The sequence below is a fragment of the Corvus hawaiiensis genome, chromosome 10 (assembly GCF_020740725.1).
Source record: "Corvus hawaiiensis isolate bCorHaw1 chromosome 10, bCorHaw1.pri.cur, whole genome shotgun sequence".
Classification (NCBI taxonomy): Eukaryota; Metazoa; Chordata; class Aves; order Passeriformes; family Corvidae; genus Corvus; species Corvus hawaiiensis.
This window is the reverse complement of record NC_063222.1, coordinates 20,395,833-20,540,011: the sequence shown is the minus strand read 5'-3', so window position 1 is coordinate 20,540,011 and position 144,179 is coordinate 20,395,833. Positions and strand designations below refer to the sequence as shown.

At 39.8% G+C, this 144,179-nt stretch overlaps 3 protein-coding genes across 20 annotated transcripts; 1 reads left to right on the top strand and 2 right to left on the bottom strand.

The window, feature by feature from the left end:
• Window positions 1-26,636: 26,636 nt before the first annotated feature.
• On the top strand, window positions 26,637-92,228 carry ATP11B (ATPase phospholipid transporting 11B (putative)). 15 transcript variants are annotated; one of them, XM_048313948.1, is made up of 33 exons: window positions 26,637-26,850; window positions 41,754-41,870; window positions 42,684-42,773; window positions 45,711-45,791; window positions 49,184-49,291; window positions 49,444-49,572; window positions 49,696-49,799; window positions 51,029-51,076; window positions 53,822-53,886; window positions 54,438-54,519; window positions 55,470-55,620; window positions 57,612-57,809; window positions 58,086-58,244; window positions 58,540-58,712; window positions 59,114-59,182; window positions 60,100-60,173; window positions 60,259-60,362; window positions 60,516-60,697; window positions 61,423-61,626; window positions 61,899-62,052; window positions 64,706-64,808; window positions 65,052-65,197; window positions 66,006-66,065; window positions 66,332-66,459; window positions 67,315-67,453; window positions 69,285-69,308; window positions 70,717-70,782; window positions 71,067-71,170; window positions 71,805-71,970; window positions 75,782-75,867; window positions 78,813-78,903; window positions 80,070-80,192; window positions 83,276-83,361. In XM_048313948.1, the coding sequence occupies exons 1-32, from the start codon at window positions 26,824-26,826 to the stop codon at window positions 80,190-80,192; spliced, it is 3,555 nt and encodes a 1,184-aa protein (XP_048169905.1). In that variant the 5' UTR covers window positions 26,637-26,823; the 3' UTR covers window positions 83,276-83,361. The 15 variants fall into 15 exon arrangements, 14 of the variants coding, with proteins under 14 accessions (XP_048169905.1, XP_048169906.1, XP_048169913.1 ...); XM_048313949.1 differs by lacking the exon at window positions 69,285-69,308; XM_048313956.1 differs by lacking the exon at window positions 78,813-78,903 and having other exon boundaries at window positions 26,638-26,850.
• A 1,227-nt stretch (window positions 92,229-93,455) lies between these two features.
• On the bottom strand, window positions 93,456-112,148 carry DCUN1D1 (defective in cullin neddylation 1 domain containing 1). Of its 2 annotated transcripts, none has more exons than XM_048313947.1 (7): window positions 112,004-112,148; window positions 103,716-103,932; window positions 102,284-102,452; window positions 101,645-101,775; window positions 97,506-97,588; window positions 97,170-97,266; window positions 93,456-96,182 (listed from the first exon to the last, which is right to left on the bottom strand). In XM_048313947.1, the coding sequence occupies exons 1-7, from the start codon at window positions 112,004-112,006 to the stop codon at window positions 96,103-96,105; spliced, it is 780 nt and encodes a 259-aa protein (XP_048169904.1). In that variant the 5' UTR covers window positions 112,007-112,148; the 3' UTR covers window positions 93,456-96,102. The 2 variants fall into 2 exon arrangements, with proteins under 2 accessions (XP_048169904.1, XP_048169903.1); XM_048313946.1 differs by lacking the exon at window positions 112,004-112,148 and adding an exon at window positions 104,069-111,706.
• An 8,296-nt stretch (window positions 112,149-120,444) lies between these two features.
• MCCC1 (methylcrotonyl-CoA carboxylase subunit 1) lies at window positions 120,445-142,986 on the bottom strand. 3 transcript variants are annotated; one of them, XM_048313944.1, is made up of 19 exons: window positions 142,890-142,986; window positions 141,769-141,815; window positions 140,639-140,778; window positions 140,135-140,230; window positions 139,863-139,984; window positions 138,766-138,913; window positions 137,804-137,925; window positions 136,591-136,702; window positions 136,186-136,267; window positions 135,268-135,395; window positions 134,155-134,338; window positions 133,519-133,628; window positions 132,070-132,286; window positions 131,276-131,362; window positions 130,640-130,689; window positions 128,387-128,524; window positions 126,928-127,035; window positions 125,845-125,916; window positions 120,445-122,033 (listed from the first exon to the last, which is right to left on the bottom strand). In XM_048313944.1, exons 1-19 carry the CDS (start codon window positions 142,943-142,945, stop codon window positions 121,914-121,916), a joined length of 2,139 nt encoding a protein of 712 aa, XP_048169901.1. In that variant the 5' UTR covers window positions 142,946-142,986; the 3' UTR covers window positions 120,445-121,913. The 3 variants fall into 3 exon arrangements, 2 of the variants coding, with proteins under 2 accessions (XP_048169901.1, XP_048169902.1); XR_007205645.1 differs by lacking the exons at window positions 120,445-122,033; window positions 125,845-125,916; window positions 126,928-127,035; window positions 128,387-128,524 and adding exons at window positions 128,724-128,983; window positions 130,151-130,291; XM_048313945.1 differs by lacking the exons at window positions 120,445-122,033; window positions 125,845-125,916; window positions 126,928-127,035; window positions 128,387-128,524 and adding an exon at window positions 128,724-130,291.
• Window positions 142,987-144,179: the final 1,193 nt, after the last annotated feature.

The following is a 144,179-nucleotide window of genomic DNA, read 5'->3' as shown; positions in this document are numbered from 1 at the left end:
TGGGCAGGAAATCAGCAGCAGGTCTAATTGATGACTTTGAAAGATGGGGAGCTGGCAGGAGAGAGCAAGGGATAAGATCTTGAAAACGTTGCAACTTTCCATAAACTTGTTTTGTTTAATTCCAAGATTGTGAACATGTGGTCCATCAACTTCTCACAAGCATTTAAATTTCATTTCCTAGAGCGACTGAGGGATAGCTATTAATGCAGGATGGTGGGAGGTGTGTTCACAAATCCATTTATCAGATAATGGGATTAACGCGAATACCTCCGGAGCACTGCTTTAGAAACTTACTTCTAAATCTACATATTCAGCGACTACAGCAGCCACATTACAGAACAACAAATGAAAGTGCTGGACAAGCGTTTTAAGGCCTTCTCTCACAGTTCTGATAATAAAGCAGTGGCCCAAGGCAGGGACAAACTCTCTTGTTACTGAGTGGTTTGGAGGATGTGAGCTCCTCCACCACTGATAAAGTGAAACAAAGGCAGAGGAGATTGCAGCTGCGTTTGAAGCAGAAAAGAGCAGCACCCAAACACTGAAGGATGCTGTCCTGGCTGTATCAGCATCTCCTTTGCTTCTTATTTTAGCAGGAGTCAGAATGGGCACAGGCAAAAGAGAAAAGATGCAGATGATTTAAAGATAAGACCAGACCTAAACTGTCCTATATGTCTGGCGATTCCACAGCCTGCCTCTTTGCATGCTCTGGAGTATTAATAATTTTTGTGGTTTCATATCTTATCCCACACAAATTCTAGGCTTTGGTTTTTTTCCTACTTTCTCCCATATTCTTTAGAGTTAACTGCTTTTTTAATACATAAATTGGGGTTTGAGGTGTTCCTTCTCTGCAGAAAAGTCTCATCTCTAGAAACAGTTCTTTGTGTTTAGAATATGATCAACCACTGCATTTTTACTATTGCAAGCATTTTATTTTCATTGTGAAAGTACAGGAAAATGCACCAGAGGTTCTCTATGTGAATAAGCAGAACAATGTTCTGTTCTACAGGGAAAAGTACCCTACTTAGAGTGAACTTCTGTGTTATATTTGGCCTGCACAAAGCTTCTAAAAATTATTTCCATGGGCAAATACAGTTTAATTCAAACATTACCATTTTCTCTCTTTAAAAAAAAATCCTTGAATGGAAAAATACTATGGTGGGGTTTTACATCAGGAAAAGCATGGCAAGTTTATCTTTGCTGATAGAGACTTGAACAAAACTAAAGCTGACACTGTGAACCTGTAAGTGTTGTCAACACCACCTGTGGCTTTGTAGCACTGGCCTTTACAGTTCTCTCTCTGCTTGTTTATTTTTGCAAAGAAGAGATGAAGGAGCAGTTTCAACACACAGGGAGCATTCACCATTTGCAGAATGAGGTGGTTTCTAAGAGATGCTGGTTCCTGCATATGTATCACCTGGTTTTGGTAAGAAAGCCCTGTTAAAAATTCCCCTCCCCTATATAACCTGCTGCATCTCCTTGCTCCCCTGCTGCAGTTCCTGCTCCAGCCCTGTGGTGCTGACGGTGCAGGTGGGGTGGGCAGGGGTGGAGGAGACTTGCCTTACCCTGACTTTGCAGCTGAAAGCAGCACATCCAGCATCCCCTAAGTGCAATGCTCTCACAGTGCTTGTGTTAATGTCCACCTACTGAAGAACATGCACAAATTTAAAGATTAGCAATAACACAGCAAAGTATATTGTGAGATAGGATATGGAGTTTTATGGAGGAAAAGGATTAGTAGATATTGCAAAAAGCTTCTGCAGTAAAAGAAGTGCTGAGATTTTAATACCCTAAGATATTAAGTTTTTATCTCCATTTTTCTAAAACTCTGTATCAAGGTTTTTTGGAGGCATAGGGAGGATTTACACACATGCATCATCTATTTATGGAACCCTGAAGTCAAGGAGAAACTCGAGGCATCTTGAGACAATTCAGGCTCAAGCTTAGTGGTTCTTCTCATCATACAAGTCCAGGGTGCAGGGACAGGGTCAATGTCCTGTTTTGGCTCCTACCCTTCAAATGACAAGGTAGGCTGGGTCTGTGTGAGTCCAGCACACACATTTCTCCCTTTGTACAAGTAGAACATTGATGCCATTTACTCTTCATACTCATAGAAGTAAGACTGTGTCACTGCATGTGAAAGGGGGCTTTTCTACCCTGTTCTGATATGGGAGCGTGGAGCCAAATGAACAAGAGCTTTTCCTTAATTCTCCCTGGTTGCACTGGCATGGTCAGCCTGTGCCAGCCAGCATATGGTCTCTGACAGGAGTGCTGTAAACAGAAGTAAGAGAATGTGAGAAGCTCAAGGTGGATATGACAGGAGCAAGAAGAGTAAAATACATGTGCAGGAAGTTTAAATCCTTAAGTCCCAATAGGTAGTCAGGGTTTTTTTCCTAGCCCTAACTTATTTTTTCAGTTATGATTACAGCCTGACTCCCTTCAAAAGAGGAAAGAGAACATTCCCTCCCAGGGAATCGAGTCCATACCCTGATTTATTTCTTTTCCTTAGTGCATATCACTCCAAACAACTGTGTGTCCAAATCTGACCTTACAGGGATTTATTTTCCACTAGATGGAGCTTGAGTATCTCCTCACCACACATCCCTCCAGCTTCCAGCATCCATGCTCTGCCCAGGAGCAGCAGCATCCAGCCGTGCAGTTATGGCTCTTGACCTGCACAGTCGGCATCGTTCTTGCCACACCATGTCATTAATAAGGCATTTATTTTCCTCCGCTGAAAACCACGAATTATTTCTTAGTGGAAAGCCAGAGACCCCACAACCTAATTCCTTGTGGGAGGATTCCTGGAGTCACACACTTGTTTGCATCACGTCCTACAGATAATCTGAGTGCTTTTATTTTGGAAATCTTCAGTGTAGCTGTGTTTCATCATAAGCTTTGGGCTTTTATGGTTTGGGAGAGTAACTTCCAAAATCTGTCTGGACTCTGTTCTGGTTCAGGGCCATTTGATGGCAGAATTGTCTGAACCCACAGACCTGTAGCGATGATGGTGTGGGGAGAAGGAGCCAGTGGGCTGGTCAAGCTGTGCTGTGTATTGGCTCTGAAGGTCAGTTACAGAAGGGTTCATGTCACTACTAAAATTCACTGCAAATGGTTCTAGACAGATATGAAAACTGTTCTGTGAGGGCCTCTGTGAAGACCAGATAATCTTTGGAATTTCATTGAAGCTTGAGAGGAATGAGGAGTTTAATTGTGTTTCCTGAAAAAAAATCAGATTTCCCGGTCCACAAAGAAAAATAAAAAAAACATCCCTTTCCTTGTATCTTCTGAAATCATCAGTAAGCCTACTGGGTAATTTTCTGAGGGTTTAATACTGTGTATGTGCCCTTCTCAACCCACGCATATGCTAATTTCAACTGCTTTTATATTGTGTATTCCACAAGCAAAGTCTTCAAGCTCTGAATGGAAAAGGAGTTTCTGTTATCAGGGGAGGAGGGAACTACCAGCTGCAGAAAGAATTCAGTGCTCAGGGGAGTAAAGTTTAAAGCAAAGTTGCCGATTTCCTCAGACCTGTGACTCTACATCTCTGAGATGATATAAATCAATCTTTTAAAACAGCTCACATAGGTGAAAAATAGTCCTCTCCTAAGTATTGCTTCCCTATACAGTTAGGAAAGATTGTTATTAATCTGTATCTGTATTAAATCTGTGACATAAAACTGAGCACAAGTAATTTTCAACAGTTCTGACTGAACACCGGGAGCAGGACTGACATCACCTTGGTGGTTCACGTGAGGCTGTACAGAATGTAGTATGACTAGACTGAAATGTCTTGGAAATCACAGCAATACCAATAGGAAGTGTGCATAAACACGGGGTGCACTGAGCAAGCAAGATTCCTTAGGGAAACATCCCATAGTAATATTATTTCCAGGCTATTTTGTTTGAGACTTTAGCTGCCAGACAGTTTATCAGCTGAAAAATTCAAGATGCTCTTTAAACTGAATTTTGCTGATCATCATTAAACTCTGTTGAAGAGGTGTTTTCCCTTCTCCTGAACAGGAAAGTTGGAAGCTTGCTCTTGAAATAGCAGTTATTCTGCTATAAGTGAAGATTTTGGCCAAAATTACACCGGTCATCCTTGAAAGCCCAGGCAGGTCTGGCGCCCAGACAAGCTGCTCAGCCCTGAGCCTTCCCCAGGCGCTGGCACAGCTTGATGTGGGTGTCAGGTTTCTGACTCCCCTTGCAAAGTGCTTTACTGTGCTCGAGCCCCAAATGATCTGTCGACTGTGTCCTGTCTGCCCCAGCGAAGGGTGTCCCTGTGAATGGCTCCTGCTGCATTAGCTCCCCCAAAATACTGATTACAGGGATAATCAGTGTATGCTGGGAACTACCCAAAGTGATGGGTGAGCTTTTTGGAGCCTGCTTCTGTTGCACGCTTCAGTCACAAAAGGCATTGCCTTTTTTTCTCCTCTTGGTCTCTAGCTATTTTGAAAGTGTGTTTGGTTTCCAGAGCTAATGGTGACATTGTTTGCTTGCCAGTCAGCTGATTGGCCATTGTACTTTTAAATCAGAGGGATTTAAACTAATTCTCTCTAACTGTTCTGGAAAAAAATGTAACTTTACAACTGGGCTCAGATAGTGGCAGAGAGCAATGACACTCACTGTTGCTGGAGGGCTGCTTTCAAAATGGTCTGGGGCTGCAGTGGGGGAAAAATGTTGACTGGCAGCTGGTAATGTAATGATCCAGCTGATGTTTGGAGGATGCTGTTATAGATGGTTTGTCAAGGGCACCTGAAGAGTCAGCTATTGCACTGGAAAAGCAATGGAAAAGTTATCCTGGGAGTGCTCAGAAACTGATATATCACCATTTCAGGGTCATCCCTGCAGTCTTGCTTTGCATTTCCAAGACACATTTCTGAAGGGAAGCACTTGGATGATACTGCTTGACTTTGGTGCTTCCAAAGGCATCTCAGTGGGCTGGGTGCCAGGTCAAGGCTGAGGCTGGCTGTATGAGTTAAGCCTCTGTGAGTCCTGTCTGAAAGCTGGGGAGACAAGCACATTTAGGGCTGAAATCAGAAAAAGTCCAAGATGTGTTCAAAGGGAGGTAAGAAGTCTGTCACAAACCCAGAACACATCCTCCCCGCGGAGCAGAGGAGCTGTCAGACACACATCTCTGATCTGACTATTTACAGCATTCTCACACTCCAGGCTTTTTTATTTGTATTCACAGAGAGGGACAGAGAAGGGTGCTTCTGCTTTCAAATGAGGCTGGAGCAGGAGAGTAGAAGAGTGTACCAAGTGCTCCTTTTTATCTGCCATCTTTCCACCTGCCTGCCTGCAGTAATAATGCCCATGGGGATTTGCACCTCTCAGCTGGAGCAGGAGAAGTTCTCCAAGCCCAGGCAGGAGAGGGAGGCTCACCGTTTCAGAAAACACCAGAAATAAAACTGCCAGGCTCAGGGGAGCACAGATCAGAGACGCACATTTGAAGAGTTAGAAGGAGGGGAGCAATTCACCTGCGGGGATTAAGGATCCAGCTACAGGGCAACAGCAGTGCTGAGGATGAATGTGGAAGTCGGAGAGGGTAGCCAAAGCCACATAGCAGGTTCTTGGGCGCCGGGCTGTGTTTCTTCAAGGCAGCCATCTCCTCCGGAGGGGAGCACTTCATCTTGCAGTCGGTGCGTTCGTTTGTCAGCTGCCTTCACACCCAGCCCTCCCACGCTCTGCGGTGACTTTCTGAACCCTCTGATGCTCCTGTGCTCAAATGTATTTCCTTATTATTTTCTCCAGAGATGAATCTCTCTTGTCACTGCACTTCAGGCTATGCTCTAAGTTGTTTTTTTGTTCTGTTACTCTCTGTAAGTGCTGGTGTATAACTGAGCTGTCACAAGAACAAATCAGCAAAATAATTGTCTCTGACAGGGTGTTCACATCATGTAACTGCCAGTGTCTGGCACAGATATTCAAACTAGCCAGAGAAACCACTCTGAATCACAGAAAGGCTTTGATTTTTGAATGTGTTGTAGGTCTGAGTGTTAACTGCCCATCTTGTCTCACCCTCAAGGTCCCACTCCTACCCCACCCCAGCCACAGTTTGGAGGCAGCCTTTGCATTGCCATCATGTCCAACCTGGAATATGAATTGAATGTGTGAAAGATGGAGAAAACAATAATACAACTGTCTCAAAACAAGCCTCCTCATACTTATTACCCACAGTCCTGTTAGTGGCTCCAATTCACACTCAGGGATGGGGTTAAGGATCTGATTTAGGGGTGGGGCTGGTTGATGGGGTTACTACTGCTGCCTGTCCATCCCCTCATGCTCCCTGGAAGCTGGGATGGTTGTGGCTGAGCTCCAGCCCATCTTCAGCCTCCACCTCAGCAGTGCAAAACCAGGCAGAACTGGGAAGGGATGGGAAACTGCACTTCTTACATGGGCATCTTATTTAGGCACACAAAAATAGGCTGGTTACATGCTGGATTGTAATTTATCCTGTTCTCCCTTCATTTTGATCTCAAAAGGAACAAAGACTAAATTTTATGAAGTGTATTCAAGTATTTAACTAAGCAATTAGGAAATGCAATTTGAAAGTCACACTAATTGCCTGTCTACACCATTCGCCATTTAAATAGTTTAAAAAAAATCTATCCCCTTAGTACTTGACCCTGTTTCATAGAGCAACTTCCTTCCACTTGGGCACCCAGCCAGTACCCTGGGTGCAAAGGCAAGTGAGTGACACGGTGCAGGGGAATCTGCCTTTAAGAAAAGGAGTTTCTCCTGCAGCCTTGGGGTTTTTTTCTCCTCCCCTTTCATCTGCATCTTCACTCCTCCCTTGCAGACAGATTGACAGTAGCCATGAGAGGGAAATGCGTGGCAGTAAAACAGGGAGGATAGCTGCACTGGAAGTGGTGGCGGGGAAATTTAGGCAATTGAAAGCCCTGAGGTTGCTTTGACTCCCACATAGCCAAGATCATTTTCAAAATCACTGACCCGCAGATACTGACAACTATAATATCCAAGTATACTGCCTGAAACCAACACCAGATTACAAGGAGGACTCCCTGACTGTGTCCCTCAGTCTCTTTCCCTAATCTGCTGCTGACTATTTTGGAAGACTGATTCAGGCCAGCTGTTCATATGTGTGTATTTATACACAGAAATATTTTCATCTGTGATTGCTGTATGGCTATGACTGTTAGATTCAAGAATGCTATCAACTTCAGAAAATGTTTATTAAAGGTTTTTAGTTAGTGATTTGGCTTAGATTACGTAAACATTGTTAATAGTATATCTTGATGAGGAGAGAATTACACCCAAGACTCATGTATGAAGACGTGTAATATCAGAGTAGCTCAAAATTTGTTCTTAATTCCATGTATAGAGATAAGTTAAGATTTTTTTATATTCTTAGGTAGACTTTGGTACTAGAAAACTGCAAGCTACTAGCTAATTATCACTGTTATTAAATGTCTGTTTTAGTGCAGAATACAGCTTATGAGCTTTAAAGCTTACACTAATCAAGAAGCCTGATCAACCAGTGATGTAGGTCACTTACAGCTCAGCTGATACGTAGCTGCTCCTCATTGATGTCACTGCTTAAATATTTATTTTGATGAAATAAAAAGTTACAGTTCCATGATGTGAAGTAAGGGAATAATTACATTTTTGATTATTAGGAAGTCAGTCACCAGTCCCATTTGCACAAACACTCAAGCTGACAGAAGGACAGAAAACTAAATGGATTCAATAATACAACGTCTGAATTGTATTGCTTGTAAAAAGCACTGGAGCTTCCATGTTAGTCTTCATTGCTGTAATATTGTTATTTTAACCACAATTACTGTTTAACATTGCAGAGGTACTTAGAGGTGTGTGGTAATTGGGCTGTGGGCTATTGAGAGGGAATCTTTCTAAATCTCTCCTTTGTTTATGTAATGCAGAGAGGGTCCAACCCTTTTTTGGACAAAAGGACCTGAACACACATCTCAAGGGCATGTCCTGACCACCATGGCATGTAAACCAGTAATTACGTTCTTCATTTGCTGCAAAACTGTTTCAGTTGGCAGGCTGCATCCCACGGGACACTGTCAGAGCTTTCTCCTAGAGAGAAGTGATGCAGATTTGAGTCTGCATTTCACTCCTGACTCAGGTTGCTCTCTTTCCTTGGTTCCCAAGGATAGCTCCTGTGAAGTGCCTTAACATGCTTAGAAGAAAGATCTTGTATTGATGCTTGGAAATGACTAAGAAAGAAATCAGAGTATGTCAGCAACTTCAGAATAACTCTGCTTCCCGTGAACTACTGAGCTACTAATTCCTACTTATATTGAATTCTGGAGAATGCAACTTCATTATTTTTGTTTATTTATCATAATATAAGAACTTTTGCCTTAGAAGTTTAGAAACTTTTGTGCGTGTTAAGTCATCATGCTGGTACTTTCAGCTTGGTTCTCCTCTCATTCACACTGGTGTAACTGCAGAGTGGTTTGGTGAGAGGGAATGGAGACCAGCACAGTACTGCTCATTCATAGCCATGGTTCACAGTTCATAGTAACTGTGGTTCTTGCCCAGTAGAGTTATACCAAGGTAAGGCACTACAACTGCCTATACCAAGGTAAGGCACTACAACTTGAATTCAATGCCATAACTGACATCTTAATGCTTGAAACTGGAGGCAAATAGTCCATGGCTGTGAGATCTAGGGCTGCTTAGCACAAGTATAGAAGGAGAATATTCAGGAAGAATACAAAAAGGTTGAGAGTTTATTAAAGCTTAGGAAGTCATTCACACTCTTTCCTTGGATTACTTGGATATGTATTTTAATACTGTCTCCTTTCTAGTTGAAGTAATATTGAGGTCACAAACCAAAGTAGCAAAGCCAAGAAAGTTCACAGTTAATGGTGACATTATCCTTAACCAGAACAGGAAAGGAGCCTTCATGATACAGCAGAGGACTCTAAGGACACAGCAGCAAAGTTAACTCATGTTTTACCTCTGGCAGTGTAGAGTGCAAGTGTAAAATAACTTAAATAACTTGGTTTTTTCAGTTGACAAACAGTATGAGGGAACACATGCCTGAAATGGGCTGCTAGGGATACAGCCAGTTTTTATCCTCAGTTCTTCACTTAGAGGTGCTCTTCTGGATTCTTTCATTTATATAATAATTTGCCCAGGGATAAAGAATCTTGTGACGATTTGGTTTGCCATTCCTTGTGCTTACCAGTGGATGGTTTTCCATGGAGTGCAGTGAATACTGGGTTAGATCCCAAAATAATTAATTTTCCAATAGCTTGTTCTAGAAGTTATTTTTAGTTTATCCTGACCATTGTCGTTTTGTGAAGAGTGCATTGGTAAAGTAATTCAGTCAGATGTACTATTAAACAGAAGAATCCATAAAGCAACATCTTGTGTAACAAGAGAGATGTAACCGGAGTTATCAGGTAGGAGTTAACATTTCCATCAGCTCATGGTATGAGATTCTGTGCAACATTAAACAATCCTGGTTTACAAGTTGAAACAATCCATCAATGTGAAACTAAACATTCACTGAGGAGATTTAAAACCTTAATTCTTGCTTTTAGCTGTCTCTGGTGTAAGGGTACATCTCCGTCTAGGTGAACCCTGTTTCATTTTCCAAGCCTCTGCACCAGGAGGTTTGCAAAGCAGTGGCTGCCTGAAGTTCTTACCATATGGCAAACAGCCTTCTCTTTTTCCCAGCTCCATTCTTGTAATTGGCTACAGTTGTTTAGAGATAGTTGGTTTTGGTTTGGTTGGGTTTTTTTTTCCCCACAGAACTTGGCCTGTTGCTGATCCCAGCACAAAAAGTCACAGCAAAAATTTCAGAGTGGAAAATTTGGCCTCACTTTTAAACAATATGTTAAGCCACAATTTCCAAATGCAACTGCCTAGACAGAGCTCTCTAACATGTGTCTTTTGAAGCCACCTGCAAGAATTTAAGAAGCAATTGCCTACATTTTGATGTGGCCTTTCTGACAGGATTCACCACACATGTCAAGGAGGGCATGAGCCCCTAATTCAGAGGCTCCAGTTCCTGCTGTCATACCAACACAGGTAATCTAAATTGATGATTTCTTTAGGATCAGCAGTGGGAACAACAGAGCTTGAAGTTAAGCATCTACTTGAAGTTGTGCATAATGCCAAACTGGCACCTTAAGTCTGCTCTGAGGCCTCTTAACATAAAGCTGAGTGTCTTGGCAAGCTTATGTCCACATTATTAATAAATCCTGGTCACACAACCCCTTTAAGAAGAACAGTAAGAGCTGAAGCTTCCTTAGTGGAAGCAATCTGCTTTGTTGTGCTTCAGTGTAGCCAGAATACTCGGAAGATCTTTCTATTTTATTCTGTGCTCTCTCTCATTATCTGAGTTTCCAAAAGCAGTATGGTTCAGTAATACTGTTTTAACTAGCTTGTTCCTTTATCTGGTTAGTCATTTTAAGAGCTATCTACTTGCTTAGAGAAGTCCATGTGTTTTGATTTTATTTTTATTCTGAATGACTGCAGTCATCTGGCTGTTTATGTGAATGATTAAAGTCTTAAAAGCCCTGATGGATTTTTTTACTCTCTTGCTCCTGTTACATTCCAGATTTCTGCAGATGCAGAAAAACATACGTCATTTTGTAAGGCTGTTATCAAACAGTAAATAAACTAAACTGGGCTTCTATTATAATGGCAAACTAATGAGCCGAGTAATTTGAGTGGTATAAATAAGGAATGGCCAGAAGTGAGGGAGGCTGTAAGAGAGTCCATTGTAAGAGGAGACTGGGTTTACTAAAGCCTTTCAGCAGAGTGATTATTTAGTAAAGAGCCTTATAAGCAAATGTGCAGGCTGGAGCCTGCTCATAGCTCTGTATTGCTGATAACAGGGTAACAGTGTTAGCAGCATCTGGTTCTCTTGAGTTCCAGTAGAACTGGAGGGGAATCTGGTCTCATTGATAATCCAATATGATGCATTTGATATGTGTACATACAACAGATTTTGGAGCATCACAGTGTAGGAAATATGTAGGCATAGGCCCTGGAAATGACACTAAGGTGCAATAACAGATGAGCAGGACACTTTAGGGATTATCCTCAATCATTTGAAGAAAATGAGTGGATCTCATTCCACAGCACCAAGTCCTTTGCAGACATATTGCTGGACAGAGAAATGTTTCTATTACATCAGCTTTCAGAACTGGTTTATGTATATCTTTAAGACAGCGTCTTCCTTGCACAAATCCTGCCAAGGTGTGGATATACCCACGACTTCTATTTGTATAGGGTGAACTGAAAATGTGCTGGTAAAGAGAAATCCCTGCTATCCCCATATGAGCTCTTATGTAGCCAGTAATAAACATTTTCCCAGTGCATCAGCTGCCAACAAGTGGCACACGATACTGTAAGTACTTGTCACTCCTGTCCCATAGTTTCCTGTAATTTTTGATTGTGCTTACTTACGGCTGTGTTGAAAGAAGATGGTGTAAATTAGAGAGTTTTAGCTGTTCCATTGTTCCATTCTGTATTTAGGTTTTAAATTATTATAAGCTCATGCCTATAAAAATGTCCTTTCCATCACCTGTGTTTGGCTTCCAGGCTACATACTGAAATTTATAAATACGGTGCAGCTTGCAGATGCTTTATTGAGATTTTTGAGGAACTGTGTTCCCATAGGCTTTGAAACTGAGACCATAATTGAGTGGAAATGGTGTTCAGGGAACAGAAAAAAAAGAACAGGCTGAGCAAATGCAGCTTCTAGTGAGAATAATGGCTAGAAGTCTAAAGCCATTCAAAAATGGCTGGGAGAGACTCCCGAGTTATTTCAGGCACTGCAGAGTAAATGTTCAGCCCCATTTGTACAATCTATGATATGATAAGAACCAAGATTCATCACCTTAGTTCTAAGGTATTGGTTGATGCCAGTAAGATTCAATTAGCTTTTCGGGCTGCCAGAAATCATTCAGTGCAAGTGAGGATGGTCCTCAGAGAAGGACCACTGAATGGCAAACTTACAGCCAATGTCTCTTCGGGCTTTGCATTTCCACAAACCTGAATGTTGTGTCACCCTCTTCTATTTAGATGCTGAATGGCACTAAGGAATGGTCTCTGCTGCACACAGGGAGTGATTTGTCCTTCCATGGCATTTCTGAGTTTTCAGAAATTCCCAGAGAGCTCTTGGGACCTTGCAGGGGCAAGCAGACAGACATCAATGCTTTTACAAAAATATATATGACTGGCACTGTGCTTTAAACTGAGAAAAAGGTCTTGTAATATCCTTCATATATTTGTAGCGAGGATCTGAAATTGTAACTTGAGAAATGCTGATAAAGCTGATTAGTCCGTCTTATAATACAGAAATATTTGTGCTTTACAAATACTGACCACTCTTCTCTGGACTGGTTCAGCTTGCTTTTGATTATATTTTGAATTTGTGTCATGTTGAGTTTTTCCCTGTAGCTGGTGCAGATGAGCATGAGAACTGAAGCAGAGAGCAGCAGTGTGCTGCTTGGGGAAATGGGAAGTGTCTCTATAATTTACTCAGTGGTGTGTTTCTCCTTAATTATTGCTAATTCAAAAAAAATCACTCCAAATTGCATGTGAGCATTGTGTAAGATGAGCGTAGAGATAAAACATGAATACAACCTGTTCCTTGTAGGCTGACAAATTAAGTGTAAAGTTTGTTTACTGACTGCCTAAGCATGAGATGAACGATTATCTCTGCCCAAGGTTTCCAGAGGTATCAATCTTCCCATTTGTGATTCATTTGTGCAAACAGTAGAAAGCTGAGCATGTCACTGTGAAGGCGATTACCCGATTACTTCTCTGCCCCTTAAAAATTGTTGCTTCTCCACTCCCTTTTGAGACTCAGGATTACGCTGAGAGGGTGAGCCCCACTGCTGGACATGACAGGGCAGGTCCAGACTCACGGTCCTGCCTGCAAACCTCTCCACGGGGAATCGCTGCTTCCCAGCAGCAGGATGTTTCTAATGAGCTCACAGGGAGTGGGAGGAAAAGCCAGATTCACCGAGGTGCATCCAGGACTGCCGAGGTGTGGGAGCAGCCTGTCGTCCCTCCCTGGCGAAGGCTGCACTTCTCTCAGTGTCAGGCGGCTGTGGGAAAGGGCTGGCTTAGGGTGTGACATCCTTTTTGTGGTCCCTGAGCAGAGTCGTGAGGCAGCTGCAAGGGGAGGGTTCCCCAGTTCGCACCGCAGCTGTCACAGCAGGATGAGAAATAGGTGGAGTCCTGGGTCTGCTCTGTGCTCTGCATGGCCCAGCTAACAGCAAACTCAAGGGGGAAGCTGGCCTGGGCAGTAAAAAACAAACAAATTAGTCAGGTGTGAGCTTGATGGGTGTTTGAGTCCTCTTCTAAACCCGGTCTTGCCAGGACAGGTAACACTGTTTTCCCACACCAAGCATTTAAGTGATGTTTGGCCTTCACAGGTGCTTCTTTCTTTCTGGTTTTGATCTGTAATACTTCATTCATTCCACTGCTGGCTGTCTGATTCCCCACAAAGCACTGCTTGTCTGCAAACCAGCCGGAGGAGTAAGCTGGAAAATGAACAAAGCTCCCAGTCAAAATTGTAGAAAGCTTAATCCATTAACACAAAGGTGAAGTGATGACTAGACAGTGGTTTGTAAATATTTACATAACTAAGGTATCTGATAGTATTGAACTCTGAAATCCAGAGGATACTTTAAATTAGATTAGAGATAAAGTCTTGCCTCCATTTTTAACAAGGATGGGATTGAACACTGCAACAGCTTCATAAGGGAGGGCTCGGCTGCTTCTCATTTGAAGTCATTAAGTAAATAATTGGTTCTTTTTTTAGTCCTTGATTTAAAAAAAAAAGTACCTGGTTTCACTAAAAAGTAAAGTCTGCATATGGGACATACTGAGTGAAACTCCTCAGCCTGTGGGAGGAGAAAGTTTAGACTAATACGCCTGACTGGCCTGTGAAACTACACTATCATTAACCACTAGAATAAATGTTTTTAAATTAATTTAGCAGTTCACCAGCAGCTCTTGAAGAGAACACTAAAAAGTGAACTGTGGAACTGTAATGAAAGCAACACCATGACAAGACAGAGTCTTAATCTCCCAATTTACCAGGCCATTGAGGACCCTGGAGAGAAACCAGAATCACTTCTTGGTGTGTGAGAAGGACCTCAGAAGAGCACCTCGGTGCAGCAGATCTGCTCACTGGGGCAAATAAAACACCAATGACTTAAAAACATATTCCACATTGTCAAATGTTGTTAACTTTTGTCAGAACCGCTTTTCCTTTAATGGCAGAATTGGAAGGATGGGGACAATTGTCCCTCAGGAAATGCACTGTTGGCACAGCTAGCTCACAGCCCTATGGACTAATTAGGAACAAAAAATGCAAACAAACACAAATCATTATTTGACCATACTAGCTTTCTTCTGGAACTCAGTTTGGGTGCTCAAATAACGTGCACCCCATTAACTTCAGTCCTGAATGCTCCTGGTTTCCCCCATCCTTGTTTGTGTAGCTGAGTGTCTGCAGGAGCATCACTGGAACCTGATGATGATGAAAGAGGTTCATTCCCATGGATCTGTTGGAACTAATCTCCCAGATGACTGACTCTCCCTATCCATAAATCATTTCCTTTCTTTCTTCGCTCCAATTCACCATTGTTCAGCTTTTGTTAAAACTGAAAAAAAAGGTAATTTTTTTCTGCAGGAAATAGAGATCTCCTGGGGGAGTTTTTTCTTTTTCGTATAACTCTTAACCTAGCAGCATCACTGCATTGCTTTCAGAGTGGAAATGTAGACAGTACAGGCTGCAGCCTCAGTTATCTGATCTTATATAGCACAGTCTACTCGTGTACCAATTTGTAACACGTCCAAAGCCTTGTGAGAGCATCCCCACGTGTAGAATTACATGTGTCATATTTATTTAACGATAGATTTGCTAATACAGCTCTGCTCAACAGAATTGCAGACGACATTGAAATCAATCACCGCATGCAAACTGCTTCTAGCAAATGGGGTAGGATATCTGCCCAGCTGAACTGTGCAGATCTGTGTGCATCCGGTCATCTTTTTTAACATAGCTATTAATCTGGACTGTCAGACTTTTCAGACACATATTATACGGTTCTCTATTTCTACTGTGTTTAACTAGATGAAAACTGGTGCCTTCTCTAGACTTGGAACCAATTAAAGGAAGTCAGTGGGTGTCAGGAGTCAGGGCCTCTGTGTATTTAGGGAGAAAATTCAGTTTCCAGCCTAGAGCTCTCTCTAAAGCTAGAGTTTCTTCTTTGTGTGCATGTCCTGGAAGATGCATTTAGGGATGTTTGAGCCTGAAAAGGCCATATTGGGGTTATCACTTTCTGGAGATGCCTTTCTGGGATGCTTGTGGCTGCAGTGAAGTTCTCATGGGCTCCGACCTGCTGTCACCCTGGGTCATGTTCTGCTTGCCCTCCACATCAATATGCCTGAGAGAGGGAAAATCCCATTCCACTGTGGTATGTTGACCTAAAACAGCCCCTGGGAAGGAGAAGCATGTCTGGGAGCCCAAGGGTCTCATTCCCATCCTGTTTACATCCCCGTTGTAACTCCACTGGCTTACCAAGACTTCTTCCTGGTGGACTAGCACTCCTAAATGCCCCCAAAATACAAAAATAAACATTTCTCTCTATAAATTTCAACAGAGTTTCCTTGCTTTGGAATACTGTTTTATTTAATTTGTGGTTTTAACATTCACTTGGAAGCTGGAAGTTCTTGAGTTATAAAAGGAGTTTTGTGCACTGGATGCAGCAGATTTGATTTCCATCATGAAAAATACCTGAATCATCAGCTGCAGGGTTATTTATGTGTTGAATGTTTCTGAAAGTGGCCCCCAGAAAGATGACCTAAAAGTTGAGGTAAACAAAAGAAATCTAGTTAGTTTGTGGTTTTTTTTAAGGCACTGGTATTTATTATAATGTAAATAATGTGATATTAAATAAATATTACATTAATGATAATTAGTTAATGTTTAATTAGTGGTTCAATAAATTAGTTAATGATTCCATATTCTATCAAAGGCTGACATGGGGTTAATTGTACTCATCACTGGAGGGGAGAGCCAGAATCCTTCCATGATTTATATTAATATCTTCTATTCACAGTTCTGGATGAAAAATGAAGTGGGTATAACAATTGACAGTGTTTCTTTAACTTCAGAGGCAACTTTCATATTGGTGTTACAGGTCCTCACTGTCATAAATCAAACAAGATGGTTCATCACTTCCTTTCCATATACGCTTCTCACTTTTTGGTTAAAAGACTATTTTTCAGACCTGCCACAACAGTAAGCTTTACTCGCTCAAGTATTGGAGAGCTTTTCTAGAGCAGGAGATACCAACAGTAAAATTGTTGCTCAGCTGTAAGTGTGCCATCATTGTCACTCTAAAGGGCACTGGCAAATGAAAAATATCTGACAAATTGACAACTTGACAGCGACCCGAGATAGTGAATTAATCCACCTTGGCAGAAGGCTGTTGATGAATATTTAAATAGGTTAATAGTCAACATCAGAACCCTGAAACGAAATACAGGCTGGCAGCAGTAGGGAACAGGTAAATCTGATATCTAAATTATACTGTTAGAAGTGTGCTTCAGTCTCAGAATGAAAATCAGATCCCCAAATCTGAAATAAAAGAGTTAATAATCTTCCCTTACAGATATTTCTCTGAGCAACAGCCTTTTTTATTAAAAGAAGGTGCTTGTTTCTTTAATTTATGTGTGCCCTTACACAGGCAAATCCCCAGTTCCTTATGCAGCTCAAAGACACATGCATTCAAATAAGAAGATAGGTAAGTTCACAAAAGAAAAATATATTAAAAATAAGTAAATCCCACCTGAATTGACTCATATCCATGAGTCTCTCAGTTTCTCTGTTCTTTCTCCCAAAACACGAGAAATACTTCCTGTTTTGACCATGTATGACAGATCATAGTGTTTTTACAGCCAAGATCTGTACTCCTGAGGGTACCATCAGCCCAGCACCAGAGCTGGAGTTGCAAGAAAATGAGAAGTGAGAAAGGAACAGAAGGCTGTGTAGCAGTGGTGTAGATGATCCAACCTCAGCTCTTCACTGCGGTACTTTCTGGGTCACCTGCAGTATTGTTTTGGCAAAATGCAGAAGGGCAAACTCAGCTGGCACCACACACATTTACCTTCCAGAATATCATTAAAAATGTACAAGTTGGACAATGCACTTTGTCTGTATCACTTTCAGGCACTTTCAGGTGGCATTCCTCCAATGGGATGATGCAGTTCAATAACAATGGTTTTAACCATCTGTGGGCTCTGTAATGAATTCTTTGACTAACACAGAATCCTGTTTGGCTCAAGAAAGGCTCCAGGGCAGCCAGGCAAGTTGGGTGCACTGGAATCTATCTGTTGTCTAAGGATAACTCAATTGCATGTTAATAATAAGAGCTAGTGCTGATCAAACCCATTTTCATTGTATAAATCAAAGAGTGGTTCTTGAGGGAGTCTGTTCTGGGTCCAATACTAATCAGTATTTTCATTAAGCACTGGGATTAGGGAATACTGTGTTACTATATTTGCAGATGATACCAGGATGGGAGGCACTTTGGAGGAGAAAAGGTAAATTCCAAAAAATCTTGGTAAAGTAGATAAATAGTCTGGGTGGTGCTAAAATAAAAGTGGTCATTTTTAAAAAGCAGGAATTATTTAAGAATAATAAATTGCATGAACAATTGACTGACAGTGACTGATTTGGCCTGACAGAAAAAAAGTTTAAAATGCCATAGCAGAGCATACATTTGCCAGTAGTCAAAAGTGTAATAGCTACAGGGGAAAAAAAGACCATATCTTATTATGGGTTATACAAATACATGTGAGATAAGTGAAATATTTTTTCCATTGCGTGCAGCACAGATAAGCCCTCAGTTAAAGTACCAGCTCCGCTTGGTACTTGTAAATTTGGAAAGGAAGTGGCCAGGATAATGTCCAGATGAGAGCAATAAAAAGAACAACAGATTTTATCAGAAAACTTAAGGAAACTGGATGTTCTTCAGGTTAAAGAAATAGAATAATTTTCAGATAGTACATGGGTATTGCTCAGTATTACGCTTCATATTTGGGCCAGGATAAGAAGAAAAAATTTACTTATTGGTGAAGAAGATCTAGGTTAGAGGTTCAGAAAAACTTAATGCTTTGGGGGATATTGAGCTTTTGTGATTGATTTTTAGGAGCAGCTGGATGACCAGGATTGGTTGGTGCAGCAGGCCTTGGGCAGGAGTGTGGGACTGGAAAACTGCTGCCCATTTTATTTTCTAGAAAACAATTGCTTAAGTCCCAGCTGATGTCAGTGATACTGAAATATCTGAATATATTTCTGTGGAACAAGCAAAACTGAGGATAAGCCGAGGAGGAGGAAATACAGTAACTAAAAAACATGGAACACAATTTTGCTTGCTATGGCTCATCATCTAATGGTTTCTTCCAGATGTATTTTAACAAATAGATTCATGGGCAGTATGATATTAAAAAAATAAGTACAATAAAATTGGGGAATATTTGCAGGTCTCATTCACCAATTTATAAATGTGAATTTTCTCTTCTTAAGAATGATTTTTGTTTCAGCAAGCAAGAAATAGAAGGAATAATATGTCAAATGTGTACTTCCAAAGAATAATTTCAGTAAGATCTACAGAGTAGGGATAAACCTGCAGTGGCCCAGCATTGTTCCTGCTCAAGTCGATGAAAACCTGCTATTTTTTTTAGCTGGACGATCTCACAGTTATTTTAGCAATTAGGTTCACATAATGAATTAATTACATAAAATTATAAGCAATTTGTAGACAAATACAAAGAAATTAAATTAACTGGATAAATTATATGCTGTGAACCACTCATCTGTAATACTTATCTTTTGCTATTGTGCACCCTTAGAAACATTCCAGATAAGACATACAGTTTAATAAAGGTGATTTAAAAAATATAATTGTTACAAGATTGTTTAATTGATATGTGGATTATTTTATAATTTTTTTGGTGAAATTATTAAGTAAATTCCAAAACATCTTGAGGAAATATATCACAAAACAGAATCACTAGCACACTCTCCCTTGTTTTTCTGAGTCCAGCATTTAACTCTGCACTGGATCCTATCTCTCCTGACTGTTTTTCATTGAGCCAGTGAAATAATTTCAGATTATAGCACAAATCCTAGGGTAAAATCAGAAACAGGGTCAGGTTGGTCACAGGGAATTTCATATTCCAAAGCTAGAACTGATTTATTACCAACTAGTTTGTTTATAGCTATCTTTGATATCTTCTGGCTACTTTGAAGTATGCATTGTTGACATATCCTCAGCCAACCTCTACTGATATTAATAAAACATTGAAAACAGATATTCAGCTGAGGACAGAGCAAAAAATATTTAAAGATCTCCTGATTTGTTTCAACAGGGTGAGGCTTAACATAGCAATAACATCAGTACTGTACATTTGCTGTGATCAAACATACAGTACTGTAAGAAAACTGGCAGAAGGCTAAAAACCAAACTTCTCATTCCATCAGAACCATTAGCAACTAAAAATGTCTGCTTTCAGAAAGGCAGGAGATTGGGAAACAAAAATAAAAATATGTGAGGAAATCACAAAATATGGGAGATTTATAGATTTACAGCTGCAGCAGGCCTAGATGGAGAAAGTGAGACAGCAGAAAAGGGATTAGGATTAGGATTACTTATGCATTTATATAACGTTTGCTCTAAATTTGATTACAGTACTCAGTAAAATGAGAACTCAGTATTCATCATGCACAGCAAAAAACTTCACGTCAGCATCTTCATTTACATTTGCAAAAATAATTAGGAATAATATGTAAAATGCTTTAATTATGTTAATCAGTCAATGTTTTGCTACACTTTGAAGACAAAGCATTGTAGGAACTTCATACAGAGCAACCATATGTTTGTTTGTCTCATGGCTGTAGGAACATCATCTGTCATGTTCACAGCCATTTTTTTTTTGTCTGCAGAGTCCCCAGTTATCCCTGCATGGTAGATTATTGCACCCTACTTCTGGAATACTAGGCCATGAGGGGATTTTTAAAAAATAATAAATATATGCACACATACTCTCAAATTTTGAGTATCCAGCTTCAGATTTATAAAGCTTAAGTGCTAAACACTTCCCATGGGTTTATTTATTCTGTAGCTAGTTCTGAAACTTGACTGAAATTGTAGACAGGTTTTCGAAACTCTGAGCCTATGTGACTTTTGCTAAAGCTTAGCTGGAAGTGAAATGTGAAGATGTTGTAGAATCAGTGGTACCGTGACCTGTCATTAGACTTTATATATATTCTTCCTATACGATACACAACTTGTCCTAAAAATCACATTTTGGTTATGGTACTCCAAACTAAAGGCCAGTAAAGTCTCAGTCCCCAAGAGCAGTGAAAATCAACCCATTTTGCTCTATTTATGCCAAAATAAGGGGGGTGGAAGGGGAGAACCCAACCAAAAGCCTTTTTTGTGATTACTAGTCAAACCCATCAATGTGACCTAAACAACAACGTGCTGTGTCTGTGTGAGGGAAGCGTGAGTGACGTGCACAGCCCGGTCCGGGGCAGGGCTCCGGTGGGAGCGAGGTCAGCAACTGTTGGGAGCCAGCTTGGCATTCCTGCTGGACACACCTACACGGGAGATCTGCCCAGAGACATGCAGGGTGCTATTAGCACACATGTGAACACACTTGGTTTAGGTAGGAAGGATGGTGGTGAAACGAAAGCTGCTGGAAAGACAGGTCCCATCAGAAATATCACCTGGAGATGTGATTAATTTACAATTTCTGAAAAGCCACTGTGTGGGAAGAAAGAAGTGGTTTTGTCAGCTTATTTTGTTGGTAAATGCTTTTGTTAAACCTTTTTGCTGTATAAAATGCACCTCTGTTAGCAAAAATTGCTTTTGCAGCTGCTAATGAACAGCATCTCCAGTGTTGAGCAAGTACAAGTGATTTTGTCTTCGTCTGTGAGACCCTCTTCTACTCACTGACTTATTTGAAACCTGTGTTCATGGCCAACGTTGGCAGAGCTCTTGTATTTTGTCCTTTGTCACCCAAGGTGGCTGTATCAGTTTTAGATTAGGCACTGAAATTTTCTTCACCTCTCCAAGGTGTCTGTCTTGCCTCTCCAAGCTTCTCTGCCTTGTTTCCTGAGGCATTTGTGTAACCCAGACAGGCTGGAGCCCTGGGCTTTGTCATGGACACGCCTGTGCAAGGGAGTAACCACTACTCTTTAAGACACCTGTACAAAGCAGGTACAGGGGTAAAGTCAATGGAGATGAATTTATTCTCTTACCCTTGAGAAAGGGAGGAACTCACCAATACTGGCTAATATCCTGCCACTTACCATTGAGGCACAAACATAAATAGTGAGGAATTGATGGAAAGCACTGAATTAAGGCTTTCTTAAATTATTTTTTTCCCTTTTCCCTTGGATGAGTTGAGAAAAAGGAGGACCCTTGAAAAGGAGTCTGTATAATCACAGCTTGTTGCTGCTGGGACAGGTAAGATCCACAGGCATCCAAGTTAGGTTTTCAGCATTCAAGCTGGGTACAATCCAGCCAACAGCACAGCAAGGACCACCTTCAGGAGTATCTACTTTGTAATTTGAGTGCAGCATAGGAACATGTTAGCTGGCTTTCTATGAGCTAACTCAAATACTAAAAAACTGAATCCTGGAAACATAAAAATACGTTATGTTAGTTATAACAATCTTACTTCATATCTAAATCCTACAGAGATTTATGTGACTTGTAAAGTCTGAACCAGAAGGTGCTCTCAGAAAACCTCTATCCAATCCAGCTGTTTTTCCTCCAAGAAATGGGAAACTGAGGTTCTATCTGAGAGTGCTCGAAACCCTACTTCCCACTACATGGAGAACATTCCATATAGCAGATGTTACACTATTTTGAAGCAAGCTATTAAGTTAAAAGAGAGTGTAAAACCATGAACAGAATCCCTGTGTTCCTTTCCCACAAAGCTCTGAAACTCCTTTCCAACGTAACATCCCTAGGTGTGTAACTGTTTGTATTACAGTTGTCACAGTAATGTCCCAGGTGACCGGTGTCAAGAGACCTGGACACCAGGCCCTGTGTTTATTCTCCAGAATTCAATCTTTCTTTATCCACTCAGTGGTCTGAACTGAGGAGCTACAAAGCAGAAAAAAATTCCTCGTAGAATATTATGAGTTTTTTATTGAGATGCATCATTTTCTGCCTGGCAATTTTTTAAAGGTTAACCATGAGGTGATGCATGAATGCCAATAATCACCAGGGCTTGTAAATTAGAAAAGTAAATCATTATAGCAAGATGAAGATAAGAATTAATTAGTTGGAGAAGTGTATTTTTATAAATCATTAAATAAAGAGTCTGGAGAAAAATTACATTTTATAAGGTTATTCTTGTTTATAATACAGAATCGCAAGATTATGTCACTGTCAAGGATATACTAGAAATTAACTGACTTACCTTAACACATTTCCTCCCAAAACCCTTGTTTTGCAAGATTATGAGTCCTCCCCTGTCCATCAAGACAGGGTCATTGGAGATGTTCCAAACTTTATGAGCCATGGGTTAAAAAAATGTATCTCTTCCCTTAAAAAAAAACATAAGAAAGAAATAAAAGAGCATGAACAATCAGTGTTTTATTCTTTACCCGGGCCATACTCAGCTTCATGAAGATAAGGGATGGCTTTTCAGGATTTCCTATTTCCCCTAATCTTGGACTGCTTCTCTGGGGAAAAAGAAAACAAAACAGCTTTAGAGAAAGCCACAAGCTGAACATTATGGCCTACAGGCAACACGTAATTAAAAGGTAACAGTGAGGCTGAAAGGGAAGATGAATTTTAATGCTTTCCACAGCTTCCTGTTATCCTGGGGCCTTGCAAACTGAGTAGCAGTGATTGTAAACTCTCTTGACTTGCATTTAGCATGCCAGGCCATTCCACACAGCCAGGGATAAGGTAAGTGCAGAGCATCTTTTGGTGAAATGTGGTGCAGTGGAAAGTTCTCTGTGCCTGCAGGGGACTGACAGGTTTGGCCTTCTGTGTGTCACATGGAACCCCTCACCTGGCACTTGGGATCCAGCTCTCTTGAGCTTAATGTGTTGGGTAGAAGTTGAAGTTCTACACTCTAAGCAAAGCTCTCAAGTGAAAAGAAAAAAACAACAATGGAAAGGTAAAGTTTTACATCAAGATCCAGGTTTTAACAACTGAGAGAAAGGGTAAGAAGAAATTAAAATTAACGCATAATTTTGGAGATCCAGTAGGTGTCTTGGAAATGTCACCTTGTGCACCCTGTAATTTAATCTGATCTTATTTCTTGCAGGGCATAAAAAAGGAGTGACAAACTGCACGCAAGATTTTCCTTTAAAAAGTTCAGTTTGTTTTCTAACTCTTTTACTTTTTCCCTGAAGACTGGTTGCTCTAGGTAAGAATGCACATGTGTCTTCAGATGAAAAGCCTTGTGACTGAAAATCAGCCACTGATTATCTCTATATAATTGATGCTTCAGCCAGTAATGCTTGTGGAATAAAGATGCCTTGAAGAAACCCTGTATCTCTCATTCTCTCTATGGATTAGAAACAAACCAGGCATTTTTACAGTGTACATTTTTAATTAGCACCATGGTTATCTAAGTAAATAATGCATAGATTAAAATATTCATTTAGAGAAATTACAAAATATTTAATTAAAACCAAAGTAATGACTGAGAGGAATTTTCCACCAGGAAAATGATACGGTAAGGAGTATTACTGGTTTCTGCTACACAAACCTACATCTCTATGCTGCACCTCTTTGGCTTTGCTGTTTTGCTGGCCCAAAGGACAGAGGTGTTTTCTAGATGCAACACAAGAGCCGGGCTGCCCCAAAGTCAGTGCACCAGAGCACACCACCTCCTTTGCTATCACGTGCCTTGTCTGCACTGTAGCAGCACCCTGGGAGCCTGGGATGGGAATGGTGCATCCAGGGATGGGGCAGGTGAAAGGGCTCAGCTGCCAAGCACTTCAGAGCTTTCCAAGGCAGGAATGCTGCAGGCAACTCACCCTCTGGTGTCAGTGCCACATTTCCATCTTCTCTCATCATGTACTGGATGTGGCCATACAGCCTGACAGCACCTCACCAGGTCCTGCTTAAAAAGGACCCCAAAACACCATTCAAAACTAATGGAAATGTGTTAACGTCTTGCACAGGAACAAGCTCAGGGAGCAGCACCAGCAGCCCCAGAAACAATTTGATGGTTGCGTGTTCAAGCAATGATTCTGTGGTTACCAAAGTTTAATTTTATAAACCTAAAAGTAGCACCATTGATTATATAAGAATTACTCATGCACATATAAATAAAAGCTTGCTGGACCTAACATTTAAGTGTGTGTTTTTATGTTTATGTAAATATTTCTTTATCAGACAGCATTTGTATCCTGATCTTGCTAAACAAACATCTGAAATCATTGCTCTCAGATACTTAAGTGGAAAGCTTGGAGTCTGATCTCAAGAGCCTGGGCAATGGGTTAAACCTCATCTTCAGAAGGTGACTTTTTTTGCAGCAGTTGCTTTTTTCCTGTATAAGCCTGCTGTGTGAATTCAGGTGAGGTTTCAGGGCACTATTTCAAAGTTGGATCTCTGATGTGGGAATCTTAATTCTTAATATAGTTGACCTCTGATTTGAGAAGTGTTGGAGTGTTACTGGCTAATCAATATCTGGCTTGGCTACTCTGCTTCAATTTTCTCTTCTGAAAACTATTTATCTCTCAAGGGTGAGATGAAACTTCATAAATGTCTAGTGTGGGCTTTTGAGCAATTTAAAAGGTTCAAAGTTTTACAAGGCAGGATGCTAGGAAAGGATGTTTTTCTAGTGGAATTTTTCTGTATATTTGAAAAGGTGCAGTCAGAGCCTTTGCTGCACAGAGCAAAATAATTCCATCCTATCAATATACTTTCATCCACTAAAATACAAACAGAGTGAAAAATACAAACTGCAGGGTTCAAATCACTTGCAAATTGCTTCCAAGTTTTGTCTGGTGAAACAGTATCATTACAGCAAATGTGGAACAGACAGCGCCAAGCAGCTTTATGTAACACAACTGCAAGCCATGGAAACAGAGGCTTGCAGAAAGTGCAACTCATACTTGAATTTGGCAGGGACAGAGTGACAAATACACTTGCACTTCAGAGTAATGGCATGTGAATCTTAGTGTGTAGTGGTAAGGACACTGTGCTACACCCGATGATAAAGGAGGAGCACGAATATTGAGTGTATCAGTCCAGCTTCTAGCTTAAGGCCACTCTCCAGGCAACGTGCCATAGCTATGAAATCACTCTGTTATTTTCAACCTCACATTAGATTAATAGGGTAGAGCAAGCTGTTTGAAACTCAGCTTTGATGTATTTAAATGTTTTGAAATAATGCCTAGCATTTAATACAGAGTTTTGCTAACATTAGCTTCCCTAAGTGCCTGATAAAAATAGTTTTAGTCCCTGCTGTTTAAACGTTATTTTTCTAATTAAATGCAGATGCTTAAACCATCAGCACTCACCACGAGATTCAGTTGCTCAGACATTAGATCATCCATCTTAAATCCTGAATTACGTTCTAAATTTCTATATGAACACTAAAAACTATAGCAGATACAATTATGATTTGTTGCTACAAATCATAATTCCCTGGGAACAAATGGGAGTGGCAGGAACAGTGCTCTTCACACACAGAAACACTTCTCTTTAATTCAGTGTCACTGACTTCGGTGACAACTGTATTTGGTCACAAATGCCCAGGTCTGCTTAAAAAAATTACTGCTTAAAATAATCTCCTTTAGTTCTTAGTCACACAGGCACAGAAGCTGCAGACTTGTATAGGTGTGTCCAAGTGTTTGGCGCTGAACACTGTTTTGTCTTCATAAGCAGCGGCTGTTTTTAGAGCAGAATCACAGATTTTTCAGGTTGAGAGGGACCTCTGGAGATACCCAGCCCAACACCCTTGCCAAGGCAGGGTCACCCAGAGCAGGTGACACAGGAACGCGTCCAGGTGGGAAGATTTCTTCCAGGGGAAGATTTCAAAGAGATCACTGTCTGACACCAGCACGTTTCTACACCCGATTTTAACAAACAGGAGTTCATGACAATGCTGCCAGCAGCAGGGCGCCAGGTCCTCGAGGCAGCACCTGTTCCTGCTTTGGGAGACCCCCACACCGTGCACTTGGGCTTTAACTCTAAATCAGGGATTATCTGGCCTCGTTTCAAAGTCTTTATTCCAACATGTGTACCCTTTGCATTTTTTACAAGAAAACGAAGATAAAACAATCAAGTTGCGAAGTAGCTTCATCTGGGTAGAACAGGGGGCCCTCATACGCTGAAGCCCTGGCTGAGGACGCTGAGCGCTGACGGGCTGCGGCCGGAGCCCGTGTGGGGAGCTGCGATTTTGCCCGAGGAACACTCGGGCCCACGCACGGCTCTTGTGCCCGAGAAGCCGCACCGCGGGGCAGCGCAGCAGCCGGCCCACAGCAGCCCAGGCCCGGGGTAGGCGACGGCGGCTCCCCCCTCACGGCTCCAACGCTCACACGGGCCCCTCTCCCCGCCCTGCCACGTCACTTCCCGGGGCGGCCGCAGCCGCCGGGTGTCAGCGGCCGTGCTGTGATGGCGGCGGCAGCCGCGGCTCGGGGCGCCGGCGGGGCTGTGCCGCTCCTGACTCGGCGTGGGCCCCGCGCCATGGGGAGCAGCCGCGGCGGGCGGCTGGCCTGAGGCGGCGGCGGCCACAGCGGAGGGAGGGCGCGGCACTGCCGAGGGAGCCCCGCTGCGGGGGCCGCGACCCGCTCCGCCGGGGATGCTGCGCTGGGTCCGGCAGCAGCTGGTAGGTGCCTCCCCTGCACCCCCCGCGCCCCGGGCAGGGCGGGCTCTCGGTTCGGCCCCGTCCCGATGGCGCTGCCCGGGCCGCGGAGGAAGCGGAGGAGCGGGGCCGGGGTGCGGAAGGGAGGAGAGTCCTTCCCCCCGCAGGGGCTGGGGAGACCCGCAGGCTGCACTTGGATCGTTATTGTCGGGTTTTTAATTTTTTTTTTTTCACCTGTATTCGAGGGTTTGGGTTGTTTCGGTTTTTTTGGCTTTTGGTTGGGTTTTTTGTGGTTTTTTTTTTTCCTCGAAACCCCCTTGGCACAGAGGACAGCGCGTTCCCTTACGTGCGGCCCCCCTTGGGAAGGGCTCCCCAAACTTCCCGGAGAAATGACGGTGCCTTTTTCCCTGGACCGACACTTCAGAGATTCGCAGCTTCTTCCTCCTTCCCGTTGCGAAATGTTTTAAGGCTTTTTCACCCGACGTGCTTCTCTCTCTTATTTCCCCGTACCTGAGCGCTGAGCTGAGGATTTGAAAGTGAAAGAAATTGAAGGAAAACATCCGTGAAATGTTTTTGGCGGGGAAAACCACTTGAAAAAGGAGGCAGTGAGGGTGCCTGTCCCCTACACAGGCGCTGCTTGCTGTGCTGGGCTAGAGCGAGCAGGGGAAACCAGGCGGCTGTGGCTGTCACGTCTGTGCTGCTGTAGCAGGAAAGTACATTGAGTTTCACAATTTTGATTTGAACTATTGGCCGGCTTCCTGCCCGGACCGGCATTATCCCACTTGAGTTTTCTCTGAGGGAGAAATTCTTTCTAAATGATGTATTTGTAAAATGACTTGTTCCATTCATTGGAGTTACTTTGCATCACGGATGTTGTCCAGGTTAGTGCAAGAGCTTACATTAGTTAGGTTTTCACATTTTAGTTGTTAAAGCTTCTGTCTGAGGAATGATTTGTTTAATTTGTTGCATCACTTTTTACCAAAAAAAAAAAAAAAAAAAGATAAAAATTTTAGTGTTTTCTTTTTCCTCCTGTTTTTCCCTGACCTCGTTTCCCATGGTCTATAGATTTTCCCAGTTCTGTGTCTGAGGCAGAGTGCTTGTGGTGATGGTCTCAGTGGCAGCTTGACAGTGCTCGCTAGTTTGGTGTGACACCAAGAGTTACTGACCTGGAAATTAATTGCTCTGTTTGAGCTCTGACTGCACTCTTCTGTTCTGTTACAGTCGTACACTTGGTTTCTAGAAAAAAAGCCTGTTTGGTGTAACATAGCTGTCATTTTCCACTTGAAGGTGGCTTGAGGTTTGTGTGTGTGGTTTTTAAAGCAGCATTATGCTGTCGTCTGTAGAGTTTAGATTAGGACTGTATCAGTGCTAGCAATTCATGTATCAAACATGGTTGCTTTTTTCACTGCGAGTAGTACACTGACTAGCTTTCCAGAAATCTGTTTGCCCTTAATAGAAAGTAAAAGATAAGTGTATCAAAATGTGCAATAAACTTGGCAGTAGGAGGTTTTAGTGCTTCTAAAGGAAACTGGTGGAAAATGACTGTTTCAAACTCACAGTAGTCTTGACGGGGAAGAATTAGTGTAGTAGAAAAGCAGGACAATAAAAAGTCAAGATTCTTGGCAGACATTTAAATATGATACTGATGAGAAAAAATTATTGCAATGATATGTGTTTTGTGTGGTTTTTTTCTATTGACGTCACAGATGTTAATGGCTTGGTTGTTTCACAGCTCATAAAGATGAAAAATGGCCTAAGATAGGTATCACATTGCATGTTTCTTCCTAAAGACACTCAGACAGCTCATCCCTGTCTGTAATCACTGGTTTAACATAGATCCCACCATATGTTTGCTTGTTCACATGGCTGTGATGTTTAGGTTCTGAAAGAGAGTCAGAGGGCTAAAAACATGGGGAAAGATGCTGACAAAATAACCAGAATGAGTAGGAAGAGTGAGGTGTCAGAAATATTTGAATCAAAAGGTGCCAAAATCTGTGTCTGAGAGGAGAAGAGAAGAATGCGTAGGTTTGGATGCCTTTGGAACGTGCATTTGTACCTGTGCTTGATGTGGCAATGGGTTTTAAAAAAAGGGTCCTCATCCATACAGGAGGGTTGGAATCAGGCAAATACGTGGGAGTGATGTAAGGGGGATGTTGTAGTAATACAAAAGAAAATCGTTGGTGTGCAGAAATGCTGGAAAAGTAGTAAGGGATTGGGTAAAGGGGGAGGTACTCGTACTTTGCTGAAGGTGCTTTTAGGTAGTTATTAAGTACTCTCTGTATGAAACCAATGAATTGTTTTGCAACTTCTTGTTTGCTTAAGAGAACAGTATTTCATATACTAAGTGCTCATGAATGTATATGGCCTTGAGAACTTGCATTGTCAAGGGTTGTAAAGGCAACAGGGAAAATGAAGCAGGTGAACTTAAAGTAAGGAGAGGACCTAGTACAGAATTCAAACTATTTTCGCTAAGTTTTTAAAGTGGTGGCTTTGCTGTGCTTTGCTCTGTGAAGACCTGTGCATGCCTGTAGAGCTACAGAAAGGGATAGAAAGACATGAGCAGTCCTCTGAGGAGACATGCTGAGAATGTAAGACTTCCTTCATCTTTATTATCATCTTACAAGTCCGTAACAGTTTTTTAACTGAAGTATTAGATGTTTTTTAGTGATTTGTTGTATCTAAGAAACTGGTGACAGTAGTACAGCCTTCAGTGCCTATGTGGCACAAATCATCAGGTTGTTTGGTATCTTGGCCTTCAGTCTGTTTTTTTTGCTCAGAAACAATTCACACCATCCTAGAGAGACAGTTTTTCACTTTTTCTCCATCTGGTGCTGCCTCATGCTAAATAAGCTGCATAGTAAGTCATTAACTTTCTAGTTAATGTGATATTATAGTATGTAGTTAATAGTTGGAAGTACTTAGGTTTTAGTAATGAAAAAATATAGAGACAAATGGAGTTAGAATTCATGGCTTTGAGTAAAATGCTGTGACAAAAATAAGCTTTGGGCGGGAGAAATGTTTGGGTTCCAGCTCTGTTACCTTGAGAGCTCAGAGAGCAGTAGGCATGTGGATTTGGAGGGTTGCATAACGCCACAGGCACAGCCAACTCTGCTTGAAAAAAGCAACCGGATCAACAACAGTTGATAGGAAGCATCATTAATATTCAGGAATAGCACAGTATGTTTTATTTGCATTTCCAGATATGATGGGTTAGACCTCATGGCTAATCTGTGTACCAAGTGCTATTGTGGCTCCCATGGTCGAGTTCGTGCCGTACCAACACAAAACGAGGGTACGGTGACATTTGTAACACCCAGGGACTTTCTGTTCCACTTCTCATTTTGTGGGTTTATGACAGCGTCTGAGCTGTGCTGATGCCTGATAGTGCACAGGGAGTTGCACAGGAGCTGTTGCAGTGCTATTAACAGAAAGTAATGACACCTTTGGCAGGGTGGTCTCTGAAAATTGTGGTAGAATGTACGTATGATTTTAGCTGCATAATTTTGAATTATTAGTCTTGTCAAGTGGAGAAGGGTCTCAGGATTTCTATTGCTGTTATGAGGAGTTTGAGCCTTTTGATCTGTTGTCTAGCTCAATGATGTACAGAGGATACTGCATGAAGAAAACCTAAGAGCTGCCTGCCTAGCCCCTCTTTTATAAATGACAATTCAAGACAAGTGCTGTGCTGGATTTGGCAGAGTATCTTTGCAGTTTAAGAACCTGAATACTGTAGTGCACAACAGCTTTAATGCTGTGGAGAGCTGGGTATTTTGGCAAAGGCAGCTTTCTTACTTAACTGTAAATCAAAGATAAAATCTATTGATTAACTGTGAAACGTAGTTACCAGACTATTTTATTTATTTCATGGTTACAAGAAGGTTCAGATTGGGAGGGATGTCAGGAGTTTATCAAATCCAGAAGTTCTCCATAGGCTGCATTGAAGGGTGATCACCAGGAATGTTTTTGACTGTTCTGTGTAGGTAGTCCCTGTCACACCTCACATCCTCCACAGCCAGCCCTGTATCTGTAGGAGTGTTCTTCTTCATCTTCTAGATGTGTTCTAATGAAAAATTTCTACTAATAAGGGGATGTTCTCAAATAGATTAGCACTAGAGGATTGTATGTCTGGGATGGTTTTTTTTCCCTTTCAGATACTGGTTACTGTTAAGATGTTCTGAGAGGACAGATGGTATTTTGTAATACCTTGCAGTTACTGGCATTCTGAACAAGGTGGACAGCGTTTACCTCATTGTTAGCACTGACAAATGTGTATTATTTTTACTTAATCATTTTACTGAGTACAGTTACCTTTTTCTTTCCCCCCCAAAGAATTCCCTCTGTTTTCTGAATGCTAAAAGTACTTTAAACTAATCTAATGACAGAATCTAGCTTCTGAAATCACCTTGCTAACCTGGAATACAATTTTCCCCCTTTTATTTGTCAATGAAGTGTCTTCCCCTTTCTGGTTAAAACTAAGTGGGTGCCTGTTATTTTATGCTAGGAAAATAAAAAATAAATGCTTATTTGCTCAGAAGAGTTCCTGTGGTTCAGAGTGCCCAGTTAATACCTTCTGAACTGTGCATGTTGGAACAGCCCAAAGGTTGCGTTGCTTTGCTAGAGTAGTTTGAGAGCTGGAGGTCAAGGACTCCCCTCCTGTAACTTAGTACAGGAGAAAATGTGGCCCGTTTTTTTTGCTAGAGATATTCTTTGATCTGCTGGACTAGTGCTCCCATGTGTTTGGGTCTTTTAACCTTATTTTCTCTTTGTATTCTGCGACTGCTGAGGGCTGATACATTTGCAGCACAATGTGTTCCAAAGCGTGCAGAACCTGGCCCTGTCTTCAGCCAGCTGTCTGCTCCAAATGGAGACATCCGTTGTGTCCTGTGTGTAATTCTTAAGTCTTACCTCATGAAAATTAAACTCTCAATCTCCATACCAAAACCTAATCAAACCAGTCTTGACACTGATTCTTTGAAAGACTTTAAAAGACATTTAAAAATGGGAAGATTGGTGTTGTCTGATGTGCTGCCTTGCTGTGAGACTTGGATATTTGACCTGTATCTTTTCCCATCCTCTTTTCTTTGTTTTCCTAGCCATGAGCTTTTTAAGCAGCAAATTTTTGTTGTGCCATATTTCCACTTACCACTCAATAATAGGACTATTTAATTGACTGTATGATATTCCTGCACTAACTGGATCCTGCTCCCTTAATAACTTCTGTCTGCTTATGGGTTTTATGTGACTAAGAGAGAAGAGGGAAAAAAATAAGGGAGAAAAATAGAATTTTGTTGACAATGAGCAAAACTTATTTATGTTCTGGTCAGTAGGGAGTATCTGGTGGGATGGGTAGAAGGCTCTGTTTACTGCTCAGAGTTTGTTTCTGTACTCTCAGTGGAAGATAAAATTAATAATCTAAGGCAAGTAAATATGTGCTGAATTTAATAACATTCAACATGTGCTTTGAATAACATTGGTATTGGTTTTTTTCTGGTTTTAAATGGGTTGGCTGACTTCATTAAATCTGACATTTCCTTTCCTCTGGGATGGAGAGACAAGTTATAAAAGAAAAATTTAACAATGTGTTTAAATTTCATTAAAAGCATCATGACTTGTGACTTTCACTGATGATCTGCTCTTGCTTTTAATTGACTGTATTGTGATGTGCTTAGTAGTTATGACTGGTTTTGTAACTATGTCACCAGGAAAAAGTTTACCTCTGAAAAAAATCCTTCAATTTCTAGCACTAAATTGTTTGTTAAGCCAGCAGATAAGAACTGCAGCAAAATACATGTGGCAAAGTGTCTCTGTAAATGCAAGGTCATATCTTCCAGCAAAACACAGGTGACATATTTGCAGCTTGACTATTTTTTTTAATACAAATGTCTTTCCACCTGCTGTTGAGAAAACCATTTAACATTACTACAGACCACGGTAGAAAAGATAGAAAGGAGGACTGAGAACTACGCTGTGAGTTAAAAAACAAACCCCTGCAATTCCTTGGCCTCCCACATGCAGTGACTTAAGAGGATTTTTTTCCTTGTTTACTTTGAATAAAAATAAGTCTGGGAAAGGAGAACTTTCCTGTAAATGGGAAGGAGAGATAATGATGTAGACAAAAGGCAAACTGTTTGTTTTTATCCTGAAATGTTTTACTAGGGGAAGAGGTTTTGTATGGTTTATCCCCCAAAATACACGTTGTCATCTGTTGTTGCATTTCGTTACTCCTTTGCACGTTTTTGTGCTCCTTTGTGTGGTTGTGCACATTTTTGTAGACATTTACATGTCTGTTTGGAAAGGGAATTGCAACAAAACGGAAAGGAAGCTTAAGGTTTACCAAGCTTTAAGGATAGACTACTTTGTACACGTGTCTTGAAAGCAGGCATTCAACTGGCGCTTAGGTTATAAATCACGTTCGAAATGGAATTAGAACTAAAAATGCTTTTGGATGGATGCAGTAGACTCAAACTGTAATGTTTTACAGAGCAGGCTTTCTCAAGGCATGTTAAAAGGAAGAGCTAGACACTTCCAGCTATGAACTAATTCTCTTCCTGTGAAATTTATTGAGCAGCCACTGTCAGCAATTGTCAGTATCATTTTGGCACACATTTTGAAAAAGCCTTAAGATTTATTATTTAATGGTGATTTTGGGGGAAGATGCTTTTGGAAAGGATTTGTTGGGTTTTTTCCATGCTGAAAGAAAATGTGAATTAGACTCACAGCGCAGGAGCTGATTGGCATAAGTAGCTATTGCCTACTAGAACAAATCCAAATATTGAAAACAGGGGTTTTCAATAATGGCTGTATGAGTACTCCAGAACAGGAGCCCTTCATGCTGGTGTAAAATACTTTTATAAATGATTCTTCAAAGCAGAGGGTAAACAGCATTTCATTTTAAGATAATAACGTATATAGAATGCCAGTATGTGAAGGAATGTATGATTGCTCTGTATTTTTCCTGTCATGGACTTGACAGATGTAATTTTTTTATGGTGAAATTGCTATCTACAAAATTTGAGCTGCTTTCTAGTTTTAAGAGAAAGTTCATAGCCTGTCACAGATTTGAATGCTTTATTTAATATTGAAAATATTCTATAAACCTACTTAACAAATGCAGGGAATATACAGAAAGGATGCACTTGGGGGGTTCTTCTTCCAAGATACTATGTTCATTCAAGATTTATGAAGGATTTGTATATTAAATGTTTCATTTCTTGCATTGGTTCTGTATTTCTTAATGTGGCCGGTTTAATAGCTGCTATTTCTGTGATAGATTATTGCAGAATTGTAGCACTTTCCGTGTTCAATGTAGTTTATATATTTTGAGAAGTCTTCTGAAAAAGTGGCTTGTGATTTTTGAGCTCTCAATTCTTATTTTATAAAGTGCGATGCCCTATGGTTGTCTCCTGATGGGTGTCTGAAGTCACCCTTCAGCTTTAAAAATCTTGCCTACTCTCCTTTTGTACACACCTGACAGGACGATGATATTGCAGATAAAGAAAACTTAATTGCTGGAGCCCACAAAGGAAAACCTTCAGTTCAGAAATTAGAACTGTGTGGTTGGAACTTCAAAAGCATCTTCATTTCCATGTTAGAGCAATGGGCTGCTTTGGGAGAAAATGGCAAAAGACCAAGCATTTTGGACCGCAGATACTGTCAAGCCGCAATGTCTCTTCAACTTCTTGGACTTTACATAAAGCATTTTTTTAAAAGAAAAAAACAGTTAGAGAGCACTGACTGGCCTTGAAATGTAACTTGGGAGCCACTAGCCCTGCCTCTGGGATTGAGGCTTGCGTGTTAGAACCTAAATGTTAACTAAGTTTCTTCCTTCATTGGAGCTGAAGACACATTTATTGTAAAGTCTCTTTTCTTCCAAAAAGCATCTGAGCAAAAGTTATTGATGATCTGTGTGTCTGACAGGGAGGATCCTAAAATAAAGCAAGGACGAGGAATGTGTTACAGGCATTTGGTTGGTTAAACACATTGAGGCAAGAGGATAAGCCCCATCCAACCTGGCCTTGAACACTTCCAGGAATAGAGCATCCACAGCTTCTCTGGGCAACCGTGCCAGGGCCTCAGCACCGTCACAGGAAAGAATTTCTTCCTTATATCTAATCCAAATCAGCCCTCTCTCAGTTAAAAGCCATTCTCCCTTGTCATATCACTACATGAACTTGTAAACAGTCCCTCCCTGGTTTTCTTGTAGGCCCTCTCTGGGTACTGGAAGGAAAACTGTGAATCTTGGCATTCTGTTGAAGACAGTCATGAAAGAGCAGCTGTTACAAGGTCTTAGGCTTGTTTTATCATATGAAGTCCAAAATGGATTATGCTTTATAAATTCTGTGATTAGAATTGTAGAGGAGAGTAAGAAGCCATTTCCTTCATTGATGCAAGTTGGACTATTTTAGAGTTAAACAATTTACCTGAATCTCTATTCAAATCATTTGCTGCTAACAAGAACTGGACATGCCATAGCAGTCTTTCAGAGTGCTGCATTAGAAAGCATAACTTGCCCGTTCAGCTCATTTTTCCTTTCTTATTTTATTGATGTTAATAGACCAGTATGTTTGGCATCAGTGACCTGAGCAGAGAAACTGGTGCGGGGCAGTATGTTAGCAGTGAATGAGGCCAGTTTACCTTGTTTGTTATGTTTGCAGATAAATAAAGAGAAGATAGGTGATTTTTTAAATTTTAAGTAGGGATTTTTCCAGGTTATATTTGGTGGCCATCTTGACAAAATAGAATGTAACATAAGAACAACTTGAGCTCTATGTAACCAGGACTTTGTGGCGAGCACCAGTATGACTTTTCTTAATACAGTACTAGGCATATTTTAACTTTGTGAAAGGAAGGGTTATTGCCCCATGATTTCTCAGGCCTTGTTGCCTGTGGGGTGTGTTTTCACAAAATAATGTGATCAGGTTATAGGTCTTTTAGGAGGTTACAACATGATTTATTATCAGATATTTTGAACAGCTGTAGATACAGTAAGTGGGAAGAGGAAGTTGCATGAGTAGTGCACAACTTTTAGTACAGTTTTATTTCTTTACTGCAGTGATATTTAAAAGGGGGGGAACGAATTGCATGGCTCTGTGTACACATCAGGGTGCTTCAGCTGATTCACTATTTTAGTTGTTAGAGCAGTGTTTTAAATTGCTGTGAGAGGCTGTTTCTTCCTTCATGCTAACCTTTGATAAGGCAAATTCAGTTTGACTACTGCCCAGTTACGTGACTGAAAGAATTATTGGCTCACTGTATGGAGTACAAATTTACACAGACTTCTGAAAATGGGCGTGGAGTGTGAATAGATCATCTTATCTGACAGAGGGAAAAGTATTCTATGTATAGTCAGAAGAAAATCCAAAGCAAGAAAATCCATTTCCTCAAAACACCTCTAATCAAAATATATCTTGACAGCAGTGTAATAGCAGACTTTTGGGCTGTCTGCCAGGAAATGTGGTGTTCTGCTTCTGCAGCCACAATCAGTCAAGTCACTTCCCTAGGAGAAAGGGTTTCTGAGACCAAGTTATCTTCTGTTTATTAGCTTTATTAAGTAGTATATGATATTCAGAAGGTTTTTGGGGGAACTGCTGCTTTTGTCTGTAGTGTTCAGTGTGGCTTTTGAAAGAAGGAAGAGGCTCTGAATGAGACTTCCTTCTTTCAAATCGCTTTCACTTTTCAGTAGTCACATAGCAGAAGTTCTTTTGGCAAGTATAAGTTTGGTTTTTCTTCTCCTCCCTTAAAAGCTGTGAGTAATGAATAAGAAACCCTGGGAGATGATACTAAAGTATACTGAGTTTATGCAAGTCATCAGCAAAAATCACCTGTCAGATGATTAATGATTATCAATGCACGTATTGCAAAGCTTGATAATGAGATTGATGTGTTGTTTGTTGGTCTCACGTCACTAATCCTTGCTGAAGGATTTGGATTTCTGCTAACTTAACAGTGCTGTAGAGTGGGGAGGGGGGCATTGGTGCACACTGACATGCATTAGTAGTGGTGTTGAAGTGCTAAGAGTCTTCAGTAGATGTGTATGTTACAGCAGCAAGTTGACTGCAAAAGCGTTTTTGTCTTTTCTTTGTTTACGCTTGCAGGTGTTAGGAGGATCTTTTTTGTAGTGCTGCTTCTCATTTGCTTCCTCTCTGATTTCCTGATTTGTTATCCGTGTTATTGAGGCTTCCTCAGCAACAGTGTAAAACTCTTCTTTCACGGGGAAGCTTTTTATTATATGACCAATTGGTATGACATATTAAAAAAACTGAGGGGAAAAAAAACCCAAAACAAAACCAAAAATACAAACCAAAGTGGGGAAATGGTGATTTGGTTGGATCTGTTTTCCTTACCTGATGGCTGATGGGCAGTTCTCCAAGTACAGTGGTTGAGATGCAGACAAAATGTAGGAAAGGGTTGTTTGGGGGTGGCTGTTGAATCCTGTTTCTTTCATGAAATACATTGCATAAAATTGTAGTCAAATATTTCTCCTCAGTTCCCCAGGATATGTTTTCTGTGCTGATTTAAAGGGGCCTGATTACTGCACAGAGAATGTCTAACTTTTAGAACAGTAATGAAATCATTGCTGAAGAAGTTCAGTAAAAATTACTTCGACTTTGCTTAGAGTAATTGAAATTTATAAAAAATGAAAACTATGAATCACTTCTTTCTTTCTTTTTTTAAAGGTTATTTTCATTTGTGCTTTATAAATCAGTTTGACTCGAGCATCTGTGTACTGTATGTAAGTGGTGTGCTTTTAGGCTATTTTCAAAACCAAAAGTTCATTTGGGTGCAGAATTTCTGCTGGGGAGGTGTGTATCAAAGATTAAATGAGGGCTGTATTCCAAGGGTAGATAATGCCTGGTTTGTGTTTATAAATCATCTGAAGGACTGAACTTTAGCCAATAAATCTGGATTTAATTTGCAACATGAAGGGGAGAAAATCAGGTCACTTCATCTTATGGTCAAGTTTTATTTAAAGGTGATTCATGTAATATATATGCCTGTAATATACCTGGTCAAGAAGCCTTAAATACCAGTTCTTATAATATATTCAGCATTATTTGTTTTGAAATCAGTCATCTGTGAACTTGGGTAGAAATAACTTCACTTGATAACTGCAGGAAAACTAACTTTTTTTTGGAAAGAGATTGGTGACAACTTAATCACTTTGCAAAACTCTAATTTAAGGTTTCTCTGCTCATGCTGTTTAGCTGCAGAAATCCTTTGACAAGGGCATGTTACCCTACTTTTGCAGCTAAGTTGGAGAATGACGTTAGAAAGAGAGAGTACTGTCTATTAAGTGAAATTAGGAAACAGTGTGCTTTCTGCACAGCTTTGCTGGCTGCATAGAATTACCATGGAAAATCCCTTTGCTGGGCAGAAATTTGGACTACAAATCAGTTTTGTGTCAGGAGCAGGCTCTGTGACCAGCCCCATAGTTAGAGAAGAGTTAAAGGCATTTCAGCTCTTTAACAATGAAGTTCAACTCCTGTGCAGAATTTTCCTTGGAGAGATGTGTAATTAAAATTTCTCTGGAAGATCTGCTTGGTTATGGTCTCATCAGCTTATTAGGAGATGGCAGAGTTTTTAGCTAATTTCAAGTGATTTTTAGTAGTTATGGTCATAAAGCTTAGGAAATACGAGTTTTGTTCCAAGCTCTGACACTCACTTCCCGCTGTGACTACAGTCAAGTCACTGAGGTTGTCAGGGATGTGTCCTTTTCCAACCACAGCTCTGACAACTGAAGGATTTTTGTCCCTGGCCTGCCTTGCATGTGCATTGTGATCTGCTGACTGCACAGCTTCTGTGCCTTCTCTGTGGCAAATGTCAACAAAACAGAATTAAATCTGTATAGACTGCAAATTCAAGCTCTTTTAGCTCCACAACTGCACCTGTAAACTGGTATGGCCTGAGATTCTGATTTATTTGGAAAATAGAGTTCTTGCTTTTAATCATCTGAGTCTGCTTCAGCAGAGGTATTCATTCTAATAGAAGTGCTTGTGCAGTGAGGCTGGAGTTGTACAGAGGTCTTTACTCTTCATCATGAAATGTCATCAAACTCATCAACCTTCAGGTGCTCAGAAAGTGGCCTAAAAAGGGCATATAAAAAAATCAGTGATATTCTAGTCACTCAGTAATCTTTGATTTATCTTTTAATAGCGTTCAGCAAGTGGCATGCAGGTTAGAATTTATCACTGTCAGAAAGAAGACTGCCACTTGTTTTCTTGCTCTTTGTGGTTTTTTTCCTTGCTTTACATCTGTTTGATTTCGAGTGGAATTTTTTCAGGCTGTAAAATCTGACTTTCCAAAGTGAGGATGTCTGGCATTTTGTAAGTGCCAGACATTTTCTGAGATGTAGAAGAGAGCTGTGTACGAAGTCTTATTAATTAGGTGTGCTTTTTCTTGCTTGCAAAACACTTTTATTTGTGGCATCTTCTGGATTGATTTAGAAATACTATGTCACTAATGTCAGCTATCCAAAATGTTCTGCTACAAATGCTGTTCTCTTTGAATTTTGTGTCAGCAGTTAACATGTACATTTTTTTTCATTTTCCTTTCATGATTGTAATTCTTTTCTTAAAGCTGTGAACAGTTCCTTGCATTTTGCTTTTGGTATCCTGTGTATTTTTTTTTCCGTCCTTTCCCCTATCTACTTTTTGTCTCCCTGCTCCAGTCTTATCTTTAAACAAGTTTTCACTCTGGAGCATGTGACTAGACGAGCCTTCCACTGCTTGTCATCTGAAGTTTATTCTCCTTCAAATCTCTTTGAAAAATCCCCCTTCCTTTCTTTCTCCCTTCATTATTCTGGACCTCTTTCTTTCTAAAGCAGAATGTTTCTGTAGTAATTATGCCAAACACAAACATTTGTATGTTTGAGAGGATTTTTTGATTATTCCTTTACTTTAAAATGACAGCATCTTGAATGTGAACATACCTAATGACCTGCATTAGAGATATTAATGGATTTAAAAAGTTGTTTGGTTTTACCAAGCATTTCTTATGTCAGTCATTGTACTCACTGTTCATCTTCCATAGTTAACTGGTGGAGTTATGTGAAGTGTCACTTTTTCATGAACAAACCTCTGAGCCTCATTTACAAGTGGAGCAACACAACTGCAAGTACATTTTCTTCACCTGCAGTAGTGGAATTGGTAATGCCCTTTCTAGCAAAGGACACCACCAGTTGTCCTTGCACTTGGCATCAAAGAATAAGAAGATTGTGTAAACTCTGCAAGTTGGTTCTAAGATTAGGAATGTGTGTGATGCTGATGCTGGAATTCACCACTTTGCAGACAGTCATTGATTCCCAATCAAACAACTGTTCCAAATTTAATTCACTAATTTACTTCACGTCTTAAAGCTTTTTGCCTTTTACTTTAGTAGTTTTCTTGGCCTGTTATCTGAATTATTACTGTTTTGTTGTCTTTTGCCATCACCTGCTTCTCCGGGTCAGAAGGGAGGGTTCTGGTGAGTCATGTAGCCCCAGGAAAGGCTCAATTAAAGATAGACTTGAATGACCTAGATATAAACCCTTGTGTTACAGACATTGCAGCCTTCCCTCATGACTTATTTTGGTGCTGAATTATTCCTTTCCACAACGAAGGAATTTGTTTGCTTTCCAATACCCAGACATAAGTTTTCCTACCTGCAACTTAAGCCTACTTACTTTTGTTCTTCTTTGTCCTTCAAAGTAATGGAACAATCTTCTATGTATCAGGAGACTTACTAGGACATCCCAAGTTTCCTCTTCTCTAGGCTAAATGACTCTAATTTGTGTGCTCTTTGCTTTTTAGATTGTTCAGCCTTGCATTATATGTCATGTTTTCAGGATCTCTTGGGGCTCATGTTCCACTCCTCTGGGTGTTGTCCAGTCAGTTCACAGTGCTTCAGCTGGGGCTCCCACTCCTCCTCCAGACTGCTCTGCACTGAAGGCCTTTTTCTCAGTGGGATCACACTGATGACTCATGTCTAGCCTGTGATCTGCTATAGCCTTTGACATTTTTCTACAAAATTCTTTTATGGGCTTTTATTCTCTTTTTCTAGATGCAGTTTCTTTGTGCTGGATCTTTGTGTTCTGTGCATCTGGTTGGTCAAGAATTTTCTCTTATTTGGTATTCTTGCAGTCCCAGGGTGGTGTCATCTGTAGGTTTAACACTCGTGTTCCACTTCCTCAAGAGGGAGATGATGAAAACACTGACCATTAGACCTGAAACAGGGCTTTGATTCCCAGGAACCTCACTCAGATCACGTGTTTTGGCAGGAAATTATTGATAAGTATTTCTGAGTATGCTTTTTTTTTTCCCCTATGAGTTTGCTTTCAGCGTTGCCACCATTTATGTATGAATTGGTGGTAATGGCAGGAAATTACATTTGAAGTGAGACAAAGTGTTAGTTCTTGGAGATAGAACTTGTTTGGAAAATTGCTGCTGTCTGGTCAGATGCGTATGCTTTTGGCTTTTCTGTGGTGAGAATCTTTTCAAAATCCAGTTACCACAGCATACTTGTATAGCTTGTATGTTTTGACCTTTTATTTTTCTTAATAATGTGTTTTATTAGGGTTATCGTGAGCATGACTGTGAGGTTTTGTAATTTATTTATGTTTTCATCTCCCTTTCTATTTCTTCCTTTTAAGTTTTGCAGGGCATCAAGTTTGCATGGTAGCAAGTGTTCTCTATCCTTCTTGAGATGGGAGTTTTTTCTTTCATTTTTTTTCAGAATGAGTACACAACCTCAAAATTTAGATTTTGGGTTTTTTTTCCCCCAGTTCTTGAAAATTCTCTGGACACAGCAGACTTCCATTTTATACAATAATTTTCTTTGCTTTTCAAAAACTACTGCTTGATATCTGAATGCCCTTTTCCACAGAATTTTACAAAACAGCAGTTAATAAAATTGACTTTCTTGATTATGTCTTTTTTTATTTTATGTTTTAGGGTTTTGACCCACCGCATCAAAGCGACACAAGAACTATTTATATAGCAAATCGTTTTCCCCAGCATGGCCATTATGTTCCTCAGAAGTTTGCAGACAACAGAATCATATCATCTAAGGTAAGGAATCAATTTGTCATGGCAAAACCACTTGATGTGTTACTTAGGAAGTCATGTGAGAGATGTGCACATCTGTATTATGTCTAGTGGTGCATATACAGTATTCAAAATGAAACAAGCTCTGAACTGTTTTGATGGAAAAGCTAGGTTGCTTCATATGTGGTTTGTCTCATTCTTTCACCCTTCTTTCCTCAAAACTCAAGTACAGAGCAGTTAAGCAAGTTGGTCAGGCTTTCTGAAGAAAAGTAGTTTTTAAACCACTGTTGCCCAAACTACTTAAAAGGCAGGATGAAGCTGGTTATGAGGATTTTTAAAATAGCCAAGTTGAAAGCCAGTACTCTGCATAAAATAAATCAGCAGTGGACTGCATTTGCGGATTCCCTCCCAGTGTGTCCTTGGATTGAAATCAATAGAGCTGATGCTGGGGATGTGCCTTGTCGCTGTAGTGTTGGAGGGAATGTTACAGCTGCAGGAATTAATTTCTTCCCTCCTACCCAGGATACAAGCAGCCAAATGACTCCAGCTGCCCCTGTCCCAGTTGGAGGAAAACATTTTAAATTTGGCCTATAGAGGCAATGCAGTTGCTACCCTTACTTCCCTGCTAGCTGTACTTAAAACAGAGGAAATAAAAAGAAATCAACAAAAATTGGGTACAGAAGTTCTATGTGGGAGAAGAGTAGGGTTTGGGGGAGGGGACTTGGGGAATGAGAAGGTTTAGGTTAGGAGAGTTCAAGGGGAGCAGAACTGAACTTCACTGAAAAATTGTACATTGTGTTGTAATTATTCTTCTCTCTCTCCTTTTTTTCCCTTCAGTATACAGTGTGGAATTTTGTTCCAAAAAACTTATTTGAGCAGTTCAGAAGAGTAGCCAACTTTTATTTTCTCATTATATTTTTGGTTCAGGTAAGTTGAATAATACTCAGGAAATTGCAATTTTTGTTGTAAATTCTGCCACTGATTTTTGTTCTGTGAATTTAACTTCTCTACTTACATATTCTGTCTGTAAAAAGAACACATTTCCAATTTCTCTAGGCAAAGAATATAACTTTAAAACTAATTATGTCCAAATTTAAGTATTATCCTTAGGTTTTATCTTCATGAATGCTAATGTATTTAAGTGTGCAGTTTCAAAGTCCATTGCACAGGGATTCAGTTGTCTGCCTCAAGTATAACTTTAATCTCGTAAGTTAGTAATGAAATTCCAGATACCCTTCTTATTTTTGTGTCTTGCTTTTGTAAATCAACAGAGTATCATGATACAGTTCTAAGATCCTCAAATTCGATTTGTTCACATAAAATGAACACGCAGATGTTACAGTTAAAATCAATAGTTTGCCAGTTTTGAAGATCTCAGTGCTGTTATTGTTACAGTTTATGTTAGAAATATTGCTGTGGCTTTTGTAGCAGACCGTACTTCTTTTAATTAAAAACATCCACAAGTAGATTAGGAGAGTCTGAAAATTTTTTGTGATCATTGCCCCTCCAGTTCAGTAATCTACCTGAATTCTGTGGAGCTATTGCAGGCTTAGTAGGTGAAGGATAAGTGGGAGAAGGGTTCAGAGGAGAGATAGTAACTTTTGAAAGACTGATTAATACCTGAGGCAGAGACAAGATTTTGGGCTACACAAACTTTTCTTTCGTTATAAAATAGAATGTTTTGAATACGTAGAGCCCTCCACAGTGATTCACCAACATTTAGAGTGTGCATCTGAAAAGGATGGCACCTCGTCTGACAAAGAATGGGGAGAGTGAAGAGTTCATAAAACTTGTCTTTGATTGTGTAAGGTGTCAGTATCAGGGTCACATCTGCAACTTTTAATCCATTGCCTCCTGTGTCACTTGATCTTGTTTTTTCACATTTAGAAAGAAGGACATTTGTTGGCTAAAAATTCCTGTGCTGGACTAAAGTCATACAGTTCTAACTTAGGCTGACAAAGTGTGTTGTCCACCACATCTACCTAATTAAGAATATGGACTGTGTCATTCCTGTTGCAATGTTTCATGCTGTTTAACATATTGCAGCATGAGGAAGATGGGAACATGCTGAAGATGGAACATAAATGTTAGTAAAGTAACCACAGGCAGCGTGGCTTTTATTTCTTTTTAATGCAGATTTACCTCTTTAGTTCGATGTGGTGTCACAGTTTTTTCAAACTGTTGACTTTTGGTAGTATCTAAATGTGACATCTGTGAACAAATAAGGATCTAAGGGCATAAATTCTGTTCTGAGTGTAATCCTCTTCTCTCAGTTTGTGTCAAGTGGATGCCCTCACATGTATGGGAAATGTCTTGTCTGTCTGCTTTCTTGGAAAGAGAACAGCACAAAAGCTGCAGTCAGTTTTGTTCCTTTGTTAGAATGGAATTCTGTTTTTATTCAAATCCCTTTTGGAAGTTCATTAATATCTAGTATTTTTTCTTTTTATAAGACAAAGGTGCCTTTTAAAGCTGACCACCATGGTACCTTCCCTATCCTATGAATCTCGTGTGGCCAACATGCAGTGTCTTTCATTACCACCTTTTCCACTGGGGATGGCAGAGCTGGGGCAGGGTCTCGTTGTGTGATTTCAGCTTGTTGCACAGTCCAGTCCACATTGTTCACCACACACGTGCATGCCCAAAGCAAGGTGACAGACTGCATTTTGGTGACACGAGGTGTGTGTGATGGATGTGTGTCCAGCTGTGTGGCAGGCAGAGGATCACGGTGTCCTGGTGGACGAGGCAAAGTCAGCAGGCTGGCATGACAATTCCAGTAGCACAGAACCTGCTTCATTTTCATATATAACCTTCTCTTGAGAAAGAATGAGAGAGTATAGATGGCAGAAATTTCATGATTAATCCTATCCAGCCAAAAATCAGATGCTTTTGGTATGAGTTTTCTTGGTCAATATGCTGCCAAGCTGAAATTGAAGTGCTACAGTTAAAGAAGAGACAGTATTGCAGGCTAGATCTCATTTTTGTTGTGTTCTATAAATCATCTGTGAAAGAAACCAACCAAAAACCTCATGTGTGCATTATGAAGTGGCATAATCTGTTTTGTTTGTGAGGTTCTTCCTCTGTTAACAGAGTAAACTTCATGTATGACTTTTCTTTTCTTCTTTAATGATTCCCAAAGCAATGCCATAAGTCTCAGGTAAAGTGAATCAAATCAATGTCTGTGGTTTTGAATAGTTCTTGTGTATATTTCCTTTTCAGCACTTGACCATGTTGATTTTTTCCTGCAGCAGAGGAGAACCACTAACATCCCCCCACATACAGAACCTTAGTGTGTACACTGCACTTTTGGCATGCCAGCAATAATAGCACAAACTGTAAAAACTGCATGTTAACTTGGGGCAACCAGAAAGGTGCAGTCTAAAAAAAAGTGTTTTCTAATATCTAAACCATTAGAAATTACTGTTCTTAGCTTTATTTTTACTTCTAAATGTAATGATGATGTTATATGCTACATGGCTGGTAGGCAGTAGATCATATAGAATGTTGAAACAGCTTCATGAAATGTAGATTTCTTTCCTTTGTAATATACTTTTGAATTCATTTTTGTAGGATGAAATTATACCTTCTTTTAGTAAGGACCCTTAAAATTGTCACATGCTTTACAAATGTGCCTAAGGCTGCTCTGTGCTCTAAAACATCTGTTTGCATCATTATTGACGTATTATTTAGCTGTCAGAAACTGAATTTTGCTCGAGAAAATCGGCAGGAAATGTAAAAATACAGGTTATAATGAAGAGTTTGGAAAATAGTTGTCATCTTGCTTCATTTGGGTTTTTGGGGTTTTTTTTGAAAGTACAATTGTAAAAATAAAATTTGGGCTAATTTTCACATTTTCTTTTCTTTTAGCTCATGATAGATACCCCTACCAGTCCTATTACCAGTGGATTGCCATTATTCTTTGTCATAACTGTGACAGCCATAAAACAGGTAAAGGGGAAAAATCTCGTGGCATGAAGTCCTACTAAAGTAAAGTTACTTCAGTAAAAGAGTCTGACCAGGATAGTATTTAGCTACTAAAAATATATAAAAATTGTGTCATTTTTAGAAACTTTTGTATTTAATATTCCCAGTTAGATGCTTGAGCTTCAGCATTTGGTTGGTTGTCAAGCACTCAATGACTCACTGCAGTACCCTAAAATGGACAGTGGATGACTGTCAGGCAGCATTTTTGTCTAAACATTACATGTCACTTGTTATCAGACCTTTTCTGAAAGCTCCTCACTTATTCCTTTGGCACACCTCGCTGCCTGTTAGAACCAGTCCTCCCACATCACACCCCGAGAGCGGAGCTTGGGCAGATGAAGCAGTAGTGCAGGGTGTGTTTGTCAGTAGTTAAAAGGCAAGTTTTGCCCCAAGGGGAATGTTTCATGGTGTAAAATGTGTTTTAACTGTGATCCTGTACCAGGTAGAAGCTCTGTTTAGAAAGCTCCTGGTCTTCTTTGGTTGCATAAAACATTTGAGAGTGTTTCATAGCACTTGAGATAAAAATCTTCCGAATTTAATAGAAATCTTGTTCAAGCACTGTATTACATCCTACTGAGACCTAGAGCCTCTGGAATCAGAATATAAAAATAAAAGAAAAGAAAAAGAAAAACAAAGTCTTCTGTTTTCTTTATGCCCTTAAAGCAAGAGGAGAAAGAAGCAAGCTCATAAATAAAGAAGTGATGTGGGTAAAAATTATAATCTCTTCTGCAGGGAGGTAATTTTCAGGAGCTGTCCTCTTCAAGGGGTTTGACAGTGCTGTCGGGAATAAATGCAGCCCTGCAACGGAAAAATAAGCAGGAGACTGTTTCAGAGCTGTAACTGGAATTTCAATTTGCCTTCTGTGCCAGAAAGACCCAAAGCCACCCAGAAACAGGGCAAAAAGTAAAAATATTTCTAGCTTTCAAGCAGATAGAAAGGTGTCCAGGACAGAGTGGTTCTTAATGCTGGAGTAATATTTGGACTAACATTTCATCTTGTTGCTGTGCAATTTGTGTATGTAGAGTGCCCTAATCCTATTCAATTGCAGTTGTTACCATCACCCCCCAAAAAATCACATGTTCAAGAGCTACAGTCATAAGTAGGAAATGGATAATAAAGCTGTGTGAACGAAAAGAGATTATGAAACAGAGTTATAAATATTAGATCACTTTTTCCAGAAAGAAGTTAGACTTGTGTAAGTCTAAAATAGTCCAAAATAATCTTAACACCACCTTGCTTCCAGATGCCCAATCTTATATTGGGAAATTTAAGTATCTTATCATCAATTGCAAAGAACAGAGATTCTGTCATTCCTTCTGGAAGCTTCGAATCATTCATTACTTGCCAGACATCAAGAGATTTTCTGGCTGTCTTAGTATCTCTGCAAGGACTATTGGAATCACCTAAACTGATCGAATGGACTCTCATGTTTCCCCTACCTGCTGCAAAGGAGGCAAGCAATATTTGCAGGCTGTTATCTTGAAGGGACAATGAATTGTGCTATTTCCAACAAGCTGCCCTCAGACAAGGGAGAAAGATAAATTTGTTGGAGTGCAGAGGGAAAAATCCCCAGTATTGCATCAAAATCAGTTCCCATTTTCTCTAAACCAGAAGTGTAATAGGAAGCAGATTTTAAGGAAAGAACCCCATTTTGAAAGCTATGGGGCACTGGTTCTATACAAAGTTACATCAGGATAAATGTTAAACTATAATTTAGTATTCTCTCAAAAGATGAAGGGGAAAAATAGAAGCATTAATCATACGAAGGTTTGAGAAGCTTCGCAGTGGATGGAAAAACTCCCCTGCCTTCCAGAAGACCAGTGAATGTGGCACCTCTGGCAAACCTCAGGACTCAGCCTTATTTTAATCTCAGACAAGGAGACAGAACTTTTTCTACTTGGAAGTGTAACTGCACCTAGGTCAGAAGAAGGACATACAGGACTGCAAAGTGATGCAGCTCATGCTGTGTCATTTTGTCTGTCTTGTTAGCCAGAGCACTTTCCTCCTTATGCCTATGAAGATCTGTATGCAGTCCTCCAAGGAGTTCAAAGTTACCAAATAAATAAAAACAAAACAAAAAGTTAAAAAAAAAAATCCCAAGCCAAAATACAACAAAATAAAGGTATTTCCCAAGAAACTTTAGGAAACTTAGTCCATTTTAGTAAGTTTTTTAGGTATTTAGCTGATGGATCATAGATGCTTACTTGGCTGCCAGGTAAATTATAAACAACTACTTTGCAGGTTTTGATTAACTATAGACCTAAACTGAGAATGACTGGTAGTATAAAATGCAGAACTTTTCTCAATTACATTGATGCAGTTACTTAAGCAGGACTTAAGAATATAATTTAATCGAGGGATTTTAATCTTTAGTCTCTTTCCATGCAAGTAAGCAACATTCCCTGTATTCCTCTTGCATCTTTCTTTTCCACAGTATTTTTCCAGTGTTTTCAGGTGAGGCTAAGGAACTCTCAAAAACGCTGCAGTAGGTAAATTTGGGGGGAATTTGAACTGACCACACTAAGTTGGCTCTTAAGAATTCCCTGGTGTGAGGTGTCACCCTTGTGTTGGAGGCAGGAGGTGTCAGGTGGAGAAAGCGCTGAAATCTGTACTTTCTAAAGAAAGGTGATTTTCAGTTCTTTGCCAAATGCCCACATTGCTCAGCTGTTCAGGTTTGTGAGACAAATGCCCCAAGGTTACTGGATGTTAGTTAAATCCTTGTTTTCTTCTGTCAGTCACCTTAACAAGGAGCTGTAGGTACTGACTCCTGCTTTTTCATTCTGCTTAGGAAGGATTCTTAAAAGAGTCATACTTAGGGACTGTAGGGTTCTGATGTCCCGGTAAAAGAAAGCTGCTTAGTTTATCAGTTAAAAGCTCGGTTGCTGCAGACTGTTCCATTAGGAGTCAAAAAGAACAAAAATCTTCTCAGTCATCTTCTCTTACTGGACAGAGCTGATGTGTCAACAGCACGTCACACAAAATTGAATCTTGAGATTTTGTGCATAGGCTGTGGCAGTAACTTATAAGAGATGCTATATGGTATGAATCCATATAGATCAAAGATTTATTGAGTGCTTGGTCAGAAAATGTCACTGCCTGTTTGTTTAAGAGAGCATGGGACTATTAAGTTTCTTCACCACTTCTGCTTTATTTGCCTTTACTTGTTTGTGTGAAGTGACAAGATTAAGGGGTTTACCAGGTTCTTGGGTAACAGCTGGAACAGAAACTCAAGAGAAGTTAAGAACTATATTGAGACAATGTGGGAAGTAGTTTGAACACATTTTCTTAGAATATTAAATTTAGTCTATTTTTTAGTTTTCTTGCTTAAAAAGTAGATTTTTGTGTGTTTTCCACAGGGCTATGAAGACTGGCTACGCCATAAAGCAGACAATGAAGTCAATGGTGCTCCAGTTTATGTTGTTCGAAGTGGTGGCCTTGTGAAAACCAGATCTAAAAACATTCGGGTATGTGGCTGAAGGACAAATTAAAGTGTTTTTATCACACAGCTAAAGCTCTTGTTTTATTGCTAACCACTGTGGTTTGGTAACAATTCTGAAATGAATTCTGCTCTTTAAACCTCTCTTTGTATCTTTCCGATCTATGTTCACTTTGTTAGGTGGGGGACATTGTCAGAGTAGCCAAAGATGAGACTTTCCCTGTTGATCTGGTGCTCCTGTCATCTGACCGAGTTGATGGTTCATGCCATGTTACCACTGCAAGTTTGGATGGAGAGACCAATCTTAAGGTCTGGGTTCTTCTATGAAATAAAATGTAGTAAATTTGTGGTGCCATTTTTCGTTCAGCCTGTTGAAATACCCACCCTGCTGCCTGGTAGTCCTGTATTAACCCAATGGGCACTGTTTTACAGACACACGTTGCAGTCCCAGAAACAGCAGTGCTGCAATCTGTTGCCAACCTGGACAAACTGGTAGCTGTTATAGAATGTCAGCAGCCAGAAGCAGATCTATACAGGTATCACTTTATTGGTAAATATTTTGAAATTAAATCAGAAGGAGGTGTTTAATACTGAGAATGTTACAGGTCTTGCTAGGATTAAAATAGCTTCAGACATCTGCTTGAATTTCAGGTTTTAATAATCAGCTTGTGTTTATACATACGTGCTTACTGAAAGTTGTAAGTGACAAGTTAAATTTGAGTACTTGAGTAGTAAACCAGACATTATAATATTTATCTTTTTTTAGTTTAATTATGTACCTTTCAGTTCTAATCAGTACACTTATTTCTAGATTTTAAAGAATTAAATGGCCTACAGTTCGAGGAGGGTGAAGAAAGTTGTATAAGGTCCTGCCAGGAGATTTCAGTATTATATAGGATATTTTTAAAGTGGAATTGACTCAAGTCTAATTCTAAGGATATGTGTTGGTCATATTTATTTTACATATGCTCCAGAGAAGATTTGAACTCTATTCTTCGACCAGCAAAACCTTAGATTAAAAACAGGCATATGTGTTTGTGTGCTTTAACATGAGCAACCAATGTCATAGACTCCCTAAAACAGCGTTGTGGGTAGCAGAAGTTGAATTCCCATCCAAGTCTCTTCTGAATTGTATAATGGAAAATGGTAGCTATGAAGTAGTTTTTAAAATCCGAGTATATCATAGCAGCTGTTCTTAAGAAGCTTGGAGATCTTTGAGAAATATTAAGTCTTTTAAAACTAAGATACTTAGTTTGAACAGATGTTCAAATATTTGATATTTAGCAAATTAAGGTACAATCACTATGGTGATTGTACTATATGTACAATCACAATTATGTCCCTGTTTGTAGCTGGGTCATGCTAAATATGCACATGTCAGATTTTTAAATGCATAGTAGATTTGCTTTATTAAATGAAAGTTACTATTTCTCGTGGGTAATATGCAAACTTATATTTTTTGAGGAATTATTTCTTACTGAATCATCAAGAAGTCACAATCTGTTTTAAATGAATATAATCTTTTGTGGTAATTAATCAGAGTTAATAAGCTTTCTCAAATGACTATTTCTTTGAGGGATAAATGTTTCTGTTGCTAAATGCCTCTTGTAAAATTATTGCCAGTTTTGCCATATTGGTTTAGTTTGTTAATAAAAGTTGATTTATTTTTTACTTGTGAACCATTAAGGACTTTTTTGTAAATATAGAGAAGGTTTTTGCATTTTTGAGTCTTCATGTATTTCTAAGACATGTCCATCTTTCATAGATTTGTTGGAAGAATAACTGTAAGTCAACAAGCTGAAGAAATAGTACGGTGAGTAAAATTGTATAAGATGATTGTTTAGAACACGTGGAGGTGCTTAAAATCTTGACCATCACAAGAGTTACTGTTGAATATATGAAAGGAGAGGTATTTTTACTAAAAGTATCAGTTGCAGCTGCATACTTCAGATGGAGATGAGAAAAAATGAGCGAAATAAGTCATTACTACCCAGTTTTTCAGATTTAATACAAGAGTTCTGGAAAACTTGACTGTCGTGAAGCGGGTAATTTTTAGTCACTGCTTATCATCTGGTAGCTTTGTTGTTATTTGTTAATTAAAGCATTTATTGATCAGGAACAATTTCCACTGACATATTACGTAGACTACAACAGATCCCCTGTTGTCACAGGCACTGAGAAGTTTTTGCAGTTGAAATCCCTAGGAAATTCCTGGTTTAACAAAGCCTCTGCTGCAAATTTGTAGTTTTTAGTATCTATTTCAAACTACAGCTGGACTGTGCAGATAAGTGCTTACATCTGTCACAGACAACACAACTGTGTGCACATAATCATGTGCTCACCACCTTTCCTTGTGCAGTCACAGCAAGTAACAAACACATGTGCAAATATAAAAACAAAGATGTGAAGCCATTTGCAGACTTCCATGTGGACTTCCTGGAAAGATTTCTAATTGCTGTGGGTTGGTCCCAGCTACCAGCCAGGCATCCACACAGCTGCTCATTCAATTCCCCCCACCACAACAGGATAGGAGAGAAAACAGGAAGAACAGGATTGAGAATGGTCATGGTTTGAAATAAAGACATAGAAATCACTCACAAGAAGTTACCAAATTTTCAGAAATATTTAGCATTCAAAATCAGTTATTTTATCTTGAGAGTTGTTGATTGTCCAGCTTCCAAAAAACTTTGTCACCTCTTCTGAAAAGGTGAAGTGCTTGTTCACAGAAACGGGTAAATCTGTTCCAGTTCTTTCACTCCTGTCATGTCCAAAATGTTATCTTTTACACTATTTTTTTTTTTTTAGTGATATTTCTACTTGAGTATTAAAAGAGTACTGCTTTCCATGTGATATGTGCCTTCAGTCTGAGGACCTGAATGTGTGTCAGTCTGAGGCTGGCAAACATCTGTCAACTTTAGATGGGAGTGACATGGAGTTCAGAGTAAATTGAGGAGTTTTCAGTGGTTTTGCAAGAAATATGGGGAGTGTAAAAGCCAGGTCACTTGGCCCCAAGTTCAGTGGCTTAGTCACCCTCACCAAAAAAACCCCACCCATGGCACCCCAAAAAACCCACACAGCTGTTTGCTAAGGTCACTGTACGTGCTACTTCACTTAGAGCTTTTTAGAATTCAGTACTGCTGAGCTTCACAGGCTCAGCTTTGGGATGATCTATTAAAAAATGATTCAGTTGACAACGTAAAACAGAGCTGGTTTAAAAGGAGTGTGAAAAAAGTAATTGCAAGTTCTGACTACTAGTGGAGCTGTATCTTCTGTCTGTCAAAGGTAAACTTGCCTGGTCTGTGCTGCACTGATTCAGGTTTGGTATTTTGGGTTTGTCGGACTGGTTTTACAAAATTGAACTCAGAAATATAAGTCATGTTTCTTATATGAAAATTTTAAATGCTCAAGCATTTAGTTGCTTTTAGTTCATATTTTCAGTTGAAGTTTGAGTCTAGCCTAAAATACTAACAGATGCACGTTTAATTTAAAGAATCCATCATAATCTGTGTGTGTAATTGGTACACATGGTATTTGTGATGGTAGCTGTTACATTTGCAGTAACACTTAAGTTAAACGTTTGACTGTGGGAGGTGGGTTGTGGGTTTGGCTTTGAGGTTTTTTGAATAACTTCAGATTATACTTTCAAAGGAGCTTGAAGTTTAAGAGCTTTGTTTATATAATAGTGATCATGGCCTGCATTTGGCACAGCTAAAGGAAAAGTAGGGTAAACCCAAGGGCTTGTGTGCCAAAGCACTTTGCATATGAACTTCTAATTCTTTTGCTTCTACCCAATATGTCAATCTGGCCAGTGCAGTTGTTAAATTTCTGCTTTCATTTCAAATAGTGGCAAAAATACTTCTTTTTTTTAATTTCAAACCAACCCTGCTGGCAGTTTCTAAAGATGATGCAGCTTCTGCAGTAGAACATATGGTTCTAACCTTATATTAACCTTGTTTCTAACTAGACCCTTATTTTCACAGCACTGTTTGCAGTGAACTTAGCCAAAGAAATGAATGTGTTATTGTATTGTGATACATGTGAGGAAAAAACATTACGAAATTTTACCTCCTGTGTTAGGAAACAAAATTTGCACTCCTGTGGTGCTGTCCATCTAATTGTTTGTTTCTTTGGTATGAATAGCTTTTGAACTTTCTAGATTATTTCAGTCTGACAGAGGGGTAGGGGATTGGTAGATTAGCCAAACCTAAAGCAGCACTTTGGGAGCACTGTGAACTCAAATGGGTTCACTGCTTGCTTCCCAAGTAACTTGTGGGTCTCTCTGAACCAGCCATTTGGAATATTTAGCCCCCTCAATAATTATGGGATATGGAACAGTGGTGGGGGAGTATGGCAGTGACCAAAGGAAACATGAAAAGAAACAGAGAGCTCTGTGGAGATGTGTGGGAGGTGTGGTGAAAGGGGTAAGATGACTGATGGAGTTGCTGCATTGGGAATTTGTAGGGGATGTAGGACAGCTTTGCATAGGAAACTGGATTTCAGTAGTTCTCGAATACAGAACAGCTGATGTTTACATGCTGATATGTCTATTTCTTTTTAGACCTCTTGGGCCTGAAAGTCTCTTACTTCGTGGAGCAAGATTAAAAAACACTAAAGAAATATTTGGTTTGTAGACATCTAAATATTTAAAGAGTATTCTCTTAAAGCGTGTTGATGAACTGTGTTTTAATTCTACTTGCACTGGAGAAATTGTAATAATCTTGCTGACTGTTACCTGAGGGGATATGATTATAGATGAAAGTAATGATATTACACTGAAGAATCTCTAAGGGTATAAAGTTCCAGCTCTGCTCTGTGAAAATATTTGAAGTGGTTTGATAAAGGAATAACTTAACTTCAATGGATAAATGACTGTTCTTACTGTTACCTATTGTTCAAGGTTTTCTCCTGAGATTTACCATGCTGATTTCCATAAAATACGTATTGAAGAGCAGTACAGTCATAGTAATGAACACTGTTAAAGTAGGTGTCAAAATTACTTCAGTAGTACTGTTTTACTATAGAAGAGTATTGCAAATAGTACAAAATACTGTCTCATAGTAAACACTGAAGTAGTACCACCTTTTGCTTTTATCCTATATCTCTCAAAATGAAAAATTCTGCAAATTGTATTTATGCAGAAAATGAAATCTAACTCTTCCCCCCTTCCTTCCCAGGTGTTGCTGTGTATACAGGTATGGAGACAAAGATGGCATTAAATTACAAGAGTAAATCTCAGAAACGGTCAGCAGTAGAAAAGTATGTTTATTTTCTAATATCTCTCTTTTTTGTAGAACTTTAACTTAGTTTTTCCTCTGTAATCTTAAAACCCTGGTGGTCTCATCATTAAGTTGTAGGCAAAGAGAAGAGAGTGTTAATTGCCTTGCCTTGCAGTAGGAAGCTATAAAGATAAAATCCATTTCTTGATATTTCATCCTTTAGTAGTGTACAAATTGGAAATACCCAAGCTTGCTCCTTGTTGCAGGATAGGTGTTAGTATGGTAGATATTTATATTGAATCTCATGATTTATTTTAAAAGGAGAAAGAGTTCTGATATGTTTCCTTTATTCCAGTTACTAAAAATCTGAGAAAGCCCCCTGGCATTCTTGTGCAAATGTGGGATTGATTATTCCTCTATAGCTACATACAAACAACAAACATACATGCAAACTTAACTGTAGTGTGCACAAGAGAAGTTCAGTCACCAAAGGAGGGCTGGAAGGATGGTCTGGCTATGGCTGGTTACAGAACACAGAGGCAGGTGTGACTGTATCCTGCTGTAGGCTGGCCTGAGTTAAATACTCAGCTGCCCATGGCAGTGCTCTTCCAGCTGGGGAAAAGGTGCAGCCATGGGTTTCTGCTGTGCTTGTTTGTAATGCCTTCACAGCCTTGCAAGGTCCTCAGGGAAAAAGAGAAGATAAGTCAGCCCCACTAGTCTGCGACTGCAAGTGTGACACAAGTCAGGTGTTGGGGTGTTCCTGCACATTAATCTAGTCTTCATATATCTTAGATGTAGAATTTCTTTCCCATTCTGTTGCTTGCTTGTCACATAGAAAGTTTATATCCATATCGAGCACAGGATACACTTTTTAAAAAAGGTCCGACAAGGTTTTGATCAAGTCATGTAACCACAATGTGTCAACAGATTAAGTAAAACTGAAGTTGCTTGCTTTTTTTTTTTTTTTTTTTTTTTTTTGCCTCTTTATAGGTCCATGAATTCCTTTCTGATTATTTATCTAATAATCCTCCTCTTTGAAGCCATTTTGAGCACTATTTTAAAGTATGCATGGCAAGCTGAAGAGAAATGGGATGAACCTTGGTATAATGAAAAAACAGAGCATGAAAGAAACAGCAGTAAGGTAACTTAGTTCTGCCCAGTTGTGTATCTGAGGAACACTCAACCAGTATACACTCGATGTAATGTATATTATGTGTCTATTCGGTGTGTAACCACCACATGATCCATTTGCCAGTCTGTGTGCTGTTGTCTCAGTGATTTTTGAGAGAGTTAGTCCCATGTAGCCTCACCATTGTGTAGAAATATTTCTATCTCTGTTACTGGTTGAACTTTTTCTTCCTTTTATTAAAAGACCAAGCTTTTTGAAAATTTTTGAAAAGGCTTTGTTAGGACATATTTCTGATGGTCTGTGTTCTAGTTATTGTTCTTTAGGATGTCTTTTGTCATTCCATAAAGGAAAAGAGGAGGAAAATGGCTGTTCTTGTGTATGTTCTATTGCAGTGATTTCACACTTCAGGAATTTTATACGTTCTGTGATGTTGGGATGGTTTGGGCAATTTCGTAAGGCTGTAATTTTGCTCAAGCTCCTGCTTGCCTTCTCAGTTCTTTTTAAGAGGGTGAAGGGATACTTTAAAGTGTTTCTGAAATCTGTGGTTCTGAAAAGTGTCTCTTTTCAATTAGTCTGTATTTTTCTGTGTTCTGTTTAATTTTTTATTTCTGTATGAGTCTACCTTTGTCCGAAGTATTTCAGGGGCTTAATTTGAAATAATTGCTATGCAAGTTGGTCTAGCCTGTGGAGTTTTTCAGTTCTGAATAGAACAGGGATAAGTATTTCCTCAATCTTTCCATTCCTTTACCTTTGCCATCAGGAATGTAGAGAGCCATGTCTGTTTCTGCAGTGTCATTCTCCTTCTGTCATGTCTTTGTTTTTCTGTCTGCCATGTTGACTTCCACAATCTGCTTTGCATTTCTCAGCATGCTGGCATCCTTACTCAAAGTGCTTTCCATCTCCTCCTGTGTGTGCAGATTATTCCTTTGCCATTGCTGAAGAAACTCTCTAACTTAAGTGATTGTCGCTACTTCTCTTAGGTGAATTACTGCTCACACTTTCTATCTGTCTTCTCTGGTTTAGTTTGGAAGATCTCTTTAGGCACAGAACTTGCTGAGTTTTTGTCAGCTACTTTAATTATTTATTAAATACTGACAGCAGTGCTCCCTAATGAGGGAGAACAGACATTACTTAACTTTGCAAATTGTTGACTACTTTTACGCTTCCTTTATTTAAAATGTTCTCCTGCACCAATATCTGGTGGAGTTAAAAGAGGTGGCCTGGTTTTTGTCATCTCTAATCTCTTGCTCAGTATTCAAGTGTTGGTAAGAGTCTTCCCAAAGTACAATTTAGATACTGAGTTTGTTGTGCAGATGAAAAAAAGACTGTAGTGTTGCATTTTAGGGTTTGTTAAAATTATCATACCTAGTAAAGAGAAGTTTCTATCCTGTTACATAGGTGTTTGCCTGGAATGTGTGTGTGGAACACAATGATTTGAAGAGGCATAAAAGAAATCCCTTTCTTTTCGTGTTGTCTGGATCACTCAAGTCACTGGGGAACGCCAGCAGACAGGAGCCCTCTTGACTTTGCTGTCCTGAAACAACAGACTACTTGCAGATTCCTCTGGCAGCATGGAAAATCACTTGTTTGCCTCACAATTCAGGGTTCTGTAGAAAAGCTTTTATGAATCATGCTGTTTGATGGAATGGGGAACACATTCGTTTTTCAGACCAAACCCTTTCAGAGTTCAAAACCAGAATCACCATGACAATTAGTATTAATTGGCAGCCCTCCTGACAGATTCAGTAGAGAGATAAAAATTAATGAACTTGTGAATTGAAACCTCCAGTCACAGCTTAAGGCAGACTTTTTGCATCAGTGTGAAGGCGTGTTACTGGGGCAACCTGCAAATGCCTGTGTTGTCTCTCTCATGTGTACGTGGGACTTGGGCTTCTCTGGCTCTCCCAGTTTGTCATTTTTCATGCATATTGAAGCCTAATTAAGTCACCATGTTTCACCTGATCACTGTGGTAATCTTCACGTTTTCTTTTTTTCTATTGTAGATTCTGAGGTTTATTTCAGATTTTCTTGCTTTTCTGGTACTTTACAATTTTATCATACCTATTTCACTCTATGTGACTGTTGAGATGCAGAAATTTCTTGGATCTTTTTTTATTGGCTGGGATCTTGACCTCTATCATGAAGAAACAAACCAGAGAGCACAAGTAAATACTTCAGACCTCAATGAGGAATTGGGACAGGTAGAGTAAAAAATATGTTGTCTGTTGGGTTTTTTTAACCTATTTTCTACTTAGTTTTCAGTACTAAAGTCTGTTATTGCAGACTTTTTGTTACCTGTGATTTGATTTCTGATTAATTTTAAAATAAGGTACAAAGATGTGATGGCAGAAGTTAAAATTCTTATATGATTTAAAAAATGTGTATAATAGAGTGTGAGTGGATATTATTGTATCTTTTTTCTTCTAACAAGTACATGCGATTCCAAGTCTGGGTTTTTTTGTTTTATTTTATAAAAGGTAGAGTATGTGTTTACAGACAAAACTGGTACATTAACTGAAAATGAGATGCAGTTTCGGGAGTGCTCCATTAATGGCATAAAGTACCAAGAGGTCAATGGTAAACTAACTCCAGAGGGATTTTCTGAAGATTCTCCAGATGGAAATAGGCATGGTTTGGTAAGGCTCTTTGGTTTTCCCATCATTAGTCATCCTAGATGGAAAGTGTTTTATTTCAGAGAAATATTCTTGTACCATTAACATAAAAAAGACAAGCACCAAACATAAATCAGAATTTCTGAATAGTTAGAAGCTTTTAAGTGTTAATGAACAAATAATATTTATTAAACATGTTGAGATGTGATTATTAAATATTAAATGCTTGACAGATTTTTAAGTAAAAACATTTTATTAAGTGTGTTCAAAACTGTGTTGTTATGTAAATGTTACAAATAAAGTTTTTTCTTTCTTACAGGTGAAAGAGGAAGAGCTCTTCTTGAAAGCAGTTTGTCTGTGTCATACAGTGCAGATCAATGCAGATCAGACAGATGGTGCTGATGGTCCCTGGCATGCCAACGGAATAACATCCCCGTTGGAATATTACGCTTCTTCACCAGATGAGAAGGCTTTAGTGGAAGCTGCAAGCCGGTGAGCAGCCCTGCCAGGACTGTCTGAGACAGGATCTGCCTGCGAGGGCAGGCTGTCCATGGGGAGAGCAACCGTAAAAATGGCTCAGGACATTGGTGAAGCCCAGGGCCTGGCACTGACACTTTACTGGGAAACCATTCAAATGTGAAATACACAACCCCCTAGGTGTATTATAAAGTGATGATTTGAAATATTTATGAAAATACTTGAGAAAATACAGTGGTCAGAGTATGATGTGAATAAAATACTGCAGAAATGGGCATTCTTATTTTGCCCTAGAAGCAGAGAAGAGTAATGGGGTGTAAGAGTCTCTCCTTTTTTTCCCTGCCGTCTTCCCATCCCTCCATTAATAGGCATTTTGTCTAAAGTGATAATTAAATGTATATTTCCTTTACTTTTAGGGTTGGAGTAGTATTTACTGGAATTAGTGGAGACAGTATGGAAGTAAAAAGTCTTGGAAAACCAGAGAGGTATTTGTTTTTATTCCTTGATTATTTTGAAGGACAGAACAGTAGTGAAGATTAATGTAATGTTCTACTCTTAATCCTCTCTGTTCATAAGCAAACCTTGCCTTTCCACAGCGTGCTCTGTTTAATGCTTTTCCCTTGATGTCTTCAAGACACCTTGCATCTTATTCCTTACCAATTGTAGCTGAGATGCAAGAATTTTGTGTGAGTTACTCTGTGTAGGTGTGTGTTGTAACAGTTTGTATCTTTACCCATTCCTCAAAGGTTGAGACTGTAGCAGAGTTGGGAAACTGAATTGCTTATTCAAGCCTTGTTTCAGCTCTAGAAATTCCCAGAATCAGTCTCATCAGTGCATAATCTAATTAGATATTTTAAACTTTCCCAAAATGAGTACAAATTATCGGTAACTGTGTAACTCCTTTTACCCATCTGATCTGTGTCAGCTAGTTGGCAGTACTTTGAAGTTAAATGTCTAAAATTAATTTTCTAAGCTAGTGGTAACATAACAAAAACTAGTCCCCTTACCAGGGCACACACACTTTTTTGACGGGAAGATTTTTTACAAATGTCAGAAACAAAATACAGTTTCCAAAGTTATACTTGAAGTAACAACAGAAGGATGAAGAAATAGATAAGAGCTGTTTGTAATCTCCGAATGTCAAGTTAGTATTCAGGAAACTATTCCTGTTGGTAGAAGAACCTTTTATTGTTACAGAATGGAGTTAAGCATATATAAACTGATAAAAAACAATGAACAGTGTTATTCAGTAGTGGTAGCATTGCTTTCAGAGTTTCTGTATAAAAATGACACTTTGAGGAAAGGTCTGTGGTGTAAGAGTCTATTTATAAGTAATTGTCTTTGGAAATTTATTTCTAAAAGTATTTTCTTCCCATTCCTTCTTTTAAAACACAAAATACAGGTATAAATTGCTTCATGTTTTGGAGTTCGATCCAAATCGCAGACGAATGAGTGTCATTGTAGAGAGTCCCTCAGGTAAGTGATCACAAATTGCACAAGCAGCACTTGAGAGCTTCCTAAATGGCATTATTTTTAATTTTAGTTCTATTTGACTTTCTAGGGGAGAAGCTTTTATTCACAAAGGGAGCAGAGTCTTCCATTCTTCCTCGTAGCAAGAGTGGAGAAATAGACAAAACAAGGATACATGTGGATGAATTTGCTTTGGTAAGTGTATGTGCTTGCCCAGCTCCCAGCCTCAGCTGATCAGAAGGAAATTCATGCAGTATGAATTGTGACTTGTAGTGAAAAAATTGCTGGTGACATCTTCTTAGATGGAAATCTTGTCTGCTCTGAATGTAGTCTTTTATTTTCTCACAGAAGGGCCTAAGAACTTTGTGCGTGGCCTACAGAAGATTCACACCCGAGGAGTACCAGGAAATTGGCAAACGCCTTCATGAGGCCAGGACTGCCTTACAGCAGCGGGAAGAGAGATTAGCAGATGTGTTCAACTTCATAGAAAGGGATCTGGAATTACTTGGGGCTACAGGAGTAGAAGACAAGTATGCAGTGGAGTTACTGCTCTCTACGCTCAAACCCAGCGAGTTTAGGATTTATACCTGAAATACGAAGTGTGAAAAACTCTCCCACTATGACCAAAAGTTCTGTGCTGTTCTTGTTTAGTATATTTACCTTTGGATTGAGGCACATTCAAAACAAAACTAGTACCAACTGATTCTTTTATAATAGCAATGATGCAGTGTGTGTTGCATCAGGAGAGTTTTCATGTATGTGAAATAGAACAGTTGCAGTAAATATTTAGTGTGGCAGCAAATTCCTTGGGAAAGCTTCTACACGCAGCTCCTTTGCAAAGCATTCTGCTTCTGCTTGTGCTCTGTAGGTCACAGGGTGTGTTGCACACTGAAGTGAGCACATGGGGCATGAGAAGCTTTTCATGCACCACAATAGCCAGGAATTACTGTGGACTGTTCTGAAGCTTCTCAAGTGCAGTGATGGTGCCTAGTTTAAATCAAGATATGCTTATTACAAGGTTTTGATCCCTTAGCGGGATTGAAGTTTAGTTTTTGTTTCATCAAGGCCTTTGTTTTGTTGCTGATAGCAGAATATCATCTGCCAGACTATGATTCTCTGACGATACATGTAACATTGGAAAGGGAGACTTAACTCACCATGACAGTGGGGTTACAGTGGTAACATGGAGTTACAGTGTGAGCTCTTTTGTTTGTAAAGTGTTCAGTTGGTTATTTAAGATTTTTCTTGTTTCTAGACTGCAAGAGAAAGTCCAAGAAACTATAGAAGCCCTCAGGCTGGCTGGTATCAAAGTGTGGGTGCTCACTGGAGACAAGCACGAAACAGCTGTTAGTGTCAGTTTATCTTGTGGACACTTTCACAGAACCATGAACATCCTTGAGCTTGTGCAGCACAAGTCAGACAGTACCTGTGCAGAACAACTGAGGCAGCTAGCCAAGAGGTAAAATACCTGACATGTCACTATCTCAGTGATGATCTTAGCTTGGGTTGCTTTCATTTTTAAATTTTATGGCAGTCTCTTTGATGCATGTGCCAAACAAAGAAGTTGCCTTTTAAAAAAACTATTTATTAATATAAAAACAGGCTGGAAGAAGCAGTCTCTCTGACAGATTAACTCCTTTGCTTATTGTCTGGCCAACAACATAATTTATAGCAAAATTGGAATTTTACTGTTAACACCAGTACAAAGTCAACATTTTTGTCCCCAAATAGAATAAAGGAAGACCATGTTATCCAGCATGGACTGGTTGTGGATGGGACCAGCCTCTCTCTTGCACTCAGGGAACATGAAAAACTGTTCATGGAAGTTTGCAAAAACTGTTCTGCAGTGTTGTGCTGTCGCATGGCACCCCTTCAGAAAGCAAAGGTAAGTGAGAGTGTAATCAGGATTGCCTTTGAAGTATTTTTATCATGCTTTGAAGAGGCAAGGATTTCTGAAACGGTTTTGTTTGTTTGTCTGACCTTTTTTGACTTCCGAATCCTTGTTAAATTCAGTTGGTGTGGAGTAATTTGCTCAGAAGTTTCTACATGTGTGTTTGAAAATTTGCAAGTGAATGGAGAAGTCAAAATACTGCCCCAAGCTCATCTTTATTCTGCCTCGAGTGTTCAGTAAGGCAGCATCTCACCTGATCACCTGCATGCTTTTGCCTTAGCTGCTCCATCACTTCTCCAAACCAAAAAAGCTGAATTGAAAATTTGTGAACCTGTAAGGAGCAACTGTGCTTCTCTAAATTCTTTTAAAATACCCAAGTTTGAGGAGGAAGTAAAAGGGAAGCCAAGACCTAGTCTTCAGTAGAGATTTGCCTTAATGCTCTCATCTAATACCATTTTTCCTTCACATGTACTGAATTTTACTCAAATACCTGTTGGATGAGATTCAAATTCAGATTTTGTGATATTTTTTTTTTTTTTTTTTTTACTCCAGAAAGCTAAGCTATGAAGGACTGTAATATTCTTTCCTTTTGAAGTTTTCTCTTCATGAAAAGGCATCTCTTTACCTTAAAGCACTAGGAAACTGTTCTGTGAGGTACTAGATGTGCAAGAGGGCAGGCTGTTTTACTGTAGCTTTTTTACCTGTTTTGAGGTCACTCTTCCTGCTTCCAGCATTTAGCCAGAGTTCTAATGCAGTCTTTAGAATCAAATCAGTATAGAACTGTTCACCTGGTATAGTGCTAGTTTCAGTAAAATGTTAAAAGGAAGTTGTAGCTACACAGAGTAAACCAATCTGTTGGATATGTCCAGTCTGTACATTCTTTTAGCTGAAACTTTTGCCATCCTCTTTCTTTAAGGTGCAGTTACTTGTCAGTGTCAGGTCCTTGTTCTTATTTTGTCATTTAACTTGATTTATGTTTTGTACTGCTTTCCTTAATTCCTCTCCTCTCCAGCAGATAATGGATATTATTTCCTGTCTTGAGTCATGAAGTACAGTAAAATGTAATTTTGATAGCAGTGACTTTTTAGTTTCAAACATTGAAGTATATAAATGACCAAGACAAATGCCATACAACTTGAAGTGCAGGGAAGTTTAGTCTAGTCTAGCACATGATTTTTTGCTGTAGGCAGCCTTTTTGTAAGGTTTATTCCAAGATTAAGCTGGAACTCAGCTTAATATTTCCTGCATCTTTAATTATAGTGAGTGTTAATGTATGGTTAGCAGTCTCACTACTGATTTTGGTATGTTTTATGACTCAAAACCTTTTTTAAACATCATCATGTCAGTCCTTTGGAGCTGCTGCCGATTGCTGCTGTTAAAATTTGCCAGAGCATTTGCCTTGACCTTTTCACAGAGATGGTTGTCTGTCTAAATTACCCAGGCCTTGGGGATCTTCAGAGGACTTATCTGGGCGATGTCCTGCAGCCTTTTTACCTCTCTGGGGCCGCTTCCTAGGATCTAATGCTAAATGTACTTGAAATAATTACCCCTTAGGAATGGGGAACCTTTAAACATGAATATTAATACCTGCAATTAGGGAATGTATTCCCACAATCAGGTGGATTTCTCTGGGCTGGGGGCTGTGTTTCATCACTGTTGTGTTCCTCGTGTGAAGTGAATTCCCACTCCTGTGAATCAATGGCCCTGACACTGTCAGCTACGACTCAATTACTCCAATACAGTTTTTTGTGTCTGCTTAACCTCATGCAGTTGCTTCATTGGTATTTCCACTTTGGGGTTTCTGGAACTTGAGGGGGGAAATGTTTTTCATACATATTTATTTTCTTGGTTTGGGAAAACCTCTTGATCTGCATTCATACCTTTGCCTGCAGCCCTTTTACAAGTGAATTAGTGAAGCTTCTGTCTTAAGCTAGAGCTCTGTGGGAGGTTAATGAATCACTAATTCACCTTAACCAAAAACCTCATCTAACTCCTCTGTATTTAGAATATTATTGACACTTACATTGAAGATCTGATACCACTGCTCCTCTTCTGAGTATTTTAGGGCCTTGCATGTCAACAATTTTTTCCCTCATTCTGTCATATTTTCTTGTTTCTTTGTCAGTTGAGAATACCCCTTGGTGATAATGAAGTTGCATTAGAAAGAAGCTATTTTCCTTAATAACAGTGTATTGATCTTTTAGCTAATGCATTTGCTTTTTCAAATTCTTCTTTCACCTGGATTAGTTCCATTAATTATAAATATGAAGAATCTGGGTTATTAAAGGGCACTAAAATTGTATTACTCAGTAAGTAAACTTTCAGTTCCAAATGTGACTTGACTTGACTTTGTTTTGTATGATAAAGCTCCAAACTAAGAATTGTAAAAGAGCGATGAAATAAGAACAGGAAAATAGGCTCAAGGCAGATAAAATATTTAAATCAGGCTTGTGCTCCAAAAAAGGCAGCTTTTCTAAAGAAGGAATTAACATATGCATGTGATATGCCAAAGATTTTTTTTTACCCAAACATGCATGTTCATAAAACATATTAATTATATCTACAGATATGCAGCTAACTGAGATACTTGGGAATTGGTTTGTAGGTAAACTGTCTAATCTGAGAGTGTTTCATTTTCTTTTTCCAGGTAGTTCGACTGTTAAAAACCTCTCCAGAGAAGCCCATAACGTTAGCAATTGGAGATGGTGCTAATGATGTGAGCATGATCCAGGAGGCACATGTTGGCATAGGTAACTTGATTTTGTCAGAAGCAATAGAGGCTTTTTAATATTTGAAGCAGCATCAAATGAGCTTTTTCATTTAGATGTAAGTGTGAGAATTAATGTCTCCTTTTGCAGCAGAAAGCAGCTGAAGTCCTTACAATGTCGAAGTGCGAGAAAACAGAACTGTAGCTTTAGATGTATGTTGTTGGGGTTTTTAAATTTGAGTTTTTGTTATACTTAACCTGTTTTGTGTTTTTTTCCCCCAAACAGGAATCATGGGCAAGGAAGGAAGGCAAGCTGTAAGAAATAGTGACTATGCAATAGCACGGTTTAAATTCCTCTCCAAGTTGCTTTTTGTTCATGGGCACTTTTACTATATTAGAATAGCAACCCTTGTACAGTACTTTTTTTATAAGGTGAGTTTTTTTCCCCAGTAAGAAATTTTTTTCAGATCTGAGATTTTTGTCAGGATCAGGTTAAATATCTTTGTTCAAACATGTTTTCTGGGCTTTTTTATTTTACATTTTACAACCAAATGCAGTAGTTTAACTATGAAATTTTTCAGTCTTTCCACCTAGAAATAGGCTTTAGGTACCACAGTGAGTTTGTCTAGGCCGAGAGGCAGATGTGTTTGTTTTCTCAAGGCAGGGCTTTTGGTTGGTTGGTTGGTTGGTTGGGGTGGTTTTGGTTTTTTTTATTTGGTCATCAGTTTTCATAACAAGTCAAAACTCACCATCTTCATGGAATTTTATCTGGGATTTCAGCTTTAGCTCCCAAGTCCCTTTTTATTTCCTTTCATTTAAAGGCAATAGCATGGTGTTATATTTTGGATTCTGCTTTGTTTGCTCCCATGCAACAAACTCACAATGAGCAGGGCACAGTTTTCTTGAAAGAAATGTGGACTCTATTTTAATTCTTAAAAAGGAACTGAGGGGAAAATGAATGGATTTCTTCTACTTTAGTACTGTTTAGACTCCATAGTGAGATGTGCTCATCAAGCACATATAATTAAGTTCATACTTTTCAGGTTCGTTGTCCCAAAGGACAAACAAACAAAATATGCTCTCAAGCAAAGCATATTGTTTTACTTTGCCAAGCAAAATGCTGAAATGCTTTACGCTCCTCCTGTGTATTGTTATCAGCTTGTAAGAGTTAGCAATTTCTTTTAGGGCTGTGAGGCATGTACTGAGGATTAACTATTTCCTTCACTTGTCTTTATTTCAGAATGTGTGCTTTATTACACCACAATTTTTATATCAGTTCTTCTGTTTGTTTTCACAACAAGTAAGTACTGCATGCCTTACATCTTGGTAAATGTCTGTGAAACACTTGGGGTCTCTATTTAAGAAAATAGGAAAGAGTGACACGAGGATCAATAGAGATGGTACACTTAGCAAATACTCATTGTTATATGAGTACAGCTGTTTTCCTAACTAGCAAATTCATGTAAGTAATCAATCTTGCTGCTATTAGTGTGCTGATAAATCTTGATAAATACAAACACTTTCTGTCTTTCTGAGACATAGAATATGTTTTGCTTTCCTTTGCAGACGCTCTATGACAGTGTATACCTGACTTTGTACAATATTTGTTTCACTTCCCTGCCTGTCCTCATCTACAGTCTTTTTGAGCAGCATGTGCACCCGCATGTATTGCAGAGTAAACCTGTGCTCTACAGGTACGTATGTCCTGCATCCATTCCCACAAGGGCACATCCTGAAAAGCAACAGTGGCATCTGCACAACTCTGGATTTGCTATTAGCCATTTATACAATATTTATCTGTAATTTAGGTGGTTTTAGTAGCTATCTTGATGAGGAAGAATTGAAGCTACATAGTTCTCATCCTGAAAGTTAATTTAAAGGAGTATTTTTAGAGAAGTGTCTTTTTATGTTAGCCATGTTAAGAGTGGAAGAGCATTGAGCACTTGATCAGCTTACATGATTGGCAGCCTTCCCCTCCATTACATGTAGGAGGTGAAAATCACTCAGACAGGAAAATGAAAAACTAGGACACCGTGGTTTTGGGGAATCACCACAAAAAAATCCTTTACTAAGAGTAGAAGTGATTTCCTGTAGAATTAGATGTCCTCCCAGTGGTAGCATGTTGCACTGCATACTGCTTTTTGGAGAAAAAAGTAGATATTTTTGTAAAAAAGAGATGTCTCTCTGATGTTTCTCTTTTTGTAAAGGTCTTTTAAAGCAGAGCAAGGGGTAAGTATCAGGAGATGTGGATTTTTCTTCCTCTTACAGTTCCACCTCCAGGAACAAGAATTCTAGTTTGTGCTATTCTGAATTTGACCCATTAGAGACCCTTGCCATTAGTGACCTCTGCTTAAAGCAGAGTCAAATCATGAGAGCTCAGAGTTCTTTTCTTGCCCGTGATTTATGTATTTTTTTCATATGTCAGCATTTGTTAAATGTGTCTCAGTGCAGTTGAAAGTTACATTTATTCAGAGAAGTAGCAGTCATGCAGTGTGGATCGCTGATGGTTATAGGCAGTGTGAAATCCAAAATCTGTTTTGTTTCTGCAGAGACATCAGTAAAAATGCCCATTTGGGGTTTAAACCATTTCTTTACTGGACCATCTTGGGCTTCTTCCATGCATTTGTTTTCTTTTATGGCTCATATCTTCTAATGGGAGAAGACACTTCTCTGCTGGGAAACGGCCAGGTACAATATCATAAGTGTTATTCTACCATTGTATTTTTGGTGATATTTCTTAATTTTCTTTAGAAAAATCCTCCTGTGTCGGAAAAATTTTGGTTTTATGAACTACATAATTATCAAAGATTCTTTTTCAGTATTTGTGTATGCTCTCAAGAGTAACATTTCTTAGTATAGAAATTGTAAGGTGTTGTCAGAAAGCATATGTCCCTGAAAAACATATCTTTCAAGGTAATAGGTGTATCATGGCTGTCTTAAACTTTGTTGTATTTTGTAAACTGTTTTTGTCAAAATCGTATTTCATAATTTCAGCAAATGAGAATTTATATTCATTCATTCAAATCTCATTTTGAATTGGACTTAATTGCAGTGTCAAGCAATGGTTTCTCTTCAGTAACTGTTACAAAGTTAGGCTGAAACTTGACAAAAGTGTTAAAGCTTCTCCTGAAAATATATTATTTGGATTACTCAGAATGTTTTTTTAATTTAGTGGTGCAAGCTGCTTTTAAATTATGCTTTTTATTCAATAAATATTTTTAAGACTATAACTTAATGAAATCATTAAATACTAATTTGACACTTTCTGTTTTAAAGATGTTAAAATTCACAGGAAGAATCGTTTACAAAAAAACTCTAAAGCTTGAATGAAACCATTACAAGTCTGTTTCGTTATTTCCCCTGGTTCTGAGTTAGTTAACTCAATTTAGAACAATTAGATACTGATTTTCCTTTGTTAAACATGGGTAGTAATGGGAAAATACATTTGCTTCTCATTATGCCATTCTTAATACTGGCATGAAGAACTTGCCAATTCTCATAGCACTTGGCAGAGTTGCAAGATATGGCACAAGGGACAAAACCAGCATCCTGCTGAATTCCCAGGGGTCACCTGGTGCCAGGGAGTGGGCGTGAGCTCAGGAAGTTTAGTCAGAAATACAGTGATGTATGGAGAGTGAACAGAATGGTCCTGAGGGGCTGCAGGCTGAGCTGGTGGTTGGCAGCCTCCCTGTGGAGGGAGGAACAGTGAAGGGGGAGTGGTGCAGCCACCTGGAGCACTCCTTCCATCATCAGATATTTGATGAGAATGTTAAAATACTTGTGCTTTAGACTAAAACGTCTCTTTCCAGCTGAGGTATGAGTGTGTCCTCTCTTGTCATTTGTTACAAGCTGTGGGATTTGAAATTCTTGTCAGTTGTAAAGGTCCTTCAGGACTCTTGTAATGAGGTAATTTTAGACTATGAATCAGTGCCTGTGGTACATTCATCTTCAGTTGTCAAAGCACCTCACTTCAAAATTGCTTAGTAAATGTCCACAGGGCAGGAAGAGACTTCTTTCATTATATTTAGTAACAACTGTTTGGTTTGGGGAATTGGCAGCTGCCCTTTAGCTTCTCATGTGATATGACTTCAAATAAATTCTAAGACTTTCCTGATTTTTTTAGTTACTCTGCCTCTCTGTATTTGCTAAATGGTGGTGATTAGAACTGGTAGAACTGTGTTGCAGTGAAGTATCTGCATTGCATAAAGTTTCTTGCAAACTTAATGTGTGCCTGGAAAAGCCAAAATTAAGGGCAAGAGGATTTTGTGCACTGCTGAAGTGCTTTCTTAATAAGTCCTCAAGAAGTGATCACCTGTAAAGATCTGTGATACAGGGTAGTGTTAGTGCAAGGCCTCACATTTCCATTCCAAGCTCTCAGTTCAGAGCACAGCAGAACAGGAGGATTGTAAATAATTTGTTAATGCTGGTGCTTTGTTAGGCTTACCTCAACACATTGTGCAACTACTTGATCTTTTAGTTCTTTTTTCTCCCCCCTTTTTCATGCTGTGCATGTCGTCAGATATTGAAACCTAACAGGCAAATGGTAAGAGTTTAGAAGAGGAGGAGATACAAAATATTGTATCTGTTACTTCTTAGGATTAAAGGATGCAGCATCCACAGTGTACATGTTCAAAAATAAAATGGTGGCAAGAACCTGTTCATGTTTTGTGTTCTAACTCTGTGACCATTGAGAGCAGCGTTAGCAAAGACACTTTCTTTCACAGGTCACTCAGGAGAAGAAGTTTAATTTTACTTTTAAGATGAATATTGCAGCAGTTCACAACAAGCACATTACTTGTCAACCATTACTGTTGGTGGGACAAGTAAATCCAAGGCTTCAAGAAGGCATGTTATAACAAAGATCTTTAAAATTATCAGTAAATCCAGACTCATGGCTGCCTCAGTTTTGTACCTTGTATATAGATGAGAGAAGCAGTTGTGAGATCTGTCCTCAGGCTGTTGGAATGTTTTTGTCAGAGCTCTGTAACAAGAACTACAACTGTGTGAATCCCAGTTCCGAGCCCCTGTGCTCTACTGACACATCAGCTCTAGGATGACCCTGACTGCCTCTCTGCATGTGGTACCTTCCTCCTTGCTTGCTTAGTCTGCTACCAGTAAACACAGAGTTGAGGATTCGGTCATTGTTCAGTTTGCCAGTGGCAAAACCAGCTGTGAAATAGCAACATCTTCCCTGTGGTCCCCCAGCTGGTTCTAGGCTGGACCTGGTGTAGAATGGCAGTTCTGAGTAGCATGTGCATAGATAGATACAACCTCAGCATCCCTGCTTGGTTGTCAGAGCTGAGATTTTATTGTTGTAGACCTTGTTCAGAGTTTTGATAGTTTAATTTATGTGCACAAGAGAATACAAAAGTGACAGATTTTAGTGTTTCAGAATTGAAGCTTAATTTTGTGTTTATTAGCCTTGAAACAAAGTGTCTTTTCCTTAGAATTTTCTAAAATACAATGGCACCATTATTTTTGAATTGTAGAATTGTGCTTGGGGTTAAAAGTGAACCTTCATTTGATGCTGCATGTTTAAAATTATCTGGAAGTGTTTAAACTCAAAAGTGTTTTGCACTTAAAGTGAATACCTTCCACACAATGTTTCCTTTCTATGGACGCTTATAATTAATTGATCAAATTGGTATCTTCATTTCCTATCATTTCATATTACTGTTTTGGCCTTTTTTTTCCATATTTCATGTAGCTTTTGTGGTGATTTGTTTTGAACCAAGAAGAAAGATGACTTGTGGGTTGTTAATTTTGCTCTTATCACAAGCTGTAGTTTTTCTAGTAGTTTGTGTTGTATCCTCCTTGCTTTTTTCATGATGATTACTTGTCACAAGCTTATGTCTTATTTCTTTAGTGTAGCTGACTTGAAAAGATTCCTACTGTGAATGCTCTTAATAATATTTTTTTCTTCCATGATTTTTGCCTTGCCATTTTCTTAGATGTTTGGGAACTGGACATTTGGTACTTTGGTCTTCACCGTTATGGTTATAACTGTTACGATGAAGGTATGATATTACTCCGACTGCTCTCTGTGTTTGGATGAATAGGCAAATATGCAATAAAGGAATAATTTAAAATTTATTCAAAAGTTATTGATTCTTGAGGATTCCAGATAAGTGACTTTTACGTTTAGTTTCAACAGTGGTTGAAATTTTTCTTTAGTTTTTTGTGTGTTGCAACAATATTTATTGTTTGGGCTGAAAGTTCATAAGTGTGTTCTGACTGGTATTTATCATTTTCTGTGAAGTGAATGGAAAACAGAAGCTCATGGAAGTTATCTTTGTTTTAGATGGCACTAGAAACTCACTTCTGGACATGGATAAACCATTTTGTTACTTGGGGATCCATTGTATTTTATTTCATATTCTCCTTGTTTTATGGGGGAATTATCTGGTAAGTGATTCTTTTGTTTCCCCCTTTTTATTACATGTAATTTTGATTAAGCTAAAAAAACCACTGAAATATTATTTTCTACCATCTTGGTCTGAATTTTATGACAGGTTTGTGGAAAAAGATGTTTTAAACCTAGACTGGCCACTTGCTTTTGCTGATTGAAAAATTCAAGCAGTGCTGCTTTGCTGTCCTGTGCTCAAGGACCCACAGTACCTGACTCTGACAGCCTGTGACTGTAAAGGCATTTTTAAGAAGTAAATAGGTGCCCAAAGGTGCTATGTAGTAGTTAAATAATTGCAACAGAAATAAAGATGCTGGGGTTTGAATCAGTAAAGTGAAGCATTTTTGCTTGTAGTTTGGAGTCTGGAGGGATAGGATGGTGATTGATTCTCTGCAACTCAATTTAAAACTGTATCAGAACCTTTTCCTCCGAAGTTCAGTACTCTCTTTCCCTGGAGTTTATTTGCAGGTCAGGTCCAACAGGTTGCTGAATTCTACATGGACATGGTGCAGTTGTGACTCTGTATCCTGAGTCTCACTGCTTGATGTAAAGTAAGATACTGTTGAGACAGCCTGTGCTGTACTTCTGTTTCTTGAAGTTTTTTAGTAATTGCCACTTCTTTTAACTTTTCAGGCCATTTTTACATACCCAGGATATGTACTTTGTATTTGTTCAACTGTTGTCAAGTGGTTCTGCTTGGTTTGCCATAATCCTCATAGTAGTTGCTTGTTTGTTTATTGATGTTGTGAAGAAAGTGCTGTACAGACATCTGCAACCAACAAGTACTGAAAAAGCTCAGGTAATGTTATGCTTTTGTATCCAACTTGACCAATAGTTACCCTCTTACATTGCTGTCATGTTTAATGCAGAGAAGTGTTCTCATTTTGAAATACACTTGTTAATTTAAAATCACAAAAGTGAGGACACCATTTTACAAGGCAGTAATGTTTATGTTTAAGTAATTGATAACAAAAAGAATAGAATTATTTATGAAGGGGTCACTCAGTCTTTTGCATCTCAGCTTGCTGCTGTATGAAAGGATCATACTGTGCATTTTTATACTGCTTTGTAGAGGGTAACTTACTTTTTTCCTAGGCATTAGAAGTATTAGAAGCTGCCACTGTAATTGGCACTGAATAGTTCTTAAAATGTGATGGAAACAATAATTTTAAAAATTACTTTAGTAAAACTTGTTTTAATTAGTATTTCTTAAATCTCAGTAATTTCATATGCTATGCATTTGATTGTTGATTCTGTAATTAAAGCTAATTACCCATGTGGCGGTTTCCCAGATTCATAGACAAGGTCTAAAGTTATGCTGTGGTAATGGAATCTCTCTTCTGCCTGACACAGGCTACAAAACAATCCTTTAAATCATTCTGTTGAGATTAGGCTGTCTTTTAGGTAAATATCTCATCTCTGTTTGAGGGTTTTCTTTTTAGAGACAGTTATGGAGAAGTCACCCTGACCTATTGTTCTAGTAGTGACTGCCTCTCTGGTTTCAGTTTTCAACATTTTATCTTTTTGTACTTTCTCTGCTAACCTGAGAAGGTTTCTATTACAGTTTTTGTTTTATTCACAGTTAGGTTTGTGACCAAGTTAATTTTAGCACTGGTAGGTAGATTGGACTTGCATCTTCTGTCAAAAAGGTTCTTTTAGAATCTTTTCATCATTCTTGTGTTCCTCCTGTAATTTTCACCATTCTTCAACCTCATCTTGAATTTTGGATTTCACCAGTGGACACAGTATTTCCAGCACAGCAGACATCAGTGCCAAGTATGGAAATAATGAGTCCCCATTCAGATTACAGAATAACATACATCAATCACCTGTTGTCTTCTGCTTCTTCTACATCTGCAGGTGGTGATTAATTTCCTTTGGGTCATTGATGAGAAGTCAATTAGCATAGGGCCAGAAACAGTGAAAGTGAATGAAGGACCCAGCTGTCAGAGATATCCCATGCACAGTTGCAGCCTGAAACCTGTTAGCAGTTTCTGTCCATCTGTGTGCCATATTAATTTTGTAATGTCCTAATTGCTTAATGGAAATGGCACTGAGCTCTGTGCCATACAGAACTCCTGACTGCACTGCATCAGTGCTGTTATCTTCAGCATTGAACCTTGTCATTACTTTAATGTAAGTGCACGTTGATTTGCTTAAATTATATCACCCTTCTATTTTGTGTGGTAGAAAAAATCCATGTGAGACGTTCTCTTCATTTGTCTAGGATCAGCATCATGCTGACAAGCCTACTGCTAGCCAAAATACCCCATTAGTCCCTTTTCAGAACTGGAATATTGGCTGCTTTTTCCTGTCTTGGAATTTTTAGCTAAAAGCTGTGGTAAATAACCAATGACTTTCAGAAGACTGTTCAGCTAGACCTGATAAGACTCTGGATTGCACATTACTGCACTTCTTGGATTAGAGTGTCTATAGGCAATGATACCTACCTATCTTTTTTCCCCCTTCAAAAGCTAGTGGCAATATTTATCAAACATTCCCTTTCCTTCCTTGTTGTACATCAGCTGTTGCTGTCTGGCAGGGTATTGGGGTGGTTCTTGAGGTTTTCCTGTTCTTGAAGTGCTTGAGTTAAAACCCAAAAATCCATATGTTTTTTTCCTGCCTTTATCCATATACTTCCTGCTGCATTCTCTTGCTTTAGGAGTCCTTTCTAAAGAATTTTTGGGTTCAATTTGCTTCCATTACAGCTGTGCTGTCAAGGACACAGTAGGGCCTCTTATTTTTAAGAAGGAATCTTGATGAATGTCTAACACCTTTCCTGTGGCTATGGCTTGATTCCTGGCCATGGGGATTTTGCTTTGTACATCTCTTTTAGTCAATTTTTTTCTTATTTGCTTTCTACTTTGCATTTGACAGAGTCACCATTGAGTCTCTATTTACCAAAATACTGTCTTTTTTCTGAAAATTCTTAATTCCTGATGCTGCAAAGTCAAGGTGTCTGAAATGGGATTTGACCGGAAATTCTTCAGCAGCCAATGGTTTCTCTTTGTGTGTCTGATAGTGAAATTATAGTTAAAAATGTATTTGCAAAAAGATGGCACCTCCTTGTTCCTTTCTTGAGGTTAAATCTGCTTTTAATGAGACAGTCAGCTCCACTGGATTTCATTCACTGTTCTTGCAGTGAGGAAGTAGATGTAACTGAAGAGAAGCAGATGATCAGCTTAGCACATTTGTTGTCAAGAAGTGACAGAATGCTTCTTTTACGATCATACCTCATCATTTGTGTTTAAAAATCCTGGTAAATATTTGTCTTTCTGTTTCCAAGCAGAGGAAGAGACCGACTTTCAGATAGAAAGGGTTTGGAGAATGTCTTTGTCCTAAATGCTGAGGGTGATGACTGATGCTAGGGACTTCTGTGGAAGTCATTGAAGGAGTAAATATGGAACTTTGTATACTGTCCTTTTAAATTATTTTTCATAGTGTAAGTGCACCCTCTGTATAACTGAATATTTTTAATCATTCATTTTTAATTGTAGGACTACATTAGTATATTTTCATATTGGGGGAAAGAAAAAGCTTGATTTACAGTTACTGTGGTTTTGTCATGGCAAGATAAATTGTTACATGACCTAGTTCCTTGTTTTTAAATTGCAGCTATTTAGGTTATTTGTTTCTGTTTGCCATCATTTAAATTCTAAAATCTTCCCAGCAGTAGTGAGCAAAACACAGGTTTTTCAGCTGAAAATGCTTGCTCCTATTGTTTTAATTTTTCAGAAATTGTTTGTGTGTGACCTACCCGACTTAGTGCTTTGAATTCACTGTATCTGTAGGAATCTGCCTTACCTTGATTTTATATCTTTTTGTTAGTAGGAAGTGATAGCATTGAGAGTGAGTTTGCCTCTGATCTGTTAGATGTTACATGTAGCTAAGTTACTCATAAGAGAGCAGAGAAATTCAACTGATACGAGAGAGAAATTTGATAGGCTTTTACATGTAAATATTGTTCTGGCACAGCAACTTAAATCTCAGTCGTCCATTTTGGGAAACTAAAAATTAAAAATTTGGCAGGCAAGCATGAGTTGACTTTTTATAGAGAATGAGCTTGGTTAATTTTATGTTCCTTAATGCACTTAAGGTGAATGTGTGTTACTTCATTTTATGTTAGTTTTGCTGGGTTCCAAGGGTTTTTTGCTGGCCTAAAGAAAAGCTGTCTTATGTTTCACTTAGGTCAGTTGCCCTGAAGTAGCTTGTGGGCAATTTCTCAATATAGGTCTGTTACAGAATCTTACAGGAGGAATTGGACAGTAAGGTAAATGTGAATCAAAATATAAATCTCTGGGTAAAGATAAATCACAGCACTATTGAGGGGAGAAAGCAATACAGAATAAAAGTGTCTGGTAAAGCACAGATGTAAAAGTGTGTAGGCCTTTTCTCTCAGTATGAAAGCAAAGGTACTTTAAGAATGGTCCTACCAAACAGTGACTGGCTGTGATGATCCCAGGAGCTGTCTTGAGGGTACCAGACTTGTGTTCTGTATATGATGTGTATTCCACTTAAATAACAATGTGTTGTCCTGTGTCTTTCTCTCAGAAAATTACTGCTGCTACTTACTGACATGTATGTTCCATCCCTTCTCTGTCCAATTGTAGATGTACTCCAACAGAGTTGCTTTAAGTGACGAGTTCATCGCACTGCAGCCATTGTCCAGGGCAAGGAATCAGCTGAGCAAAATTAGGTAGAGTAGGAGGGACAGTTCCTCATCAACTCTTATGCATGCTCAAGGTGAACTAACCAGTGCTGAGAGAGATGGGAAGAGGCATGAATATATATTAGTGGGGTGAGAGGGCAATACCTCTAGTGCAGAAACATTCAGTTTGGTGGTTTCTTGGCTTTGCTCTGTGTTTCTGAGCCAAATGCTTCTCCTAAGTAGCATGTGTTGGACATACTTTTTTTTTTCTTTTCTTTTTTTAGGAAAAAACATCCCTAGCATGATGCTCAACTTTCAGAATAAAGATCAGCTGTTCTTGCATCCATTTTTAAATAATCGTAATTTCTAGCATGGTTATAATGCTTTTAGTTTCTTTATGATAAAAATTAACAGTGCTTTTTGCATGCTGGATAATTTCAGCTTCATAAGGCTGTGACAGGAAGATCCATGTACTTCAGGCAGCAATTTCTTGCAAGTTATTTGGCCATTTTAATTTGCTTTCAACTGTGTCGAAAGAGCAGAAAATGTTTGAAGCTTGGGTGTGTCCATACCCTTGTGCAGCTGAGGCTTTTTGTGTCTGTTTTGTGTAGCTATAAAGTGAGTGTTGTTTGTTTTCAATGTGTATAGATACATATTCCTAAAGGCATTTGGCTACAAAGTCCCAGAAAATTACTCAAAACAAGATCAAAGCGTACATGTGTCTGTGTAGGTAAAACATGATTCTGCAACTCTTCAAATGTACCGAGTTCAGCACATGAAATGCTGTCAAATGCTGATTCTCTTTTGTAAGACTTAAGCATTCATATGCATCAGCAATGTCTCAATCTCAATCCCACCAGTATCTACTTGTACATCCTACAGCAAGAATTAATGCAACGATCTGATTCCTTTTAAATATTTTTCAAGGTGACTTTGTTGTTAAAAATGTACAAATAGGTGCCTAGGAGAACCAACTAACCTACATTTTAGGAACTTAATTGCAGTTTGTTTAACCAAAAGAGAAAAGTTCTGTATTTTCTCTGGGAGTGCACTATACCTTTACAAGGCAAAACTTGAAATGGCCATTGTGTTGTGGTGTTAGTGACCCCACTGTGGAACACACCACTTTGGATTTCCAAATCCCCAGGGGGATAGTGGTGGGCTGGTTTTATTTTGTTTTGTTTTGAATTCAGCCCTTAATAGCTTTAAAACAGGCAAAGTACAATATACCTTTTGAAAGCTGTTAAACTTAGCAACATATTGGGGAGGTTCCTCTGCAAAAGCCTTTACAAGTTAGCTTTTAAAATTCTTGGTTTATCAGATATCTTGGTTTATCAAGTTACCTTTTAAAAACTTTGGATAAGTGTATGGAAGTCTCTGTTTTCTCAATGAATTATTAAAGTGAATTACATCACACATCATATCTACGCCAAAGGTTTTAGAACAGAAGATTCTGTTAAAATTTCAGAAACTAGGCACATTTGAATGGTTATGCAGCTGGATAGTCAAAGGAAAATAAAGCTGTCTAGGAATGCAGCACTGTAGCCATTAAAATGCTAAAACCAGGAGAACCCTTGCATTTTTTTGTAAGGCAAGTTTTTTGTGAGGCAATTTTCTTCATATTAAAATCAGGGAAGGGTTGGAAAAAAGGGGAAATCTGTTTTGTCCCTGAGTAACAAATGATCACGAAAATCCAATTCTCTTGTAAGTCAGAATTTTCGCACTTGAGTATCTAATAGTACCTGAAGTACAAGCACTGGGTGCTTTCTAATATGTACTTGAGCTTGTAAAGTGCAGCAAGAAGCAAACAAGGATTTGGGTTTCTCTAGTTTATTCTGTCTTTGGACAAAGTTCAGAAGTTATCCTGTGGATCCTTGCCTAAAACAGTGAAAAGGAAAATCAGTTGATAGACAGAAAGTACTCCCTTCACTATACTAAATAAAATCTAATTTGGAGGGAAGAGCATGGGTTGGTTTCTGTGGTTTTCCCAAAGCAATGTGGCAAAGAAGGCAAGGAAAACTGTAGGAGGATGAAACAAAACAGCTGCCAGGTGAATGTGTAGCTGTAAAGCAGCTAATCTGTCACACCTCATTTGTACATGCCCACCCACGGACTGAATCCTTTGTGACTCCAGAATGCATGGAGGTTGATGAACAGACTCTGGCAGGTTTTTGTTGTTTGTAAATATGTATTAAAAGTCTCAAAAGGAGCATAACTCCAGGTTAAACTGAGTTATGCTTTGTTCTGCCAACATGCTTCCTGTTCTCTTGGAATCAAAAGGAGACTCCCTTTATGAATGCAAATTAAAAGAGAAGTATGATGTTGCAATAATGTTTTATTTCTGTAGGCTTCACAGCGTGCAAAAAAATGTTCATATTGAGTATGTTGGTGATGTACAGTTAAGATCTTTGAGGGGGATCTTCTAAGTGTCCAGGTGATACCTGTAAGTCAGAATTGCAGTCTTGTGTGTGCCTGTTAAAGTCTTGCTTCTAAACTTCACTGTCTCTTTTGGAACTTGGGATGAAGAGGAAATGAGGCAGCACAGGCCAGGTGCAGGTGTTGTGCTTAGCTGGAATCTGGCTGAGCACTGCTTTCCTCCATAGCTGTCTCTCCTGTTCTTGGAATGTGTGAAATATGTATTTTAGGGTACTAGCTGGGTCCCATTGTATCTCATTCCATGTTTTTATCTGTAAAGACGGCGTTCTGTCTGCATGTATGTCAACATGTCCTGTGCTTTGTAAGAACTGTCAGAAATCTTAAGCCACCTTTGAGCAGGACAGATGTTTTAATACTGCTTACTTGATGGGATTAACTGGGTTTATAGAGTTTCTACCTTTGGACAGTGTGTTATGAACTGTACACAGAACTGGGGAAATATAAGACACCAGAAAGGGTTTTATTTACAGAGAGGGCTGTCAGTGCACAGTGTTATATCCAGGGCTCTGGAGCATTTAGCTTGTCACAGCCAAACCCTGTTCTTTCCCCATCTCCAGCCCCATGAGTCTGTTGCTGCCTGGTTTTCCCTTCATCTCAGTCCAGATCTGCTCTTCAGCTGTCTCCAGAACTCCAGAACTCCAGGCCCTGGTTGTATGGCCTTCATTACTTGTCTGTATTTTTAACTCTAGCTCCTGTTCTGTAGGATTCCCCCCCTATAGCCTTCTGGTCTGACCCAGCCCAGCTGTGCCAAGAGCAGAGAGGTCTCTGTTCCTTTTACAGCCTGTGTTTTCTGTAAGGAACGTGTAATTTCCAAGAAAACTGTCCAATGGAAGCATGAATTCCCACTAGTGAGGTGTACTAGAACACCCTGATGTGCTGCACTTTGATCCAGAGTAGTCTCTTCCTTTACAGGCCCGTTCATTGTGTTAGCATAGCTTGGTGCTGATCTGTTGGCTAATCCACAGAATCTGTTGCAGGAAGATGAGGAAATGAGTAAAGAATGCACCATTTTGGATTTGTCTTCAGTCACAAAAGTGCACATACTACTTACCTGAAGATACTTTTGTCTAATGACTTGGAAATAATGAAATAATTTGGCATTTGTAGGTTCATTTGATGCAAAGAGTAGAAAAAGAAGTGATGAAAACATCATGGCAGTGAAGTTGTTAGATGTCAACATTCCTATATACTTTCTTTAAAAATTTAAATCTAATTGCTTGGGATTTTGGTATAAAGTGTATTAAGGGTTAAAGAAAGTGAGTTTTACAGTAGGGAGCAAGTTTTAACTTATTTGTGGAATAGTAGTAACCATATATATCTTTTTTGAAGCATCCGTGTGGCATCAGAATATTGGCAGCTGGGACCTGGGCTCAGGAAAACACCCTGCAGTGCCCTTAACTTAGTGTACAGGATTAAACACATGCCCTGTTCCTCAAAGTCCCAGCTTTTCAGTGTGATTAAATGTTGGGTTGAAATGTCTGTCCTGTGGCATGTGGAATAACCTGCAATAAGACAAACTGAAATGGTCCTTTGTGTTAGAAGGGGGAAAACAAAACTCTAAAATCTAAGAATTGTAGACAGATTCCAAATTGGGTTTCCTTGTAATCTGTGGAGCACAAAAAGACCAAACACTTTTAACACTTGGGTGCTGAGAAATTTTTGATCCACCAAAAATAAAAAGTGCCTCTTGACTTTGTAAATATGCCTTGTTCTCTCACGACCAGACCTGTGAAAGTTCTTGTAACAATGGTAACTGTTTTAAAGCAATTCAAGCGCGGTGCTTTATAAGATCTGTTGCTTTTCTGTCCTTCCAGATGGAAGAAGATAAGGGTTCAGTCAGCTCAGCATGTGACTTTGCTGAAAGCAGGCACAGAGGGGAAGACAATAGGCAGCTGCTAGACCCATCTTGCCTGCCCGACAGTTCTTACCTCCACTAGGTAGTACTCCCACTGTACCCTAATGTGTGTCTATTTATTTACATATATCATATAGAGACAGTCATTGAGCCATCTCCAAAATGCCCATGTTTTTGGTATCTACAAGAAAAATTGGATCATAGAATGTTGGTTTGATTTTTTTTTTTTCTTTATCAAGCTGAATCATTCTTTAAATCTGCACCTCAGTCTCAGTTGCTTTTTGATTTATTGCATCCAGTGGGCCATTCTCATATAAAGTATTATATTTATTGAGATCCTGGATTTTACCTTATGAACATACTTTATTTGCCACTCAAGTATTAATAATATCTGGTATTTCTCTATACTCATTAGTTTTTTTAAAGCATTGTCTCTCCTGCCTTGTATTTCCTGAGGGTTTGTTTCAGGTCTTCAGGGAACATTATGCCTTCCTGCCTTGCCATGCCAGGTTTTACTTTGGTATAAAACTATGACCATATTTGTCCTCCACAGAGAGAAAGGGAAAAAAGGGACTCTGTAGCGTATGTGTCTTCCTTCCAGGTAGTGGATGTAAATCCACGTTGACCAGGCAATGATAAACAATATAGCTACATATAAAATTGAGTTGGGTTTTTTTGTCCTTAATGTTCTCACAATATTACTTTACACTTAACAACTGTTCTGTCAAACTCACAGTTGTTTCCAGGCTTATGTAAGGTCTCATATGAAATTTTTTAAGAAAGTAATACTAACTTTTCCATAAGTTGTGGTTCAAGCATGCTCCTAGGTTTTTATATCTAACTTCTGAAGAATAAAGGAGATTCTCCAGAAAAAGAGACATCAGACCTCCAAAATCCAGAGTTGAGAGTTCACTCCTTGGAAGCTCGTTTGGGTTACTCTTGGTTCCTCTTTCTGATAGTCTTTGGATAATATCCAGGACTGCTGGCTCTCAGGGTAGCAGATTCTAAGGAAAAAAATGGTTTGGTTGATCTGATCCAGCATACAGCTACTGTAAAGTGACTTTCTGCAGTAACTGTAAAGGTCTGCTTGAGGATAATGGATGAACTAAATACTCTGAAATTCTAAGTGTAGGAATGTTCAGTTTTGTAATGCTCTGACCACAGCTATGAAGGTCACTCCATCTGTAGCAGGGGGTTTGCCTGCTGACCTCCAAATGGGAATTTCTTCTGCTCTCTGTAATCTCTTGTGTCACAACTCTGAGAGCACAGTCTGAGGTGGCTCTGAAGGTCATATTTGCAGTGCTGCAAAGTGTGCTATTCCTGATTTTGGTATCTTCTGTGGCACTGCAGTTGGGACCACTCGTGGTGGCCCATCGTAGGAGGGTGTTCAGGGACTCAGGCTCTGTTGAGGTGTGTTTTGTTTGTCTTTTAACCAGAACCCCTTTCAGACCTGTCACTTGCAGTTCTTCTGCTCCTGCCTCTCAGGTACAGAAGTTCTTTGTCACAGTTAATGTTCCTTTTGTGTCCCAAAGACCCCCCAGATGAGTGTGTGAGTTAAAGTGTGTTCTGCCTGTACTCAGCTGCAGCCTGTGAGCTGTGGCATCCACAGGATCAGGGGGCTCAGTTTGTAGAGAATGCTGTATGTTCCACCAGCTGCTGAGTGCCAATCCTGTAAACATCACGATGAGTGGTGTGATGGGAAGGTCTGGAGGGGCTGTGGGGAATGTGGCATGGAGCTGAGGAAGGGGCAGGCACAGGAAAAGGTGCATGGAAACAAACACCAGTTCTGCCTGTGTGTTCCTCCTTGTCCTACCAGTTGGGATTTTTCTCTTGTATTTCCAAATGCCTCTTGTTTCTGTTAGCTGCCTCTTCTTTGTTGTGTAGGCTGTTCTGTCGTGAAGCTGTAAATGTGTCCAGCTGCCTGTTTGGGGGAATTAGGAAGGAGAGTGTGTCCACTCATAGTAAACCATTCCCATAGGGAACTCTGAGGTTCCTTGCTTTCCTTGCAGTGTTTGGCAGCTGTGGGTGGCATGGAAGAAATTGGGGCTCAAAAACAGAATCTTCAGACAACAGTCAGTGACCTTTGGTGTCACAGTGAGAAATTGTGGGAAGGCCTTAAGTGAGCTGTGTCCCATCATGGACTAAGATGCCTCCTTCCAGAATTCTTCTTTCACTGGTGTGAGGAGAGAGTAATGGATGCTTAAATTCAGCCTGTGTGTTCAGTATTTGTTTGACAGAATGCTCTCATGGAGAGCTTAAAATTAAATTAAAAAGCATCCCCACAGTTCACATTTTTATTTCTCTTTGGAATGGTTACTACTGAAGTCAGTTTAGGATATTCTCTGTGCAGAAGTAGGAGATTCCAGTTATGCTGCCGTTAGTGCTGCAGTGCTGTAGAGGAGCACACTGGTAGGTGGCACTTACACCCATACATCTGTTACTGCTTTCTTTTCATTTTATTTCTTTTATTCCTTTTTTTCTCACCTACAAGACATGAGCTTTTGAAAGAGTTTATTATGCTAATGTTGAATTATTCTTCATGCTGGCATGAATGTGACTAAACCTTTTTGACATCGGCCTTGTTTGCTTTTGGAGAAACCATGTTCACACAATCAGGAATGTGCTTTTGTTCCATACCAAGCCAAGGGGTATCTATGGTAGTGATATAATGTCAATTGTTGTAGGAAGCTGCATTGTGCACTTGAGGAAAGATTACTTGGGATAAGATTGCTGTGTTGTATTCTGCAGCCTGAAGCTTTCTCTTGATAGATTTCCCTTGAAACAGGGCTGAGCTGGTATAAATTGCTGTAGGGCCACAGAAGTGAATCAAGGCATCCCAGCTGAACGTGCATGTGCTCTGCTGTGGGGTTTGTTGGAGGGAATTCCTAACCAGCTCATTTCCAGTTAGGCAGATGCGGTGCCAGACCATTTCCATGTGCTCACCAAGGCTGCACTCAAACCTTGGGAAGAGCAAGTGTATGTAGACCTTAGGAAGTGGTAATATTATTATTGTAGTTCTCCTATAAAATTGAAAAATATTCAACACTCTAGCTTTAAGAAAACCTGCTTTTCCTGAATATTTTTTGGTGACATCTTCATTGCTAGAATTTGTGAGTACTGATTTTCCTTTCTTTTTTTTTTTCCCCTTTTATTTCCTCTTTCCAGCTTACTGAGGCAGGTTCAGGTATCAACTGCTTGGACTCCATGTGCTGCTTCTCAGATGGGGAAACAGCATGCACATCTGTTAGAAGAATGCTGGAACGACTAATGGGAAGGTGTAGCCCAACCCGGGTCAACAGGTGTGGCATTTCTCTCAATAGCCTTTGCTGCAGACGATTCTCCTATAAACTGGAACCTGATGAGCCTGCAGCAATAGATGTCTAGAAACCAGCTGCAGGTTCTGCTTATCTAAGTAGAAAATGCAGCTCTTTATTGTACTTTCTTTCATCTGAAAAGATTAGCTTCTTGTTTCTTTTTGAGTGGTTTCTTTTGGGATGGGGAGGGGAAAAACGGTTTTCAAAAGATTTCTGTTAAAGTGTTTAGTTTGGCGTTACAAGTTCTTGTGTTGTATCTATCATAATTTTCTCTTGATTTGTACATTCTTCTCTTTAGAAAATCAAGTCTTGCTGCTGTTTTTGTTCTCCTTTTTATGATTACTTTTTTTGCCTTCACAGATCAGGAGTTGTTTGTAAAGTCAAAAGACTTTTCCCTTTGGTTCTTGATGTACAACCTCCAAATATTTACCTTGGAGCTTGCATTACTCCTGAAGGTATACAAAAGGCTCACATTCCCCCCCTTAAATATAACTTCATTGTTAGGAGGAGAGCCTTTAAATCTTTCAGCCATCGATTGATATGAAGATGAAATATTTTTGTAGTATAACTTTTATAAGCTATTTCTAAAATCAGAGTGATTGATAGAACAGAGTCTTCAGGTTCTAAGAATTTTAAATGTTTTTTGGGTTCCAGAAGGTATATTGTCAAAAACATGTGTGCCATTCCAAAGCATGTGCTAAATAAATCTTTCCTTCACAAACCACGTGTGAAACAAACGTCAGTGGGGTAAAAGCACGTTGAGTAATTGAATATATCTGAGGAGCAGCACTGCTCTTGCAGTCAGCCCAACTGGGAGAGGAGCTCTCACTGAATCCTCCCATGTGCCATCTCCCCATTTCCAAACCAAGAGGGTTAGCAAACAAATATGGAAATATTTGGGGGTAGAAATAAAAATAGTCTTTTGTACATCGTAATGTCTGTCCCTGAATGATACCATGGTCCTCCATTGGTCAAAAGGCAAACCTTAAAACACCGAACTTCACACATTTTCAAGGAAACTCATTTTGTAATTGAACAGCTTTGTCTCTTTCAGTTAAAGGTTGTGAGATCGTTCATTGGGTATCAAATCTCGTGTGGGTAATTTTCACTGACAGCTTTGTCAGCTCTGATTCTGCCTTTAGGTATTGCCTGGTCTGTAGCTCATCTCTGTTGGAACTCTTGTGTTGAACACAGTGTCTGTGCTTTCAGTCAGTCTCTCTCTTCTGGCTTGCTTATAAAACTTACTGAATGTTTCTACAAACCTAGGGTATGAGTATGCAAGAAGTTTCATTTCATATGAAAAATGAACTGTTACAATTAAATACATTTTTAATTCAAACTTGCTGTGTAGAAAGCAGGCATGATGTGTAAAATAAACAGTTTAATAGAATTTTTAATCTACAAGGTGAGCATTTAATTGGTCTAAAAATCAACATTTTGGTAGCAGTTGCTCTAACTTTTCTGGGGTTTTTTTTCACTTCTCTGTAAAACTGTGCTTTCCAAATGAGGAATTTCTCATGCTACTTCTTTTCACTTACTGTTATCTAATTAGGGCAGATTGTTAGTTAACAATTGCCTTAGTAACCTGTAGTCTTATAAGGTAGGTATTCTGTGTTTTGTTTTCTGCAATGGATTTGCAGTTTTACAATTTGCTCTTTGTTCCATTCAAATTTTCTTTCCTTAAGAACTCAGAAATATTTATTGAAGCTAACTCGTATTTGACAGAATATTAAACACTTTTTTCAAGACTGCTTTTTCTCAGGTTTCTTTTCTGTTTACCTCATGTAGTTTTCAGATGAAGTTCCATCTAGCCAAATAGTTTTAGAGTTCTTAGAACACAGACATTAGGATTAATTTTAATGAATATGCAAAAACTATCTTGGTGCTACACTAAGGGCTTGAAATTCTGTGGGTTTTGCTTCTGCCTCTGGTTGAAATTGCTCTGAACAATCATCTAGTTTCACTTAAATTTATGAACAGTACAAATAGAAAAGAGAGAGGTTTTTTTAAGTCAGTCATATTTGCTTTCTCCAATGATTTCAGCTCCTTCCACTCGGTATTGACATTTAAAACCTGGCTTAAAAGTCAAGGGACCATTTTATCTCTTACACTTTCTTGGTAATATGAGAAATTCTTTATTCATTTTTTAAATCACTAATTGTTTAAGTCACATGAAGGAGTTACAAGCTGTGAAATGCTGAAGGTACAGTTAAGAAAATTATTGGGTGATTTTAAAATGCTCACAAAATTGTTTCGGCTTTGTTCACAAGCTTGAGCTGCTTTGTTTTTATCTAAATCTCCAGAATATTGTGCAGTCCCCAACAGGATGGTCTTTTGAGTACTTTTACTCTATAAAACAGCTAAGTATTCAACCAGGAGGTAGCTGCAAATTATTTTTTTTGATTGAAGTGACGCTGATGAATATGTTATTTGTGCAAGTGCTGTAGAATTAAGGACACTGTTTTAAATAATGTTGCTGTAGCCAGTTTGTGTTGTATTCTCTGCTCCTTATATTCTGTCAAATACGATATTCTGTCAAATATGGTAACATGAAATCAAACATTGTGTCAAATTTTGATAAAAACTTTGATGAATCAAAGTTGTACAAATGCTTGGAGTAGTGGGCCACAGGAATATAGTCTCTTGTGCTTAATTTACTGCTTGTAAAATGTATTTGAGAAGTATTTTCTATAGCTTCATTCACCAGTTAGAATATAAAATGTGTGGTGTGGTATGTTAAAATTCATTTCTGTCTGTCTGTTCCATTAAATTGTCTGTCAACTTGTCAGTCACTAAAATATTAAGAATGCTGGATCACATACATTACTTGTACGGGAATCATTGCTGAGTTGTTGGGTCTCCCATTAGTGGTTCTTGTGTCAAGGCACTGCATGGAACAGCTCTAGAGAAACAGCAGATTTCTGACTAATCCTAATTTGGAGGATAAGCTCGTTGTGTTTTGATTTCCTGCCTTCCAAACTTGTTCAGCTTTTCCCACACAGTCCTGTAATACTGTCCAACTGAGAGCAGTATTTCATCCCAAGCAGCAATGTGTCCAAAGTGAAAGGCATTGCGAGACCCCTCTGAGTCATCAGCTGTGATGTCTTGGGTGGTTCCCTGATGTTCTGAAGTGTGACAGGAAGGGATGAAACAGGTTCATGGCTGTAGATAAGTGTTGCCTCTCCCAGGTTCAGCCAGTGTGGATGTTTCCCGCTGAGACGCGGCTGTGCCGGGTTTCCAGGGTTGGCTGTGTGCTCCACAGGGCTCTTCTGGAATGGCCTCACGGTGCCTCTGTAGACAGGTAGCATTCACAGCCTCCCAAGGCACAGCACTAAAGCTTCAGCTGCAAAACAGGCATAAAAACCTCTGCTTGTTTTTAATTCATAGTGATGGAAATATCTGTAGCTGTGTTAATTACACAGCAGGCATGAATTGGCCTCTGTTTCCAAAGGTCTGAATGAACTGCAGGTACCTACATGAAATTAGTACATTAGTCCCTTAAAGAAGTACATTTGCCCACTCTCGTAACACTTCTATCTCTTGCTCTCATAGACTTTCTCCTCACCTCTAGAGTACAAGTTCCCAGTCAGCCAAACTTTTCTTTTATTGTTACTTTAGATCATGGAGTTCATCGGATCCCTTCTATGCCAACGACAGGAGCATCCTGACTCTCTCCACAATGGACTCAGCCACTTGCTGACAGGGACATTTTTGAATGCCTTGTGGAAGCCTTGTGGTGCTCACACACCTGTAGCAGGTGCTGAGGCGAGTTCAGTGTCCGGCGCTGCCCTGGGAAAGCCCAGAGGGACTCCTGAGTCCAGGCAGGGCTTGTCTGGCCTGGCATAATCTGCACAGCAATCGCTTCCAGGATTTTTTCTAATTATATCTACAAATTGCTAAATAAGTTGGGTTTTTTTTTTTTAAGGAATGCTTTCACCTCTGACCATATGATCCTTTTTGTTGCTGTATGAGCAGATTGGAATCCTACATTTAATGCTTGAGTTGTCCCTGTAGCGCAATGACAGAAATCTTTCTCCTCCCAAATTTGAGTGATCCAATTTGAATCAATTTGAATCTCCACAATGAAACTTTTAAAAGTTGTGTTTTTCATGATGACCCTTCCCGTTAAACACACACATTCATTTTGAGCTGTCTTGCAGATGCTGTCTTAGCAGTTTGCAAATCAGTTTTGTTTTGTGGACGGTTACTGTATTCTATAAACAATCAGTTTAGTAATTTTGGGGAGTTAAATGCAATTCAAATATTTATGCTGGTGTATGAGTGGCAATTTATTAGCCATTGCTTTGAAAAACACTGTTAACTGAGACAAGTCAGTAATTTGGAATAATAAGGGATATAACAGTTCACTGTTCTCCTGAAGTACAATACAGAAGCCAGTCATCTTTTATTATGCCCTGTGTATTTTGTTAACAGTTCTGGATCCATGGAAAAATTTTTAAAGAATCTGTGGATTGAGCAGAAATCTCACTAGCATAAATTTTTTGAATTATTAATCCTTTTAAAGTTGGGGAATTTTTGCATGTTTTGTTGTTTTTCATGTATTTATATTTGGTCATGTTGTACTTTGAAGATACAATTAATGCTTAATTATCTTCGTCTGTCGGAGGAATCCGAGACCTTGATGGCAATGTTTTGATACCTAAGTATGCCAATAAAAACAAATTGCACAGTTGGAGCTCTGGGTGGTGCATCTTGCAGGTGCCCCCCCTGTCCCAGTACAAATGTGTCTGCGTGGTGGGGGCTGGGGAGCAGCAGCATTTCACTGTTCCCTCAGCCAGGGTGGCTGAACCCCCTGCTTGTCCTTGGATGTGGGAGATGAAGTGGAGGTGCTGCAAGGGTGCCTTAGGAAAGGTGCTGGGGAGTGGGAAAAGTGCTGCTGCTCCGGGACACCCCCTTTGGTCGGTCTCTGACAGTGAAGTCCCATCAATTACAGCAGTACTCTTCCTGTCAGACAGTTAAAGGTGTAAAGATCCATCTTAAAATTAGCTCTGGGTAAAAACTCTAAATCTGGGCTGCTGTAAACCTGACTGACTATAAACTGGGCTGCTGCCAGAGGAGTTACCCTGTTGTCATCCCAAATTCTCCCAAGTTCAATGAGCAAAGGAACAGGTCCCACTTTCCTTGGATCAGATCCTTTAGATGTTCCTTACCTATAAACAGCTCTGCTGTTCATTTTCCTGCCCATGACTTTAACTGGGATTATTTCAGCTCTCCTCTTGGAGCTTTGTTTTAGTGTTACTGCGTGGCAACTTCACTCTGACCTGAAGGCTGCAGGTACTGTGGAGTTCACAAGACCTCAGTGCTCAAGGCAGGGTCTGGGTAGCAAAGAAATTGTCATTGCAGCTTTGTTGTTAAATTTGTAGTGACTTGAACCTGCAACACACGAGGGATTTTTCTCACTGCTATAGATGAAGACCAGTTCAGAAATTAAGAAGCTTTAAAAATAAATTACGAGACAAGAAGAAGAAACAAAATACAGCAACCTTTCCTTTTAAATAAGTGTTTAATTCAGCGTTCACAGCGCATTTCTGTATCACGTCTTCAGATGCCTGAGTGCAGTGAAGCTTGAGGTTGAACATGTCAGTGTGCACTAGATCCCCCCAGTGAGTGCCCAGGGGATGAAGAATCGCTACCATTGAGCCTTGCCTTCTCAAGCAGCAGGTATGAACATGTGACTTATCCCACTGGGTATGGCTTAAAACCTGGATCTGGCTGGAGAGGCAATAACCTGATGGTCATCCATCCAGCCCCCCCCAGATCTGCACTAGTAGCAAAATACACTTGAATTTCATTCCTGTAACTTCCTTTGTATTTCGTATCTGTATAAAACCTGAGTTTAAAATAGGAATTTTCTTCCTACTAGTTTCTCCTTCTAGAAGTCTTTATGCTGCCATGGATACCTAGGAAATACAGAATTATTTTACTAATCAGATATCTGCTGTTTAGCTGTATTTTACACCTCAATCACAGTGTTTCACTTCTCAGCAGTGCTTGTTTGTCCATGTCAGGCACAGCATTGTCCTGTCAGTGTGTGTGACCGTGTGCCTTCATCCATCCATGTGGTTCGTGTGTCCTGCCCTGAATCCCAGACGGGCTCATTGTGTGCAGGGGAAGCAGAGGCTTTGCCATAAACCCCACTCCAAGCATTTCCATTGGCCCAGCTCTGTAGGTGATGTATTTTGGCTTTTACCACACCAGTGCATTCAGTAGATTTGCACAGAAGCAGCACAGTTGTGTACTTGAAGAATAATTTGCACTCATTATGTGTTTCTTTAAAACCTTCCATCTCCTCTCCTCTCCTCCCTTTCCCCCTACTTTCCCTTTTCCCAGTGTTTGTAAGGTTACCGAAGAAACTTGCATTTAAACAATTCAGGAAGGACTTAAGAATCCATCCCTCGGCCAAGGTATACTTTTCTATTTGCAGTAAATCTAAGTCAGTAATGTCTCATTGAGTAAGAGCATAAACCATGGTTTGAGTAAGGGCAGATTTTTTGGTGTGACAAATACTTTGTGTGGAAGTCACTGGGGTTTTGTGTTGACGGCACAAATCTTTTAAAAATGCTCTTATTCAAGGAAGAAGGACTTTGTGTATTTCTTTGGTAGCTGTAGGAACCAGTTCATTGTGCCCTGGGCATGGTGCAGAGTCCTTCACGAGGAAAAGTGAAACCAGCTAATTCAGTGTAATGCTGGCATTCACCTCCCAGTGACAGTGTGAAGGGATGGAGGAGGCTTTGCCATGAGGAGGAAGTGTTTTATTATTTACCATTTAGCCTTGAAATGCATAAAAGCCTGTAGTAGATGTTTGTAGTTCAAAGCAAGAGTGGTGTACACTCACTTTACTGTGCAGTGTCCCTAAGGAAGCACCTTCTCCACAGCCGCTCCCGAATGGGATCGTGTTCCCTGCAGGTCAGTTCTGCTTCTGGGAAAAACTGGGCTTGGTTCTGTTACTTAGGAAAACAGTTTCAGTTGCCAAACTCATGCTTTCATGAGGATGCAGTGGAAAACAACTAAGCGAGAAGATGTTCTGAATTGTTTCAATAACTAAAATGTAAATATTCCGCTTAAAAATATTCTATGTATTTTTTAAGATTACAGCAGGGGAGGGGGAACAAAAGCTTCAAAGGAAGGAATGCTGAAAACTTCAGCTTTTCATTTTCAGAATTATTTGAGAAAAGCTTGTGCAACTTAGAATGCATATTAAGCACCTATAATTTCTTATTGAAAATCTTTAGTAATACTTTCAAATGTGTATTTTTATGAACGTGTAACTTCTATATTGGAATATAATACCATTTTCTAGTGCTAAAGTGTCTTAAAGCTGCAGCCTAAATTATTTTTCATAGTTTCATCTGCTACTTCTGTACTTCTGAATATTTGTCATTTTGGTGAAAGTCAGTGTTTTAAAGTGCTCAAGCAAAACGTGCTTTTGAACCATTTAGTTCGAGGTTTTCAATTTTTTTTGTGTAGAATCCCTAATAAACTCACCATTGTCATTGCCCTCACCACTGCCCTGTTACACAGATGTCACTGCTTAAAGGAGCATTCCTAGAACTGGGCAAACCCTTCACCAGGGACTCATTTTAGCCTTTATCCTGCTCCTAAATTATTTCCCAGCCAGACTCTCTCGTTTGCAGCTCTAGGGTGGGGGATTTTTTCTGCAAATGTTTTTATTGTTGGTTGTTTCGTACGTTCCTTGCTTCTATTGTTTGTTTCCAGTGGCACGGTTTGGTTTCTGCTCTGGGAATGACTCGGTCGTGTAAAAGGAGGGCCGGGATGCTGGGGATGCTCGTGGCTCTGCCAGCTCTTGTGGCTCCTTAGCAGCGCGATTTGCCAGGCTTCTGCTTTCTATAGATTTCTTTCTATAGATTTCTTTCTCCCTTCAGCTCAGTGCTGCTCCAAAGGCATCAGGACTCGCTCAGAGCCGTGTGTGCTGCCCCGGCTGCCTGGTGCTCCTTAGGGGATGTTGTTGTTGTCACCGCCCGGCTCCGACTCTGCCCGCTCCGGTGTCCCCCAGCCCGTCCCAGCCCAGAGAGGCGCTGCTGCTGCTGCTGCTGCTGCTGCTGCTGCTGCTGCTGCTCCCGCTGCCGCCCGTGTCACCGCACAGCGCAGGGAGGGCCGAGGAGCTCTGCGGGACACGGGGAAACAAACGCGCTGCTCTGGGAGCCGCAGAGCGTGGCTTGGCTGAAAGAGACCCTGGCGGGCACCTCCGCGGCCTGGGGGTGTATTCATCTCTCCTCAGCAGTTTTCAAGGATATTACTTAAAACAGCAGCAGGTTCTCACCCTTTTTACATTTTGACAACAGGATAAAAGATGATCTGTGGAGCATGCAGTTGAAAATGGTTAAAAATGAGGTGCACCTTGCTGCAGGAGGCTCTTATTTGTATCTCAAAGAATATATTTTTACAAGTCCTAGTTGCAGTCCCATGACAGATTTCAGATTTAATGCATACAAAAATAACAAATCATCATCTAGACTCATGTTTTTAATGAAGTGTGATTGAGTTTGCTGATTTGAAGAAAAAAACTGGAATGGTCATCTCTGCAAGAAGTACCTTTTAAAAGATGTTGACCCTAACTTTAGGCAGACTAGGGGCATTGCCCATGGGAAATGAGCAATAAGTTAATGCAAAGAATTTTGGACCTCTGACACTGTGGCTGCCTCATGTTATTTTTGCTCCTCTGCCAGCGAGGCCATGTGCTTGCTCCTTGTACAGCTTGGTCAGTTGTTGTTTTGAAAATGGTTTATGAAAATTATATTTATTAAATAAAACTTTCACTTCTAGCTGAGTCATTGTTTTAATTACATAAGGGGTAGAGGAAGACGTGGCAGAGCAAAGCCAGGCTTGCTGCACCCAGGCCCAGGGTCAGTCAGGAACAGGGCTGGAGAGAAGTCACCAGCAAGAAAAAGAAAACCAACCTGGGTCTCTTCCCCACACAAGTTTTACAGCCCCCTCATCTCTCACCCTCACAGGTTCCTCACCTAATGATTTATCCCTCTGACTCCTGCCAGTTGTCCTTTGAACAGAGAAAGACTTGAAATGTTATATTCTGAAAACACAGAATTGAGTTGTCTTGGTTTTAAAAGACAGGTGTCTGCTAAGGAAGGCAGAAGCCTCCCTTGAAGTGGCAGATATAACCCCTTTCCCTCTGAGTTATTATAATTTTGAAATCAAGGGCCTTTAGGCAAAGATGTGGGAAATAAAAGAAACAGTTGTAGTCTCATGCAAAGCATTCAAATTGCATTTAGGCAGCTTTCACTGACTGAGAACTTCCACCAGCTGGGTGTTTTGTACCAGTTTCAATGGTCAGACTTGGGCCTGAGTTACAGGTGCCTATTTAGGAGCAAAAGCCTTGGTGTTTATTTCTGCAGATACTTCTACATGTTGGTACTAAACCAGCTCTGTACTTACAAAGCTAAGGCCTATTTTTGATAGATAAAATTATAATTACATCAGATATTTAATGGTATGGTCATCTCCTGGAGAGCTGAGAGGCCTGAAGGGCACCACGGGTTTTTGTTTAAAAGCCAAACCCAGTCAATTTACCATCCTCAAATAAAATCTACAGAGACTTCTGGCAACATTATTTAAAGTGTGAATGACAAAAGTTTATTAAATGCATTCTTTAAAAAATTGTATCTTTCTTAAATAAGGAGTCTCAGTACGGATTTCATCGTAAAACAGTTTTGAAGCAAGTCATAAGTTACTTATTAACAGGCTGATCAATAAAAATGTTGCTTCACTACTGAACTTGAGGCATATTTGAACCACTGCAGTGTGTGGGATCTTCCTTCACAGGCTGGGGAATGGCAGTGCCAAGAGCTGGGAACAAGGAAGAGGCGAGGTGGCAGAGCAGAATTTTTTCCCCAAATGAAAGACTTACCCTAAACTGTATTTTATGCAGAACACACGTAGTCCATGCTTTTTTTTTCCCCCCACACTCCCTAAGAGCACATTCTAGAAACAAGTTTTACAAATAATACACTGAAACAATGCAGTACAAACCTCAGTCATGGCAATTTCACTGGAGCTTTATTGCCTCTGTTGGTAATGAGAGGGATTGTAAGAAGTTACATTTTGAACTTACAGAGATATGTAAATGATGGGTTTTTACTAAATATAATCTCAAGATTGTTTTATATCAGGGCACTTCTAATTTTGTACATATTTTAATGTATAAAAACAGCTTACAAACTTGATGTTTGCCTTCATTTTTTTTTTCCTTGACATTTGGCAAAATTAAATCGATCCATTTGCAGGGAGATCATCAAATTGAAGACATAAGCACTTAGGAATTAAACCAATCCAAGTAAGCAACTGGCTGCATTCTTAAAAAAACCAAAAAAAACCAAACAACCCCACACATATATAAAGGAAAAAACCACATGGCCACATCCGAGCACGTTTCAGTACAAAATATTCCCTGTAACCAGGCATTTTGTCTTTAGAACAACACCCTGTTAAATCAATGTTCTTTCAACTTCAGTCGTTTTGAAAAACTTTAAGATGCCATGATAGCACAAATAACCCTTTTCTGCAACATAATTAGTCAAAGTTTTATGTATTTCTTTATAATTACACAGTAATTATAAGCATGTAGTACCAAACTGATGACAACACTATTTTGTTGGAAAGATCTTGCATTTGAAAGGAAGAGTCTCTAAAACACCGTGGCCTTTTGCCACTGCCCAGTCCCAGACTTTTTTGAGGGACAAGTCTGCATTGGGATGAAAAGCAAGTCAGTTCTCCTCTCCAAACACAGCATACTTGAACTAATCAATCTGAAACAGTACCAAAACCCTCAAGACAGAAAACAGCACGCAGAGATAACCTTGTCGAGCTTTTTTTTCCACCCCACCCACCCCCATAATTTCAAATCCCCATTTTTATTTACACAAAATTGAGAAAGGAAATACTGAAAGCAGCAAAACACACAGTTTTTGGCATAGCCAATGCCAGTAGCTGGAGAAAGTCTGCAATGTTTTTGAGGAGCTGTATTTTTGGAATAAATGCACAACTGGATTTGCCAAAAGGGCACTGCTGTAAGGGGAGCCAGCCTTAAGGTCAACTGCACAGAGTACAAATAAAAATTTTAGCTGTTTAATAGTCAATTTTTCCCTAAAATCCTTCTAGCATTTGCAAAAAATCGTGCTGCAGTTTAGTGCAAGTACCAATGACTCATCTCAAAAATAATTCTGGCCTTATCAGGGCACTATTTAGAGCATGGGCTTAAACCCCCTCTCCTCACTTGTAACTATGGTCTGTCTCCTCTCTGTTTTCCAGAGCAGAATTTATCAAATCTCTTCACAAGTAACTCAGTAAGGAGTAAAAGACCATAAAAGCAGCTAAAGAGCTCTTGTATTATTAAAGAATTGCATCTGCTAAAACCTGCTTTGATCCAAGTGACGTGATTCAGTCAAACGCAGCAAGACAGAAGTAGTGATGATCCACAAAATAATTTAAACAAACAAAGCCAGTGTAGTAGTTTGCATCTGATCTGTGCTTGTCTGGGAAAGCTTTACTCTTAATTTCTGTATTTGGCAACCACAGTGATATGTCAATTTAAGGAAAACTCAACAAAATAATTTAAAAAAGGGTGTCATCCATAATGGCAGTACCTCTATGTTACAAAGATTTAACTTACCAGGATCATGGTTTCAAAACCCAGATTCACATCAACCTCACCAGCTTCTTGTACAACAGGGCCATTTGCTTCATCACACCTCAGCCATAAAAGTCACGTCTCAATTTAAAATACTGTATTGTGTAGCAAACAGTTAAGACACAAATTCAGTATATTCAAGTGTTTGATTTCCACATAAATGAAAAACCTTTCTCTGACAGACAGATAAGCATTTCAAAACTGTAATGAAATCTGATTTCTTAAGAGAGTAACCTACAGAACACTGGGTTCTGTGAGGACACACAGCTCGTCCCACTGAGGGCTCTGCCATGGCCCACGGGATGGAAGTGCACGAGCTGTGTCGTCCCCCAGCTGTCCCCAGAGCAGCTGAGCCACGAGCAAACCTCAGCCAGGCACCAGAGACCCCCAATCACCAGCCCTGGGGCTCCTTGGTCATTGCTGTCATTGCTGTGACCAGAGACTCAAACTCAGACGACACCTGCACTTTTCCAGAAAAGAAAAAACTCGGACCCAGTACACTTAAATATATCACTCTTGCAGGAAGTGCTATCAGTACAGTCTTTGCAACTAGCCCCAAGTGTATATTTAAGGATTCTTTTAAAAATTGTTTTGATGTTGATCTGTATAATTCAGATGCCATACAACAGTTGTCTGATGATGACCAGCATTGTGCTTTATGTGAAATCAGAAACCTCAAAATAATTATAAAGCTTCTAAGACTTATGGGAGACGAAACTAGGGCGATCCACCAACAAAAAATAAATCCATGATGAAATCCACAATGTTGGAATTTTAACGGGCAGAGTGGTCCAGACTAGAAGAAAAGCCCAAACCACCAGTAGAAGAATGAAATATGATATGGTCCAAAATGTATCCTTAAAGGTTTGTCTCAACCCTCAGCCATATTGTGAGGATTGATCTTCAGTTCAGTCCAGCCAGCAGAAATTGACTGTGCAATTTTCCATTTCAGGTATTTGTACAGACTATGTACACTCTAGAAGGGTCCTTTAGTGCTACACTGTCGTACTTTTTGTCCCAGCAATTTGAGGGCGTGCAAATTCCACAAAGTCATCAATAAGAACTGGCCATGCCCCTATAAGAGAGAAACACCACAATATAAGAACTTGGTTCAATAAGGCATTCTTTCACAAGCTTCAGATCCAGACAAGCTATTTACTTTCCAGTATTAAACTAGGAAGAGTTTGAAGCAAAAAAGTACGATTTTATTTTTCTCCTTGAAATTTAAGAGCTGATTAAAGATTTCTGCTTCCTTTAAAGCCAGATAATACACATCTCTTTCAAGGGTCATCTTCCACACAAAAACAAAAAACTGACCAAAATCCTAACTCAAAACTGACAAGGGAATGAGGACAGTCCATAATTACTAAATAAAGTTGTAGAAGTTTGCTCCCCTCTGCTCTGGAGGTATCACAAGTTTAGTTTCACTGAACTGATGTGCTGCCAAGTGCTGAGGGTAATCAGCTGTTCCTGGCTACAGATGGACTGGAAGAGGAAAGATCGATACAAAAGTTTACAAGAAACACATTTGGTAGGAAGCAAGTTCTGTTCAGCAAGCCCTGTGTGCTGCCAGCTTCACTTCTATGTCAAAACATGTCCAAGCCTCACATAAACTGAAGCAACCAGACTTAAAAACATTCTCAGCTACGAAATGCAATAAGCAGAGGACCCTACAGGGAGATGGACAGACCATGGATCAGTAACTTGGATGAAGATGCCAAGAACTGCACCAACAGAGAATCTGTGGGTTTTAAATGGACAAATATCAGGGTTTGTCTCAGTAAGAAAGAATTTAGGTTTGTCTCAATAAGGAAGAATTGGTGTCTGAGCTTAGACAGAACAAAAAAAGAAAATGTATTCCATGAAAGTTTCAGCATTTCTTTTTTAAAACAGCAGTAACAGAGAGATGATTACAACATGCATTAAAGCATCCCTAACTGGACTTCAGATCACCAGTGATACTCCAATTGTGCTGTTAAAGACTGTGCCACAGCAGATACCCAGTAATAAATGCAGCATAAAACACAGTTAGAAGTTAATAAGAGAAAATGGAAATGTTTACCTTCCTCATCATAGTTAGACATATCATCTGCTATCATTGTACTAAAGTCTAGAAGAAGGTTCCAGGTATCCTTAGGAATTGATCTTTTATGATGTTCCTGTTTGGAGAGGTGGAAAATTTATATTTAAAAAAGACATACATTAAAACCCTATTACACGTTCGTTTTTACTGTCTCAGACACATCCATATCCCCAAAACGTATTTCTCTTGTACACACCATGAATACCTGGGATTTAGGTCAAGACAGTCTATTTCACCTACTCAAAAAGTTAAACATGTTTATCTTCCAAGTTCTGAAAATACTGCAGTCCAGATTATGTAAAGGTTTAAACTTACCAACAAAAATTTGTTCCACAAGTCTAGGAATTTAAATCTTCCATTAAGTACTAAATTCCAGTAGGCAATGGCCATTTCTAAATCTGTAATATTAAAATATATTACTTTTAGAGATATACATATCAAATATATTATCTCCACAAGTATCTAACACCAGGATGAACCATGTATCCATAAATGTGAAAATATTAAACTTGTATATACTCATGGATCCTTTACAAATAGGCAACCATAAATAAAGTGTTACACATATATATTTTGATACTATTATTTGAATACAGAACTGAAAATTGCCCATATTAATATCTAACATATCCAAAACCCCCAGGACATTTGATATGTCTTTTGCTATCTAACAATACTTCAGTTAAAAGTCAGCAAAATATTTTTGGTTAAAAATGCTATTGGCTTGGAAAGAAAATTTGTAGTATTTTGTATTGAGACTTTCATTTTTTTTTAATATATAAAATACAAGTTACATAAAACCATCTTTTAATGATTTCATTTTTAGAGCAACCTTATTACAGGTGCTGCCTTTCTAATGAGGCTTCTGTCAAGTTGCTCATTTATGCAGTCAAGATTTCCTTTTGAAAAAGAATCTTTAAGTAGTGTCCTTAAGCAGACAGGAGATAGTTGGTTTATTTGGTGGTGGTGGTATTTTGGTTGGGTTGAGTTTTTGCTTGTTTGCTTTAGTTGTTGGTTCGGGTAGTTTTTTGTTGTTTTGGTTTGGGATTTTTCTTCTTCTGTTTGTTGGGTGTTTTTTGTGGTGGGTTGGTTGTTTTTCTTTCAAAGCCTCCTGTTAAAATTCCTGTTTGTTTGGAATGAGTGAAGCCTGACCTGACACATTAGAGAGCAGCTCCCAACAGAGTCTGGTTAGTTTGGAGGGAGGGGAAGGACAGAGCCAGCTCCTCTCCCTGGGGTGTGCCAAAGGCTGAACTGCCAGGCATTCCCTGCTCAGGAGGGGCAGACAGGAGCTTGTGAGCAGATAAAGACATTTCAGACTCAGGTACACAACTCTGCCCAGAGTCAGCTGAACTACCAGGAATTACCAGGTAATTGCTCTGTGCTGCAGCACAAAACACCACTCACTGTGAATTACCAAATTCCACTCACTGTGATTTACCAAATTCAGTATTCTCAGCCAAGTACACACAGTGACCCCAAAAGGCTGCCTAGGTAAGTAGCCTCTTTTTTAACAGATGTTTTTATATATTTTGCAGTCTAGTAAATTTCTTCCATAAACAACCCCCTTGTGAAAGCAGGGGAGAAAGCACAGGATCAACTGCACACCTCAGGAAAAAAAAATAAAAAAACCCACACCAGTAACCCAAGAACACCACTCCCTTCCTTCCCCCAGGATGCCCACATATTTAAAAGAACCCAGGGAGATAGATCTTGGTAGATCTTAGCAAACTAAGTATGAAATCTGCATTGCTGGAGGGAAAATAGATGTTGATGGGGAGTTTCTGAATTGTTCAGTATCTCATATTAAAAGTTCTCAAACAGCAGAGTCACATTATGATACTTCCTGACCAAAGAATAAAATTGGTGAAGGATTTTCCAGCAGCTGCAAAGGCATTTGATTTCAGACAGAAGTGTAAGTTTGAATCTCAAGAAGCAGAGACAAATTAGACAGATGTCACTACACCTCAGTAAATAAAGCTGCATATGGAAATGGCAACTCATTCAAGACTGTAAAGGCTCAAAATCTCTCTTTAACAGGAGATTCAGGTACAAAAACATGCATTTTAGCTTTCAACTAAAACTACTGCCTTTCTAAAAATTAATAGACACAAACTTCAGAAGAAGCTGATCAGCTGCTCAAGGAAACAGATTAAAAACGGAAGTTTTATTTACTTGTGCTGCATTAATGGTGTGCATACAAAAATGCAAGGTCATCAAATCACTGCATTTTACAGTGGGGTTTGTAAACAATCACTATAAACAAACTGTGCATTCTGACATATTTATACAATTTTGAGATAATTCTTGTGGGTAAGCAAAGGCTGTTAAAAGCCAAATCTCAGGATGCTGCAACCTCAAACTCATTATATGAGTCCAAACATGTAAAGCATGATGACATAATGCCTTGGGACAAACTACATTTTAAAAAAGAAATTATATGAAATAACAAAATTGGAAGGTAAATATATAATTGTAGGTTTCTGTAAGTGTGAGAATGCTCACGGAAATCCTCCTGGATCAAACATAAGAGTCTCGAAATACATCCTCCATTTTGAGTTTTATCCAGAGAGATGCAAGAGAAGCAAACAATGTTTGAGATGAACACCAGCTACAGGGAAGTCTCCAATGAGATGCAAATATCACAAGAACTTTCCAGACACCCACAGTACATACACAGTAGTAAGGAATTATGCAGAGGAAATATATTTCCAGAACTGTGCCTGAACTACTGCACAATGTTTGCAAGATTAGAGGTCAATATACATTAAAATCAATTTGCAAGTTCCTACAAGCAGTTATTTAGACACACCAAAATTAATTGCCTAACTAGGAGTACTTACTTTGCAGCTCTGTACTTCTCCCAGTATTCTTTTGCTCCAGGGTTTCCAGAATTATTCTGCCCTGTTGTAAATTCATGCCTAGAACTGTGTATTTATGAGCACCGAAAGGGCTGATGAGCATCCAGACTTTAAGCTCAGGTCTACATCACTTCCAGACCAAGACTTAAAAACAATTAAAAAAACCTACCTTACACTATGTATATGCTATATGGATCTCAGAAAACTATACTTGTCTGGCACTGCTAGAACTTAACCTGCACGAAGAAGCTTTATGATGAACAAGAAATAAAGCAAGTGAATCAATTTTCCTGGTAAATAAATCCCACAATTCAGTTGTTGTCCCTACTTTCCTTGTTGTACCAGCCTAAAAAAATTATTATGACTTCCTACAAGAAATACGAATCAGCCTATTCATTTATCTGCATGATTCAGAAATTACTACAAGCATGCACAAGTATTTTCAAATGGATTAGCAGCACTTCCAGCTTCTTGGGATACAATGAAATTCCCAATCCACTGAAAACAACAAACAAGATACAGCAAGATGTCAAAGAAGGACGCAGTCGAAACCAAGACAGAGAGCTTTTGCTTCTTTACTTATTTTCCAATACTCATTTTAAGCCAAAAGTTGGTCTATACGTAAAAACCAATTAAACTAAAGCAGAAAGGTAATCTTCACACAGCCTGGGAATGCAAAGCTGTCCAGCAGCAGCCAGTTTAGAGCACTTTCATTACTGAGATAAACAAATTCACAAGCTGCCAAGGAAGAACCTACCAGCCCTGCAGTATTGTATTACTTCTCAAAAGCAGAACAATTAACTTAAGAAGTTACAGTATCATGAAATGCTAGTAATGGCTAATATCCAAATCACACTGTAGAGAAATGAATGTGTATTCTGGCTGTTTAACATCACTGCTCAAAAGAAATTTTTATTCCCTCATTTTTGTTGTTTTGAATAGACAGAGATAGAGTTTGTTCCTTTAATTCCATCCAAACTGTGGTGTTTTGAAATTAGTTTTATTAAGTTATTCTTCCACTCCACCTGTTACACCAACCAAAGCCACACTTAGCATGTGAACTCTGAAATAATGGCAAAAAAGCCTTCAGTGAGGTAAGGGGGAAAAAAACTCTGTAGGGAGACAGCGCCAGGCATCAGGCCCAGAACACAGGAATCCATTCGTACCATTCCAATTCTATTCTGCTAAGACATTTGCAAGCATTTTTGGTGTTACAAGGGACTGTACAAATGTGCTTACACAGAAAATGGTTTTACAGCTTCAATTTATCCTAAAAGTAAAAATTCAATTAATCTGTTCAGTGCTGCACATTCTAAGTGGTGTAATTATGTCTTCAATGTAAGACCATAATCCATTGTGCTTACTGAAAACTGCACTTTGAGTGAAAGAATAAACCCTCTCTCATAAAATTCTGTAGCCTTTATTAATAATCAATTTTAACACCTTAAATTGACATCTATATTTCAAAACACAGAGATGTGTTTCATCCCAAGGGTGATTATCTTTCAGATTCATTGGATCACAATAATACATTCATCTGCTGCTTTAGTCATTTCCAATATTCATGAACAAATGCTTATAAATAAGAATACATACCTAAACCTTTCTGTCCCGGGTTCTTCGCAAAGTTGAAAGTAAATTGATAAAAATCCTTAAATCTTCCTGGCTCTTTTAATTCTTGTTCCATTTTAGGAATCTGGGCCTTCAGTTTTTCTATGCTGTCACATCTGCATTTTAAAAAGCACGTTTATTTATTCATTATTCCTTTTGCCATAAAAACATGAGCTAAACAAAAATCTATAAACTATTTGTGGAATACAATACAATTATCAAAACAGAATTCAGGAAGCCTTTAATGAGTCTGCACCTCTACAAGAATTTAATTTTTTTGTTGTTACCTCTTCACATTGCATTTGCACATATATCTGATATATCAGGTTCTACAATCCACAAGATTTTTAGGAAAATGTGATAAAGACTCCTGCGCTCTCACAAGGCAGAGAAACCCCAGGCCTACCTGAGTGCAGCCCAACATCCCTGCTCTACCTGCCAGAGCAGCTCTGTGCCAACCACCACACAATGCTCACACAACCAAGGTAGGGCTGCATTTTTCCAGAGGCAGACAAGTGATGCTGGGCTCCGAAACATCTCTGAAAGGACACCATGACTGAGAATTCCCCAAAACAGGAACTGATGGTGACCACTGTCACCATCCAACACTCAGTGAACACTTACCCCAGCTCAGTCATTCCATCCATGAATTCCAGCTTTGAAAATTCACACTGTGTTGCAGCCCGGAATTTCCATGCAATGATGAGTACGGTGATGCTGGCTGGGTCAAGAGCTAGGTCATCACAGAACTGCTGTATACCATCTATACCAATCTTATTTTCATCTTGTGGATCTTTGGGGCATAAAAGTAAGTATCAAGAAAAACAGGTATTTGAAAAAGCTGATTTGTTCAACAAGTATATTTAAGACATGGAAACATTTTCAAGAAGCCATTTTTGGGATCAGCCCTTGTAAGAGAGTATTTTAAAAACAAAATTAAATGAGTATTCCCAATGGTTAAGCTTTTAAACAATTGAGGCAGTCACTGCAATAAAGCCTCCCATACAATGAAGCTCGTGTTATTTTCATTGAGAGACAAAAGCACCACAAACATTTGTTTTCTGCCTAATAATATGCAGGATCTTCTGACTCATTCCCTACAGAGCAGTGGTTCTCTCCCCCCAGCACACTCCATTATTGGCCTCTTTGGTAAGACTGATGATCTGAGTTCCATTATAAGCCATTCTGCAGTGTTCATTTCCAAGCTGTACCAACACCCAAATCTGCCCATCCACTGCCACCCCAACAGCAGATTTAGGCACTTCCTGGTACCACCAGCATGCATGAGTTTGGACATGGTAACCTCCAGGGGAAGGTTACACTGCCCCATTACCAATTCCAAGTCAGCCAGGCCCACTCCTCTTTCCATGAAGGAATCAATATCTGGTCTGGAAGTGAGATGCTCACATTTCAACTGCACTAACAAAGATCTACTGATGCAAGCCAACACAGACTTCAGAAAAATGGTATTTGGATTATACATATAAAACATAGGAAAACTGTCAGAACACACAACACTCATTTTTAGATTTTTTTTAAGTGCTAAAACACAGGATTTGTTCTGCTGTACTGAATCCACTTTACTTCGTGCGGTAGGATATCAGTTGAACTCTGGCTATATAACAGATAAAGAGACTTTGTTTTCTTTTACACTCTGTTTGTAAGAACAAGCTGAATAAAAATTAAGGCAGAACCCATTCCTGGTATGCAACCTTTCACTTTGTCAGATCAAGCTTGTGTGATGTGCTTTCCCCAGGAGAACAACCTAAAATCCTCGTTAAGCATTACAATTACTCACTGTACACACTATTCCAGCTCAGACCCTAATGTCCTATAAATGTCGGTACATTTGGAGCACATAAAGCAACTGCATGTAATCCCTGTGAAGCAGAAACCTACCTATATTTCCCTTCTAATTTGTATTACTAGTATAGAAAAACAAAGCTGAAAGAGTCAGTTAAGATTTCCCAGCACAAGAGCACAGCAGCACCAATACACTGTAAATAAGAATTATATATACAGCTAGGAAATAAGCCTTAAAATTCAGGGTACTCACCTTTGTATCTGTTATATAGTTGTTCTAACTTCTTTCTGTCCAGTGATCCTTTAACACTCTCTCGTATATAAAGTTCAGGATTTTGGAAAAAGTTGTCTGTTGCAACATCTAACTTCCAGTCATTTTGAGACAGACAACTCACTGCTGTCTTTTCACTAGATTGTGTGAAGACCATAAACTGACGCACTTTATCCTTCTGTGATGATTTCAACTTGTTCTAGTGAAAACAGACAATACTGTAACTAGAAATGTCTACTGGACAAGAAACCCACAAGTAAACAAAAACCAGTCTCTTCATGTTTTTTGAACCAGTATCTGTATCATTTTCCCAAGCAATTAGGATATCAACATACTTGATCAAGTGCTTCCAGAAGCGGGGCAGAGCAGCCACTGAACAGCTCAGCACCACTGAGCAGCAGACTGGTGTCCTTCTGGTCCCAGCTACTGCAGGACCAGGGCCACACCTGGAACGGGATCTCCTGAGGTGGTGCCACTTGAGGCAGCAAGGGACTAGGCTGGGTCATCCATGAGCTACACACTGAAATAATACCTTAAAGACCTCTTTCTTTTTTTTTAAGAAGTTTTTCACTTTGAAGGTCCTCAACTCCACCTACATAATTTGCAAAACATTCCTGCGAGGAGGCATTGTCTCCATTTCACAGGTGCAGCAACTGAAGCAAAGAAAAAAAAAAGGCAATTGTGCCTGAGGCAGGTGGGGGAGTGAGTAGCCAAGGTGAGAGCTCTGGAATTCCAGGCCTCCTGCCCAGACCCAGAGACGTCTCGCCCTGGTCTAGCCCAGAACTGAATGCAAACTTGCTGCTAGTAGCTTATCAGCAGAGAGGGATTCCCAAGGATATTTCTGACTAGGAGAAGCACACTTGGTATTTCAAGGGTACGAGTTACACAAAACTAACTGCTGATCAGGAGAAAGCAATAACACAACTGCACTACACCCAAATTCAGTTCTGCAGTTCACTCACAATATGGTCAAAGCAAAGACTCCCAACGTTACAACTTGGTAAATTAAAGTTCTGACAAAATTCTAAGTCAGTATTGGATTTCTTACATGGCACAAATATTTCATTTTTAGCTTACCTTGTATTCTAACCAAAGCTTGTATACTCTGTTCATTATTGTATTCGTACTTTCAACAGCTCCTTCTCAGGGAATATGGAGAAAAAGGGCAAAAAAAATCCCAAGACATGATAAAATTCAGCCAAAGAGTGAATGATTTAAGAGCAGTATGTGGTCACGCTCTTAATTCCAAAGGATAATTAGTGTTCAATTACATTATCATTAGAAAAAAGAACTAATGCTTCAAACACAAATTCATCTGTCCTAAAAGTCAGGATCAGTTTTCTGTGGCTTGATGACAATGAGTGTGAACACTATTATTTGTAAGAATAGTTAAGTTACCAGCTTCAGAGTTACACCATTAAAAAAAATACAAAAGCATCACATTTGGTTTAAGCTGACACCCACATAATATACTAAATAGAACAATACCCTTAGTTTAAGCATCCTTTAATTAAAAAAAAAAAAAAAAAAAAGGACCCAAACCAAACCCACCCTGTATCTACAACACTTAACTGAAGTCAAACTTTTAGCTCAGACTGCAGACTTCAAACAGAGTGATATTAATTAGGCTGTACCATTTTTAAAGCTATTATGTGTTGCTGCATTATTTCAGTTTCTTGACCAAGTTTGTCACACTGGACCTTTGGCTACAAACACATTTCTGAAACTGAGATTTTCAGTTGTGGTTCCAGGTAAAGGCCAGGCCATCGGAGCAGGTCCTGTGCACCCCATTTGTGCACACTAGGCTCCACACCAGACATTCAGCACCTTGCACTACTGAGCTCAGACTTTCACAAAAATCACTTACACTGACAAAGCCGTGTGGAATGACTTCCAGAAATGACTAATGGATTTTTAGTTGCAGCTTTTTTAAATGTACTGCAAACTCAGATATATTAAAACAAACCATTGAATGAAATCCCAAATGAAGACGAAACAATCCCAAATTTAATTTTCTTTATCAATTATCAGCTTCCTCTAATCAGTTCCACACAGCCAGACTACTGCATCACCACAGACTCAGTTTCACTATAGGGCAGCCATACTTAATTATTTTAGCTTTTCTTTTCTTTTTTTCTTTCTTTTCTTCACAAAGCTGGTGCCTTTAGTTTTTGGGGTTTTTTTCAACATGTACACATAAGTATGCATAGCCCATTTAATAGCAAGTACTCTGTAAAACCACAAGAGCCTTTGTTCTGCCCTGCTCCTGCAAGGGTGAACTCCAAAAGCAGTGACATCCCACAAAAAGTGAAGGAACAGGTTTAAATAGGCTTTACCATCAAGGCCCAGGACCACAGAAGGTGGTGTGTTTTGCATCTCATGCAATTTGTGCAATTTGTTAGATCAAAAACCTGCAGCTTAAATGCCTTTCATGATAAAATTTAAACTCTACATATGTACATGAGATCTTCCCATGCTTGGGGCTCCCTAAGTGATAGTAACAACATAAAACCTTTTTAAAAGATCAAAATTGCAAAGAATCAAGCAGCTAATTACACTCATCAGTACAACATTCAGTAAGGTATAAGATGCAACAAATCACACTGCTCAGACATAATCTTTTTCTTGAATAATCATATTTTTCCTGGACAAATATGAGTTTATTTTTAGTGAAGAAGTGCCAAAGCCCTTTCTTTATACTTGATGAATGTTTCTACAGAATCTTGCCAATGTGGACAAGACACTCCACAACCTAAGTGACTGGACACTCTTTGCAGGCCTACTACAGGACAGCAAGAGATAGAATTACTGCTTAGAATTACTGCTGAGTTATTATTATTCTATTATAGCTCTTCTTTCAGCACATTAAAAACCCACACTTCAAACACGAACAGGTTCCAAACCTGCACTTTTAAGGGCTATTTCTAGACACTGAGCACTAACAGTCTATTATTGTTTTAAGTGCAATACAGAGCAGCACACAACCTTTAATCCTACAGTCATCGGGCAACAAATACCTGACAATGAAACTGTGCTCACTGTAATGCAACACAATCCACTTAAAACATCTCAACTTTAACACTGGAAGATAGAATTTTATTTAACAGATACATGTCTTGCTTATGTATACAAATGAAAACCAGTGGAAAGCAAATGAAACAAATTTGTACTGTTATTTCTTGGGTTAAGAGGAAAAGGAAAAATGCAGTTCTGCAAGCCTTTGATCAAGTTTGTGTGGTATCCAAGCTACCTTTCATAATAAGGATGTCACAAGACAGATAACCTTACTTTTAAAATACAGAATAACTTCTCCAAATGAAAAGTTACTTTGTGTAGGTTCATAAAACTACACTCATTCTAATTAACATCTGGTTGTATAACACTGATTTTAAAATGAAGATTTGCCTCTTACCATAAAGTACCAAATTTGAATATTCTAATTCAATAACCTTTTCTTGATCAGATACTTCAGTGAAAGACTACAAATAAAAAAAGAAAAATACTTGGACTTTTATTTCCCCAAGTACTTTTTTTTTCCTAGTCTTAGGAACAAAAAATGCTAGAACTTCTCTAGCAACTCTGATTACAGCATTGTTTTTCCTTATCTTCTGCACTTCATTTTTAGTCACCCCAGATTCAAAGATAAGGTCTGCACACTGGTCAACAACATTTTGTGGACAAGCTAACAGCCAAATGAGGGCTCCACTCTCCTGGATAATGTTCATGGGAAACAGCACCAACCTTTGTCCCACACTGCCTGGATGGGAGAGCAGAGGATTCCTACTAGAGCCCTGTTCCTGGACTTGGCTCGAAGGTCACAAGCGGCCACCAGCGAGACAAGCAGGGCACGATGAGTTTTGCTGCCCAAAATTCCTTGTGGCCCCCAAGGAAGGCATTCACCCAGTCACTCCTCAATGAGCAACTGCTTTTCACCTTTCCCTTCCCAGCCACTGATACAGATGATCCGATTCCTGCTAGTTTCACTGCTAAGTAAAGCAATTTGAATGATGTGACATCTGTGCTTTTGTTTCAGACAGGACTCAAAGAAAAGCCTGTTAAGTTCTCATGCATGTGACAGGTAAAAGCCTTTTCTAAAATAGTATCAACCTCCATAAAGTCTAGGCCTTTACACTGACTGCATTCAGACTCCAGCAAGAGCTGTGGCTGCGGGAAGCACCCCTGCACTTCCCAAGGACCCCGCTGACGTCAGTTCAATCCCAGAGGCTCGGGCACCCTCACCCGATGCCACTTCTGTCACGCCTTGATGTGACACGAATGGCCAGGGGAGTTCTGCTTTCTGAATCATCCCACCTTGGGCTGTATCCATGAAAGGAACCACGAGACACCTACAAATGTTTGGTTTACTGCTAGTATTCAACAAATACATGGCTAAAACTTAAAAGGCAAAATCATAAGTATTTCTCTTTGTTTGGCAAGAAAACAAAAGTTAATTACAACAAAAATCTACAAATACACAGAACCGCATTTTAACCCACCAACAGCAATGGCACACAGGTATACTACCAAAAAAATCTAAATTAAAGAGAAAAGCAATTAAAGTAAATAGCCACCGTTTCTGCATAATGTAAACAAACATGTCCTTCAACTACATTTTATTTTCCACAGCAGTTTCTCTAAGAGAGGGCACACAAAGTAAGAAAGTCAGGACACTTGCAAGCTTCTGTTTCAAACTGATGTGAAATCCACTTGGCTGCAGTGGAACAGAACAAAAACATTTACAAAGTCTGTTGGGATATAAAATCCAAGAGAAAAATCACAAGCAACACAAAATTGAAGCTGTTTTCCACGCTCTATAATGTTCTTTTAGTGGATAAAATAATTCCAGTATTTGCATGCAGGCAGAAGGTCAATATACAGAAGATTGCAGGAGATAAAACGGTAATTCATGCTAACCTGACAGGTGAAAGAAACATCAAAAATCAGGGCTTTTCCAAATAAAAAAGGACAACATAAAGCAGCCAGTTGTTTAGCATTCTTAACTCTGGTCTGGGGCAGAAGCTCTATTCATACTGTATATTTGCATTGGCACCATAAAACACGAGTAAAATATCAAGAGCTACATAATAAATTTCACACCTTGTTCTCAGAGTAGTTCATATTCTTGAATATTTTTTTCATGGCTCTAGTTAAAAGTGATTTAAAGCTTTAGTTCAAAGGGATCTCTGGTAAGCTAGGAGAGGAAACAAAATCATGCACCGTCTTGTCTAGCACTCTGACTACTCCATCCTTAGTGTAATGCCAAGAATCTAAAGCTGTACTATGGGACAACCAAACCTCAAATATTTAATATCAACAAACTGCTACAGACATGCATATTCACCACAGAATACATGCATAAATAGCTGGCCTTGCAAAATAGCTTGTTGAGTTAAACACTACATAACAATGTCATGAAGTATACTAACATTACAGGAGACAGCGTCAGACACGAAATTCTTGTAATATTAAATTTTACAACTTCCTGTCAGCTGAGGTTTGCAGTAAGAAATTAAGTATTTATCAGCACAGAAATATTCTTCAGAGAACACAAACTGGACAATGTAATAGATAAGGTAAATAGAGACAAGGTTAGCACTTGGCTCTGGACAAAGAGAATCACACACTTGCCTCGAGTACCACCCACAGTTCTAAATTCATTAGGTCATTCAGAATTGTACAGGCAGTAGCTCTTCTCCTGAAGATGGCTCACAGCAAAATGGACCAGCTTACTGCTCTGCCTTGGTTCATGGGCACACCATTGTCCTCAGGATGAGATGAAGCAGTAACACACTAACAGGGAAGGTGAAGGACACCACTTCTACAGGTGCTGCTCAGTCAGCTCAGATGAAGAGTGGGTAAGAAAGGCTGACTGCTCTCAGCCCTCCAATGTATACTGCCAGGGTGGTGTCCCTGAGTGCTGAACAGAAACACTTCTCAAGTTACCTAAAAGGACAGAGCCCAACAGGCTGCTTTGTCCAGATATGGGACAAAGACAGACAATCTCTGTCCTAAAGGCACAAGGCTCTGGCCATACGGACACTGGTGAGACTAAGCCAGAGCCAGCAGTGCTGCATGGACAGGTGGGAGCCAGGCCCCAGCTGTGGGAGGCTGTGCCATGGCACTTACTGTGCTGGACAAGCCACCTGACCACAGCCACTGGAAGGTTGAGCAAGAGCAGTTGTGTACATGGGCAGAAAAACAGGACATTGAATCTCATGTTTCTGGATGGGCATCCTCAAATCTCTGTGAAGTCTCCCGACCTTTCCCCTAACCAAACAGAGGATTTTGACATACCACAAGTATAGGTACAGAATCCTACACCTGGGCACTGGAAGCTGTCCATACGTGTATTTACTGCCTCTAAAAGCTGCAGCCTGTCATTTAGTCCCACTTCAGTGTCTATGTCATCCTTTCACCTGGGTGCTGGAGTCAAGAAGCACAACCTGGAACACAGTTGTTTGCACAGGGCCTAACAGCTCTGCTCAGGGCCATGACTGGAGTATTCACGTACCCCCTCCAATCTGATAAACACCAATCTACCAGTACAGAATTGCTACACAGAATACGTCTGCTGGTTCTTTAGTTAAGTGTTTCCAAGAAGACCAAGCAGGCAGAACTGTGCTGTTTCTCACAAAAAGTTATTCTCAGAATAATAAGCCTCACTCTTTCTGTTATGATGCTACTTCCTACAGTATTGTTCAATTTAAATTCCTAGTCTCGTAGACAGCCAATAATATAAGTTCGTACAAGACATCAACTGTCTACTTCATCAACTGTGTATTTATTTTGCCTACCTACACTGGACATACTGTGAGACAGCTCTAGGTGATTTTTATGGAAAAAAGTCTTCATAAAATGTTGTGTAACATTACTGTGTAAGCACTATTTGAGACAGTCCCAGACCTGCAGAATTACAATAAGACACCTTCATAGTCTGAACTTTAGTCAGACTTCAGTCTTAAGCTCTCATAAAAAAACACAAATGAAGATCTACATCAAACTATTCAATTAAAAATTATACTAGTTACATAGTGACAAGTTCATTAGAGGTCTGCACACCACTAATTTAAATGCTGGCTAACCAAATTTTTATGCCAACGTGACTCCATCAATTAAAGGTGACATTCTAATTTTTTTAATATGTTTTTAACACTACTTGTCAGAATGATATTAGCAGCAGGTATAAAATATCTTTATGCCAATAAGCATACACTAGTAGATCTTAAGACTCCCTCCTACACCCTTCCTAAACTACACACTGCTACCGAAAAGTACTGCTTTAAACTGTAAAGGTGTAGTAGCTAAAGCTGTTACAACATTTGAATACGGAGAAAGCCTGGAAGTGCTACTATAAACTGTTCCCTCTGGTGCATAATTCACTGTGCAAGGAGCCAATGAGGACCCCCTTAATTAAACTGAAGAAATATAGTTTTCTTTTGTTTAGGCCAACAAAACCAGCAAATGTTGTTCCAAACACTGCAGTTTCCCCCCTACAAGAAGCACGGGAGAAAGTCAGTCGATTTGGGAGTCCGCTGCAAATCCTCAGCTATAAGAATAGTATTACAGAGAAGTATAAGATAAACCTTTACAAGACCTTTACTAGGAGAACCTCTACAAGGCCCTCCTTTAGAACACTTCTATGAATAAAACCAACCAAAACCCTAAAACAATTATCCAGAAATTCTCCAACATAATCCCAGCTCAAGGAGCATCAACACCCCTAAGTTTCCCTATGAACTGACAGCACTTAATGGGCCCTGAGACGCCTGAAATCCTGAGGAAAAACTCCGAGCACCCCCTGTTCCTAGCAGCCCCCTGCACTCCCTCTCAGTGCGGCTGCAGGCACAGGGCAGGCGCAGGGCACAGACCGCACAGAGCTGCCCACAACACGGCCGCTGTCTCGCAGAGGTGCCTGAACCCTCACACCAGGTGCCAGCGAGCTCCTCCCCGCAGTGCGGGGCCTGGCGGGGCCCCGCGGGTCGGAGGCCTGGGCGGGATCCCGGCGCCCCCCGCTTAGGCCCCTGCCCGGAGCAGCCCCTGCCGCCCGCCCCGCGACCCCGGCCCGGGCCCGGGCCCCACACGCCAGCCCTGCCGTGCCCGGCAGGAGGACAAGTAGCCCCCAGGCCAGCACATCGTGCCCGGCTGCGGAGCTCCAACACCGGCCCTTCGGCCACTCCCGGACACCCAGCGCGCCACGACCAGGCCGCGCTGCCCCTGCCCGGGCCCGAGGTGCCGCGCCAGGCCCAGAGGGGCCCCGGGCGGCCGCTCACCATGGTGGGGGCTGTGCGGGCCTCTCCCCTCCCGGCTCGGGCGGACACTGAAGGCGGCGGCGGCGGCGCTTCCTCCGGCGGCGGCGGCGGCTCCCGGCTCCTCACGGGCCCTTCCGCCGCCTTCACCCGCTCATGCGCAGTGCGGGGAGCCGGAGCCCTCACGGGGGGCGGCCCCGGCCCTCGTTCCCCGGGAGCGGCGGCAGCGAACGGCGGGCGGCCCTCGCTCGGCGCTGAGGCTGCGGCGAGCACCGGGGGGGGGGCTCGGCCCAAGCAAAGAAGGGAAGGGAGGGGAAAGTGCCCCCCAGCCCCCTGGAGGCTGTTACGGGGCGGGCTCGGGGCTCGGAGGGGATGCGGCGGGGGCAGGCAGGGGTGCGGGGTCCCAGCGGCTCCTCACCGCGGGACCCGCTGTTCTGTCGGGAAAAATCCGTATGTGTTCCTATTTCGTCAATATGAAAAGGTCAAACACTTTTCGAGCGCCCGGTGTGAGCGCCAGCCCGGCCCCGCCGAGCTCTCGGGGTCGTGTGGCCGCCTTTCCCGGGGGCCTGAACATGGAAAGGGCGAGATGGGAAAATCCCTCGGGCTTTCCAGGATGGATTCGCAGAAGAGGCAAAATCGTTTGCTGAGCAGCCACGGGGAAGGTGAAGTCTCGGGGCAGCAGCTTTACAGACATCTTCGTACAGGAGCACCTCCACACCTGTAAGATTTCCCCGATTTCCCTGCTCCAGGCTGTGATCCCCTTTGGGGAGCTGTGGACAGATGTAGCTCTTCCTGCAGTGGCATAGCTGTACTACCAAAAGGGGCTGCAGTGGTTAAATCATAGTTTGTACCACTGTCCCAGACAGTTGTTTTTTCCCAGGAAAGCTTACTCTACCTACTGCAGGCTTTTGGCCGCCGAGGAAGTTTGGGGAAGCAGAATATTTGCTGATAAAACAGTGGTGGCAAACTGCTGTTGTGAAGGACAAAGGTTTGAGATCTGATCTTGTTCTCTCATCTCCTGCTGAGCTCGGAGCTATTAAAGTAAGCTTCTGCATTTATATTACATGACTGATATGATTGCACACACCTCAGAGAAATTAAGACTTCAAAAAGCCATTCCTCATTATGGATGTTCACAGTTTATGTATGTGTTTTTATAGAAAAGGATCTGAATCGTTTCTTGCTTATTTTGCTGAAAATCGGAGCAAAGCTTAGATGGGAGTATGAGGAGTTAAGTTGTATTTGGTGAGGAAAATCAGGCCTGTCTTGTGTAGTGTCCAATTTTGCTGGTGTTACGAAACAGTAAAATTAAGAGCTTGATAATCAAGTATATGGGAATATAGCTGAATTCAGCTATCTTTGGAGACAGTAGTTGCCTGGATACCTTGAACCCTACCAAAAAGCATAATTTTCAAATTGGGGATGGATGCAAAGTGGCCAGGGAACAGCCATCAACACTGCACACCAGCCCAGTCCATGTAACCACAGCAGGGGAGGCAAAGCCAAACCTGGAAATCTCTTTGATTGAGTTAGCTAATTGCCATCACTGTAATGTGCTGTGACAGCCCTCCTGCCAGCTGAAGACACAGTTTAGACCTGAAGAATTACTGCGACATGTAACAATAATCTGAGAGATGAGCTGTGCATGCTGGGGATTCCTCAGGACAGAAAGAGGATTTTTTAAGTGGCTTGTTTTCCCCTAATACCTGCAGACCTTGCAGGCTTTCTGCAATGCAGGGTCTCTTAGTGGGTTTTTTGAGTGTATGGGTGCACACTCCATATGTGTTTAGTTTTTTGACAGGCTTGTGATTTGACTCCCTAACTTACTAAATTGCTCTACAGTATGAATTCCTGTTGTATGGAAAATCGTATTTAACTGCTTCTGAGCAGGGTAGATAATCCAATTATATGATAGTGAAATATATTAAAAAACGTGAAACGCATATTGCTGCTATTCACCGCATGCATGCTACTTCTCATGGATTTTTTTCCAATTTAAGATCACTCCTAAGGTGAAACTGTACCTGAGAAAAGGAGTGGCTTCCTGCTGCCATTTAAGTTGTAAAGTCTAGTGTTACTGATTTTAGTGGGAGCTGCAGTGTGGTCTTCTGTATTGGTTTCCAGAGCACTTCCATGGATGATATGGCTGAACTGCTGAATCTGAACCAGATTCAGAGCTCTTGGCCACCATGGTCTGACTAGACTGAGTTACTCCTCCAAACACAGCTCGCTGCAGTAGGCAGGCACACACCTCAGGACGCAGCCAGATTGCCCCAAATTCCACTCATATCCACACACCTGAGCCTGCCTGCAGATGGAGACAGGCACTTGCATGACCTGTGTGTGTTCTCTGAATCTCACCCTCACCCTTTCTGAGCAAAACCAGATGCTTCATAAAGCAAGAGGCAGCATGAGGCCACCAAAAAGTGTATTTGTACATATTCAGGGTAAGTTACCCGTACTGGGCTTGTTGCATGGTCCCTTTTGCAGAGCTCCCTGCAGGATGGAGCCCCAGTCAGAGCAGGGATACCCAGCTCTGCTGGTTGTGAATGTGACACATGCACTCAGCGATACAGACGAGAAGGAAATTTCATTATGCAATGTGCACACAGCATAATCACTGTGACCACGGTAACATGATGACTTGTTTAATTTATTTTAAGGCTGACACACTTGCCTTGTTTTGTTGTGCGAGCGAATCATATTTTAGCTTCTGATGTGAACCCCAGGAAAATGAGGCAGTGATTTTTTTTTTTTTTAAATCCAGCTGTGTCAAGTGCGTAACTGAATATAACACTGAGCTGGTTTGCACTGACCTGAGCTCTCTCCTTGGGCAGACAAACAAGACTCATGTTCAGTCAAAGCAGACTCCATTTAGGGTAATTCCCTTGCTGAGAACTTCCACTTAGAGCACTTTCTGAGGAAGAGGCCCAAAGCTTTATGAAGGGTAACAATAACCTGGGGCGGCTTGGCCTGGGCATGTCTTTCTGACCTCCACATCTTTGTCGGCTACTTTGTGCTCTAGAAAGTGAAACCACCAAATCAGCATATACTGATGGAACAGCCATAGGGTGATTACAGCTATGGCCCTTTGCTTGCAAACTGAGGCCATGTTAAAGAGAAAACAAAGTCCTATGAACTATCCTGCACAAGGAGATTTAATGCCAGTCTGTAGGCATCCAGAGGTACAGAGCCAATGGGCTGCTCCTGTTGTGCTGTTCAGCTGATACAGGTCCAATGTCTCTATCAGCCCATATTGGTTTTTTTCTGCACTGAAAGAAGCACAGAGGAAGTAAACAGTGTGAGTCCTCCTGTAGGTGTCTGAGCAATTTAACCTGCAGTGACACAGCACCAATATCAGAAGATGGTTGTTAATAGGTTGCGGGGAAGGGTGTTCACCTTCTGTTACGTTTTTCATCCTTCCTGCATTACACAAGAGGTTAATAAGTTAATACACCCCATCCAAGGCACTGTTGGAGCAGTTTTCCAAGTGACAGTATCTCTGGGAGGGAGCAGGACAGCTTTATGTGACAAAGGAAGCAAACCCAGGTCAGAGAGCCTAAGAAAATCTGAAAATTTCTCATGTACTCCACTATACCCTGGCAGACCTGAATAAACCAAGACTTTCCAGAACACCTAAAAGACAACAGACTGCTAGGCTTCTGTAGATTTTTTTTTAACTAATTAGAGGTACTGAGATAAAATACCTTGATTTTAGTATATGTAAGCAATATGAGTTAAGAAATGTGAGGGCAGTAAGTATTGACATAGCTAGTTGATTTTTATATGGACATATTTTAGTTCAGAACTTCTGTAATACAAGGTATGATGTTTGTAACCAGAATTATTTGAAACTTCCCCAAACTGTAATCCACAACTTCCCCAAACTGCCATCACAGCTTCATGATTAAAACCTACACCTTTGAACTGTAAGCAGCCTTCCATTCTCACTACAATGATTTCAAGAGTCTAGAAGACTGAGACATGATTATTTCACTATCCCAGTGATTTTCTGTATTTGCCATCGGTAATTATTCAACTTAATAAAAATCAGCCATCCCAATTCAAAGCACGTATTTTGGTATTATTCTACAAAACAGTAATTTAAATTACTTATATTGGAGGTAGAGTCTTTTGCCTTGAAGGCAGGCAGACTGCAGCCGTACAAAGCAAGGGCAGTAAGATGGCTCCTGCCTCCTGTCACATGTTACAACACATTCAGCCTTTTCCACTCCTCCTTGTAACAGCAAACTGATTCTTGGGCTCATGTCTACACACCCTGGCCAATAATCCTGTTCTGATTGTAGCCTCCATGCACACAACTGGCTGCCTGCATCAATACAGTGGGGCAGACTTCAAGGAAAAGTGCATTAACCACATCTGTGTGTAACAGTGCTGGGTTTAAATGGGTTTATTCTCATATTTTATCTCATTTTACAACTCTGTAGAGCAGCAGCTGTATCTGGGATGCTTAGTCCAGGACACTGAACAGACATGGGGTCTTTGGTGGCAGATCCCACCCCAGTATTGGTCACTGAGTGTTCCTGTGTGTGCCAGCACACACTGATGGGTGAGCAGAACAGGACAGCCCAGGCGAAGATGTCACCTTCCTTCTCAGAGAGGCCAAAGAGGGATGCAGCTCTCAGCAGCAGCCTTTTTCACCAGCCATTCTTTGGAGCTTTGCTGTGGCACCAGAACTGTCTGAAGGAAAACAGCCTGTCATGGTTTAACCCCGGCTGGCAGCTAACTACCACACGGCTGCTCCCATCCAGTGGGATGGGGAACAAAGGAAAATGGGATCTGCCCCTTTCTAGCTTGATGGCATTAGGATACATTGTGCACAGGTATCTGCTAGAGCCTTAACACGCCGGTGGGTCTGTTGTGCCACGCTGTCCAATCCACACAGTCCCACAAACCTGACTGTCCCTCTCCTTCACCTGGCTGGAGGCCAGACCCCTCTAGTACTGGTCTTAGGACTGCTTCTTGTAAATTTTGATTTGAATTTTGATTTTTTTTATTTTGATTTGAATTTTTTTCCATAGGTCTTCCTCTCTGTGTGGGGAACTGCCCACTGGAGACTGGAAGAACCCCCATTTGTGATTGTCTTTTCTTTGTTTCACAACCAGCAATTCTATCTTCTCATAAGCCAGTTAATAAAGTACAACAGAATCAACCTTAGCCCAGCCCCCAGAGGTGATAAACAGCACAAAGGGAAACTTAGACACCAAGGAAGTCATCACATGAGACAAACCTGAGAACAAGCACAACAACTCTGAGAACAAACAACACTGTGACCAGTGACTATTAAATTAATATAATGAATGCTTGTAACAAATCTGTTTTACACACTCTGGTCAGATCTGTTATCATCTCCACCCTTTGCGCCCCACATTGGGCACCAAAAAGGTCTGTCACAGTTTAACTCCATCCAGCAATTAGGTACCATGCAAACTGCTCATTCACCACACCCACTTCCTGCTGGGATGGGGAGGAAGATGGGAAAAAAAGAGCAAAACCCATGGGTTGAAGTAAGAACAATTTAACAATTTAAATAAAATAGAATAAATAATACTACAACTGTAATGAAAAACAAGATGACAAAAAGTGAGAAATAAACCCCAGTAGCCACAAGCAATGCATGCTACAGTTGCTCAACCCACCCTGACTGATGCCCAGAATGCCCCCAAGCAGCAATCAGTGGCTCCTGGCCAACTGTCCCCATGTCTATGCTTGGCACAGTGTTCTATGGTATGGAATGTCCCTTTGGCCAGTTTGGGTCAGCTGTCCCAGCCCTGCTCCCTCCCAGCTCCTTGTATACCTGCCCACTGGCAGAGCATGGGAAACTGGAAAATCCTTGACTTAGAGTAAGCAGCACTCAGCAGCAACTAAAACATCAGTTTGTTACCAACATTATTCTCTCACTGACTCCAAAACACAGCCCTGTACCAGCTACTGGGAAGAATGTTCACTCCCAGCTGAAACCAGGACACAGATTAAAGCTAAAATCCAGCTACCATTTATGATTTTAAAACCCAGCAGGACTCCAGCTGTGTTTTACTAATGATTGCTGTAATAAAAAATATGGTGTATTCAACCAGAACATCCATGTTTGTTTTAACATGAATTCATTGTATAATCAACAGGTTTTAAGATAACATCACATCTCGAAATTGCTTTTCGAATCCAGGCTCTCTTCCAAGAAATTCAGTTGGTTCACATAAAAATAGATACCAAGATTTAAATTATCAATTTCTGCAATATTGATTTTTTTAATACAGCATTCAGTAGTGTATATTATTTTCCAAATGGAACTCCTATGCAGAAGGCTATGCCCCAGTATTATAGAGGTACCAAGTGATATTTACCTGCAAGGCATTTGTGTGTAAAAGTCTGTATTTGGAACATAACTGTATAAGAAGTTGAAGTATCTGTTGAGAATATACTTTGTGTAAAAGCTGGTAGTTCAGAACTTAATCAATTGCCATTGATTGTTCAGTAAACAGATTCTACTCAGCACTGCTGAGCTTTTTACAAACAGAACACAGACAACTTCTGATCTGCTTGAAAAGGATTATCAGCAGAAACGAATATACCTGTGATAGTGCACTGGTTGATATGTCCTTTCAAATAGGTACAAGTTGCTCTAATGAAAGTGTTGTCTGTCCAGATCAACTTTTTTTACCCCTACCATTGACTAAATTTTAACGGTCCTGCCAAAAAACACTTGAGTATTCATTTTTCAATCATCATGAAGACTTGAAGTTGGGATTTTCTGGTAACTAGCTGGTACAATCATTACAACAAAGGATACAACACACACTGGAAACTTTATTTTTATTACTCTATGGTATTGATATTTGCTGTATAAGAGGTTAAAAAAAACCCTTACAAGTAGAATTAGTCTACATCTGAAATTACAACTTTTCCAACAAGCATAGAAAATTATTTATAAATCACTGTGTCCACAAATTTTGCAGTATTTTGATTGCCACCAACCTCATTAAATAGGAGGAAACAGGCAAATATCTACCAAGTGACTTGCCTGAAGCCAGTGAGTCAGTGGCTGAAATAAGAACACAGTCCTGCTCTCCTCCTGCTTTCCAGTCCCTATGTCCACTCCCTGGTCCAGCATGGACTGAGGCTCCTCACCACAGAGTCTCCTTGGGTATAAGCCACAGGAATTGGCAGCAGCTGGAGAGTGCAGGAGAGATGGAGATCCCCACAGGGGGATAACTGAAGTTTACACAGGGCTCTCCTTGCGGTCTGGCAGCATTCACACTGCTAGGCAGGATGCTCCATACCTGATCCAAGCTGACCAGCGCCCACAGAGAGTGTCACTCCCTGATCCTCACAGAAGCCCGAGTCTGGAACACCAACAGCCTCATTCTTTCCTGCAGACCATCAACTGTGGCTGAATTAAATATCCCATGACACAGCCCCCTGTCTCCTCTGGCAGCAAGAGAAAATCATTACAACTAGAACAAGTTCAGATTCATTGTTCGTGTAACATCTGTGACTGTTGTTTCAGAACTATGGCACTATTTGAAAAGGTCCATTGATAATAAATTAGTAACAGAGATTATCCTGTTAGCCCCAATGCTAATATACTGCATTTTAAAAAATTACAATTTCTTTCTTAATCTACCACTAAATGTTTTAGAGACAACAACAGTTAACTGCTACCTATGCTAGGGTTCTTACCAATTTACATTCACAACACAAGAATTTATTTGTAATAAACTGAAGATCCATGAATATTTTGTTAATTAAGATACTGGTATAGGAACAACCTACCTTTAATAATTATTTGAGCATCTCCAAGTTCAATTAAATCACATTGCAGTAAAACATTTCAAGTGTGCAAACTGTGACAGTGACTTCTGCAAGAGATTTTTCTTAAATAAACAAAATCATCACTATTTGAAAAATCAATCTCAGTAGAAACCTATAGAGATAAAAACCTAACAGCTAATTTTTGAGAAGTGAGGGAAAATGAACACTGGTGAGATTATTCATCCCCCTTGGCTCCTAAGGGAAGACATTTTGTCAGCTCCCAGGGAATGTGTTTAGCTGCACTGGCTGTGTGCAGCCAAGCTGTGCAGACTGAGCGGGCAGAGAACCTCCTGCTGGGAGTTTTAATGTTCTGGTACAGATTCAGTGCAGCAAAGTCGGTCTAGAAACAGCCATGTCACAGAGAGAGAAAAAATAAATGCCAAGCTGCTGATCTCTGTGAGGCTGAGCTCATGTTTCTATATGGAGATTCAATTCTGGATAAAACAAATGCCTAGCCTTACCTGCAGTGAAACCCGTGAGTGTCTGGATTACTGCCTCCTAAATGTGATCTGCAGATTGTGCTCATCATCATCAGATGACACAGAAACAGCTGCTTAAACCTTCTAATCTAATGCATGAACAGAAGCAACCAAGGGAAGAACAAAATGGAGAAAAACCAAAACAAACATTCGAAGTTATGCTTAATTTTTATTTGGCAGTAAATAAAAATCACTGTGGCAATATTCTACAAGATGATCACTGGAGTTTAATTATTTGCTAGGTGGCCATAGGATTGGAAGGAAAATTGAAAAGTATTAAAATATGCTTTTAATACACTAATCATCCAGAGCCAGTGCTTTTTTACCATTTTTTTTCTGCACTGCAGGCATGGCTGCACAATTATAAAAGCAGATCAGAGAACTCCCCATGATACTGTATATTGATTCAGAATGAGATTTCAGGTAAGGGTCCATTTGCTCAGATTTAACTACAGGTTTGGGATCACTGCAGCATCTGGTTTGTCCCTTTCTGCAGTATAAACCAGATTATTGAATTAAATTAGCATATTAAAACTTCACATGATCACAGAACTTCACATTAACTAAAAGATGAATAGACTGAAAGTTTTTAACCGTTAAAACATTTTTTTCTTTCCCTTTTCTTGTTTCTCTATGGTGCTTTTTAAATAAGTTAAAATAAATTTATGGCCAATGATCAGTATGCTCAGTTTCAGTATCATTTTTCTTTGCATATCCAAAAAACCTACCAATTTTTCCTTTTGAAACCCTGCAGATACAAAAAAAATCTATTATTCTTAGTAACATTTCATGTTGTTATAAAGACTCTGGTGTACTTCATTCCAGCCAATAAGAAATACACTAGAACATGAACAATATGGTAACAGTAATGAAGATTTTGAAGTCGGTATTGCATTTTGACACATTTCTAAGTAATAAATAAGCTTATCTTTATATGTTACTACTTCATGTTTAAAGTTCAAATGGTAATCTTGGAAAGCAGTTACATTCCAACTTTGATTAGTGCATCAAATGTATTTGAAAAATGCTTTGTACCAGATATTTTGAGGTATATTAAAATAATTTTTGAAATGCAAATTTTCCCGACTCATTGAGGTAAACAGGAAAAAGAGATGCACCAGACATGATCGAGAGGGATTCTGGGCTAAGGAATAATCCTGAATTCCCTATTAAGGCAAAAAACATAAGCCACAAACAGGAGTTTTGCCAGAAAATAAAACAATTGTCTTTCAGATTTCCTTCAAATCAATCTCCTCATATTTAAGGGAAAAAAGGCAGCTGTGAAGAGAAGTAGGCAGAAGAACTCAACCTGTCTGTACCTTAAGAGTCCTTATTAACCTCTCTGATCCTCTCAGAGTTCCACATCTTCCAGTCTAATGCCTTTCCACAGGCAACCAACCACTGGACAACAATCACATAGGTCCACAAGTTATAAATACAATTACAGTATAGTGAAACCCAAATTTCAGTGAAGTCAGCAGAATTTACAGTCAAACTATGCAGGAAGTGCAGAGGAAACCAATCCCCCAGTCATACAAAACAGTTTGCTGAAAATATGAAGAAATCTTCTTTTAGGAGAAAATCAGCAGAGTAGAAACAGTAAAATGCACCTTCCTTGAATTTTATTTTGACTCTGCCTCTTCATCCACGAATTCAACGAGTGGAGCATGTCTGTTGGCCTGGGCACCTTCTTGGAAATGGACCTTTTTTATCACTCCTGCCTTGGGAGCCCTTATGGTGTGCTGCACAGAAACACAGCCAGAGTGAACAGCAGACAACTCAGGGGTTTTCCTCCCCTCTCTCTCTTTCTCTCTCCAGCAAATGCTAGTATTATTCCTTGGTCCATTTAGAACTGAACAGATTTAATTCCTTCCTCTAACACATGTTTTTACTTTAAGCCTTCATTTAACCATTATCCTGATCCATTTTCAAGTTTTATTTTCTTATGAATTTTTGATACATATACTGGGGAGAAAAATGCTATATAATGCATTTATATGAATTATCATCATCATCTGAATTATCATCAGTATGAACAGCTGACTGTTATTTTACCTCACTAATACTTTTTGTTGTTGTAATAAATACCAAACAGAAATAATACACTTTTAATCCAAAATGTTAATCTGAGAGCAGATTTGTTCCCGTAAGAGAAATCTGCAGATTTACTAAACATATTTCTGTTTTATAGCCAGGAGGATCTTTAGTGGGCAGATATTTGGCAAAACACAGATGAAATACAAATACAGCTACTAATGACAGTAAAGGAACAGCATGCTTACACACCAACCCCAAACTGGTCTGCTTGCTATTGTACCAGGTTAGTTTCATATTGTAGCTTTGCCTCTGGGTAGTTTCCTACACAGGGTTAGTCTAATATCAAAACATTTAATATCAGATATTAAATACTCACATCTAAGGACTCAAATAATAATTTGCTTTTTAAATTTTACATTTTCTATTTCAATAGCACTTTAAAAACCTCAGCAAATGTCAGTCTGAGATATCAGCTGAAGAGGCACAAACACATTTAGCATCCAACTGCAAAGAATTTTGGGTGTAGGTTTTTTTTAGTGCACACAGTTGTTTTATTTCATGGAATTTGAGTGTAATTTAAAAAAGAACATGATCATGATAAGGGAAAGGCAGATTTTCTCAACAGATTTAGTTCTGCCGCCACAAACTGAGGCTTATTTTAGACTAATAGTCAACCAAACCAGTTCAGGCTACAAAAACTGTAATTCAAGCAATCTTGAGCCACAGTCAAGCTGTGTGACAAGGTAAAATGGCCAAAATGCCAGTCCTCTGAATACTGTGAATAATTACATGGAATCTTTAGTGTGCTCCTCATAAAACTTTATGTAAATAATAATAAAAAGATTATACACAAGAAGAATCCTGTGCATATTTACAAAGTCCCCATTAGCTAAATCTCTGCCTGAAGTAACTGCAGACATCCATGTGCCTGTATCACAACCAGGGAGTGTTGGGGTCCCTCCCCTGCCGTGTAGCCCTGGGAGAGGGGCCCTGAGGGCACAGACACGGGGTTTCCTGCCCCTGCTCAGCCTCGTTCCCATTGGTTGGTTTGTGCTCCCTGCGCGGGCAGAAGGACCCTTGGTCCCGTGACTGGGACAGTTCCTCAGCAGAGCCCCGGCCGTGCGGGCTGGAGAAATAAACATCTCTGAAACAGCTAGCAAGAATCTGTCTGTCCATATATATTTCCTTTCCACGGGACTCCTGGTTTGATATATGCGTGTTGCAGGATCCCCACTGCAACAAATGGTGGAGAATGCGGGCAGAACGATCCCCGATCCCTAAGCGACTGATTTGTGTGAGTAAACCCTGGAAACTTTGGATTCCTCTTCTTGGTTTTGCTTTGCTATTCCATATCTAAACTATGGAGGAACCGTGGGAAGACTCTTGGCTCTCAGAGCCGCATATGGACATTTATCTTAAACTTAAAATGATTCTTGAACAACGATTTGTAAATTTTAGCTTGATTCAAGCTCAAAAAGAACTGAAACACTTCCTGGCATGGTTGTTTAAGAACTTTTTCTATGTTTCTTGGGATTTAATTATTACCAAGGGCTTTTGGAAAACCGTTTGGACACAGTTAATATTGGAGTCAAAATATATGCCGATGGAAGAATATTTTCGTGAATATTATTTAGTTACCGAGACTGTTGAGCAATGTCAGCTGTGTCCTGGCGAAGGGAAGCGTGGCGCAGGGACCGTGCGGCCCAGGCCACGTGCACCGAGCGCTCTGAGAGCAGCAGCGAGGCAGTTCCCGCGTGCGGGCGGAGCCACGCGAGCCGCAGTGTCGGTGGCGGAGCGAGGCGCGGCGGGACCCGGCGGTGCCCGCCCGGTCCTGTGCAGCGCGTGGTGGAGCGAGCCCCGGGAACGCCCGACCGAGAGGGGCGGCGCGCGGGCGGCGGCTGGCGGCGATGGCGGTGGAATGGAGCCGCGCCCAGCCGAGACGCGCGCTGGAGCGGGGCGCGGGGGAGTCATCGCCCGGGGACCCGGCCGAGACGTGGGTGCAGCGCCCGGCAGCGGCAGCGAAGCTGCGACCAGAGGAGGCGACGCACGGAGAACTGAGCGGCGTGGCCCGGCCCGGCCCGCGCGGCCCCGAACGCGACCCCGGGAAGAGCGCGCAGGCACCAGCAGCCCCGACAATTCCAACACGGGAGCGACCGAAGGAGAGAGCAAAGACGCAGCGAGACAGAAAACAGCAGCCACTCGGAAAAAGGAAAAGATCATAGCAACTAAGACCTTAGGGATAGTAAAATGGTATAATGTTAAGCAAAATTATGGTTTTATAACAAGGTGTGACAACCAGCAAGACATATTCGTGCATAGAACTGCTATTAAAAAGAATAACCCTGAAAAATGCATCCCAAGCTTGGGAGATGGAGAGGTGGTGGAATTTAATATTGTAGTAGGGAGAAAAGGGTTACAAGCATCGCAGGTCACTGGGCCTGATGGTGTTCCTGTAAAAGGCAGTATATATGCAAAAAATCGTAGTCATGTTAGACAGTATCTCCATTGTAAGCCCCCCCTACAGTTTCCCTTTCCTAATCCCACCTTTCCCTTTTACCCTATGTCCTGTTACCCCCAGTGTATTCCCAATCCGTTTTTTCATCCATGGTTTCCCTCACAAAACCATGCTTTTGCCAATTGTTTCCCCAAAAATCCCTTTCCAATGCCGAGTGGGGGATGAAAAGGGGGAGGGAAGAAGTTAAACCCTCTCCTGCCTCAGTTTCCCCACAAAGCATGCTCAGAGTTCTGTCTCCCTTCTGTCAGCCCTAAGATGTTCCAGAGAATCTGTTTGGACATTTAAAGACTCAGGAGGGTGGCTTGTTTTGTCTTGAAACGGTTCTTGTTATGTTTATCCAGTTGTTTTCATTCTCCTTTTATTAAAATAAAACGGGTGAGGTGTTGGGGTCCCTCCCCTGCCGTGTAGCCCTGGGAGAGGGGCCCTGAGGGCACAGACACGGGGTTTCCTGCCCCTGCTCAGCCTCGTTCCCATTGGTTGGTTTGTGCTCCCTGCGCGGGCAGAAGGACCCTTGGTCCCGTGACTGGGACAGTTCCTCAGCAGAGCCCCGGCCGTGCGGGCTGGAGAAATAAACATCTCTGAAACAGCTAGCAAGAATCTGTCTGTCCATATATATTTCCTTTCCACGGGACTCCTGGTTTGATATATGCGTGTTGCAGGATCCCCACTGCAACAAGGGAGCAAGAGATACACCAAGACAGTTTTCTGCTAGAAAAGCCAAAGGAGAGGAGGGGACAGAAGGCCTGACACCACCACCCAAATGCATGTTAAAACAGCTGCAGAATACCATGGATTATATAATAATCATTTGTTAGTAAACTGACAACAAATATAATCCTCTGAAATCCAGTCAGACACAACACTGATGTTACAGCAGATGAAGTGATACTGACATCTGCAAGCTGCACTCTACACCATACTTCAATAATGCAACCAAAAATTATTACATTTTGACCAGATTTTTATTTTCTCAGTAATTAAAACCGTTATATGTCACTTACCTCCATTTTCATAGCTATCATAACCATTAGAGGGTCTCCAACCTGAACCTTATCCCCTGCCTTCACAAACACCTGCAATTCAGGAGAAAATTCGGGGGGAAAAAAATCATTTATGTCTGTACCATTCAAAATCATCAGCTGGATCTTGACTAACACAATCCACAGAGTGAGTATGGTTCTGCAAAACAGCCTCATGTTATCTTTAGTTTTGTTGATCTGGGTATCTGAGTTCTCTAGATAAGAAATAGTTCTAGATAGATCTCTTCAAGGGAAGGCAGAGCCAACAGAAAGAGGGTCAGTACCAGCTGCCAGGATGACCAGGAAGCCATTTACCTATCAAAGAAGAAACGCTAGAAGAGATGATGTATATTCTACCCTTTCTGAGCTTCAGCAATTCTCTTTTGAGAAAAGTGCAGAACCTCTTTCTGGAGCCAGTCCCTGAAGTCTTTAAAACAACACCCACAAAGAAGATGGCAGAAGCCACCTCGTTTTTCAACAATTATTCTGATTTGGAGTGTTCATTCAGTATGTCAGAGATCCACATTCCATGTACTCCACCCTTCATGCCTTTTTACTGCCTTTTTGTTAGTGGTTGAATCCTTCAACCACTAACCTCTCCTGAAAATCTCTTTCTGTTAAACTTTGTCACTGTACAGAGAAATACACGAGACTTGCTGAGCTAAAGAAAAGAAATAAACACACAGCTTACAAAAAAGGCATTTCTGAGTATTTCTTTTTTTGCAAGTGCATCTAGCATCTCACTCTTTTGTTAGCTGAAATGAATCAAACAGCATGTAACACTTCAGGGAGCTTTGACTTGGGAAGTAATTAAGATGAAGAAAAAATTAGTTAAGCAGTAGCATTAGTTCAGATCTTCCAGATCTAGAGAACAAAGTCTGGAAGCCTTAAGAAGTCCTGCGCGGCTCCTGAAAACTCTGAGTAAACACGGCTTTTTCCAATCAGAAGCACTGACATTTCTGGTCCAAATTCTTTCCTGGCAGTATAGAAGTACCATTTCTGGAAGAGTGAACTTGGAGATATATATTGGAGAATTCATTCATTCATGTATGTTGCTGTAATTACCTTTTCCACTGTGCCTGTCATGGGTGCTACAGCTCCACTTTGCTCTGCCCCTGAACTCACTGCAGACAAGTACTTGGGCACAGGGAGGCCAATCTGAGCACTGCCTTCCTACAGGAAGAACATCCAGGACAGCTGAGTTAAAAACATAAGATAATAGCACCAGTAGATGGGCTGAAACACAGGGAAAGAACAGATCCAGCCTTAGGAAAACCAGCCAGCTCTGAGGGTGGCAGACCCTGGGTCAGGGCAACAGTAGGACTGTCATGGTCACTGCTTTGCCAGTGTCTGAGGCCTTGAAAGTCACACCTGCTGCTGGAAGGACCAGCAAGGAAGGAACAAACCCCTGTGACAAAGCAGCTCCACGTGGATCTTTGTACAAACCCTGTATTTGTACTTTCCCTGTTCATGCATCAGCAGCACAGAAAGTTTTGGAAAATGCATAAAGGCTGTTTGCACAGGGGGCAGGCAGGCTGCTGCAACAAGCAGGAGACACGCTGGCATCTTCATTGTCATGCATTGCCAGTGAGTGCTTCACAGCTTACAGTAAAATTAATTCAGTGCTAAATTTAGTCAAAAATTCTCACTGTTATTCAAAATACCTTAAGTCCTCTCAGAGTTGCTTTCCAGAGTTTCCCAAAGACTCATTCTCCCCACATCCTTCCCATGCCCTAAAATTCCTTCTCAATCACTCACCCCAGACACCACTCTGATACCACAGGAAAGCTGAACTTTGCCATTGCAGCATGAGTTATTTTGTCCTCACCACTGGAGCAGCAAAGTTTTTGCTGCATTCTGCTGAAAATCTTAAGGGGCTCAGAGTTGGAGGTTAATTACTAAAACTAATAAATAATAATTTATTACTTCAGATTACATTATTACTGAGTTACTTTAAGACCTTGCAGTCTTTTTAACTGCAAATAAAACATTACCAGCCTAATAACGCAAATTAGGGTACCTCTTCTTTCAAATGTCATTTGCATTTATGCAATGTATATAATGCCATGGTACGTCATAATTCCAGTTTTAGTATTAGCTGAAGTTATCCTTCTTCAGACCATTATTGATTTATTTGTCATATGTATGTAACTGAAATTAAAACACCAGTTAGAAGAACTTTCAAATAATTGTCAGTTTGAAGTACTTGCTACTGTTCTGTGACAAACTTAAATACGTGACAATTTTAATGTTTTGTGTTCCCCCCTTCTAAATCATCATTTCCAAGTCTGATTCACCAACTATATTTTACCTTTCCAAAAGTAATTCATTTTCTCACTCACTGACCATAAGCAATGAACTTCTAATTAGAACTATAAATCCAACAAGTATCAAAATATGATAGGTCAAAGTAAGAAACTGAAATTGTGATTCTCTTTCACATTCTATTACCATTTATATTGTTCATTTACATGGATAAAATTCTGACATTTTAAATTTGTGAAAATAAAGAAAGGAACTTTACCGGGAAGAAGAGATAAATGGTGTTGTCCAAAATGACCAACTTGGACTTAGACACTGTTCCATCTACTGAAGACCTCAAGTAAAGTGAATCACCTTCTTTCAAGATCTCTCCAGAAATCAGGAACGTTTTATCTTGAATCTGAAAGTTAAATGCTTTTATAAGGACATGATATAAATAAACCAAAAAATTGTATTTGTACCCTCATAACCTGTGATTCTTCATAGACAATTCTGGAATTAAAAAAAAAAAAAATTTTTAAATCTTACTTATTCTTTATTTTTCAGTTAAGAGACTGTTTCATATCCAATACAAACAGCTCAGCAAATTATCTAATGTGTTCATCCAGGCCAATTTTTATTTTAAACAAAGAGATACTATTCTCAAGAAAAGCAAAAAAACCCACCACCCCAGATTATTTGGTTTAGTGATGCTACTAAAATCCAATATTTTTAATTTGTCCTAGCATCTTGACTTTCTTCAAAGTGAAGAATCCATAGTATTCAGCTGACATCATATTCCACAATGTTTTCCAAAAGACAGGTGACTTCCTCTGTTTTGGAAGCTTGCAAGACAAGAACTACAACATATTCAGTAAACCTACAAAGGAACAGAGCAGTAATGGAAACAGTGTCAATGAGACACCAAAACTGCAAAAGAAAGACCAAACAGAAAGGTCACTGATTTGTGAGTAACCTTTCATCCCTTCCCACCCTTTCTTTCAGTGGAAACTGCACCTGTACCACAACTGCAGCACACAAAGACTGTAAGAATAGAAACATAAGTGCATTACATTTCGCTGATATGCTTACTTCTAAGTCTGACATCACTGAGAACAGAATCAGAGGCTTGCTGGTCTTTCAGGATGGTACAAGTAGAAATAAAACTCAAGTATTCATTTATATAGTTGGAAACTTCTTCCACTGAAAACATGCATTGAAAGGATGACACTGATCCTTGAGCATAAAATCGTTTGCTTGAGCACTGAGTGCCTGCCAGTTCTATGGCCCAGCCACCTGCTCTGGTTGATCTGCCTCAGGACAGGTTCTGTAACACTCCAGAGGCACTGTCCTCCTCATAACTAATCCCCCACTTATGTCTTTACATCTCTTATCTCCACCTTCTCTCCATTTCCATGTCAACCCCCGTTCTTCCTTCTTCCCTAGAAGTCTACATTGCACTTCCCTCCACAAATGCTCCTACATCCCTTCTAGTCACATTGCTGGTGACTTGACTTACATGAGATAAGCCTCAATTGTAAGAGCTCTCAGGCTTTACATAAATAATCAATACACTCAAAATCCCCTGAGTATTACTGTAGGGATGCGTGTTATCTCAGTCTTCGTATCAGTAGAAGTAAAGGTTTGAGTTACCCAAGTTGTGGTTATAACCTTGAAAGCACAGTAATTTTATCCCTATTTTTCTAGTATTCTCACTCTATACAGTCTAAGCAGTTCATAAGCACTTATTCTTTTTATTCCCCTTTTCTGAATATTAAAGTAGTAGCAGAACTACAGAGACGCTGCATTCTTGAGTATGCATCCATTCTGGGTGCCAAATCTGAGAGAAAAAGACATTTAGCTCCAGGTGATGCAAGAAGGAATATTCAACACCCAGCCAAACACAACCCCCTTAAGCCACAACTGGAGACTCTCACATGTGCACACAAAATTATCTACATCTAAGCCATCTTGAGCTGCATACTATAGGAGCTCTATAGCATGGACAAAGAAGCCAATTCTATGGGGTGTCATTCAATTATCTAACCAGAAGATTCCTCATCTCATTTGGTAATCACTCTCCAGTTTTCATCTTCAAAATAAAATGTTATCTTGCAGATAATGCTCTAGAAAGCTTTTATTTATCCCACAGGAGATCCATTCTCATGCACAGAATAGAGCAGGAGTCCTGTGGAAAAAACATCTTTTAAAATGCAGAATTAAATCTAACTTTCCATGCTTTAGAAAGACAAATTTAACAAGGAAAATACAGAATAAGACCTTTAAATACTGACAGTACAAACACTTTTCTTAGTCTTACTTTCAGAAGCATCTGAATAGCTCTTCCATGCCAATCCAGCAACTAGCAGAGACAATTTCAGGTCAAAGTAACAGTATATAGCAATGGATACAAGCAAACTAAAAATAGAATCCTGCATCTTTAATCACCAAGCAACTTTAGTAACAATTAACACTAAGACATCTACAAGAAGCGGACTCTTATCTAATGAAATATCCGAAAGAATTGTACTTGTACCTGCATTTTGTATGATCCATCTTGATTGTAACTTACAGCTACATCCACAACTGTTCAGTAAAACAAAATATGCATGTGTGAGTAGATTTAATTATACTATCTAGAGAATGATGACATATAAACAATATCAAGTTTTTCTTTATAAAAATGAAGCCTACCAACACTAAGAAAAGAACAAGTATTTTCATATTAGTTTACTACACACTGCAGATTTCATACTGAATTCCAGACAGTTTTTCTTTCAAAGATGAACATTTGAAATTATGCTCTGAAATCTGTATTAAGTTATCTGGACAAAAAACAAGTTTGTGAGGGGAAAAAGTGCTGAGCACTTTTGCACCAAAATGAAGTTTAAAAAAAGTCTCCACTCTTTATTAAATCTCAACCTCATTCATTTAAATTATGAACATTAATTAGTAGCCATTTAAATTTGGTTTACATGTCCTCAAGATATAACAGTGTGGATTAAACATGCAGTTCTGTGAATTCCAGAATTCTGTGAATCCCAGCTTACACTGCATAAAACTCATACTGCTTCTAATTGATGTTTCTTAGCCTGAATTTTCAAGCATCAGTTAAAATAAATTTATCCATCAAGTACCTCCTTTCCCTCCACACACTTTTTTATTAACTTACTGTTTTCCCCATCCAGCAGAGACATTTTTCTAGTGTAACATATATTTATTCTTCTACCAGTGCTGGATGCAAATGGCGAGAATTTATCTACAACACAAAAGACACAGATACGTTATTTTTATTCTCTACTTTGGCAAAACGTAACACTTAGACCTTTAAATCACTGTCCTATTGTTACTACCATCATATTTATGTATTTATATTGCACAGAAAAGACTGGGGCACCACTGTAGTCACAGAGAGTGAAAATCCCTTCATCTTCAACACTGAATAAACTGATGCTGTGTAATCTACAGAAAATATGAAACTACAAGCACTAAGAAGGGCACTGGCTGTTTTCCACAAACACATCCTTGAACAGGACCAGAGAGCATGGGAATTCAAGTACACCACAGCAGGTCCTGATTAACCCTTAGATGAAGGTTCCATTAAACCCCACTGCCTCTCCCACTCTGAGGAGAGTCAATTTTATGTCTGAAGACCTTGGGCCAACTGTAGGCATAACTGAGGCAGAAGGTCACTGTTTGTGCTTATGAAGAGCAAAGAGCTCACAGTGTCACTGACCATGAATTCCAAAGCCTTCCCAATAGTGCCTGTCTGAAGTGCTTTGGGAAGTACTCTGGACATTACAGTGGTGATAAATTCCACATCTGTCCCTTAACAAAAGTTATAGTCTGCTCTGTGTGTAAGTATCTGGGAGATGCCAGAACACAGAACCCTGAGCAGGCAAATGAACATGCAAATTAAGTAACTGCACATGAGCTCACAAAATAAAACAAAACAATGGTCCTTACCATCTGATTGATCTCTAAAAGCATCTGTTAGCATTTTCTCTTTCAGTATGAGCCCTAGAGCTGCCTGACACATAACTTCATGAGGAGTTGCCTTTTTGGTTGGAAATAGTTCACCATGATGTTGAGGAATGAAATTAGTGTGCACATTTCCAGCCTCAAACTGTGGGTGTCCTGACAGGCTCAGTAAGAAATCAATATTAGTGCTTAATCCCACAATCTGTAAAGAAACAGATGCATACTGTCAAATTGAGTTATGAATATGCAGCTTTCTGCTCACAAAGTTTATCAATAAAAGGTAATTCATTCAACTGGTCTGTTTTATTATCAATTAAACCATTGACTGTAAAAAGACAAAAAAACAAACCAGAACAAAAACCAAAAACCCAAGAGCTGCTTTCTCAAAAGCACTCTGTTTTCTAAATGCTGCCTTTGTCCACTGTGAAGTTGAGGAAAGTTTCCCAGCAATAGTAACAGGAGGTAATTTCAGAAAAAACCTTACTCTTTTGGAAAAATATGCTCTGAGTATTGAAAAGAACATTCCCAACCTGACACATGCTTCTTATTAAAAATGAGTCACAATAGTTTCAGTATGCCATATTTATCTTTTAATAGTAATAAGTGGGAAGAGGGACTCCGAAATTTACTAGATACTATCCACTTCCTGTATGGCAAAATACCTAATGAAACAACAATTATTTTAGAGAAATCAGTGAAACTGGTAACTATGTTATGCTGTCAACATTTACTGACAGAACTGCTAAGAAAATTCTGGAAAAACCAAAAGAATTATTTTATCTCTTTCCCTTGCAGTAAATTTCATTTTTAGCTAAAACAATAATGGGCTCAACATTTTCACTACCTCAGTCACGTTCATGCTGTTGATTTAAAAGTGTAAATCAATTCTGCACAAGTAATATTCAGTCTCACCTCAAGCCAAACCTTCTGAACTCCACTTTTGAAAACAGTTATAATACCTGTAGTTTTCACAGGGGAAAAATGGAACGTTTCTTAAAAAGAACTGATAGCATATTTCTCTACCACATGTATACTCTAAAAATTTAGTTCTTTTAATAAATTATTACAAGCAAACATTGTCTGACATAAGTTCCACCTAAGAAACCCTTTAAATTTGAGAAAGCTTTCGAATTGCCATTGCAAATGTTGTTTAGCTTTACTCTTCTACAAAGTCCCAGGTGCATCATCCAACTGAAGACATCACACACTTAAAAATCTACGTGTAAAACTGGGCTTCACATTTATTTCTACTCACTCCACCAATGAGAAGTTTGCAAATTAGGAAAAAATACAACTTCTGCAAAGAACGAATGAATTTGAAATGGTAGTGGCAATGTAGGCTCCCTATTAGAAACCACTTTTGTTTTACTGGAGTATTTTATGCATGCTGTGATAGCTCAAGCTGTGACATCACACAGGGCTCCTCCCACTTACATTATACTGGTGCAAACTGTAGCGCAGCTTTCTCAGAGCTGCCTGTCGGTCCTCAGCCCAAACAACCAGCTTTGCAATCATGGGGTCATAATGCACAGAAACTTCATCACCTAAAATGTGTCAATAAAACAAAAATGCTGTTCACATGAAACCAAGTATTTGTGAAAGTTGGTAATGCAAAGTACTGGCCACCACACGGCATCCAACTCGGGCACAATTCATGGCCACATTTCTCTCAAGATTAAAGCTATTTAAGGACATGATGATGTGACCTGGCATTCCAATTTCAAGGACAACTTCAGCACAGACTTTTAATAAATTTTTGTAGAGGTGACATTATTCAAATTCAATTTTCTTTATTGCAATCAGAATGCAGGACTGCTAAACAGAGAGGAGAGTATCATCACCATGAGCCAGGGGACATTAATTTGGGTACAGGTAAAGAAGAGGTAAATAAAATACTCAGTGATTAACCAAAAATACACGGAAAATCACAAAGAAGAATAATTCTGTAGAGATTTGTCTTTATAACAATACTCTTTTAGACAAACTTATTTAGGCCAAAGAGGGAAATGCTTACAAAGAAAAGTTCTTGATGTTAATTATTTCTTCTTCCATCACTGCCTTCAGTTTTACCTTGCCTGACTCCAGTCTCTATCCTGGTGAATCGATCTGCTGGGGGGGTGGATAAGTGCAACAACGGCCCAGCTCCTGGCATAAAGTTATTATTAGGGTCTTCAGCATATATTCTAGCTTCAAATGCATGGCCCTGGAGCAGGATCTCTTCCTGCATTAGAGGAATCTTCTCTCCTGCTGCAACCTGAAAACAATAGGTTTTTCCTTAACGCAGGATCAATAGTCTGGAGTGCTGATATATCAAATATTAACTATCTTTCTTCTAAACATGAACAACCAGAAAGAACATTTTAAAAAGCACAAGGAGAAAAAATGTGCCAAGACCACTGAACCTTTCCACCTTTTCTCTCTCTTCCTTCCAGTGTTGTTTGATCCCTGTTCTAACTCAGGATTCAATGCTCAATTTCCATGTCCAGATAAGGAAGACAAATGGTCCTTCTTTTTGCAACAGCACTTGCCATTTTAATTTTCTTTCCGATTACACTAAATACTTCCCCAACCTTAATCTCACACTGCTTAAGCTGCTGTCCTCACTTTTGGATTTATCCAAACAGAATTCATTTTTATTTCAAGTTCCCTAATACCCAAAACTTCCTGTGATCATTCGAATGTGTGAGTAATCTCTGCAAATTGGGTGTGTGGGGAAACCCCCTGCTCCAGTCCACGCCACCGTACATTTATTTCAGGATGTGGCTATACTGGTATAACACCAGACATACGTTTTTGTGAAGATTTTTTCCTCCTACAGCCTGATGCAAGAATGATTTTTGGGCCACAGATAAATTTGAATTAAGAGTTTTAAAAAACTCTCAGCATAGCATGGAAAGGATCAGAACCTTACTCCCACTTCCCACATTCTCTGTAATGTCTCTACATACACTTTAAAAAAATGTTTTCTCTCTACACAGCTGGGAGAACACTGGTTGAAATTCAGAGCACCTACACAATGCTCTACATCCAACACAGCAATGTGAGATGTTCCAGTAGAGCAAAGGAAACTCTAACCTGACAGCTGAGCAGGAGATGAGGATCTGGAAACCCATCTGGCCTCTCACAGGCAGTGTCACAGAGCACTCAGGGGGAACTCTACATGTAAAATCAATTAACACTTACCCTAAGCTGCCATTCCACCAAGTCTGTTCCAGTGATCATCTCTGTGACTGGGTGTTCTACTTGCAGCCTGGTATTCATCTCCATGAAGTAAAAATTATGTTGGGAGTCCATAATAAATTCAACTGTTCCTGAAGCATTTAACAAAAGGACACTTCACCAAAGAGCATCTTAGCTGTCCATTTATGGAAAAGACACCTAAGGCACTTAATTCAATTATGCCAAGACTATTATTTCTAAATCAGACACACTGAATTTCATTAAATTCCATGCAAATTATCTAAATGGTCACAAAACTGAGGTCTGAAAACAGAAGGGTTGTTTCCTTGTACATTTACATAACCTGTGTTGTTTAGTAGCCACTCTCTACAGCAAGAGCTGCATTTCATTAGCACTTTAAAAAGTGCATCAAGACTGTTTGAAAGTATTCTGAATATTCATAGGGTGTGTAAATTTTTTTTTAATAAATATCCAAAGAAAGCAGTGAGAGAATAAAGTTACAAATAATTTTAGGAGGTTATTTTTCATCTGTGAAATGGTGTAGACTTTACAGTGAGCTGTGTTTTTCTTTTAGAGACTTTACTGTTTGCATATAAAGTGTTATCCTTTTTATGCTAAAAGAGAAATTATCTTCCACTTGCTCAGCTCAAACTTACTAATTCATAATTCTCACTTTCCACCAACAGCTGAGTTGATCAAATTACCTGCTCTGAAATTTTTTCTTTTTACCTTTCAGCTGCCACTAGTCTGGAGCTCAGGTACACTAATTTAAATCTGTAATTACATCAGAATTAACTACATGACTACTTGTTTAAACCTCAAAAAATTGAGGGATGTGTGTCATACTCTGAAACAATCAGATGCCATTTGCTGGAGACTTAAAGTCTTATTAAGTTAAAAGCTGCACCTCCCCAGAGTTACCTGCTCCCACATAATTCACTGCTTTAGCTGCTTTGACAGCAGCTTCTCCAAGTCTCCTTCGAACCTCTGCACTAATTCCTGGCTGTAAAAAAGAGTAACAAAAAAATTATAAACTATTGTTAAGTTTGGTGATATTAAACCTGGCATGCATGAATATCTTACAGTACTTAACAACTGTAGTGAAACCCTGATCTATGTTACACTTGAAATCTACATAATATTTCCTTGAGAATCATTTTCCTAAAGAACATCGGGTTTTTTCAGTGAGAACATGTTCCGCAGCAAAACTAAAACAGATCTGAGAATTACAAATAAATTATTACCCACAACAAACATTCAATGGGGGACAGCAATTACTTTAAAAACATGTCAGTTCATAAAAAATATTAACAACTTTCTGCTCACCCCTGGTGCCTCTTCAATGATTTTCTGATGCCTCCTTTGCACACTGCAGTCTCTTTCAAACAAATACACTGCATTTCCATGCTGGTCACCAAATACCTGGACTTCAACATGCCTGTTCCATAAAAATAAATGTTTTAATGTATTTCAATAAAGCCCCAAACAGACTTCGAACTTGTACATTTCAGTAGGATTTCTTACAGGTTTAAGTGTCTGCCTTCAAATAAATGCCAAAAATGTAGAAGTGAGGCTGCCACTATGCAGGATTTCAGCTGGTTTAGACTTACTCGATCTCCTACATGAAAGAGGATTCCTACTACCAACTATTGCAGTGAAATCTCATAAATTGTAGGATAAAAAAGACACATATCTGAAGGCTGCTACCTCTTTCTTAGTTACTATAATGAAAGTAAAACCACTTCACTATTAATTTGATAATGAGCATTTCTCTCATAATTTACTATGTAGCAATCCACAAGAGATAGAAGCAGCCCTGGCTCGGGAATAACATTGTTTACTTCAAAACACCATTTCAAAGGACAACTATTAGGTGGCAGAATTTTACTCTATGCATAAAACTAATAAAAATGCATCACCATTCTGACAATCCTCAGATGCTGACAAAAGAAATTCCCCAGGAAGGAGTCTTTTCTCATGCCCACCTGACAGCACAATCAGACCCTCAATTTCTTTAGAATAAATGCTTTCCTTATAGTGATGCTTCAAGGAAAAACAGATGTAAAGTACAAGAGTATCAAACAGACCACTGTGAGAAGTTCTTTATAAAATATAAATTGGTGTAGTTTCATGGGCCAGGCAGAGCTAAAGACTCTCACTTCTGTTTGAAATATCAAAATAGAGAAAGATTAAATAACTAGCTTAGGACACCTGAGGGCAGCAGAAACACCATCACAGCTTGACTCAGGTCTATAGTTTAAATATTATACAGTGATTTTTTTTTTCCCAGATGTAAATCAATTTTAGAAAGCTCCCTCACTTCCATGTCTCCCAAGCAGTAGCACTTTAATTCCTGTCATTCAAATCAAAGCCACTACAAGAAATTCAGTAACTTATAAACAATTTTGACCAAATTAACAACTTTCATAGTGCATATCAAACATACAAAACCAATTTTTGTCCTATGACTAAGCTAGTTATGTCTATTTAGCAGTAGAATAAACATTACAGTGTTTATATTGAAACATCTATTTCTTACCTTGGATTATCTACAAATTTCTCAATCAGCATTGCATCATCATTGAAAGACTTCTTTGCTTCTCTCCTTGCTGATTCTAGTTGGTCCAGAAACTCCTTTTCTGAATGAGCAATCCTCATGCCCTAAAATACAGGAAAAAAGATTATCTAAATGTCTAAAAATACAGCACACAATGAAAAACCTTGTTGCATAAACAGAGTGAGAAATGAGCTTAAAAATAACACTTTGTTCCTTTCATACACCTTAGCAAAATTGTGTATCAGCTTCCAGTAAGATAATCCTACTAAGTCCCACTAAAAGTGCCAGAAGAAGTGTAAAAAACAGATATTTTTATTCCGTTGATAGGCGTGAGCACAAAATTCAATTTCATTCTCAAATATAATAGAAATTTTCCAAGGTTGGCAGAGAAAAACTTATTTATTACAGAAAAAATATAGCTATTTTGGAAATAACGAAAATTCTCTATATGTAATTTGTATAAACATTTATTTCAGAGCAAAATCAGACTTAGACTGGGAGTTCACCACACATTAAAAAGTATCTAGACACAAAATGGTACTTCTAATCATTTCTTATGCAATATTTAAAACTGTTAGCAAAAGAAGTCACAGAAGCTATCACAGAGTAACAATTTAAAGTCATCTCATTTTGCACAAACCCACAGGACAACTTTTCTGCCCATGTGAATTACTGGAAATCCATTGAAATAAAATGCTTCCAATTTATTCCAGTTTGTGAATTACTGGGGATCCACCAAAATAAACAAAATGCTTCCGATTTTTTCCAGCTACTTATCTTCTTCATATCAAAGGGAAATGAGATCTCATAATGCTAGGTTGGCCATTAATAATAAATTTTAACAAAAAGTACTTTTCCAGTTCTTGTTTTCTTTTAGAATATTGAGTTACAGATCCTGAGACGTGGTAACTTTACAGCATGTTAGGAACAGAGGAGTTCCTTACCTTTCCTCCACCCCCACGGACAGCTTTAATCATTACTGGGTATCCAATTCTCCTGGCATGTTCCTTTAGACATTCATCAGACTGATCTTCTCCATGATAACCTTCAACAACAGGAACGCCAGCAGCAGACATTATAGCTTTGGAAGTGCTTTGACAGAACAGTTTTATGTTTAGAATGATAATAATATTTCTTTCTTATTTTAAGCTCCAAACCTGGCCAATGTTCCCAATGTTAAACCTCTCCATGGAAATAGCTCCACAGTAGACCTCAACAGGACTACTTGCATGGGTGGGTTACATAGGATTGGACTGTAATTCAGCACATCCTTCCAACAGGGATTTTTTTTCTCCAAGCAGGATTACACTTTAGTTTGACTGTTCTTTCCACACTACAGAGGCCAAAACCTAACGTTTTCAAATTGCAACACTGTATCCTATAATATTTAAAGTTGCACAAAGGCAAAACTCTTTTCATTACACAGGCTACCTTCATACCACACATAAAACACTCCAGCATAACAACTCTAATTTTCAAAATGCATGCAAAGCTTGTTAAATTACTAAGGCAATTTACTCTCATATTATGAGATGATAAAAAAATTAAATCTCTAATTACTTTTATACAGTTCCTGTGTCAGTAATAACTTCATTTCCATATTCTTGATTTATACTTCATACCTTAGAAGTATTTCTTTGATCTAATTAACTAAGAATAAGATCCTCTGTGATGAAATAAACTTATCATTTTATATGAGCCACAATAACCCTGATGATATGGTGTTTCTTTACCACTGCTCTTTTGACCCATCCAAACTGACTGCTGAACCCTCACCTATATTACACTGCAATGCCTCAATTCTGGAAAAGTAGAATCATTACTTATTTAAATACTAAAGTCCCAATAACTGAACAATCTAGACTGTTTATATCTCTACATGAATCTATAAAGCTGGAGTTTATTCCTTTGAAGAAAACCGTAGAAATACAATGCAAATTGACAGAATAAAACAAACACAGAGCAACCGGTCATTTGTTAACAAAATCAGCTTTGCCAAGCTGTAAATTGCACAACCAAGTAACAAATCAGAAACAGATACCTTTTGATACCCATATCTCTGATAGCAGATGAAGGTGGACCTATGAAGATGATTCCCTGTTGCTTGCACAGCTCTGCAAATTCTGTGTTTTCCGAGAGGAAACCATAACCTGGATGAATAGCCTAAAACAGAATAATGTTACCTATTTTTTGTATCAGTTTAGCTTAGAAAACCCAGAAACTTCATAGAGCATTAAGGAAAAGCAAGATGAGCAAAAAGAAAGAACTGAAGACATGGAAGTAACAGAAAGTGTAAGGCCCTGATCTCCTTACCTGTGCTGCTGAGACCCTGGCCACCTGCAGTATTTTCTCCATGGCCAAGTAACTCTGCTGTGAAGGTGGTGGACCAATGCAATATGCTTCATCTGCCTGTTTTACAAAAAATACATACAACAGAGACTGTTTACTAGCAAGTTTAACTGAGTTTCTGAGCTAATTATATCACTTATCAGACTGCAGTTTAAAATGCCTTTCCTCATGCAGAGGCTCAACTGGGTGAAACAAATTCTGACTTTTTCCCCAAAATCACAGACCATTCTCTAACCTCTGGCTGTCCAGTCAGAGAGCCAAACTTGAATGCACTTCCTATAAAGCTGTCATGTGTTGAGACAGAGACCAGGCAAACTTTTCATCTATTCAAGGAAAACTTGGCAGTAGCTCTACAGAAGTGAAAATCAACTTTGCATCAGCACCCAAATCTGCTTTCACAGGGAACTTATCAATGAAACATACCGTTATGAATGAACATCAGTCACAAATTTAATGAATATACTTCACCATTGCTACGTGCATGGAATTCCTGTCTGCTTCACTATAAACTGCCACAGACTTCACCCCCATTTTCTTGGCTGTTCGCATCACCCTGCAGGCGATTTCTCCTCGGTTTGCAATAAGGATCTTCCCTATGCTGTGACCTCCTGTTTAAAAGGATACAGCACAGTAAGAAACCAATCCACAAACACGTTCCTGGAAACAAAGCAATTTTAAAACCCTGATTTCTTTTACATTATTTATAAAGTTCATGCATTTCTTCAATAATTAAAAACCACATGCTTCACCCAAAAGCATTCCCATGCTACGCATGCGATTTTTTACTTGGAGTCCTTATGCAGAAGTATGTTTAAGCTATTTTTTTTTTCTTTTTTAGAATTCAAGAAATATATCCTAACCCTAAAGAAAACCCTTCTACTTAAAAGTTGATGCTTACATCAGCTATGCTTATAGCTGTGTTGTGTAAACAACCAAACCTGTGTTGTGTCCGTCACAACAGAAGTGTTTCACATTTTTTGAAGAGCAATGTTCCCCCTTGATATACAGTCACAAATAACGAGGTATCAACTCCTGTTGTTTTGGGTTTTTTTAAGCAGTGACTTACAAGCTTCTACAAAGTCTCACAACATCAGCCACAACTTAATAGAAGTATAAGGCCAGCACTGACAGAGACTTCTCAGTGAGAACTAAGTACCTTAAAACTAAACAATAAAATGAAAATAGATCTCTGAATTTTCAAACATAACTTTTTAGATAACATGACAACAGAGTGAGTTTAAATCATCTTGCTAAACCTGTTTACTCTCCTTCATATATTGTTTAAATACCATTATGCCTATAAAACAATTCTCACAGACTTTGCAACATTTGTATCAGAAAAGGACGGAGAAAAACATCACAAAAATAAATCATTTCCATTAAGTTCCACGTACCTAAATATGACAGATAAAATTATATAAAATATTGTTTAAACATTAAATACTCTGTTAGGTTAGCTACAGGTTACTGTTTTCAAAAACTGTGAAGATACCGAGTATTTATTAAAAAACCCTGCGGTCTTTCAGCAACTAATACTCTAAAACCATCCACACTGCAGAACAATTTAAGCTAGTAGCTAAAGAAGGTAAATTTAATACCTATCGTTGAGGCCCATTTCACAAATATTCGTACTTGGTTCCATTGCCTGTGCAATTATAAACAGACAGAAGTGTTACAAGTGCATATGAAGAAGTGGCAACTGAGCTACTTTTATTTTCAAGTCAGAGAAGGACAGCACCAAAACTTCCAATACATCTAATTACACAGAACATATTCAGGTTTAACAAGGGAAGTTGCTCAAACTTCAGCAGATCTCTCCCTAAGTACTTTCACTTGGACATAACAAAAATTATCCCCTTGGTTTTTTAACAGCATTCAAACAGAAATAATCAAGGGGTTTTTTAAAAACAAACAAGCAAAAAACTCTGTTTGGTGGACAGAACAGCCAACAACTGGCATTTATTACAGAGAGGCCAACTCGAGAAGTGTTTGGGAAGGAAGACATGAACACCACAAAATAGAAAAGCTTAAAAAGGCAACAGGAGCTGCTTTTGTAGAGCAAAGGTGCTAGAGAAAAGAATGTGAAAGAGCAAGAAACAATTATGGAGACTTTCAGAAATGGAAAGCTAAACTTCAAATGATTAATGCTAACTAAATGAGATAGCGGTGGTGAAGTGGATGGATGCAACCGTGAAAGCGAACTCCTGGAACTGTTTTAATTAGTATGTAAATCAACGTCGGAATTTTGGATCAAGTCCAGCATTCTTTAAGCGTTATCGGGCAAAAAGACACGGGACGTCCTCGGCACCACACAACTACAGCTCGGTCATAACAACGGGCGGAAGAATTGGTGCATGTCCTAAACACTGAACACACAGCTATCATGGTCACCCTCCCTGCGCACAGGCTGCGGACCGACTCCGGGGCCGGGGCAGCTTCATGGGACCCGCGGCACCTGCGACCATTCCCTAAAGCCCGGGGGGGTTTATTTGTTCTCCCTTCCCAGAGAGCAGCCCGGCTTTCCCTGTGTGCCCCACCACGCCCCGCAGAGCCCCTTCCCCTTCTGCCCGGGCAGCGGGCTCCGGGCTCGCTGTGGGCAGCTCCCCCCGGCTCCTCCCGGGCGCTGAGGCCGCCCCCGGCCCGCACCCACGGCTGCCCCCGGCCCGGCCGCCCCTGCCCGCGCTCGGGGCCGCTCGGGCCGCCCCCCGCCCGCACTCACAGCCGGCGCAGCGCCCCGAGGCAACCGCGGCCCCGCTCGGCCGCCGCCAGCGCCATGTTGGGGAGCGCGGGCGGGAGCGGGGAAAGCCCTCAGGGGCAGGGAGAGGGCGGAGGCAGCGCGTCACGGGGAGGAGACCCGGGCGCGGCCGTGAGCCCGGCTGGGAGAGTGGGGGACGTGGCTGTCGTGGGGCGGGGCTGGGTGACACCGAGAAAGGGCGCTGAGAGGGCAGATTGATTACATTTCATTTAAATGTGAAACGATGGACGCTGCGGAAGGACTGTCGGCCCTGTGGGTGCACGGACTCAGCTGAGCGTGGTCCTTCAGGAATGACATCTGGTGTTGTAATAGGACAGCGACACACAAACGTGAGGGTTGTTGGGAAGGACGCGGGCACGCTCGGGTAACACAATATCCCTGTGCCCAGGCCCAGATCCTGCATCGGAACCGCCTCGCGCGGCTGGAGGAGGTCACACAGCGGTGGGATCAGACAGCTGTCAGGATCCGTTCCGCTCCCTCAGGCTTTGGAGCTTTGCAGGTGAAAAAAAAATGAGTTCAAAAGCTAAATTTTTAGCAATATAATATTAAACATTTATTAGTAGAACAAAGGCATATCACAGCGCAGGGGCGCTTAGCAATATTGCCAGAGGCGCCCTCCATTCATTTTACTGTGGACTTCAGTACTCTCTTAAACTGTTACATATTCATTAAGCCCAGAAAGTAATTTACACTTCACTCAACTTTCCCTCCTCCGGTTTCTGCCGCTTCAGTCCTCTGGATCGCTTCAGAATTGAAGAGAGGCACCCTCTCTCCGGTGCCTCCCCAGTCTCCAGCCTAATTTGTAGCTGACAGTTTCCTTGGGAGGTGTGAGTTTTGATGAGATAACAATTTTCCTGGGATGGATATGGTTTATCTTCTTTGTTTCTCTAAGATATCTTGGTTCCTTAGCTCTGTAGTTTCTCAACTCAAAAGATACTTATTACCATGTGTTTATTAATACATTTCTTAACATATTACAACTATTTCGAAGTTACAATTTACCTTAATCTCTTAACTACTTAACTACATTTTACCTTAACACTATTTCTACATAGTACATTGTCACTTATAAATGTTAAAATCATATATGTGGAAGACAACATTTATCATTCACACATTTATCACACAGGTCACAGAGCCACAGAAGATTTGGGTTGGAAAGGAACTTAAAGCTCATCTCGTTGCAACCCCTCTGCCTTGAGCAGGGACATGTTCCACTAGCCCAGGTTGCAGACAATCCCATCCAACCTGGCC

Excerpts from the sequence above, each read along its gene's own strand:
- MCCC1 (XM_048313944.1), bottom strand. The coding sequence starts at position 142,945 with ATGGCGCTGGCGGCGGCCGAGCGGGGCCGCGGTTGCCTCGGGGCGCTG. Across the intron at positions 136,268-136,590 it reads TCATTGAAGAGGCACCAGGG|CCAGGAATTAGTGCAGAGGT; the intron begins GTGAGCAGAAAG and ends TCTTTTTTACAG. Across the intron at positions 133,629-134,154 it reads AGAGACTGGAGTCAGGCAAG|GTGATGAAGTTTCTGTGCAT; the intron begins GTAAAACTGAAG and ends GACACATTTTAG.
- DCUN1D1 (XM_048313946.1), bottom strand. The coding sequence starts at position 104,239 with ATGACCCAGCCTAGTCCCTTGCTGCCTCAAGTGGCACCACCTCAGGAG. Across the intron at positions 103,933-104,068 it reads TTCTGGAAGCACTTGATCAA|AACAAGTTGAAATCATCACA; the intron begins GTATGTTGATAT and ends TGTTTTCACTAG. Across the intron at positions 102,453-103,715 it reads ACTATATAACAGATACAAAG|ATCCACAAGATGAAAATAAG; the intron begins GTGAGTACCCTG and ends TATGCCCCAAAG.
- ATP11B (XM_048313948.1), top strand. The coding sequence starts at position 26,824 with ATGCTGCGCTGGGTCCGGCAGCAGCTG. Across the intron at positions 49,292-49,443 it reads CCAGATCTAAAAACATTCGG|GTGGGGGACATTGTCAGAGT; the intron begins GTATGTGGCTGA and ends TCACTTTGTTAG. Across the intron at positions 54,520-55,469 it reads AAACGGTCAGCAGTAGAAAA|GTCCATGAATTCCTTTCTGA; the intron begins GTATGTTTATTT and ends GCCTCTTTATAG.